General features: G+C 50.8%; 1 protein-coding gene across 9 annotated transcripts; it reads left to right on the top strand.

The window, feature by feature from the left end:
* Positions 1 to 4,672: 4,672 nt before the first annotated feature.
* RNF144A (ring finger protein 144A) lies at positions 4,673 to 114,072 on the top strand. 9 transcript variants are annotated; one of them, XM_010997943.3, is made up of 9 exons: positions 4,673 to 4,768; positions 30,401 to 30,593; positions 76,699 to 76,844; positions 89,586 to 89,690; positions 89,826 to 89,886; positions 94,649 to 94,856; positions 98,769 to 98,919; positions 104,559 to 104,648; positions 109,841 to 114,072. In XM_010997943.3, exons 3-9 carry the CDS (start codon positions 76,710 to 76,712, stop codon positions 109,970 to 109,972), a joined length of 882 nt encoding a protein of 293 aa, XP_010996245.1. In that variant the 5' UTR covers positions 4,673 to 4,768; positions 30,401 to 30,593; positions 76,699 to 76,709; the 3' UTR covers positions 109,973 to 114,072. The 9 variants fall into 9 exon arrangements, with proteins under 9 accessions (XP_010996245.1, XP_031322373.1, XP_064350818.1 ...); XM_031466513.2 differs by lacking the exon at positions 4,673 to 4,768 and adding an exon at positions 5,312 to 5,412; XM_064494748.1 differs by lacking the exon at positions 4,673 to 4,768 and adding an exon at positions 5,313 to 5,412 and having other exon boundaries at positions 30,444 to 30,593.
* Positions 114,073 to 124,854: the final 10,782 nt, after the last annotated feature.

The following is a 124,854-nucleotide window of genomic DNA, read 5'->3' as shown; positions in this document are numbered from 1 at the left end:
TGTGTATATTTTTAATGGGACTCAATTCATACTGTATTTTATTTTCCACATAGTATCTTCTCAAGGCTTTTTAAAGCCAATTAGCATCCTTATACTTTAATGAGAACAGCCAGTTCTTAGAAATTCACACTAAAAGATGAGAGGAGATTCAGTGACATTCTAAAAACCATAGTTAAGTTGAAAAAAATCACTGAATTTGGTTTTTGAATTGTTTAAATATTTGTTTATGGATATGAGTACAATTCGAGTTCTGGGAATTCACTTTATCTGGAAAAAACTATATATCATGATAAAAATAAAGCTTCTCTGCAAGCTCATTCCTGGGGGACCGAGGGAACTGCCCAAAAGTGATGTATTTTTTTCACCCAGGGCCATCTTGACTTGTCCTTGTCAGATTCTGCTCCCAGTTTGATGTGTGAGCTTTTTCCGCACCACCAAGCAATTCTACAACACCAGCTGGATGTTTGTACTACAATTCAACTCAGTTCTGACACTCTTCCTGGCAAGAGCATCAGATTCTACAGATTAAGGGCTGTGTCCCACAAGACCGCCCCCATCACCCCCAACTGGGATGCCAATCACAAGTGCACGTTGTTGCCCAGGCCTCTGACTGATCAGCTGTACTCGAGGATCCAAGGACCCCCTCCCAGGAGAGGGTTACTTTGCTGGACCAGCTCATAGAACTCAGAGAAACATTTCACTTAGCAGACTACTGGTTTATTACCCAAGAATACAGTTTTGGAGCAGCCAATGGGAGAGATGCACAGGACGAGGTCTGGGCAAGGGATACACTGGTACCCAGTACGCCAGTCTCTCCAGATGCATCAGTCTCCATATCCCCATGTGTTCAACACCCTGGAAGCTCTCTGAACTCCTGTCCTTGGGGGGTTCCACGGAGGCTTCATTACATAAGCATGACTGGTTAACTCATTGGCACTTGGTGATTGGACTCAACCTTCAACCCCCTCCCCCATCTGGAAGTCTAGGGGTGGGAACGAGAGTTCTAACCCTACAATCACATGGCTGGGTGCCCTGGCAATCAGCCCCACCATAAGTGACCTAAGGGCTTTCCAGAAGTCCCCTCAATAACATAGCAAAAGATATCTTTTTTGGTGTCATCACCCATTCCAAAGAAATTGCAAGTGTTTTAGGAGCTTTGTGTCAGGAATGATAAGGGCCAAAAATACATTTTTTTGTTATAAATCATAATATCCCGGTGGGAGGTGGGTCTAGCTCAGTGGTACAGCACATGCTCAGCATGTATGAGGTCCTGGGTTCACTCCCCAGTACCTCCACTAAAGAAAAAAAATCACAGTATCTCACCCCGAACCCCCCTTAGCGCCACGCCTGAATAGAGTGACCTCTGTCCCTTCTCTCTTGAGGTTTGTGTTGCAACAAAGTTTCCTAGAACTTCTCCCCACAGGCTGTTACTGAGGAGTCAAGAGACCCCTGTGTGTGCATCTGTGAAGTCGGAGCTGGGTATTTTCAGGAGGGAAATTTCATTGCTCCTTACATCACAACTCAGATGTCACTTTACTCAAGCACTGTTTGTGCTGAACTGACCTGTCTCAGTCAGCTCGGGCAGCCGTCTGTCTTCAAATTTACCCTCTGCAGGAAGACACCAGTCACATGGGGTTAGGGCCCACTGTGCTCCGGCGTGACTCCATCTGAACTCGTTACACCTGCAATGACCCTATTTCCAAAAAGTCATGTGGGGAGGTGGTAGAGATTAGAACTTCAACACACGAACCTGGGGGACACCATCCAACACCCCCAGCAGTGCTGTTGTTGACTGACGGCAAGGACGGATTTCCTCCTTCACTTGCTCTTTCTTTCCTGAACTTTCGTTTTTCTTCCTTAAGCTGTTATGCCTTTTTTTCTTAAACAACTTTACTGTGGTGTAATTTCTGTACAGTAAACTACTCATATTTCAGATGCACAATTTGATGGTTATATGCTTTGCTATTTCGGCTACATATTTTATTGGATAGTGAGGTAGGTTTGCTTTTTTGCATTTTCTTTCCTGGTGTCCTGAGAAAACATCTTGAGCTTTGCAATTTTTCTAGCTCCAGGAGTGTTTGCGGAGCAGAAGGCAGTCTCCCTGCATTTCCATCTTACGTGAAGAGCTTATTTGGGACATCTAGCTGGGAGAGAAAGACAGGCAGCCTTTGAAGGAAGGGAGGCGGGAGGTGGACAGAGGAAGGTTTCCTGAGAAGCCCTGAGAGTGGCAGGGACTTGGCATAGCCCTGGGACATGCGGAAGCTCTCAGCTTCCCGGCCCCCTTTGGAAGCTGCATCCCTGCATCCCTGAAAGAGAAACTGAGCATGGCTGCTTGAAAGGGATGGCGTGCCTGGAGGAGGAGACTGCCGGCGGACCAGGTGACAGGCTAAGAACGACAGGTGACATCCCACTTCCCAGCACTGCAAAGTCCCCCAGATTCTCGCGTGCCTCTGGGGAGAGGCAATCAGAAAAATAACCCACATTTAATCTTTTTTTTTTAATACTCAACTTGCTTCTTCCATTTTTTCTTTTGCTCTAATTCTCTTTATATAGTTTTAGTGTTTGCTCTAAAGGTTGTAGTATGTAGAATTACATTTTTATTTTCAACACATTTGGGAAATTTGAAATCACTGCTTCTTCAAATTTTCATTTATTTTTTAAACAGCGGTACTGGGGGTTGAACTCAGGACCTCGTGCATGCCTCGTGCATGCTAAGCATGCACTCTACCACTGAGCTCTACGCCCCCCTACAAAAGCTGGCATTTAATTTAAGTTAATTTTAAAAGTTAAAGAAATGTGAATTTTCTGTGCATTCAGAATGTGTGGTTACAAATTCATACAAATTCCATTGTCTAAAGAGTTTTAATTTTAAGCCACGAGTGTGAATTGAGAGCTTCCCTCAATTTTGTGTCTAGAGAAGGAACTTCAGAGTGGATTCCCAGTTCTCCAGCCTCGGGACCACTTACTGCGGTGGCACTGATGCCCTGGCCCATAGCCATCTAGCACAGAGTCTCGCCCTTAGTAGGTAATTAAAAGGAGGCTCGTTCAGAAAGTGAACGATGTCACATGTCCATGGGCACAAACACTCAGGAACAATGGGTAGCTTTTAAATGAACCTGACAGGACAAACCACTGGGTGAGATGGTTGAGAGCCATGACCTGCGCAGAGGGCTGGACTGAACACCAACCAGTGATGGGTTGGATGTGACCTTGAGAGACACAGGCAGCTTATTGGAGAAGACCAGGAAGGTTGCCTGGTGGCCCAGCCCAGAGCAGATGATTCCAGTCTTTATTTATTGAGCACTGAGTATGCTCAAGGCCTTACGGGAAATTCCATACAATTACATCACTGCTCTTCTACAGAACCTATGACCTAATAATCAGACAGTAAATATCCAAAATACGAAGTGTAACAGATGCCACCATCAGCATGGAGGCACACTATTATACAACCTCAGAGATCTGGAGATGGGGAAAGCAGCGACGGGTTAGGAGGACTTCACAGAGCACAGAGCTACGTCGTGCAGCCTGCCGCGAACTGGACTATCCGGCGATGAGGTCTCCTTTCCCCATCTCTCCCACAACAATCGTATTAACAAAAACAAACATAGGAGTGAAGTCACATGCGCGTCACTGCATAAGCACTTACAGGTCTCAGTGCCACAGCTGGGCAAGAGGTAAGACGTTGGTTTTGTACCTCAGCCCTCTCCCTGCCGGCCCCCGATCCTCCGCCCCAGCCACTGGCTTCAAACCTGTGCCCCTGCTCACCACAGAAACGCCTGCATCTCAGGGTGGACCACACATCGTCTTCCCTGTGTGCTTCCTATCGCCCATCCCTCATTCATTTAATCCTTCATTCATAGGCAGTACTTCCCTGGCGCCCCGACCAGTGCAGAGGAGGGAGGTGTGAGCATATTTGCTGTAAAGCTCAGGCCTTTATTCGGAACCATTTTCATCTTCCAGTGAGAGGCTGGAGCAACGCACTGCTGTTAGGGTTTTTCCCGTTGTGCCTTTTTCTTGAACGATGACATTTGCACAAAGAATTTGACAGAGACATCAGAATTCATATCTAGGGAGGGGAAATATTTACCAGAATAGCTTCTCAATGTGGATGAGACAGATTTATGTTTTTTTTTTTAATATGTGTATGTAGTGGGGAAAGACAAATTATGCAGATTGCCAGAATAGTTAAGAATCTTCTAGTTTAACTAGGGGAAAATGAAACAAATAAGAGCCCAGACTACGGAGTCCTTACAACTTTGCAGTTATTTTGAGATGGCTTTATGTATATTTGCCTATTTAATCTCTAACAAGCTCTCTCTGACCATCTGCATTTTTCATATAAGAAAACTGAAGCACAGGGAAGTTCAGTAACTTGTTGAAGGTCACTGGGCTGGGGCATTAGAATTCAGAGCAGACAGTGTGGAGGGCTTGGTGTTAAGGAGGAAAAATATGATGTTGGGTTTTCCCACACTTTTGAAGAAAAGAGTCTGTCCATTAAAGGAGGCATTCTTTCATACATACCAGTAGGTTTTGTTCAGCTGTGTCTGCCGGAGACATATAATTTAACACTTGTTTAACTTCCAGCTCCCAGAGGGAGTGGCCAAAATAACTCTCACAGGAAAATTCCACCTTCAAAGATCTTTGACTCAAACAAGCTAGAAACCCTAAGAATAGGAAGTATCTGGGTGTGCCTGGATCTCGGGAATCCACAGAACAGAGGGATCAGACAAGTCGCCTCCTCGCTTCCATCCGTCAAAGCCGTCAGGTAGGCAGTGGGATGGAGAGACAGTTCACGTGACGCTGGCGTAGAAAGGCCTTCAGCCTTCATCACCAGGTCCTCACACGGCAGGGCATCCAGCGGAGGTTCCGGGAAGCCCCCCCCCCCCGCCCCCAACACCTGGTCCGTGGCTGGAGTGAGTCCTGGCCCCGCTGGCCCAGCCCAAGGCGCCCTCCATCCGCGCGCTGGCTAAAAGTGCTCTGGGGTCACCGTTTCGTCCCCAGCTTGCTGAGCTTTTAGCCGCAGAGTGTTGGTATCAGGGACCGTCTTCTGGCCGCCCCGCGACGAGGCACCTCGTGCTCCGCTGGGCGGCGTGGGGTCCGGGTGGCCCCGGGTGAGCGGGCGTCTCGGCGGGCCTGCGCGGCCGAGGGCGGGCGGCAGGGGGCGCTGCGCTCGGGCCGCGCCTCAGCGCCCCGCGTCTTTGTGCCGCTCGGCGCCGCCGCCCACTCTCCCCCCGCGGGCGGTGCGCCCCGGCTGGAGGGCGGCCGGGAATCGAGGGCGGCGCCGGGCGGGGCGGCGCGGGCGGCGGACGCGCGGCGCGGACACCCGGCCTGCACAGCGGACCTCGGCGCCGCGCTCGGAGCCCCGCCCGCGGCGAGCAGCAGCGGCGGCCCCCGGCCGCGCGGGACCAGGTGGGTGACGCGCGTCCCCTTTGTGTCGGCCTCCCCGGAGCCGGGCGCGGCCGAGGCACCCGATGGGGGGTGGGGTCGGGCGGGGGCGATGGCGGGATCCGGCCGAGGTCGCCACGCTGGCCCTGCCCCTCGGTGGCTCCGGTGCCGCGGCCCCTTGGGGATCCGGAGCCCGCTTCCCCGGCCCCAGGGGTCCGCAGCGCCGCGTCCCTGCGCTCCAGCCGGTAGGGTGGCCGGGGGCGGCTCCGGGTTGGGGGCCGTGTGACAGTCGCGGTGGACGTTGTCTGGCAAGGGCGACCCGCGGGGCCACGGGGAGGCGGGGGGAAGGTCAGCCCGGCCCGAGTGGGCCGGTGCCCCACGTCCTCTGCGATGCACATCCCAGCGCCCAGTGACGACTGAGACCGCCCGCCTCCCTCCCTGCACGCCTTCCCCTCCCGAGGGGCGCGCCGAAAGTTCCTTGCGGGTCTCCTCACCCGACCTTCCAGCAGTGGCTCCCCGGCTCCTGGGCACCATCCTGGGCGCCCGGCTGTAATGGTTCAGGCAAGCCTGGAGGCTCGGGGTCTCGGGGAGGAAAGCGTTACTTAACTGCACCCTGAGGATCTCCCTAGACAGAGCTCAAGGTGGTCTCTCCGAAGTTCTTTCTCCCTGCCCTTTGCCCGGTGCATAATAATACTAAAAAGCCCCCTCAACGGATATCCCAAGCTTGCTTTGTGCCAGGCCTATGGCAGGCCGGGTAAGGGAGAGAGTTAGATAAGGCCCCGGGGGTGTTCCGGTGGCTCCTGCCCTGGAAGTGGAGGGGAGCCTGGTCCCTGCGCCGACCGACCCCACACCTAATTCTGAACAGCTGTGGGCAGGAAGCCCTGTCCTAGGAGTGGGGCCTGGGAATCCAACAAGGACACGTTCCAGTGAATCTGGCTGGAGGGGCAGCCCGCAGATAAGCTGTGCTGACAAGTAAAGTGTGAGGCTGAAAACGAGGTGGTCCAGAGCCTTGGAGCTGTGGGAGTTCCCTGGCGGGAGAGGCCAGAGAGGAGAGGCGGGTGTGTGAGGAGGGATGTTTAGTCAAAGCTTGCAGGTGGGGCGGGCTCAGGGTGGCAGGAAGGGCCCCAGGCCAGAGGGAGCAGCGGGGCAGAGGGAGGGGGAGGGAACACAAGGGGCCTGCTCGGAGCTTTCCCACGGGCCTGCAGCCCACGTGCTCCAGTGAGTGTGCGCCTGGCCCTGGTACGGAGAATGGGGACCTGGTCTTCTGCAGTTTCCTGGCAACTTTTCGATTTTTGTTTTGATTATTTTGTAAAGAGTGCAAACGAATTATGACTAGAATGATCAGGTGAGAGTCGATCTTGAAAATTGGAATTCCAGGCCGACTTAGGTCTTGATCCTGTGGCAGTGGGAGCTGTTGATGGTTTTGGAGGAAGAAAATGAGCTGGGCCCTGCTTTAGAGTGATGAAGGCTGCGTTGAGGGGTTCCAGTGTGAGATGTGTGGTCTTCGGCCCCCAGCAGGGGCTCCCACCTGGACCCCTTATCTGAGGCCTGGAGAACCTCAGGAAAAACACGATGCAAATGACCTAATTTTAACGGAAGGGGAGTTTTCCAGATCCAGCAAATTGGAGTTTGGAAGTTTGTTTGAAGAAACTCTGGTTCAAATGTCACTGCTTCAAATGTCACTGCCCGGATGGCACTGATGGGGGAAGGGGAACCGTTGAGGGTGAACTCAGGTGCTGGGGGCGGAGCTTCAGCCAGCGGATGAATCGTGCGGACGCCCTGCGCCATGCAGGTGGGGGTCTGAAGACCACAAGAGAGCTTTCACATCCGCGTTTTACAAAAGTGTTCCAGGGCCCTCGGCTTGATCGTGTGTAGTCGCTGCCCCCACCTCTTTACCTGAGCGCAGGGCTTGTCGCGGGGACTCAGTGTGCTTTGGGACTTGGAAGGGACCTCACACCCTTCAGCTGAAGCCGCTGGCATCCAGCGCTTGAGCGTGCCCAGAGCCACACAGCGGCAGGGCCTGGAGCTAGGAGGCACGTGGCCTGTTTTTTCCACTGTGGTTCATAATTTGGCCCCACTGCCTTTTGTTCAAATTTCCCTTCCCTCTTGGGAGCCTTTCCCTTTGGTACAGAGACAGGAGGAGGTCTGCCCGTCTGTCACGTAGGCTGAGAGCCACAGAGCTGGATGGCATCACGGATCCCCAGCCCAGCCTGCCCTTTGGGACTGTGAGGACACTGGGACATTGTAGACTCGGAGGGGAGGGTCCGGGACCCCAGCCACACAGAAGGCTGTGGCATCAGCTCTCTGGACAGTCTGCTGTTCTCTTGCTCCACACTTGAACTCGGGAGGATGGAGACGGGTCAGCTGCCCTGGGGATCAGTGATGTGCGGAGGCCTCAGACTCTTCCAGGGCATGTGGCCCAGCAAGGACCTCCCTTGGACCCCTGGGCTGTGGAATAGCAGCCGCAGCCGAGGGGCTGTGAAAAGAATGAAGTGCCTCTGAGGGAGATGGACCTTCCTGTGTTCACTTGGGTAGTTTCCTGCCTGGGAGATCCGAGAACTAAGTTGAAGGCTCTTCTCTTTCCTTTAAGACTAGAAAAGTCATTTGAGGTAATCATTTCTGGAGCCAGTCTCCTCTCTCCTTGGTTTCTGCATTATGGACACACATGAATACCTTTTCTTAATTAGATGGAGAAAGTAAATTGAAGCAACTGTCCCCAGACCTGCTGGGGACTTGGGCGGGAGGACAGAGCTTGTGCAGCTCTCTGACCCAGATCTGTGACCTTGGGCAAGTGTCCTGACCTCCTTGCGTGGCCCCAGTTCCTTCGACAGCGAAACTAAGGTGTTGGCCTAAGTGGTTTCCAAGATCCAGAAAGAAAAATGTGCTGCTTTAAAGGTCTTTTCCAGGAAAATCAATACTGCAGGGCTGCTCACCAGTGCAACCATTTTTAAGGCTATTTGCAAGAAGAATTTTTTTTTTTTAATTTTTACAATGGCTTTCCTCAAAGATGATGAGAGATGAGGCTTTGAAAAGGGCGGTTCCTGGGTGATAAAAGCTGCATCTTCCTTCTTTCCTGGAATATAAAGCCTGAGCTGGATTGTGTTTCCTGAATGGCCCACAGACGCAGAGAGCAGGGCTTCCTCTAAGCTGACAAGCTGGCTGCAGTGTCACAAAGAATAAGTTCCTGGATGGCATAGGAGGCATGCCAGCCTGCGTGTTTATTGTAGTCTCCCGGACTTCAGCTCTGGGGAGCCAGGAAACAATGGGTGCCCAGGTAGTGTTTCCCATCACCAGGTGCCGGGAGGAAGTGCTGTGCGCGCTACGGAGGACCCAGTTCTCATGCAGCCCCCAGGACAGGCGTCGGTACTGTCCCCGACCTACAGAGGAGGAGAGGAGGAGCAGTTATGGTGTCAAGGCCTGGCACGTGGCACATGTTGAAGCTGGCGGGGACCCAGAGTCCTGTGGAAAAGGAGATATTCTGTGACCTGGAGGAGGCTACGGTCTTGGGGGAGAAAGTCACAAATTGTTCTAGCACTGGGGCTGGTGTGCGCCATGCAGTGGGGCATGGCGAGGAGCCTGCCCGCGGGATCCAGTGATGCCGGACTGGGACTTGAAGGATGTGTCCCAGTTATCCAGGCAAATTAGACAGTCAGGGTCAAATTCGGGACCTGGGAACTGACAGCCAGCACCGTTGGTCTGGGCCAGGCCTGCCCCTGTTGTGTTGGAGGGTGGCCTGGCTCTCTCTGAACGCCATTCAAACCCAGCCTCCCAGAGATAGCACGTTGCTTCCATTTCTGGAATCTTCTGGATGGTCCCGCCGACGTGGTGACTTTCATTCTTGGGTTTTGGGGGCTCTGTCCTAGAAATCTTCCCTCCTTTCCCCTCTCCGCCCCCAGTTTGCTTGGTGGAAGAGAGAGGGTTCAGGGAAGATGAGGAGGAATCCGGCAACCACCACGGTTTTTATGACCCACGATTGCCGTCCTCTGACTTCAGGGGCACCGAGTAAGTTTGCCGCGATGCCCCAGGTGATCGTAGCTGGGCGGCAGGGGGGAGCCTCCGAGCTGAGCTGGAAGTGAGCCCCAGCACGGATGGCAGGGCTCTGCGGGCCGGAGCCTGGGCAGACCTGGCCGGGCAGAAGAGGGTTCCAAACCCAGATGGCAGACACTGACTCTGTCTCTCATGCTGGTTATTGGTTAAACAGGGCTTTGTGTCTGTCCTCGAACGCTTCCTGCAGCGTGATTTTCCTGAGACATTTGTTGGCTTCCCAAGCGCCAGTTTTCAAACAGTGCTTTGAAACTGGGCACATTTGATGTTGCGGTGGCAGTGTCTTAAGGTTATCTGGAGGGAGGCGGGGCTGTGCCCACCACATCAGAGGAGAAGAGAATGCGTCTGGACTTGCACTGACCCACCAGCCATGCAGGCAGCCTGGGGCAGTCCCTTTATGTCCTGCCTGCCTCCCGGACCTGTTACCTGGCCAGCGGTGGGTGGTGTATGAGTCCCGTCCGCTTGCGCCCTGTGGTTGGCTTGTCCGCAGGCTCTCCCGAGTTCCAGAACAGCACCGCTGGCCACCCCCTGCCGCCCCCTCCCTGGTGAGGCTTGCCCACGCTTCCTGCAGGAAGGACCTGCTGGTCAGAGAGGCTGTTTTCTCTCCCCGCTTGTGGTTGGGAAGTGTGCAGACCTCGTGTTAGGGACCTCTTCCACCCCAAGTTGAACAGTGTCTTAAGGAGAATCATGGAGATCTTGTGTATCTTTCCTGGGACACTTTGCGTTGGTCCCAGTGGTGTCTCTCCCCTGCTCGCCACTGACCTCTTGCCATTTCCTGCTGGGACACCATTGCCTGTTAAGTCACGAGTGTGCCCCCAGCTGAGCTTTCCAGGTTTTTCCTGACTTGGTTCCACCCTGTCTCTCCAGCTCTGATCTCTCTGCAGCCTCCACACATGAGCCCCAGAACGTTCTCCCACCACCTCCATGTGCCAGGTTCCTAATGATCCTTCCAGACTCGGCACACATGTTGACTTTTTCTTAAAGCTCTGGGATCATTAACGTGGGAGGGGTGTGGAGGCCGACTTTTCCAGCACTGGCTTCTGACGGATGAGGCAATGCAGGCGCGGAGCAGAGAGGACAGAGCTGCAGACCGAGGGCCCCAGCCAGGCCCCCTCCTTCCAGCCCTGAGCTCTCACCCACGGGCTGGGGATCCTTTCCTCTACTACGTGCTTCCACTGCAACTTTTTTTTCAGAATCTATAATTGCACTGAAATCTCTCTAATTTTGACATAACTACGTCATTTCTCGTACTAAATTAAAAGCCCTTCTAGGGAGGAACTTTTTCGTTCTTTGCATTCCCTTAGTACCTAGCATGCTCTTTCTAAATGCATTTTTGCCCGAGTGAATCCAAGGTAGAGAAACCTGGTTCAGAAGGGACCCTGGGGCAGGTTATCAATGAGGAGATGGGATCAGGGTTCGCATTCTGTTCTCTAGCAAGATCTGAGCAAATGCAGGGGTGCTCTCTCTCTGGGGGGGTCAGGCTACAGAGCCGGACACCACAGGACTGTGAGCAGAAGTAGAAGGGGGTGTTGGCTTGTGTTGGAAGGAAAGACCCCGCACGTGGGCCTGGCAGCCTGGGATGTAGTGGGGCGGGCTTGACAGTCTTGGGTCCCCTGGCGGTGTAGACAGCAGACAGCCCAGTCCCAGAGTCAGGCGGTGGTGAGTCTTGCTTGGGCTACCTGGGGGGGCCCGGCGGCGTGAGCTCTGATGCAGGGGAGGACGAGGCCTGAGAAGTGGGCCTCACCCGGCAGTGCTCATGGTCCAGCAGGGAGGCTCTGTGAGGGGATAGTGATGCCCCAGGGCCAGCATGTACCCACCAGGTGAGGGAGTGACTGGTGGAGACTGGAGAGAAGCTGGGTAGACACTGGAGATGGGGGACAGTGGGGAAGAGGGTGCTCTGTGCTGGCGGAAGGGGGCGAACATTTGGGCCCAGAGAATCTGTTCTTGAGGGTGCCGGGGAGCTGGGGCTGGTCACCAGACTCCATCTGACTTTCGAGTTTGACTCTTTCTCATGAAAGACAGAGGTGTTCCAGGTAAGGAGGTGGTCGGAGGTCCTGGAAGGAGTGTTTGCCAGGTGCACGCAGAGGGGGCCATCGATCGCCGTGGGAGCACAGCCACCGTTGGAGGTGCTCTGAGCAGCGTGAGGGCTAGTCCCTGGTGGTGAGCGAGCTCTGCCTCCGGGGTGTCTGCCTTGACTGCCTGACCCCCTCCTTTGGCCCACGGCGCCAGCGCGCATTCAGAAGCGTCTTGCGGGGCGTGTGTTCCAGGAGCAGCTTTGCTCTGGGAAGCGCACAGACTTGCAGGGCCCCTGGGAGGCTGGCCGTTGGCTGTGCCATGGAGAAGGAAGAGAAACAAAACAGTCCCATAAACTAACTTTTCCTGACAGCCCGACTGCCGCTCAGCGCTTACAGCGTGAGGACGACGGGATGGGAAGGGCTGGGAAGACCCGCAGAGCGGGCACCTCGGGGCCCGAGCTTGTTGGCAAAAACTGCATTTCTTCCTGATCACGTGGCAGGGGCGGGGCGGTCCCCATCCTGGTGTGGCTGAGGCAGAGCCGGCTCTCCCTGCCGGGGCCACAGTTGGCAGTTTCTTCTTTATGTCTCGGCGAAGCACTGGCCAGGGGCCCTGAGCACTGAGGGTCTGGCTGTAGGAGGCAGAGTGGTGGGTGGGCTGGATGGAGTAGAAAGAAGAAGATATCTTTATTCTTTCGGCTTGTGGGGCCCTAAGGAATTGCCTCTCTTTCAGGGTGTATCTTACCCCCTCGTCCCAGCCTTGCTCGATGACACCCTCCTAACGTCTCTCTTGTCCTCAGGCAGAGGGGCGATGCTATACACCCAGGGTTTGCGTCCCTCTGATGTCACGGGTTGAGCCCTAACCCCGGTGTGATGTTGCTAGGAGGTGGAGGTGACAGGGTGAGATGAGGCCATGAGGGCGGGGCCCTTACAGACGGGACTGGTGCCCTCAAAAAGCAGGCCCCAGAGAGCGCCCTCGCCACACACATTGATCTTTGATCTTAGTCTCCCAGCCTCCAGAGCTGTGAGAAATACATGTTTGTTGTTTATAAGCCCCCCAGTCTACGAGATTTTTGTTAGGGAAGTCTGGATGGGTTAAGATAGGCAAACGGGGCTCGTCACCAGTCATACTGGGTGAACTGCTGTGCGGATCATGACGTGGTCATTGTCAGACTCCCTGATACGGTCACATTCCCAGACACCGGGCGCTGGGAGTTCACACTTCAGCCCATGACCCGTGTCTCCCAGTGCCACGTGGTGCGTGTTTGTGTGCACTAGTATGTTACTGTGTGTCCGGCCAGCAGCAGAACGGCCTCTGTGTCCTCAGTGATGGGGCACAGAAGGCACAGGGTGCTGGCCTTGGTTCAGCTGCTCCGTGCTGTTCTCAGACCCCAGGGCCTCCTCTGTAGCTGCCCCGTCCTGCCGTGAGCGTTGAATTATCTGCTTCTCTTACCTGCTCTTCTTTGAAAGGCAAGACTCCACAGGGTTGACGTGCAGACCAATGGGCTCGGGCTCAAGCACCCTTGGTGTCTCACGGGTGCAGGGCCGGCGCACCTGGCTCTCCCATGAATACCTGTGTTTTGGGTGCAGTGAGGGTGGGAAATCACCATCCTGTCTCATTCGTTTCTGTACCCTGCTGGCACCTGGCCTGGTGCCTGGCACATAGTAGGTGCTCAGGAAATATTTACTGAACTTAACGGGCACCCCTTCCCTTCAAAGTCATTCGAGTCCAGAAACAATCTCATTCATTCATTCTTCCTTTTTGTTCACTTCATTCATTCACTTGGCGAAACCTCTTCGGTGCTGGGGGTTCAAGGGCAGATTAAGGAGTAGACAGGGCAGGGGAGGGCGTGGAGAGAGGGCGGGGAGGGGCCGGTGAGGCTTTTCTAGAACCAGGTAGGTAATACGGTGTTGTGTAATCACCAGGACAGGTGCCGACCACTGAAACTTTTGCAAGTTTACAGTAAAAACTCCTGTGAAAACAACCCGTGGAGACACGCAGGAATTTCCATCCAGCAACACTGCTTACTCTTCGCTCCTCCTGCTTGTGAAATAGCTCCAGCTTAAGGTGCCTGCTTTTTGACATTTCCTGAGCCCCTGCGCTCGGCCAGGTACTGGGCCCTTGAGTGTGCAAGTGTGACTAAGGCTCAGAAGGAAATGTTTTCGGCTTGTCTGTAGAGCGAGGCGCCCTTCCTGCGGCAGCGTGGCCAGGGGAACACTTCTTATCTGTTAATACTTTAATCGCTCCTAGGGTTCTTCCCCGTTGGCCCAGAGCCACACTTCCTGGATAGTGACCTTGTTTTCGCCCGGTCCCCAGCCACGTGCGGCTGGTCCAGCCTTCCTTCCTTGTTTGCTGGCCGAGGGGGCCTCGGGGCAGAGGCCACGGGCCGTGTCCTGAGGCCTCACAGATAAGGCCTCTCTCTCTGGGGCCGAGTACATCTGGGGAGGGCAGGACCTCTTCCCGGTACACCAGTTGCAAGCCAAATGCAGGCAGGTCGAGGGCGGTGGGGATGGAGGGCTGGGCTGTCCGGGCAGTAGCCCCTGACCCCCTGTGGCTGTTGAGCCCTTGAACTGGGGCCAGTCCCAGGCGAGCGATGCCATGAGTGTGGAAAGCATCTGGTGTCCAAGATCTAGTGTGAAAAGTCGAGTGCATTATTAATTAATAATGTTTAAGTTGATTACATGTTGAAGTGATTTCAGTTTGGCTATACTGAGTTAAATAAAATACATTACTAAAATTAACTTCCCTTGCTTCTTTTTCTTTTTCTTTTTTTTAATGTGGACACCTGAAGATGTAAAATTACAGAAGCATCTCCCCTTTTACTTCCTCGGGCTGCTGGTCTGAAGGGGCTTGGAGAGGTGCCTTTGTTTCGTGGTTAACAGGCCTTGTGCCCAGCCCTGCCCCCTTCCGCAGCCCGGCCCCACGGCGGGCCGCCCAGGAGCGGGGCTGGGCCCGACTTGTGCCGAGTTCACGGTTGCTGGGCGGTTCCCACTTGAGTTCAGTCGTGGATGCTGGACGTTCCCGCCCAGCTCGGCCAGCCTCTTCTCTGCAGCTTGTGTCATTCAGATCCGACCATCCTACTGACTCCTTTCTGTATCAACTCAGATGCAAGTCCTTGGACTTCGATGTTTCATATGTAAGATGAGGGGTTCGGCTTGGGTGACTGAACGTTTTTCTTTACAGAACTCCTAGATCATTGGAGTCTGCACTGAGTTTCACCTCTGCCTCCAGTTAATTGCTGCAGGCCCTCCTAAGTCCACCTGTCTCACGGCGTCCACCCCGTCTGCCCTCGAACACTGGCTTCTCGCTGCCCCTCATCAAGGATCAGGTCAAGTGCATCCACCAGGCTTCCACCGCCCGGTGCCTGAGGGAGACGGGTTGCGAGCATCCTCTCCCACCCGTATGCCCTGCTTTGGGAGTCCTGCCACCTGCCCCCGGCCTGAGTCCGCAGGTCTTGACCAGGAATCCTGGAGGGTGTCTCCTCCGGCCGGCCAGCCCCGCCCCAGGGGTCCCTCTCCAGCTGACCTCCTGAACGCTGTGCCCCTCTTTCCTGGCTGAGGCGCCTTCCTTGTTTGCATCCCTGCTGTCAGAGCCGCCCACTCTTTTCTTCTGCATTTTTAGATGTATTTCTTTCGGGCCCTTTCTGTTCTCTGGCCTGCTGTCCCTGGCCGGCTGCACTTCCTGCCATCACAGGGCATCCCAGGGTACCCTGCCCCCGCATCACCTGCTTCTTCCTGCATCCCAGGCGCATTTCTGCATTCCTGACGGGGCACCGTGCCTTCTCCTGGGGTCATCCTGCTGCTCTTCTTCCTGCCGGTTCCTGGGAGCTCTGCGTGGCCCCTTCAGACCCCATCGTGTCCCTGAACTGCCCTGGCATTTTGTGGATGGCGTGGAATTGAGTCAGCATCCTTTTACTCCTGGACGCAGCAGGCACGGTGCCTACCAAGGGACTGTGAGCTTTGCAAAATTGAGTATTTTAAAACCCTGGAAACAAGTGTTAGCTTTAATGTATTAAAAAAAAAAACTGAATTGATAGTAACATATGGATCGTGTCAGTCAACAAAATGTAACTGTCACTTAGTCAGCTTAGAGTCAGGCACAGTTATACAGAAATTAGATTTAACCCAAAATGACGGTGCTTTTGAGTGTTTGGCATGATTCGCTGTGAGTTCTTCGTAAGTAAAACATCCCTGAGTTAAATTAAGCTCTGCCTTTCAAGATTTTTCTTTTCTTTTTTGTTTCTTTTGGAGGGAGGTAATCAGGTTTATTTACTTGTTTGTTTGTTTGTTTATGTTAATAGAGGCACTGGGGATTGAACCCAGGACCTCGTTCTTGCTAAGAATGTGCTCTACCACTGAGCTGTACCCTCCCCCATAATTAAATTATGACATTTCTTTTTGTTTTTCCCCCTTAAGGGACACACTGAGGGTTGAAACCAGGACCTTGTGTACACCAAGCACACGCTCTACGCCTGAGCTATATGCTCCCCCTACTTTTTTTTTTTTTCCTGTCACTCGTCACCCATTTTGAATTCCCTGCACGGCGCCTGGTACAGGCAGCATCAGTGTGTTAAACTTTCAGCTGAACTCAGTACATTAAAAAAAAATTATTAAATAAAGGGCGTGACGCTCCTGCCTGAAGGTTTAGGGTTTTCTTTTCTTTTCCTATCCTATCCTATCCTTTCCTTTCCTCTCCTCTCCTCTCCTCCCCTCCCCTCCCCTGTCCTTTCCTTTCTTTTTTCTTTTTTCTGAAACACTACCATATGGTGGTTTTTAAAACCACTGACATTTATAAACTGACCCCAAATGACAAAAACCCTTAGCTGAGCTGCTAATAAAAACAACCCATCCGGAAACTGCAAATGGAGTTTCTGTGATTTTAGTTGAAATTCCCCAGGGATTTCTCCTGACGTGGACTCTGTGTATCTTACCCCATCACACTGCTTATCTAGAAATCAGTCTAGTTATAGTATATCCACTATTAGATGGTAATAAATACCTTGAGTGGTAAGAGAAAGAATGTCTGGGTTTAAAATTTTTCAAATTAAAAGAAAATTTCTTAGAGAACGTTCGCCCTGATGATGAAGTGGGCCGTTGTTGCAGAACAGGAAGTATTTAAATATAAATCATGTTGCCTCAGCAGGAGGAATGAATTTCTAGGCCTGAGCTGGGGGAAGGGATGGCTTAGAGATAAATGCATGATTTTTATTTGCAACTGCATGATTACTTCAGATGGTTGCACTTCGGAGAATTTTGCTCAAAGACACGATACTAAATGTAGAGGAAAAGAAGTGCTTTGTAGCACAAATGCTCCTCTTCGTTTGTTTGTTTGTTTGTTTTAAATAACAGCCCCAAAGGAAAACATCTCAATGCGGTTAAGTAAATATTCTGCTCTAACTCAGTTAAGATTTTTGGAGATTGTGTTAAAAGCCCTTTGTAAAAATGAAAATCACTCTTGTGTTGGGTGAGGTGAGGCGTTACAGGGAACTTTTTCATTTAAAAAAAAAAAGAAAAAAATGGGAGAAAGTGGGAAAGTGGGAAAATGTCTTAATTATGAGACTGAAATGGATGCACAAAATATGTACAGATGTGGACAATATCCTGGGGAAAGGAATCGTAACTCACAAGGACTGTGACTTTTTTTTTTTCTATTTTTGATTTTTAAAAATTGTGGTGCTATATAATTTTATAGTGAAATAAATTATATCCAGTTAAAAATGTGTTTAACTGTACATTCTGCTCCCTCCAAGAACACATTTGATTGTTTCATCCACGACAAATAGGTATTTAGCAAATAACCCTGCATCTCAAGTGGACGATTTGCTGCAGGGGCTAGAAGAGACATGAGGGTCAATCAGGAGACACCCGTCTGTTAGTTAAACAAGACAAAGAGGTGCAAACGCAGACCTTTTTCCTGCAGGGGTGCTTTTTCAGGCCCGCTTCTAGCTCACGTCCCTGCACCTGCGCAGTGACAGTTGATGTCATAACCATGACACTGTGGCCCCTCGAAGTCCAGGCTCCCCGTGCCCCTGTGGTTGTGGTCACTACCTGCGCCTGATGGAGCAGGACCACGGGGACAGCAGCCACAGTCCTTCCCCGGACTTCATGTCCCATCAGAAACTTCTGCAAAGACCCTTAACCTCGCTGTAAATGTTCCCAGGGCTGCTGCTTTTTCAGGTCTCCTCTGAAGATCACCTGCGTCGCAAAAGAGAACATTTAAAGAAAAACATTTAAATCCTAGCCAGAGGGCAGATCCACATGTAACTCTTTAGGAATTCCACAGGGAGGGGGGCAGACAGGTGTGAGGCATGAGGAAGAGGTGAGGGCTCTGGGAACTGGGACAAATACTGCCTAATGCGCTCAAATTCCATCTCAGAAGCACATCCCACCTGAAGAAAATACTGCCTTCCTGGTCCACAAAAATGGAAAGTATTAGACCCATCAGGGCTGGTATTGTCTCTAGCTTTTCAGCTGTTTCTGTTTAGAACAGCCTAAATGAAACTGTGCCATGTTTCTTCCTTCCCTTATTTCTCTCTCTCTCTCTCTCTCTCTTTTTAATTGGGGTGGGGGGGTGTTTAGGTTTATTTATTTATTTTCTTGATGGCGGTACCAGGGATTGAACCCAGGACCTCACGCATGCTAGGCACACACTTTGCCACTGAGCTATACTCTCCCTCCTATTTTTCTCTTTTGATTGCTATTTTGCCTTTTAATTTCCGGTGAAAATGCCCCAGACTACCCCAGGGCTGGCAGATACAGCACATACGAGGCTATGGGCCGAGGTTAGTCCTACCTGCCTTTCTTACTGAAAGCTCACACCCTTATGTTTTGTCAACTGAAATAAATGCACAACCTAAAAGCTAAGAGTTATGTTTTATTCGGTGAACAATTCTGAGGACTCAGCCTGAGATGACAGCCTCTCAGATGGCTCTGAAGGACTGCTCTGAAGAGGTAGGGGATGGGCTGGGATATAGAGGAGCTTTGCAACAAAGACCAGGGAGTTGGAACACTAAAAGATTACTTGTTAACTAAAGAAAACCAGGCATCTCAAGTTAAAAGAATTTAGTGCTTTTCTATGTGTGGGAGGAAGCAAACATATAGGCTCACTGAATTCATTCCTTTGACAAGCACCTAGCTATATCTAGGGCCAGTGTCCTGTCCTTTCGTATTCAGAGTTCCCTCAGAGGGCACCACTGTGAGTGGCTGCAGAGGACGGGCTGCAGGCGATGGGCTGCAGGCTTGTCTTCACTGGGGGGTGGTGGCAGCCACTGATGACTTGATGGCTTCAGCATTCTTTGTTTACTGACACGGTTTGCAGTCTTTTTTGTTCACAGTTTTATGTGCTCATCTTAACCTTCACAATTTTAGCCTGTTACCCCCTGAAAAGGAGAAGACCGCAGTTCGTGTCATACCTGAAGGATGTTCACAGTTGGGAGATGGTGCGTTGTGTAGCGAAAGATCTTAAAAGACTCTTAGAAAAGGAAAAATACGCCTTCAAGAACGGGAGGCGGGCTGACCCAAGGGGGAGAAGGGGCGTTTTCTGAATCTCCCCTTTCTCTGAGACCCTCGCTTAGAGATGGTCTTTTGATTGACGGCTCTTGCCCCTGGAGTGCTTAGTCGTGTTCGGCCCCTTTGTGCGTGTCCTCCCCCATGGTGAACACACAGAAACCCAAGGGGAATGGGCTAAACCTCACTTAATTAAAATATAATGAACATTGAGTTGCGTTCCGTTCGGTGAAGTCAGTTGTGGCTGTTGGGTTTTAACCGATTTCTTGCTGGGACCCATTTAGAAGAAGTGAAGTTTCTTTTTGCTGGAGGTGGGGCAGAACGTCATTTTCCGGGCCATCCTCCCTCTCCGCCCTCTGTCTGCCGGTGCCCACACTTACCTTCCTACCTAACACAACTGGGTGTTTGTCAGCCTCATTGGTCTTTTAAGAATCAGCTCTTGAGTTTTTGTTTTTCTCTGTTGCTTTTCCGTTTATGAGTTCATTGACTTCTGCCCCAGTGTTTATTGTGTCTTTTCTCCTGCTTGTTTTAGGCCAGGTTGCTCTTCTTACTCTGGTTTTCTAAAGAGAAAGCTTGGATGATTGATTTTAGACCTTTCTTCTGATACAGAATGGTCGTGTCTTGGGACTTGGGTCAGGTCTTGGGTGAGTCCCTGGGATGCGCCCCGCCAGGTGAGGGTCCTTGGCTGTGCGCAGGAAAGAATTCAAGAGTGAGCCATAGTTGAGTGAAGGTGGGTTTGCTTAGAGAGATGCACCCCACAGACAGAGTGCAGGTGTCTCCGAAGGACAGAGAGCGCGACCGAGAGGCCTAGGAGATACACATGCCACAGGCAGAATCCGGGCCATCTCAAGAGGCTAGAGGTGGTGGCCTCAGAGCGTGGGGTCATCTAGGAAAGTAAGATTGGCCACAAGGTGTGGGGTTGCTAGCGTTCATGGGCTCGGTAACTTCATATGCTAACAAATGGGAGGACTATCCCAACTACTGTGGGGAAGGGGCGGGGATTCCCACTTTTTGGGCCTTTGGAATCTAGCCATTACCCACTTTTTGACCTTTTATGGTCAGTCTTGAAACTGTCATGGCACCGGTGGGTGTGCCACTTAGCAGCCGTTGTGTGACAATGAATGCGTAGTGAAGCTCAAGGTCCACTGGGAGTTGGATCTCCTGCCGTCTTGGTGCTCACTGCGGCGTCCTTCCTTTAATGGCTGTGCCCGGCCCCCTTCCCTGCAGCCTCACTTCTTCTGGAATATTTGCTATATTATATATTAATGCTATAAATTTCCCTGTAAGCACTGTATTTGCCACATTCTGCTCATCTTGATAAGTTATATTTTAATTTTCATCTTCAGACTTCTTCTTTGGCCCATGTGTTATTTATAAATGTGCTGTTGAATCTCCAGATAGTTGGGGATTTTCCAGCTGTCTTGCTGTTACTGACTTCCAGTTTAATTCCATTGCGATGGGAGAGCATACTTCGTACGATTCCTTTTGTTTTTGTCAATGTGTTCAAGTGTGTTTTATGGCCTAGGGTGTTCCGTGTGAACTAGAGGAGTGTGTATTCAGCTGTTGTTGGATGGAATATTGTATGTGTCAAGCAAATCAGATTGATTGTTCAGTGCTCTTCAGGTCAACTGTGTACTTGCTGAGTCTGCCTGTTGCTGAAGGGAGTGGTGAAACCTCTAACTGCAATGTAACAGGGGGTTTGTCTATTTCTCCTTACAGGTCTGTCAGGTTTTGCTTCTGTATATTGACACTATGTTGTCAGGTGCACATACGAACCAGTTTCTCGGAGAATTGACCCCTTTATGACTGCATGGTGTTCCTCTTTATCCCTGATAATTTTCCTTGGTCTGAAGTCTGTTTTGTTTGAAATTAACATAGCTACTCTAGCTTTCTTTTTATTAGCATTAACAAGTAATATCTTTCTCCATCCCTTTGTTTTTAACTTGAATCTTTTTATTTGAAGTGGGTTTATTTAGAAAGCATACAGTTGAATCTCGCTTTTTTATCCACTTGGAAAATCTCTAATTTTTGACTGGTGTATTTAGATGAGGTACATTTAAAATGATTATTAATATAGTTGGATTAATATTTACCATATTTGAAATTGTTTTCTATTCATCTGTTCTTTTTTTTCCCTCCTCCTTTTCTGATTTTTCTGGTTTTGAGTATTTTGTATAATTCTATTTTATCTCCTCTATTAGCATATCATGTATAGTTTTTAACATCTTTCAGTGGTTGCTCCAGAATTTGCAATATATATGTATATATTTTACTAAACTAAATCCACTTTCAAATAACGCTATACCAGTTGATATGTAGTAAAAGTGCCTAGCAAAGTATTCCTGATTCTCCCCTCTCTTCCCTTGTGACTCTGCTGTTACTCACTTCCCTTATCCATATTCTGTAGTCACCCAATATATCGTCACTGTTCTGGCTTTAAATATTTTCTTTTAGATCAATTAAAAGAAAAATGAAATACTATATCTTGCCTTCATTGATTCCTTCTCAATCTCTTTTCTTGTGTTTATGTTGATTTGAGATTCTGACTTACATAATTTTTTTTTCTCTCTGAAGAACTTTGCATTGCTTTTGAGGTGGGACAACTGGTAACAGACTCCTTCAATTTTTGCTTATCTGAGAAGGTGTTTATTTTTCCTTCACTTTTGAAGGACAGTTTTCCTGGAAATAGAATTTTAGTTTGGTGGTATTTTAATTTTGACACTTTAAATATTTCACTCCACTCTCTTCTTGCTTGTTTGGTTTCTGAAGAAAGTTAGATCTAATTTCTTATTCTTGCTTCTCTACAGGTACAGTGTTTTTTCTCTTTTCTTTCTGGTTTCTTTTGAGATTTTTATTTGGCCTTTGATTTTTACCTTCGAATATGATATGCCTAGGAGTACATATTTTGGTATTTGTCCTACTTGATGTTCTCTGAGCTTCCTGAATATATGGTTTCGTAAGTGATTTGGGAAAATTCTCGGCCATTCTTGCTTCAAATATTTTTCTGCTCTGTTCTCTCTTTTTTCCTCCCTCTGGTATTCTAATTATGCTTATGTCATACATTTTGAAAGTGTCCTACAGTTCTTGGATGTTCTGTTCTGAGTTTTTTAAAATTTTATTCTGTTTTTTCTGTTTGCACTTTAGTATGAGAACTTTCTGTTGCCCCATCTTCAGGCTCACTGGCTTTTCCCCTGGCTGTGTTTGCTCTGTTGATGAGCCTGACCGACGCAGTCTTCATTCTTCACGATGGTTTTGTTTTCTAGGGTTTCCTTTGATTCTTTGTTAAAAATTCCATCTTTCTGCTTATATAACCCATTGGCTCTTGCAATTTGTCTCCTTCTCCTCAAAGAACCTTTAATGTATTAACCATAGCTAGTTTAGTTCCCTGTGTGATCATCCCAGTGTCTGGTCATGTCTGAGTCTGGTTTTGATGTTTGTTCTGTCTCTTCAGATTGTGAATTCTCTTGCCTTCATAGCTGAGCGTGATGTACTTGTTAGCAGGAACTGAGGTAAAAGGCCTTTCGGGTAAGGTTTTATGTTGCTGTTGGTAGGAGCCGAGCTGTGTTTAATGTGTGCTGAAGCTGTAGGTGCCAGAGGCTTCAAATTCCTCTTGTGACTTTTTGCTTCCCCTGTTGTCTTTGGAGTTTCCTAAGAACTTTCCTAGGAGCTCCCCCTTAGAGAGTGTCTGATTCCTGCTGCCCCCTCAGCTGTAACTCTCCGTGACCGCACTGGGGCCCTCTAACGAGGCTGTGAGTTGAGGGGCAGGGGACCGTTCTGTACTCTCAAGATTAAACCTCAGTCTTTAAGCAGGCTGGTGTACCTGGGCTCTGGCCTTCATGAGAGTTCCGTAGCGATTTTCATCCTCCTTGTGTGAGACGGGGAGGTGAGAGGGACTGGAGTGGGGTCCTTGACCTTTGTCAGGTTGGGTGAGGCCTGCAGGACGGGCCTCTGTTGTGCAGACCGTCCTGGCCCATTTCGATTGGTTCCTCTTCCCTCTTCCGCCACCCTGGCCAGAGCCAGGAATGCATGTTCTTGGCCCTTCACTGTGAGAACCTGGTGGGGTTCCTGGAGGTCAGATCCACCAGAGTGTGCACCCCCCTCAAGACGATGGCCCCTCAGAGTTTCTTTCTCAGTCAGGCCGGTTCATACTGAGCCTCCAGCAGTTGATGATAGTGACCACACAGGTGACCCTGTTGGTTAAGGCCCCAGTGGATTCTCCTTCTGGTGAGCAGATCTCGGCTGCGACTGTCTGACCTCACCTCCCCAGGTTTCAGGGGCTTGGTTTGCCCTGTGCCGTCAGTTTTCTACTGGGGCCAAGAAGTTGCTGAGGGTGGGTTTGTGCAGCCCTTCCCTGTGAGGATGGGAGTGATGGCTCTTTGTGTGTCAGAGCTGAGACCTCAGGTCTCCACACTCAAGTGTGTGCTGTTCTGTCTCACCCTCCTTTGTTTGATGACAAACCCCGTGAAGGCGTCTGCCATGGTCCTGAAGAGGGCACCAATGGAGACAAAGGTGCCTGCAGTGTGAAGCAGGGCGATTCTGTGGGTCTGGGCCTTGACTTTCTAACCTGTAAGTGAACGAAGCCTGTGTTCCCTACCAGCTTTGAGCCTAATAACCTTCTCTTTCGTCTCAATTACTTGTGACACTTTTCAGGATATTCTGCATAAGGTGGATGTTCAAACTTTCCTTCAATAGACTGATAAGGTTTTGCCTTATGAAGCAGAACATCATTAGCTGGATAATCTTTTCTTGGCAAATTTCATCTTTCTGTCATTTATGAGATTTGATATAATTGATTTACAGATATTAGACATTCAAAGAATTTTGAAAAATGTAATGAATGACTTGCATGGAATTTTTCCAGGAAATATTTTATTTAAATTCTATTTTTAAAAGTGAAGTACAAAAGAAAGAACCCAGACACAAAAGGTCACCGATTGTATGATTTCATTTATATGAAATATCTAGAATAGGTGAAACCACAGGGACAAGAAGCAGATTTCTGGCTGCCAGGGACAGAGTGGATGGGAGTAGAGATCAGCTGCTTGGTGGGGGATGGTTTTATTTGGGGGCGATGGGAATGCCTTGCAACTTCATAGATTTCTGCCTGCGCAGCATGGTGAATGCACTCAATGCACTCAATTGTTAACTTTAAAATGGGTAATTTTGTATTATGTGAATTTCACCTCAATAAAAAATACATATAGTACGTTAAAAATTCAAAAGCCTAGCAGTGCAAAAACTTTTACATTACAAAGCACTTCTTCCCTCTGCCCCAGGCTGTTCGTCTCCTGAACCAGAGGCATCTGCTGTCAGTTTCTTACATATACTTTCACACCAGTCCCCTCATCTCCTTTTTTGGAAAATGCTGCATACTGCTCTTTTTTCCTACTTAATTTGGAGCTTTGTCCTTATCAGCACATAAAAATCTACCTTATTCCTTTTCAAAGCTACATAGTCAAAGGAATTAATTTCTAAGTTCTCTCAAGTTGAGGTGTGTTTTATCTCATCTTTCTAAATAAACTATTTTTTTTCCCCTGCGGTAATGCCTCTGCTATAACAAGTGGCTTAATTTGTGCCTAGTTCAGTATCCAGTTGGGCAAATCAATCAGCTCTTTGTGAGCAAGTTTAAGCCTAAGAATTAGCTTCATTTTTATGAGTCATTTCTTAGACTCAAGAAGGATGATGGTATTAGCCAAATGCCTTTTATCACAACAAGAGAATTGAAAAGGAAACTCATTTAATTAATTGATAGTTAATGAGCCAATGAATCTGTTCCATAGCTATAATTTGACAGATATCTCCATTACTAAAGAACGTGTTTTATTTTCCCCCAGAGAAGACAAATGTGAAATCACTAGCTTCAGGACAACTCTAATGGGATGACTGTGGGTCCCTCTGGCCCCCAGTGTGTAGGACTGTTAGTGTACAATGCCCGTAGACAGAGATGGCTTTATAGAAGCCGGACAAGACCTCTATTCATAGCAGAGTCAAACAGCCACACACACGAAAACCTCCACTTACTGTGGCTGCAAATGCTGAAACGCACAGAGAGCCACACGGATTCTTGAATTAGAATTTCTGAATTTGAATTCTTGAACTTGCAAGGTCAGCAGCAACCAAAAGACAGTTCTTGATTTGGAAATCGGAAGCTTGGGAAGAGGTAGAAGGATTGCCCTCGGACCTCTTTTGTGTCCTCGTGTGTATGGAATTGCAGGTAAGTGGGAGGATCTCTCTCTGCGAGCTGGAGTCTGTGCTCATTAGCTGAGTCTCAATCCCCATTCATTATGGAGAGAGAGGAAGAAGCAAGAGCCTCCACTAATTCTAATCCTTGTGCCCAAGTCAGGCTGCTCTAAGGATTTGCTTCAAGGAGCCTGGAACGCAAAGCAATGGGACATTTTGGAGGGACTGTAATTCAGAGTCTGCAGTATGTTCCACTTACGAGATCCTTTTGTGAGGCCAAAGAAAAATGATTACTTTCTCTCAATGTTTAGTATCTTATGGATAATATACGACATCAAAATCTTTAGTTCTAAAAACTTAGAGTTATAAATGCAGAAAGTAAAAAATAAATGTTCAATTAGGACTAAAATGAAGAGTGAGATTTCTTCAAGTACATAAGGAAGATTTACCGGTTTTTTCTTTCCTACATTCTTATAGAAAAATTGTGTGTGTGTGTGTATAACTTAAATGTATGTTCACAAATTGGATATATACAGTGTCTTATTTTATGCCTTTGTATTTGCTGTTATATCTTAGACATCTCTTCATACCAGTAATTATAGGTCCAGGTCCTTTACTTGTATGGAGGACAAGTCTTATTTACTCAATGTGTCCCTCTTGATGGGCATTTAAATCACTTTCCAGTTTTCACTTTTACAAAGAACGCTATGCAGCATTCTGTCATCTACCCGTTCCCAGAACGATACCCAGTTATGCTGACATCCGACATCCAGTACCCACTCTGATCACCATCCTTCCTCATTGCTCCTAATCCTTTTGCTCCTGGTCTTTAGAAATACTTCATCCCCACGGGATCGCCAGCCCTACTTCCTTTTCAGTGCTCCCTGCCACCTTTATGTCCTCAGTCCTTTTCTTTCTGAAATGCAGCCCTTTCTCCCACTCTCCTAATCACCGGACAAAACACGGCTTTGGCTGAGTCCAGTTTCCTGCTGTTGTGCACCTGCACCCGAGCTGCTCTGTGGGGCTGGGGGAGTGCTTGGCCCTGGTTCTGACCACAGTGCTCTCTCAGCAGGCTCCGCAGTCCTGCTGTATGTGTCTAAGTATACATACGTGTGTGTGTGTGTGTGTGTGTGTGTGTACATATCTATAGTATGTGTGTGTGTGTGTTTTACAAAGCCCTAAAGGTTTTGAGTGATTATCCCTAACTCCAGTTTTTTCTCATAAACCTTGTTATTTTAGTGATCCCAGCTGTTCTTTGCTTGGTGAACTAATTTAACAAGGAATAATCTTACATATAACTCACTTATCAGATCCATTTATATATTGAAGTACGTATAATTGGTGAAAGAAGCAAATGAGTAAAATAATTTCTTTAATGCAGATTTTTGCACCAGTTTGGCTCTCAGGGTTTCCAAACAGTTGAGTCCTTTGTTCACAATCTGATGTTGCAGCCCTGTTCATATAAACGGGTGGATTGATTAAATTATATTAGAATGAAATTGGGGTTCCAGAAGAGCTTAAGCTTGGGCAACAAGAAGACTGGTCCTAGGCTGTAGTGCATCATATATTTGCTTCAGGTGGCAAACAGTGGTGGGTTTTTTTTTTTTTTTTTATGTTTAATAACTCAGAGAGTAGTGTGTGGGCATAAAGACTGCTACCCAGTCTGGTCTCCCTGAGAGCAGGATCATGTCAGATCCATTCATTCCTACCCAGCATCTCAGCAGATGGTAAGGATGCAAAAAAAAAAAAAAAAAAGGTAATAATGGATGAATATTGACTATAGGTGTTTCTGCTAAAACCCACTGCGTGCACCCCTTGTTCTCTGCAGCGTCAGGCACTAAAACTAGCAGGGCTCGTGGGGAGGTGGGGTGGGGACTGACCGCTCACACTCTGCAGCTCTGTGAGCAGGGCCTCAGGGAGGGCGGAGCTGAGCACCCGGAGGTCGGAGCCCTGGCTGGAGGTGGCCACCGCTTGTAGTAAACGTGCGAGGGAAGAACTTTAATGCTTTCACTCACGCCTGTTGGTGGTGCCCAGGCAAAGCCAGTGCACGGCGGCCCCCTGGGCAGGGCTCTGGAAGGTGGGCCGGGGGGCTTTGCAAGCTGCCGGCAGCCTGCGAACGCACAGGCTCGCAGCACAGCTCTGCGCAGAGGGGCTTAGCCTGCAGCCTTTCCTTGTAAACCTTTTAATAATGCGGCTAAAAAGGTCTCCTACTGTCAGCGCACCAGCTCATGGAGAGCTTTTCTTTCTCGCTACAGATTATAATTCTATTCACTGGCTCTTCAGACCTGGGGAAAATGGCCAAAACATACATTAAAAGAGACCGTGTGGTATTATCTTTTGTTTAAAGGATTAGAATGTATTGCCAAGCAAAGGCAGAGAAAAGATGTGCAAAACCCAGGATCACATTTTCTGGAGTGGGTACCTTGACGCTTCGGGACGGAGGAGGCGCTTTCCGCAGGGGGAGAGGGCTGCTCCGGGCAGGGGCCGGGCCAGGGGCGAGGTCGCTCGGAGCTCTCAGCCTCCACGTGCAAGGCCGTGGACTTCAGGAGCTGGTCCTGAGCTTTGCAGGAGAAGAACTCACTTGCTCAGGCCGCCTGCAGGCAAAGCTTGTCATTTTAGTAAAGGCGCACGAGGAGAGGCTAGCCACCCAGGGGATGCACGCAGTTTTCCGTTGGGATGTGTCTCACGTCTGCTCGGATGGAAACATCTGCGGCTCTCAGATGCCCCACTTTGAAGTGACTGGAAGGACAGGATTGATTTTGTTCTTCGCTTCCTGACCAGAGATACTTAAAAATAAGCCAGGTTCAGAGGCTGGCATTGCATTTCTGATGAGTAAATGCTGCGCCTGAGCAGAGGGAGCTTGGGAAATTCTGGCGTTACTATGCCTTTACATTTTCTCCCGTGGATGTGTGTATGTTTTGATAATAATATCACTGAGATAGAATTCACACAGTATAACATTCATCATGTTGAAATATACGATCCCGCGGTTTTCAGGATGTCGTCACGTTCGAGCGTCACCACCACCTAGTTCCAGAATGTGTTCAGTTCCTTCCCGAACCCCTGGAGCCCGCGGACCTGTTTCTGCCTGTGTGTGGGGTTGCCTGTTGTGGACATTCCGTACACACACTTTCCTGCAGTGTGTGGCCTTCCGCGTCTGACCTGCTTTGCTTGGCCTGATGTGTCTGTGGTCCATCCTTACCGTCTCATGCCTCAGTGCTTTGTTCCAAACCCACCGTGGGGACCCACCGCGTCTTGTTTTCACAGTCGCCGGTGGATGGGCATTAGGGTTGCTTCTGCTTTTCGGCACTTTGGAATCACACGCCGCGTGCACGGTCACACGCAGGTTTCTGCGTGGACATTTATTTCCCATCCTCTTGGGTGTGTGCCTGGGTGTGGAATCGCTGGGTCGTCTGTGACTCCAGGTTCAACGCTGGGAGGAGCTGCCACGCCGTCTCCCAGAGCCGCTGCACCACTCTGGGTCCCAGCAGTGATGGTGAGGCTCAGCGTCCTCCACACCGCACCTGCACGTCTAATCCTCTGTCTTGGACTCTAGTGTTCCTGGTGTGGGGGGCGTGGTGCCTCATCACGGTTTGATTTGCCTTTCCCTAATTGAATCATCCTGCTGAGCATTTTTGAATGTGATTATTGTACACTGGGATAACTGTTTTAGAGAAATGTCTATTGAAATCATTTTCCCACTTAAAAAATTTGGGTTGTCTTTTTATTGTTGATTTGAAGGTGTTCTGTATATAATCTGGATACAAAGTCCTTATCAAATATGTGATTTGTATATATTTTATACCCTTCTTTGGTTTGGTTTTACTTTGCTGGTGGTGTATGATAACACACAAAATTTTAAAATTTTGATGAAGTCCCAATTTGTCTTTTTTTTTCTTTTGTTGTTTGTGCTTTGGACAAGACGTCCAAGAAACTAGTACCTAATCTAAGGTCACAAGGACTTACTGCTTTGTTTCCTGCCAAGAGGTTTATAATTTTCGCTCTGGTATTTAGGTCTATAACTCATTTTCGAGTTAATTTTTGTGAAAGGTGGAAGGTCTGTGTAGAGACTCATTTTTTGAATGTTGGTACCGTTTGTTGAAAAGGCTGTCATTTACACTCTGGCACTCTTGGGAAAAAGAATCAATTAACCATAAACATCTGGGTTAATTTCTGGGCTGTCAAGTCTAAACCGTTGCTCTATATGTGTCTGTGCTTGTGTCCATATTACACTAATTTGAAGGCATAGCTTTTTAAATGTTTTTTTTGACAGTAGGAAGTATGAATTCTCCAATTTTGCTTTTCTTTGTCAGGGTTCTTTTGGCTGTATGAGTTGTCTTGGCTTTCTATACGAGTTTTAGGATCAGCTTGTCAATTTCTGCAAAAAAGAAAGTGAGGATTTTAATGCAGATTGCATTGAGTCTGCAGGTCAATTAGGGGAGCATTGCTGCCTTTTAACAATACTGTCCTCCAGTCCATGAGCACAGGATATCTTTCTCTTTATTGTTTTTGATTTCTTGTAATGAGGTTTTGGTAGTCTTCAACGTACAACAAGTCTTGCATATCCTTTTAAATTTATTTATAAGCATTTAATTCTTTTTGATGCTTTTCTGAAGTGGTTTTCTTCTAACAACATACATTTTTTTGTCCATTGTACCGATTTCTGCCTTTTGACTGGAGTGTTTAGACCTTTCAGTGTAATTACTGATCAGGTAGAATGTATGTCTGCCAGTTTGCTATTTTTTCCCCCCGTGGGTGTTGTGTCTTTTGTGATCCTTTATTCTTCTGTTTTGTTTTCTTTTACGAGCGTACCATTTTAATTCTGTTGTTATTCATCATTTTATACGTTTTTCAGTTATCTTCTTAGTGCTTGCCCTGGGGATTACAGTTAATGTGATCTCGCCTTATTTTTAAGCTTTTCCTGGACCTAAACCTCTCCCTGTAGGAGTCCCATTGGGGCAAACGTGAACAGCTGTGGTTGGAAGAGGAGGAGGACAGAAAGGGAGACCCAGGGACCCTTTGTCTGTGTTGGTGGGTTTATCTGTGACCTTCTTGGTGGAATTTGGTTATTTATTCCATAAATCTCAGTGAACTGGGATGCTTTCCAAACGCTGATGTGATAAGATTTCTAGCGGTTATATCAGCAGCTTTCCCTCCTGGCTTGGAGACGCGGAGGACGCAGGCTGGGGGTGCTAAGTCCGCATGACAGTCTCAGCCGCCCTCCCCCAAGACCTGCTCTCTGAGCTCCTGTGACCCTCTCTGTTTCCCAGGTGCCCGGCACCCCGCTGAACCTGGTACACTTCCCACCCCCAGGTCTGGAGGGACCCCAGGGCCAGAGACCGCACTTCTCCCGACGGGCAGCCGGCCATGAGCGGGGGAGCCAGCTGAGAGCACGGACGCCCACCAGGACCCCGGGACTTGACCAGAAGACCATTCCTCTCCTCCCGCCAGGACTTCTCGGAGGTAATGTTGAGTTTGGAAAACAAAGGCTCGAAAACCCTCATTTAGGTCTTAGTGGAATCCCAAGCCGTTGCTGGGAAAGACCGTAGACCCTCCTGGACGGGATCCTCTGTATCTCTTAAGCCACACCATGCACGCAGTTACCTAGTTCGCCTCCTCTGAAAGAATTTTAAGGATGGTCCTCAACACATTAGGTTAAGCACTTATAGTAATTATTTTACTATTAATAACTTTACAAAAATTGTGAAATATTTTACAAAGATTTCCACACAGGTCCTCATTTCCTGACCATGGCAACCGTGTGGGGTTGATGCTGCTGGCCTCAGCTTATAAACCAGGAAATGGGCTTGGAAGGTCACAGTGACGTCCATAAGGCCTGGGATTCATGAATTCATCCAGAACACATGGATGGGGCACCTGCACTGTGCCAGGCGCTGTTCTGACTCGGGACGTGGGGTGAGCACGGCAGACGCAGGCTTCTGCTCTCGTGGTGACTCTGGGTTAGCAGGGACGTGAGTGGGTAGGTTAAGGACCGGCACCGAGAGTCAGACTGCATACACGCCACAGGGAAATGGTATGTTTGATTCCCAGGCGTAAGTGTTGCGGAGAAAATACAAAGCAACTGAGTGTAGACGGGTGGAGTTTGAAATCCAGTGCTCCGGGAGATCTCAGTAAAAAGCTGACATCCGGACATGGGTTTAAGGCACTAAGGGGATTAGGCGTTTAGCGTCTGGGACAAGAGAACTGTAGTCAGAAGGGAAAGTGGGTCCGAAGGCCCAGAGTTGGGTCTGTGCTTCCCAGAATCTTGGAAGAACACCATGGGTGCAGGGTAGCGGGGAGGTGTGGTCGGGAGGTAACAGAAACCTGACCATGCACTTGGCTTTGTGGACCTTTGGGTAGAATTCCAGGTTTTATGGTGGGAAATCAGTGCAGGGTTTTAAGCAGAGGAGGGACAAGGTCCATGGTAATAGGCTTATTCTGGCATGGATGTGGATAGAACGCAGCTCGTGGAGGATGGGGGGTGTGGACCGGGAGAGCACTCAGAGTTGTTAGTAATTCAGACAAGCGATCGTGGTGTCTTGCTCCTCTGGTGGCAGCGGAAGTCGTGAAGCGAGCTCCCATTCTGGGCATATTTTGGAGATAGAGCCCTGAAGGTGTCCTGGCAGAATGGCTGTGGGACTTGAGAAGAAGGGAAGGTCCATCCTAGAAGGCAAGGACTTTAGCATGTGTACCTAGAGGGAATTGTGAGCACCTGCGATGGAGAAGTCTGTAGGCAGAGAGGGTTTGGTGCAAAAAGAGGTGAGAAGTTCAGTTTTGCACAGACTGAGTTAGAGATTATAAGACACCCACACGGAGATGCTGAGTGGGCAGGCATACCCAGATCTGTAGTTGAAGATGGTAATCTGAGCTGAAGATATGATGAGATCTTTGGCTCATGATGGGTATTTAAAGGAATAAGGTCAGATGAGAGCCTTAGGGAGAGAATAGTGTTCAGGATCGGGCCCTGGGACGTCCCTCCCGTGTGGGGAGCAAGGGAAGAGGAAAAGCCAGTGACAGAGTTCAAGGCAACCCCTGGGGGAGTAGGGGAGGACCAGGGGTGCACATCTTGGGAGCCACATGAAATCACTTGAGAAGGAGGGAGTGATGGGCTGTGTCCAGTGTGGGGATGCGCAGGTGAGGTGAGGACTGAGAACCGACTCTTGGATCAGCACCATGCAGGTCACTGGTGGCTCTGGTAAAAACAGCAAAATATCAGGTGGGTCCAGCGGCTATGGCAACCAAGCCCAGTGGGAGTGGGTTTGGAGGGATTCCGGTGGGGGGAGTGGATCTGAGACAGATTGTTGACATTTGTTTTGAGAAGCTTTGCTGCAAAGGGGAGCAGAAATATGGGTGGTGTCTGGTGGGTGATTCAGGCCAGGAGAATTAGTTTGTAGTTGGAAGCATTAGCATTATTTATATGCCATGGGAATGATTCAGCAGAGAGTAAAAAATTGATAATATTGGACAGAGGGTGGCTGGAACCGTTTTGTGAGTGGGTGAGAGAGGTGTGCTTGTGTACAAGTGGGGTTGTTTGCTTTGGGAAGAGCAAACGTAGTTACTGATGGGAACAGACTTGCGACAGATGCATGGGCGCCTGGGTGGTGGTGTCAGAATAGTTTTCTTCTGATTGCTTATGTTTCCGTTGTGAAGTAGGAAATAAAGTCACTGTTACCAAGTCCAAGCTTGTCCTTTTTGCCACACGGCAGGCCAGTAAATCGAGAGATGAGTTGTTGGAACAAGGAGTGGTGATTGTATTTGGAAAGCCAGCAGACCGAGGAGGTGGTGGACTAGTGTCCCAAAGAGCCATCTTGCCTGAGCTGGAATTCAGGCTTCTTTTATACCCAAAGGGGAGGGAGTGAAGTCAAACGCTTCCTGCTCCGGTCAGCCTCCCGAGGGCAGGTGTCAAAGGCTTCCTGCCTGCAGCCGCTCACAGCCGGGCCTGGGCAGGCTGTTCCCTGGGAGCTCAGCAAAGGTGTTTTATCTTAGCGCTCATTCCCTGGGAGGCAGGGTTCCCGGAGATGGGCCACATCCCTTTAGTGGTTACCTTATAGCAGAGCACAAAGGTTAAAGGAAAAGAAGCAGACACAGTGTGGAGTCAGATTTGCTCCTCCCTGTTCCATCAGCAGCTGGAGGGCTTGTCAGTTTGGAGACACAAGGAGTGAGGAGTCCCCTAGAGAGGGGGGCGCAGAGGGGCCAGATCACCTGGTAGCAGTAAGAGTCCAGCTGAAGCTCTTGGCCACAGACTGAAAGCCCCCATCGGTGAGACTGTGTGTTTTCCTAGAGAGCTCAGCTGGGGAGCTGAAGGCCCACACACATTAGCTCCAGAATGGAATTCCAGTTTGGCTGAATAGAGGGGAGCCTGAGTGACAGCGTCTGCAGGGGAGGGATGACTCAGGTCACATGAAGATGAGCACCGTGACGTGCGGAGAGGACGCTGGCGGGAGGAGGAGGTCGGGCTGGGCGATGGATGGGTTTGACTGGAGGTGCAGGAGGAGGGCCGGTGCTGTCTGGCTGGGGACACTGGAGGAAGTGGCTGGAGAGATGGAGGCGGTGGGCTGACATGTGCACGGACCTGGAGGTTTGGGCGTTTTTGGAACCTAAATCCAGTGTTCCTGCCCCTGAGTCTCAGGTCCTCATCACCCCCCACCCCCTTGCCTTTTCACTGCCTGCATTTTGAAAGGACCTACTTGAGAAATCTTTTTGAACCCCCAGCCCTATACCAATATTACCAACGTGCGCCTCCGGTGATGCTGGGAATTTGTCGCTGGTATCTTACTGACACCTTTCTTTGCTGAGGCAGAGGGAAGTCTGCGGCCGTCCCATCCGTGCAGGAGGAAAGAGGAAATGTGACAACTGAGATTTGAAACTGCCCCTCCTCTTCTCCAAATGCCTTGGACGCTGTGGTTTTTTTTGTTTGTTTGTTTTTTAAACATTTTAAAGTTTTTGCATCTTTCTCTGCAGTACATTTCCTGGTCCAGAGGTATATCGAGTTTCCTCAGGTCTGAGGGAGACATTAAAGCACCTGGAAAAATGCAGGGCAAGGCCAGGGAATGGTGCATTCCTCCCGGAATCTGCCCACAGCCACCTCTCAGGACGGTCTGTTTGGGAATCTGTCTCCAGCAAATTCCAAGAACTGAAATGGCTTCACAGGCACAAAAGATTCATGTTGAAGAAGCCAAAATACCAGAAAATGACATTCCGGAGCAAGCAAAGATATTTTTAAATGTTTAGGATTTATAAAGCGAAGCAGCCTTCATAGAATGCAAACCAGCCCTGATTCACGTTTCTGTGATTGAAGTAGCTAAATCTGAAAGACAGTTTTCTTTTCTTTCTTTTTTTTTTTTTTTAAGTGGAGAATGTCATCGGTAAGAAAAGAAATCTTCTGTTAAGAAACTGTAACGGAGCCTTGGCCTGCATTCAGCGCAGGGCAGGGCCGGCCCGGGGAGCTGCAGCTGGCTGGCCGGGCTCGGTGCAGCCCTGCTCCGGGGTAGTGAGGCTTTAAGGCAAAGGTCATTTAAAACACTAACTAGAATCGCAGATATCAATACCCTGCTTTAGTTCTTGTGGTTTCGGGGCGGCTGAGGTGGTTACACGAGCAATATTTTTAAAAGCAGAAACACGTAAAGATGCTGCTCTGAGAGGCTATGGCAGAAAGTTCTGCTAAATCATAACAACTTCCCACATTTATCTCAGTTGCAGTTTCTTTGTTTCATTTTATTTTTTGTTCTTGTTTTTGTTTGTTTAGAGAGCTCGCTGTCCTCTGGGCCACGCTGTCCAGCCAGTCTGTTTCCTGGGTCAGCCTCCATAAGTGTTCTTGGTGTTCCCACATCCCGAGTTCTGGCGGCAGTGGGACCGCTGGTCCAGGAAAACAGGGACCTGCTCCTGCGGACAGTGTGGGTTTCTCCAGAAGGGCCAAGCAGCAGGCACTTAATGAGCATCAGTTATGTGGAAGGTCACGTTCTTGGTCCAAGAGGGATGGAAGAGAAGACACAGGGCGGGCTTCTGCTTTGGTGTTTTTCTTTGACTGTTGTTAACAAGCAGAAGAGGTGGAACTCCAGCTCCCAAAATGAGCTTAGGACAGAGCAGAACTGAGGCTGTGAGAAATGGGTGCTGAGTACCAGGACCCCTCACGGCCGAGACCGCTGAGTGGAGAGAAAGCTGGTTAAGAGTGCTCGGGCCGCTCCCACTGGACCCTGCAGATTCGGAGTGAGACTGTGTCCTGTGGCCCGTGGGGAACTGTTAGGATTTGTGAAGGGTAGTGATAGGATGTTAAAAAAGAAAAATGGTCTGGACAGATTCACTGGGCCCTGTGGTGCTTCCAATACAAAGAAAACATTGAAAGCAGAGAAAAGAGTCGAAAAGTTTGATCATGTGACTTCACAAAATTAATGGAATTCCCCCGCCGTTTAAAAAATACGGTGCTTCTGTGGTTATTCCCCAGGGCCTAACAACAGAGCTTCACAAACACAAGCAACACATTGACCAAGAAAGATGCCTCCTGCCATACATAGGATTTTGGCTACATTTACATTGCTTCATTAAATATCAATGAGGAGACCAGTGGTATCGGGTCATTATGGTTTATTTTCAGCTGGATGACAGAACTGACTTGCTTCAATCTCATTTTAATCCTGACTTTCCTTATTTTAGTAACTGACGTTGTGAGTGTGTTTCATAATGTATTTCTCAGTGTTTATCAAGTGACTATGGATCTGTCTACCAATACACTTACTTGAAATTAAAAATAAGATAAGAACTTTTCTGATAAAAGGGAGTTCTGGTTGGCTCACTGGTTTGACAAGAAAGACTGTCTTCATCTCGTAAGTTATTGGAAGAAGCAAAATATGCAAATAATGTGGACAAGCATGTAGTCGAAACATAGTTATGTCAAAATCGTGTGTTAAGGTATTTTCTATTGGCCGGTGCATTGAATGAATATATCCTTTCTCAGATTCTTTCTGAGAGTCGTCTTGGTTGAAAAAGGTGCCTCTAAGGGAAGAAGCAACAAGCCCAACTGAGCGGTTTCAGAGCCCCAGTCCGTCGTGTGATGTGCTTCTCAGAACAGGGCCTTGAGTGTCCGGTCCTGGTGACTCATTCTGCTGCAGATCAGGTGGTTTCCAGAGCTTTTCTTTTGTTGGAAGACCAACTGATTAAATTACCGCCTCATCACTGAAACTAGCTTTTATTTTGTGACAGTGTGACTTCGGCGCATATGTGAAGAGGTGCAAAGAGCTGAGTTTCATTTTCGTAAAACACTGTCTGTTCTCATCTGTCCACTTAAGTCAACAGGCAGTAAAGTTATTACGTCTATAAAAGTGAGAAATTGGAACGTAACTGACCTTGAACTACATCTTGTTATGACTCTAAGTGATGTTGACCTGTGGATACCCGGACTCCAGGGGAAAAAAATCCAAACCAAAATTTTTTTTGCTTTGAGATCTACTAATTAGTTCTGTTAATCCTTCTTTATTCTTTTTTTAATTTTATTGCAGTATAATTGACAAATAAAATTATAATATATTTAAAACATGCATTGCAATAATTTGATACACATTATGGAAGGATTTCTACAGTCTAGTTAATTATCATATAATTACTGTATCCATCACCTCATATATTTACCCTTTTTTGGGTGAGAACACATAAGTTCCACTGTCCTAGCAAATGTATACAGTACAGCGTTATCAATTACAATCAGCATGTTATACTTTAGACCCTGAGATCTTCATTTTATAAATGAAAGTTTGCACTCTTACCGGCTTCTATTTCTCCCACACTCCTGCCCTGGCAAACACTGTTCTACTCTCTGTTTTTATGAGTTTTTTTTTTAAGATTAAAATTAGTTGATCATGTACTTAAGGGTTTATTTCTGGGATTTTTATTATGTTCCATTGATCTGTGTGTCTTTTCATGCCAATATCACACTGCTCTGATTACTGTAGCTTCGTCATATAGTTTGAGATCAGGACGTGTTCAGCTTTGTTCTTCTTTCTCAGGATTGCTTCCACTATTCATGCATGTTTTTAAAAAATGAGTGATATGTTAGACATTGCTTTTTTTCAACTACTGTTGCTTTATTTTAAAAAGGCAGAATTTCCAGTATGTCAGAAGTTACATCTTCTGCAACTATTTAAAATTCTTCCATAATTTTTAATGGCAACTGAGGAGCGTGCTAAAAGGCCTATGTACTTTTAAAAAGTTATTTTTGGCTGTAGCCCAGACATAAAAAACCTGAAAGTTCTCTGCTTTGGACCACAGAGAACAAATTCAAGGCTCTGTGGTGTAGTGGGAAGGGAGAGACACGGGGAGTGAGAAGGCAGGTCTGGCCCAGCCTTACCACTTCCTGCCCTGGGAAAGGCACTGACTTCGCAGGGCCCGGATTCCTTCACTGTAGAACAGGAGCCACAGCGGTGCTTCCAACCTCTCCGGAAGTCCTTCGCGAGGAGCAGATGCGCCTGAAGGATGGGGAAGTTTCTCATGATGTGTAAACAATGCCCAGCCGTGAGTTACTGGCTGAGAACCAGATGCAAATGATTGACCACCTGCAGCTCTCCTGGGACCCGAGGGAAGGCGCAGGGAGGGGGATGTGGGCGTGCGTGTGGCCAAACCTTGGAACCACAGAAGATACAGGAGGGTGACGGGAAGCATGCTGCTCACAGCTGCGAGGCGGGCTCAGCGTTTTGTTCTCTGAGGAGAGACATCCTGATTACCAGGGAGGCTGTGGGAATTTGGAGGATCTGGCTAAGGGATGTTTTCCATGACAGCGTGGAGAGTGAAGCCACAGCCTTGGAGGAGTCTGACTTACTCTCGGGCTCCTGAAGCCACTGTGCAAAGGTCTAGGGGGAGACGAAGTAACTAGCAGGGCTGCCGCCAGCCGCCCTGGGTCTGTCGCCTTGGAGCCCGCACGTGAACCTCCGAGCGCACTGCGGCTGTGCCAGCTGACTCAGCTCTCCCGGCATTACAGCTGCTGTTCGTCCCATCGTCCAGTCGAGAAAACTAAGCCTTGAAAGTGTCTTGTTTATGATGATGCAACTGGTAATTGATGGAGGGCAACAAACCCAGGACGCCCAGCTTCCGGATCTCACTTGACCTTCCTGCTGATAAAGAAGGTTTTAGATGAACTCTTGGCACCAGGAGAACAGGGAGGATTCGGAAGTCTTGGTTCAGGATGAACGTTATTTAGGTTTGCAAGACAACTACAGGATCCCGTGGGCAAGGAGGTGGCGGCAGCGGGATGGGGTGGCCATCTCTGCATGTTGGCGTTTTGGAAGACAATAACCCCCTTTAATAAAGCGAGGTTGACCTGTACTTTATGGGCTTCTGAAGACGCTTCGAGTGCCAGTAGTAACTGCGCAGCTCTGGGAGGGGCTGCGCAAGTTGGAATACGATGCGTTATTTGCAGAGTTCAGAAGCATCACTGTGAAGTCCATTAATGGGCGGGGTTGGTGTTGGGAGAGGAGAGGCCAGGGGGCCAGGGACATCTAGCCCTGGAAGTGTTAGCCACGCAAGATGACCACAAGGTACTTTGTCATTTTATTCTGGATCCCCTTTGCCCAGTTCAGGTTCAAGTGAGTACCAGACGGTGTCATCGTACCAGCAACGCCGCTCAGAAAGAAGATCAAATGCAGTATGGGGTTTTGAAAAATCATAATGGAGAGCTTACTGCGGTTTCTCCACAGTGTGAGTGAGTGAACTAAATGTGAGGATTAACAGGATGTTTTGTTTATAAATTGTTCCAAGCTGGGGAATAAATCGTATTTCATACTCTTTGAAGAGATTTCAGGGGAAAGCATTTCATAGTCCTTTTACTTCCTTTTTTTTTTTTTTTCTTTTATTGTAGAGAATCAGAAAGCTTCCAACAGAGTAGAGGAGAAATCATAAGTACATGGTCTGAGGAAGGTTCTTATTCTTTTATGGAACAGGACACAAAGGTGGTCCTCTTTATTAAAAGGATCATAAAATCCATAGACCTCAAGAGCAGCTATTGGAGTTGAATCTGGACTTCTTGAGCCCATAGCTGCCTCTCTGGCCAGTGAGATGGCAGTGTGGGGAGGGCATGGACATCGTCCAGGACTTCCATTCAGAGATCTGAGCTCCACCTCAGCCAGAACATCCATGTTGTCTTTAAATTCATTAACGGTGAATCAACAGTGGGCTTTCTGGATCCACTGAGGAGCTGTTGCTACTCTTCTCCTCCAAATTGGAGTTCCTAAACTTTACCCATTAACCTGGTTCCTTAATTTTTTTCAAATATGCATGTACATATAGTAAAATTGTTAAACTGTAACTACAGAGAATTTATTTTCTTAAATACAAATTTAAATGCTTTCTCTCTTTGTCCTCTCCAGAGAAAACCACTATTAACTTTTAATTTTTTTTATTAGTTTAGTCATCTAGAAAATTTAGCACACATGAAAAGATACCCATTTTAAATCTGAGCCAGATTTATGCCGTAATACCATACTTAGCAGAGCTCTTGGAGAAATGTATTAGGTAGGAACCTTTTTATGAGACATAATGAATGGATGTCCATGAACCTATCTCTTCAACAGAAACGTCATCAACACTGTGACATTCCTCTGGGAGGACGTGGAGGTTCTCCCTCATCTGACTGCCCTTCCTCCGCATGATCATTTAATCTTCCCTTGCTATTCTTGGTAGCCTGTGTCCCTAAAGTATATATCATATTACTCGTTAAAAATGGCGTCATGCGGGGGGTAGACTTGTGCACTCAGTGTCTTGTGTCTAAGGTTTAAGCAGCTTGTTCTGGGTAGCTAGCATTATTCATCTCACTTACATAGTATCTGATAAGGTTAACCCCCGGCGATTCCTGCTTCCTCCTGCCCGTGGGTGCCTATCTCTGCTGCACATATGCGTTTTTTCCTCTTGGTTGTGTACCTAGGAGGAGCGTTGAGGCCCAACGAAAGGCTGATCCATGACCAGCTTTAGAAGACAGTGTCCATAGTGATTACATCAACCCACATTGTCGTCAGTGGTGCATAACAGCTTCCTTTGAGATTCACACCGGTCTTATCCCAACGCTTGGTGTTATTGGGCTTTTTAATTTTTGTCAAATGAATAATAAAGCGAATTTAGTGTACCAGCGGTCTTGAGCTTCTTTCCACATATTTAATTGCCATCTGTTTCACCTGCTGTGAAAGGGGTGTGTATCTCCTTGGTCCAGTTTTCCAGTGGATTGCATATTTTTTCTCCATTGATCTGAAAACATTCTCTTTTTATTCTGAAGACTCATATTGTTGGTTTCCATGCACTAAAAACATTACCTTCTAGTGTGTGCCATGTATTTTCACAAGGTGACTTTTGATGAATAGAAGGTCTTGATTTCAATGTATTTAGTGTATCAGCCTTGCTTATTTATAGTTAGAGTCTTTCTGTAGATACTTTTCTGTATCCCAAGGTTATAAGTTACTCCCTTACTTTCTTTTTATCAGCTTTTAAATTATTTGGAATTAATTTTTGTGTGTGAGAGGGAATCCAGTATTATTTTTATCCACAAGGCATAATCATTCACTTGGTACCATTTATTGAATAATCCTTTTTTCCCATTGATCTGAGATAACACACTTGTAATGTGCTGTTTCCTGGGTGCATGGGTTTGTGTCTGTGTCTTCTGTATTTGTGCCTTGGTTTATTTGTCCACTTCTGTGTCACACAGCCTGCTCTGAATTTCTGCAGCTCTCTGCGGTCTTCGTATCTGGTCCCTTCACCGTTTCCCTCTTACGGGGTGATGTTTGGCTCTACTTGGGCTTTTGCCCTTCTATAGAAGTTTTAGAGTCAGTTTATAAAACAGCAACAGCAACAGCAATAATCAAAATAACAAGACTTGTGTGGCATTTACTTGGACTGCATTCAATCTGTAGCTCACTTTAAAAGAATTGACTTTTTTTGATATTGAGTTTGCCTATCCATGAACATTGTATCACCAACCATAGATTTATCTTTCCCCAAATGTTTTTGGGGAAAGTTTATACTCTTCTGTAGATAGATGTTACTCATTTTCTGTGTCCTCCTAGGTACAGATAACATAGGTTTGCTCCTAGCCACCTTAGTTTTGGGATGCCTTTGGAGATGGCATCTTTGCTGGAGGATGAAAGCGTCATTGACATTTAAAGATTAATCTTGCATCCAGTCGCTTTAGTGTTTCTAATATTTTGTCTATAGATCCTCCTATATGTAAAAAGTCATTTGTCAGTAATTAAAGTATTGCTTATTCCTTTTCAGTTCTCACATTTTCTTTTTCCTGTGTTTCCTGTTTGAGTTAGGACCTCCAGTACAATAATGAATTGAAACAATAGAGGATAGCTCTTCATTGTTCCTGATCTTTATAAGGAATGTTCTAATTTAGTTAAGAATGATGTTTGCTGTCACTTTTTTCCAGTTACCTTTTATTGCTTAAGGATGTTCCCTTATGTTTCTGTTTTGCAGAATTTTGTTTTCCTTTTTTATTCTAAGTGCATGTTGAGTTTTATCAAAGGCTGCTCTGCATCTGTTAGGACAGCCATATGATTTCTACCATTTTCCTCTTACTATGTTAGAGTACACATATGACTTAGTCTAATGGTAGACTCTGTTCAACTCCTAGGATAAATCTAGCCTGTTCAACTTAATTTTTTTTCCCCTAAATACATGTCTGATGCACATCTGTATTCTATTTGCTCTTATTTTCTTTTAAATTTTTGTTTCTTTACTCATGAGTGAGGTTAGCCTATATTTTTCCTTTAACTGCTTTTGTCTGATTCAGAGGATTTTTCTGCCCTATTTTTCTTCTTTTTCCTATTTCTTGCAAGATTTGTGTATGATTTGAATTATCTGCTCTTGAAATTTTGGTAGTACTCAGCTAAAAACAAGAACTAATTTTTCTAGGTTTATAAAATTATTTGAACTCCGATTTCTTTTTTAACTGATTTTTTTCAGTTTTCTTAAATTATATTTTTCTAGGAGTATAATCATAGTTCCCTCTTTTTCAAGTTAAAATTATCATAAAATTATTTGTCTAGCTTTAAATCCCTCCTATGTTTCGTTACAAAATATAGTTTACTTGGACCATATCTCTTTTTTCTTCCTTGACCAACCTGCCAGATAGTGTATGTTTTATTATTATTTTCAAAGAAAAATACTTTTGACTCTTTATTTTAACTTTATTTTGTGTTATATTTATTTTTGTTTTTATCTGTTAATAGGACTTTCCTTCTGCTTGCTTTGTGTTTATTCTGCTGTTGCTTTTCTAACTTCTTAAGCCAGAGACAGCTCAGTAATTTTTAGACTTCTTTTTAAAACATAAGCATATAAGTTTATGAATTTCTCTCTCAGCACTGCTTTAATGGCATCTCATAGGTTTTGTTACATAATATTCTCAGCATTGTTTAGATATGTTTTTAAAGTTCTATGTTTTCTTCCAAACCCATGAGTTTCTTGATTAGTCTTCTACAGTTTTCCAGCACGGAGAATCTTTCCATTATTGGTGTCTGGCTTAACTGCATTGATCCGTACGATACCAGTTGTCAGAAATGTGCCGATTCACTCTTTCTGTCCTTGTGTAATGTCAGCTTTTGTAAATGCTGTATGTATTTTTGAGAAGGTTGTGGATTTTCAGGTTGCTGATTATGAGAGTCACCTAGGTCCATTAAACTTAGATTGTTGGTAGCACTTCCCATATCTTCTGTATTTTTCCCCATTTTTTTTTGTTTGCTGAATTAAACTATATAGTGAAGTTCCCCACTGTGATGTCATTTTTTTCAGATTTTTCATTTTTTTTCAGAAACCGTATCATTTTTGCATTCTATATTTTGAGGCTATTTGCTATATACAAATTTAGGATTATTATAGCCACATAATGAATCGGATCTTTTATTGTTATGTAGTTGCCTTTTACCCTAGTTACGATTTTTGCTTTTAATCCTCTTTTATCTGACAACTTTCTTCTGGTTGCATTTTCCTGGATCACCTTTCTCCATCCTTTGACTTCTGATCTTTCCAGTTTCTTATGGTTTTGTATGCATCTCTGTTTTTAAAATTCAATTTTATCATTTCTTTCTTTTCACTATGGAGTTTAATCAATTTTTTTCTTATACTATTTAATAGAATTGGATTTTTTCCTCCTAAATTATTTTTATACTATTTTCTTTCTTGCTTCTTTTATACTATTTTCTTCCTTGCCTTTTAAAACTTTTTTTTCAAGTGCATGGTTGTCTGTAGTCTTGTTCCTCTTTCTCCTTTTACAATCGGGAGGCCACACATTCAACTTCTCTTCTCTTAGTGGATACTGCTGAAATTTTACCATGAATACCTAAGGTCTAAAATAAATGTTTTAACTCCTTCATTCTCAAAATACACAAAAGCCTTAGAACACTTGTAATTGACTTAGAAATTTATCAGCTAGGTGTGCTTATTTTTTTAATTTTTAGTTCAATATTTTAACTGGACTTCAGTTATTTTCAGTGTGAGAGCCCTGTATAGACTCTAATGCATCATACTGAAAGAAGTCGATCTCTCCCAGTTTTGTTTTTAAGTAATTACATCTTCGTTGCTAGTGAAGATACGGATAGTTTCCAAGCCCATTTCAGTATTCGGAGCATCGCAGAAAGTGATGACCCTTCTCTGCCCCTAGGGAGGTTCTCATGGCTCCTACATAGATGGTCAGTGAAGTGGGCACAGCAGGTGCTGATGTAAAGAAATATCTGTTGGTCAGTGTGGACTGGATGGCTGGCCCCGGCTTAACCTGTATGTAAGTAGAGGGGCCCCTTCATGCATTCTGCAAACGAATAGAAAGGACACAGCAGTGTTCAAATTAGTTCTTATTAACATGGTGTTCTAGACACTTATATTTCCTATGATTTCATTTACCCTTATTTTCTATAGTGTTTCAACATTTACAAAGAGAGTCACACCAACTTCCCTCAAAAAAAAAAAAAAAAAAAAAGAGGCCAAGAGTGTGTTTCTTAAAAAAGAAATCTCTGTCGCTTGTTTCTCTCGGTGACGTGGAGTTCTGGGACACACATGCCAGGGTTTCATTATCAGATGTGTGTACTTGGTGTCCAAGGCACGATGCCCAACCCTGGGAGGGCGAGGTCAGAGCTCCCTCCTCTCCAGAGCGTGTCCCTGCGAGGCAGCCCCGATGTGTCTGGATGTAGAGTCACAGGACGTTCTGCTTGGAAGGAGCCACGTTGCTCACGTAGCACAGCGGTTTCCAAAATTATTTGAGGTGGCTTAGTAATCCTTTCTTCAGAGATGTCTTGTGGAAGCTTGATGTTTTAAGAATAAATAGGCTCAGATTGGAACAAGCTTGGGGTCCTTGTGGCCCCCACCACCTAAGTACCCCTACCCCCTGCCGCCTTGGCCCTCTAGGGAAAGCCAGGAACTGCAGGGCCCACACAAAAGGCCTTTCCATTTAACCCCCAGTCCAGCAGAGGAGAACCAGGAAGCCCCAGTGGGTCACTAGGCTGGATGGCAGCTGGACCAGAGTTCCGGTCTTTGCAGCCCCTCCTAGGCCCTCCCACCACCAGTTGTTCATTTACAACCAGGCAGAGCTGCTCCTTCGTACAAAGTCACTAGGAAGCGAGTCCCACATGCCCACGTGTATTATTTCCTTTACATTCAGACCACGTCTAGTTGTTTTGCGTGGGTGACCCCAATTTTCCACCTAGACTTGCCACGTCCCATCTCTTCTTAAACCCCAGCCTTGGGCCTGCTGCCTGCTCGGGGGGTCTTCTCAGACTGTGGAAAAGGTGGCCGGTAACAAGGGCAGGGGGACAGAAAGCCTCCTTTTATTCTCTGTCCTGTGTCTGCTTCAGGCCCTTTGCTGGTCCTCCCGCTGCCGGTCACAGAGGGACCGATTCCTTCAAGCAGACAGACCGCGTGCTATTTCTGTGCTGTAAATTTCCAAGTCTTCTCTCCTGGCCACCTCGCCAACCACACGCTGGAATAAGAAGTGTGTTTGCAGCTATAATCAGCACACTTAAATGCTAGTTAAATTCAGAGTGAGCCCAGAATCCACGTGGCTCCGGACTCCGAAAGAAGCTATAAAAATATCACGTGGCTGTGGGTCCTCTGAGACCTTTGACCACTAGGAGATGGCTCTGAACCTTTTTAAGGTTTATGGCTGTCCCCAAATAGCCCAGATTACACGGCAAGCGGGGTCTGATTCACAGAGGACTGAATCTGACAGCAAGGAGTCTTGGCTGCGGACTGGCAAATTCCTTTCTTGTTTTTAGTTTTCTGGGACAGGATGCACAGTAATGGTCATTTATTTTCTTGTAAATTCTTTGAGGACAGCGCCTTCCTTAACTGTCTTGGTATCCTCCGTGTCTGGCACGTGTACACACCTGAGATAGTTGTGAACTGGCGGAACTGGAGAGTCAAGATGCTGAGAGCAGGAGGAGGCGTCAGCCCCCGCGCTGATGCTCCCACGTGTACACCCTGATGACTTGGTGTTTCATGTATGTAAGTGATCTCATCCATCCCCGTGACCGCCCCGGGAAGAGTGGGGCGGCTGTTATTAATCCCAAATGAAGGATGATGGTACAGAGGCTTCCAGGGGCTTGTGGCATCATTCAGGAGCTCATGGATTTAACATGCAGTCGGGTCTTGAGTCCGGGTCTCCTGACTCTTAGGGATTCTTTCCATTCCATTTCTCTGCTGGTATATCCTCAAAGATGCTCCGTTGTCATCTCCTGGGGGCACTGCTCAGCTTCAGCATAAGGCTTCTGGAAGGCTTGATGGTAAACAGTCTGTTCCTCGTAAATTACATGTTTCACTACATATGTGCACCATGGAAAACGGTGAGGGGGGCACTCCTGAACTGCTGATCTGCAGCAAGGTTCTGACTGGTTCCTCTGCCCCTGGTGCTGTGGAGTAGTCGTGCTCAAATGACAAACATGCTCTCTGTTCCAGACTCCAGCAGTGGCTCCCAGAGCCTCCAGGGCCAAGTTCAGAGTCTTTATCTGACCTCACCAGGCAGCTCCCGGCCAACCGCAGCCTTGTCTACACTCAGGCCCTCGGCACACACCTGGCCGGAGTCCGAGGAGTGACGGCTCAGTGGTTCCTCCCTCCCGGGATCACGTGCCTTCAGGAAGCGTGTCCTGAGAGCCAGTTAGCTGGGGGAGCCCCTTCCCTGTGCCCTGGGCTGGCCGCAGCCTGCAGCCTTCCTGCCTGTAGTCACGGACTTGCCCCGCTGTGAGTGGACTAGGAGCTCAGTGCGGGAGCCCTGCATCTCCTCCGGCCCTGAGGTCGCCTGGAGGTGCGTGTGCACTTCATACACGTTTGCTGCGAGAATGAACTGCATTTTTTTTTTAAGATAGAATTTTGTTTTTAAAACTTTCTGCAGGGAAAGGTAATCAGGTTTATTCATTTACTTATTTTTTGGAGGTACTAGGGACTGAACCCAGGACCTCGTGCATGCTAAGCATGTGCTCTAGCACTGAGCTGCCCCCTCCCTGCTGAACTGTGTTTTTAAAAATTCCCTTTCAAATTCTCTGACACGTGTGTGTGTGTGTGTGTGTGTGTGAGTGAAGTGTGGCTATTTGGAAGGATGTGATGGACGGGGGGAGCTTGACAAGGGGATGACGCCGAGGGAACCTGGTCTACCTGATGTCCAATTTGGCCTTGGTCCTGCTCAAAGTGCGTGATGCACAGAGGATGCTGTGGCCTCTGCTGGGGTGGGGGGGTGGGGGGGTGCCCCTACGTGGTTGGTCTCTGTGGTCCCAAGCAGCTCTGCGATGCGCTGTGACACAGAGCTGGCTTCCACGTGTTTATGGGTTTGAATAACACTGTAATTTCTTGAAATACTTAGACTTTTTGAACCCTTTTGGTTTGGGGCCTCTCATAAACCCTAGAGAACACTTAATGAGCACTGACTACAAATGCTTTCATTTTCAGTAAAAGAAATGTCCCTTCCTCCACTCTTCCCAGTCTCTGAACCGTGTCACCCTGTGGGCACCGCGGGGGCCGTGCCCCCAGCTCCCCCAGCTCCCAGTCCCGACTTGTCTGTTTTCAGCCGCCCGATCCTGGGTCCTCAGCTTTTCTCCTGGACCGAGGCCACCTTGTCTCGGCTGTGCCCAGTCAGGCAGGGACAGGCTGGGGGGTGGAGGAGGCAGGGGACGTTCTGGGAAGCATACGGGTCCCTGGGGGCCTCTGTCCTGCAGGGAAGTTGACAGATGGACACCCAGCGGTCTGGGGCGTGGCTGCTGGGCGCGGGCACACTGGTTCCCAGGAGGCTGGAGCTCATCCTTCTCTGCCCTGCCCGGCCACCCCTCCCCAGGCCCTGCCAGCCTGCTGCTCCCGTGGAGGCTGGGAAAGGTCCCGAAGGTAAAAAGGAAAAATTTAAGGACAGACCCCAGCTAACTTGCCAGCTGCCATGACAGAGACAGGACGTACAGACAGACAGAAAGGACCAGCTTCTCTCGTGCTCCTTCCCCACCTTGAGCATCACCTGGTTAGAGAGGGTAAAATGTCCTGTTTCAGGTGGAGCAGCCTCCTTCAAAGGAAGGTCCTGAGCTCCCTGTAGACCTCTCAGCACAGCCCTTGTGAAGGTGGCCCTGGGACCCCTCCCCGAGGCGCCCTGGGGAGCTCCGGGGCCGGGGTGTTGCACAGCCAGGCTGTGACTCGCATCTTTAACTGCTGCCGCGGCGGCCTCACTCCTGAATCAGAGCGGCAAGTTCGTGGGACTTTGATGTGGCTTTTCATGCCAGGCCAGGGCCTCAGGGTCCACTATTCTGGGAACATCCATGTGACCGCAGTTGGCTTCCCACGGGGTCCCGGGCTGGCCGCTCCCTCCCGGGGACCTCGGCAGAAGGTGGGAGTGGTTTGGCAGCACAGGGATACCCGTGTCCCCGACCCTGGGTTCCGGGTGCACGTGCCTGAAAATACGGGATTTGGAGGAATACGGGGCCTTTCGGTCCTTGGTTTTGTCCGTCAGGGAGGCAGTGTTACCAGGCCCAAGGCCTGTCCACAGCTTCAGGGTAAGTTGGAGGATCTCAGGCCCGCAGGGGCCTCGGCAACGGAGAGAGGCCACCTGTCTACAAAACGCTTTTGTTTTGTCAGTGGAACTTTTTTCCCCAGACCAAATATCGTGTGTGATCTGAGCTGGACTGGAGGATGCAGAACCCCTTCCTTCTACCCCGAATCCCAGGCAGCCCCTGGGACCCCTTCCTGGTCCTGACCAGCCCGCTTACCTGCACGGACGCACAGATGGACAGATACACAGATGGATAGACGCACAGACGGACAGACACGCAGACTTGGGGGCGGAGGCCCGAGGGGCCTGGTGGGCTGTCCGGACACCCGTGGGGGTAAGTGCAGCGTGAAGGAGGAAGGCCAGTCTGCTGCCTTCCCGCCCACGGTCCAGATGCCCAGCTTGGCCGTGAGCAGTCACCAGCTCTGTGCCACCTTCACGGCCGGTGGCCCAGGTGTTGGGGTCCTGGTGGCCTCAGGCTGTCAGGGAGCTGAGGCTTCACCTTTCTCCTCCTGGGCCAGAGCTGCTGCCTGTGCTGAAAAGGGCTAACTTTGTCAGCACCTGGGACCGTGAGGGGTGACCAGCCCCGTGGACCACTTCTTAAAAACACGTGCCCTTAGGATGTGGTGTGTTTATGTGACCCTTTGCTTCCTAAGGCCTCCCCAGCCCTGTGACTCTAACAGTTGGTTTTTCTTTAGGAATGTACAGATGGCCTCGTGTTTGAGAGGACGCTCTGTGACACTGGGGACTTTGGAAGATGACATGGGAGCAAGGGAGGTAGAAAAGCACACTGCACTCTGTTTTGGTCTCTTGCTCATTGAAACCCTTTAATTTTCTATCTTCCTCCTTCTCCCCTGGGACGGGTTAGGGAGGATGGACAGCCCTGATGGAGACGTTTGTTCCTTTGCAAGGAGGTCTTCACTGCAGAGCCAAGCCCTCTGAGGTTTCCAGATCAACGCTGGCCCGTGTTCATATGTTTTGAAGCTTAGCCTGACAGGAGTTTGCTCTGAGGCTTGGATGGCACACTGGGAAGGGAGCCTCTGCTTCTGTTTTTCCAGAGCAGTGCAGGGGGGGCGGGTCCAGCAGGGTCTCCCCGCGCGGCTCTCTCTTCTCGGCAGTGAGAGTGGCCGGGCATGCGCTGTGGGGCTGGAGACACTTGACCTGGTCTTGAACATGGAGAGATGCAGTCATGACTCGGGCATGTTGGAGGGCAGGGGAGGGTGTGGGAGCCAGAGGAGCAGTCATCGCTTTTTCTGATACAAGTAGAGTTGACTTTACAAGTTGTGTTAGTTTCAGTGATTCAGTTACACACACACACACACACACACACACACACACATATATATATATTCTTCATTATAGGTTGTGATAAGGTATTTTTTAACTTTTTTTTATTGAGTTATAGTCATTTTACAATGTTATGTCAAATTCCAGTGTAGAGCACAATTTTTCAGTTACACATGAACATACATATATTCATTGTCACTTTTTTTTCGCTTTGAGCCACCACAAGATCTTGTATATATTTCCATGTGCTACACAGTGTAATCTTGTTTATCTTTTCTGCATATGCCTGTCAGTATCTACAGATTTTGAAATCCCAATCTGTCCCTTCCCACCCTTCTCCCCCTTGGCAATCACAAGTTTGTATTCTATGTCTATGAGTCTGTCTCTGTTTTGTATTTATGTTCTTTTTTTGTTGGGGGGGGTTCCACATGTAAGCGATCTCATATGGTATTTTTCTTTCTCTTTCTGGCTTACTTCACTTAGAATGACATTCTCCAGGAACATCCATGTTGCTGCAAATGGTGTTATGTTGTCGGTTTTTATGGCTGAATAGTATTCCATTGTATAAATATACCACCTCTTCTTTATCCAGTCATCTGTTGATGGACATTTAGGCTGTTTCCATGTCTTGGTTATTGTAAGTAGTGCTGCTATAAACATTGGGGTGCAGGTGTCATTTTGAAGTAGGGGTCCTTCTGGGTATATGCCCAGGAGCGGGATTCCTGGGTCACACGGTAAGTCTATTCCTAGTCTTTTGAGGAACCTCCATACTGTTTTCCACAGTGGCTGCACCAAACTGCATTCCCACCAGCAGTGCAGGAGGGTTCCCTTTTCCCCACAGCCTCTCCAGCACTAGTCATTTGTGGACTTTTGAATGACAAGGTATTGATTACAGTCCCCTGTGCTCTGCAGCAGGACCTTTCTGTTTATTTTTTTTATTATATAGTAGTTTGTATTTGCTAAACCCAAACTCCTAATTTATCCCTTCCCTTTCTTTTCCTTTTGGAAACATAAGTGTGTTTTCTATGAGTCTGTTTCTGTTTTGCAAATAAGTTCATGTGTATCAATTTTTTTTGTTTAGATTTCACCCGTAAGTGGTATCACATGGTATCTGTCTTTCTCCACTTGACTTGCGTCACTCAGTATGACCGTCTCTAGGTCCATCCATGTTGCTGCCGATGAGAGGGGCCGTCCCCTTTCCCGCTGCCTGGTGTTTATTTCCTCTCACCGGCCCTCAGCTTCCTCATCTATAAAAGGAGCAGGTGCTGGTGCTCGTGTCTGTCGAAACCCTCGGGGCCCCGGCACACGGCTGAGTGTGCACTTACTCCCGTCCCCTGGGCGGGTGCGTTGTTGCAGGCGGGGGGTCGGGAACTCTGCTGGGTTCACATTCACAAGTGGTTTGTTTTCTTCCTTCAGCGTGAAAGGAAGAACAGAAGAAAGTTCTGTCTGCCTATTATTCTGAACTTGGCAGTGAAGGGATTGTGTGGCGTCACTGGTCAGTGTGACGCCCGTTTTGGGGGTGTGTGTGTGCGTTACTGGAGAAAGCTTTAAAACAACCAGCTTAAGTGTTTGAAATAAACCCAGCCCCCTTTGATGTCTCTCTTGGCTTGTGGATCTATCATTTGTCTTCTTTATGCCCTTTCTTATATTTTCTCCTTTTCAACATCAAGCAGTACTTTTGCAATTGGAAAAGAAATAATGACATGCTTTTCTCTTGTTTAAGCGTGATGTTAAATCAGTCCGTGGGTTTCTCCCTGCCTCTTACTGCATTACAAAAAAGGTCGGCTGCTTCATAGGTATTTTTGATTTGTATTTAGATTACGTTTTATTTATTTAGTTGTACTCAGACGTTAAAGTGATAATGGGCAGCACAGATCTGACCAGGAACAAACAGGTTACTTTCTCAGGGGTGGAGGTATTTTATTTTTGAGGTTGCGTTCCTGTAAAAGTACACTCTGTGTCTCAAAACACGGTCTGTCCAGCTAAGATTTGCATCGAGTGCCGACTACACTCTGTGAGAAGAGCTCCTGGGGATCCGAAGGTTTCTGACGTAGACGTAGCTTTGCAGAGATTTCTATGCGTTTGGAGAGATGAGACGTGCCTGGTAAAGACATCATTGATACTTTATTTCAAGAGACGCGAGACACTAAGAAACGGGGACTCGCGTGAGGGGGATCCGACTGCACGGTGGCTCCGGCAGAGTCGTGCTTCCATTTCCAGCACGTGGTTTGTGACTTTCCATCACTGCCTGGCCCTCCCGGCCTCTCTTTCCTCTCACACAGCAGCGTCCTACCAGCCCTGCAGCCTGGCACACACAGCGCCTCTTCCGTGAGGCTTTACGATGAGTCTACCCTGAAGTGCCGTGTCTCCTCCGGGAGGTCCCCTCGGCGGGCGCTGCTGTGGAGGCAGCATTAGCCCCGGGGTCTGATTGGCGTGTGGGCACCTCCCCGTCGTTTACTAGGCACCGTAAGATTTTATGAGAGCTCTGTAACTTTCTGACGATCGGTTTCCTCATGCGTAAAGTCAGGGTAACAAAGACCGCGCTGGACTGTGCTGATGGCTGAATCAGCGTAAACAGGCAAAGCGCCTGGGAGTTACTGGGCAACCAGCAAGAAGTCCCACTTCCCCTGCTGCTTCGTGTGGTTATTTGGGCACTGGTCTGGCTTTATCACCTGCGTCCTCGTGAACTTCCTGAGACCAGCGCTGTCCCACCCGGTGCCCAGCACTGACCCTCACACACAGGAGGTCCTCAGTTCATGACTGTTCTGCCCTCTGCCCTCTGCCCTCTCTATGCTTTGTGCCGTCCTGAGGTCAGTGTGACCCTTGGGGTCTTTGACTGTGGCAGGGTTGGCCATGGAGGGGAGACCACATGATCGTCATGGTGATTCTAGAAGATGATGGATTAGGGAAGCACCCTCAGCCCAGAGAAGCAGAGGGCTGGGAAGAGCTGTATGTGGCCTGCATGCAGGCTCGCAAGTCGGGGAGTAGCAGATTGGTTCGTGAGAGCCAGCTTCCCGTGTTGGAGGGCTGGGGGGACGTTTTTTTCTGAACTGCATCTCCCACAGGGAGGCCCTGGGGTGTGGGGAGACGGGATCAGGGCAGCATCACCAGTTCCAGGATAACAACACTTGAAATGCCTGACTCTGCAAGCCCGACTTCTGGGCGAGCGTGTTTCCACCCTCACTGGCCGAGCCAGGCGTCTTTGAGTTGAACTCTGCCTGTGCATTTTAGAGAGAAAAGAATTTCCACTCAGTGCTGAGGGCGCCCATAGTTAACAAGCAGCACATTCGGATCAGATAAACTCCCCGCGCTGGCTCCGTCAACTTCCCGGAGGCACTGATGCCACTCAGGCTTGAGTCCTGCGCCCGTCCCGCGCCCCCTCCGCCCTCCTCGACGTGTCACACCACCCCTCGGTGCCTCGTTCCCCTGGGCCTGACCCCGGTCTTGCCTCATTCCCTTTCTCGGAGTGCATCTGCGGAGTTGCACGTGATGTCCACTTGGGTGTCATCTGCCGGAGCCCCACGTCTGAAAAGAAAGTAACAGAATGAGGGAACTTCGCAAGAGACGAGGACCAGATAAACCAGTGGTTTCACTAACCCCCTTCTCTCTCCCTCCCTTCCTCCCTCCCTCCTTCAATCTCTCTCTTTCTCTCCTTCCCTCTCTCTCTTTCTCTCCTTCCTTCCTTCCAACTGATGAGTACATCTTCCAGCAGGTTAATGACATGTGTATGGGTAAGACTCAGAGCTTCTGGCTCAGGTGGCCTTGATGTGCAGTCATTGGATGAGGAACTGGGTCACTGAGATGCAGGTAATTCAGTCCCTGGTCCCGAGCATCCTCCCCTGAGAGGACGGTGGAGGCGCCCGGTCTGCACGCAGGAACACGGCTTTGCGCTGAAGGAGGATCACTCTGGCAGCTGCGCTGGGACGTGGTTCGTCTAGTCGAGGATTTTCCTCGCTCACCGACTGGCCCACCTTCAGTTGGAGGCAGAGCTGCAGAAGAACTGATGAAGGGGCTCGGTTTTCTCTTTTGAGGGGGGAGGTTAAAGAAGGACCGTTGTGGGAGTAGCAGGGATTCAAAAGACAAGCGAAAAGCAGGGGCAGGGGAGCACATTGGCTTCTAGCCTGAATCTTCCTCCTTCGAAACAGAGCTTGTGGTTTGAGATCAAGGTGACAGCAAGGAGATGAGGTAGCAAAGCAGGATTTCTGCATAAAAAGGGGCCTGCAGCCCGCGTGCGTGCTTATGTGGGGCGCTGGTGTGGACCTGGATGCGGACAGGTGCGCCCAGGTGGGAAATGTCTCCCTCGCCTTAGCCGGCGGGGCTGTTGTGAGGACAATGCAAGAGACAGGACAACCGTGCGGAAAAGTGGGCTGTGGACAGGCCGGTGGGAAGAGAGGAAGTGCGCTTGGCTGTGAAGGAGGATCTGCCTGAGGCGGCGGCGTGGCAGGTTTCCTGGTTCTGCTGGGGAGGCTGAGGTCCTCGGAGGGGTCGTGCTGGGCTCCCAGCTGGCCCTCCCCGCCCCTCCCCGCACCTGCCAAGAGTGCTTTGCGCCCTGGGCTGAGTGCTGGCAGCCCCCCCCAGAGGATAGTTTTGTCTCAGTTATAGAAAGGTCTGTACAGTTAGGGCCTTTATAAAGTTCTGGGGACCAGTGTCTTATAGAGAGAGAACCTCCCAAAGGCTAGGACAAGGAGGTAACATGTGAGCTTGGATATCTGCTCCGTGTGCAGGGACTGCACGGACGTGCAGAGTTGACAGGCCAGGGACACCAGTTCTTGAAAAATGTGGTAGGATTCCCTCCTCGGGGTTCATAGATGAAGCCATTTCCCTAACATTTCCAGGCAACTAGTGAAATGAGCACATTTTTTTTTCGTAAGTAATTGTGTAACATAGAAGGAAGTTTCTGTTTAAACCAATGGTATATGTGTTTATTGGGGTTTTCATTGATTACATTTCCAGTTTTTTTTTTTGATTGAAGTATAATCAGTTTACAATGTTGTGTTAGTTTTTGGTGCACAGCATCGTGACTCAGTTCTCCATAAATAAGTATATATGTTCTTTTTCAGATTCTTTTTCATTATAAGCCATTATGAGGTATTGAATAGAGTTCCCTGTACTATACAGTGGGACCTTGCTGTTCATCTGTTTTGTATACAAATTGGGAGTTCAGGGTGTGTAGATACTAATGTTTCCAGTTTTTAAACAGGATTTGCATTTTAGTTTTGAGAGAGTTAAAAGTTTAGTGTTACTTTAAAGAAAAAAATGGTAGGGGGAAAGAAAAGAGAAGGAAAAAGGAGCCTCCCCCAAAACCAAAGCCCGTCTTTGTTCAGCGTCAGGGACGTCCTCACTCCGCAAGCAGTTGTGCCCGGTCTTGTGAGGCATGAGTTTGCCTCGTGTCTTAACCCACGGAGTTAGCACGAAAAGAGGTGATTTAATTGAGTCTTCTCGAGACAAACTGGCCAGGAAAGCTCCGGAATAGTTTTGAATCGGGGCTGTCCTCTCAACGTTGGGCGTCTGCTTCGCTTTCCGGCTGGGGTGCAGCGTCCACACCACCCCACGGCGGCGGGCTTGGAAAGGCTCTTTCCTGTCTCTCAGAGCCTGGAAAGGCTGTGGTTTGTTTTTTTGGGAGAAGGGTAAATTGCCACTGGAGAAATCCCCCATCACCAAAATATCCCAAGAAAGCCTGTTATAAAAAGAATATTTTGGGGTAGAGGCTAATAGTAGCTGCATTTGGGGAGGACAGTAAATATTGATCTGTGAGGGTGAGCGGTCGGGAAGCTATTTTGAGCTGATCTGAAGAACCCCAAGTCTGTCTAGTGGAACAGTCAGGGGAGAGGGTGTTCTGTGAGCAGGACAGGTCGGAAGTCGGCGGTTACGGCCGCTGGGCAGGGTTCTGCGTGTCAAAAGATCCCTGGGCTGTGGGTACCCAGGTCGGTATGTGGTTTGCCCACTTCCCCGTTGCCAGACCTGGGTTCCACCTCCCGGGTGCGTCCGCCTGGGAGCCGTTCTATCCTGGGAGCGTCCGTGCTTCTGCCCTGCATGGACTCTTGTTCCCAAATCCCCTGCTTTCTTGACTTCTGTGTCACTGATTTCTTCAGGAACTGTGAGGGGCATAAGGGGGAAACTTCTCTGTCTCCCCCCGCATCCTTCCCTGCACCCCTGCAGTGTCTTCCCTCCCTGACGTCCCACCCATCCTTTGCTCCTTCATCATTTTCCCATCATCACTCCCCGGATGCAGGTTCCCATCTATTCATCCATGTATTATAATCAGTTCTAACCCATCTCTGTGCATTTAGGTTGTTCTGCCTCCAATTAGAGTCTAATTTATCTGACAAATTACCCCAAATCAAGCTTCGAAAATGTTACTTGAAACGTGTAATTCCTCATGTACAGAAGGATACTGCTCGTGTGTCACCTGCCCCAGGAAATCTTCCCAAAGAACTGCCGTGTGGGCACGGAGACCGGGGCTGCTGCGACTGCAGCGGCCCGTCCCTGCCCCCACCCCCTGCAGTGCCCAGCGCCCAGCCGCGGGCACCTGCACCTCCCTGCCTGAGAACCTCCTCGAGGAGCCCCCGGCCTGACCTGCCTGGAGGCTGCAGGTGTGGTTTGAGCCCCCACCTCCTGGCCGATGGGTGACACAAGGGAGACAGCTGCCCAGTGCCTGCCTCTGGGATGGAGTGACGACCGGGTGTGACGGTGGCTCCCCGCCTCCCCTGGGGATTCAGCTCCTGCTCACCACAGCGGCGACTGCTCGAGGTCGAGTCCTGAACTGGCTGCCTTTCCTAGCCTGCCTCACTGTGCACGTCTACATTCGTCTCCGGGATCACGTCCCAGGTAAACTGCTTCTGCTTCTGGGGAAGCCAAGTTGAGATGCTTCCATAGACTCTGTTTTCCTGTGTGTGGAACGAGGAGAAACCCAAGAGTGTGCTGAGAGCGTCCGATGAATTAAAGGACATGAATGCACTTCTAAACTCAAAAGCACTGACCTGTGTGAATTTGGAATCCGTGTGTTGGCAGAGCTCCTATGAGCATTTCAAGGAAAACACTGATGTTATTCAATAATGGGTCACTGCTGGCCAGGAGTTGCTCACATCTATGGAGTCAGAGGAGTGGTTCCCTCTCGAAGGGACTCCTAGTCCGGGGGTTTGTTGCCAGCTGCTTTCAGCCGTGTGCCCCACCTGTACTGCCCCTGCTGCCCCACCCGCTTTGTGCTCTGACTCAGAGCAAAGTGAGCTTTCTTGTGAAGACAGGCTGGTGTGCACCGGGACGGCTCTGCAGGGGCGGATGCTCTGGCCTGACCGTCGGCAGCCGGCCGGTCCCTGCCAGCCGGTCCCCGCCAGCCCCGACTGTGGCCCTTTTGTCCAGTCCCTTCCACTCTGGGCCACTCCCGCCAAGGCTGGCAGAGGGACATTCTAGCACCTTCTGGCTTTCCTTCTTTGCATCAGAAAACACAGAATGACAGTACCCTCCAGGATGACTCACAAGTGAAAATATGCTGGCAAAGTACATTGTTATTTATTTTGGTCACAGGAGGAGGACGGTGAGCATTTAGGACACAAGGCGGAAGCCAGGTCAGAACTGATGCCGCAGCACGCCCTGGTTGGCAGCCCCGGCTGAGCCCAGTTCTGTTCCCCCCCATAGCCGGCCAGCCAGTGGTTTATTCTGGGAAAGCAGAGTGAGCCCAGCCCAGGGGCTGAAGTGTGTCCTGTGGCAGTGGCGGGAACGAGGGGCCCCAGGTTGACCAGCAGGGCTCCTGGCGGTGGAGACGCGTCTCCCACACCCGGGTCAGCCTGCTTACATTGCAAGAAACAAACACGCTCAACAGAAACCGTCATTTTCTTCAACCATCCAAAATAGCGCCCAGACTTACTTGTAAATTTGTGTTTGAGAAATCAATTTAGCCACAGCATCCAGGAAAGCAAATTAATTCTTTTTCAGGACTACGGAGGCTCTCTGAACTCGGTGGGGCCGTTGGCAACGTCTCCACAAGTCATCTTCTTCCAGCATCAGAAAGGGGGATGTTGGCCTGGCTGTCTCCCCGAGTGCTGCCCTGTCCCCTGCAGAGAAAGTGTCATGCTGGCAGAGCGTGACTCGTCCTGTTGGACGGATGGGGGTGTGTGCCTCGGGCCTCCTGCCTCCTGCCTCTGGTCCAGGGCTTGGATGCGGCCTTGGTGACAGCCCATCGTCAGGGATGGGGCTCCGGGCATGATGATGACAGTGACAGTCATTCCCCGCAGGGCACGGACTGAGTGCAGGCCCCTCAGCAGAGTCACATCTGTTAACGTATTTAGTCCTCACTGCAACACTGAGATACGGACTGTTGGGAGCAGGACCCTGTCCCCCAGATTCACGTGTTCCAGCTCTAACCGCCAGGAAGGACCTCAGAATTGCACGTGTCTGGAGATGGGGTCTTTACAGTGGGAATTAAGTTGAAATGAGGTCATCACGGTGGACCCTAACCCAGTATTATGGCTGTCCTCATCAAAACGGGACATTTGCAGAGACACATGAAAAGGGACGGTGTCTTGGAGAGACAGAGGGAGAGGATGGCCGTCTACGTGCCCAGGAGAGAGGCTGTGGAAGGAACCAATCCTGCCGCCACTCTGACCTTGGACTTCTGGCCTTTGGTGTGAGAGGGCAAATTGCTGTTGTTCAGGCTGCTAGTCTGTGGTCCTTGGTGAAGGCAGCCTTAGCTAATTCATGCAAGTCTTATCCTCGTTGTGTAGGTGGGAAACTGAGGCTCACCCTGCGGGTGAGTGACCCAGGGCCATCTGGTTCCTGCCGTGTGTTCTCTACGCCCAGGCCCGGGGGTCAGGTGTTGGAGCCTTTCTGCATAACCTCAGGGGCTGAGTTTGCTGACCCTGCAATGACTTCTCCAGCGGCCCAGGGCTCCCTGCCTTTCTCTCGAGACCTTATCCCTGTTCAAAGTTTTCAGCTAAATTTATTGCCCCTGAAGCATAGTCTGCACAAAATTTAGTGCAGGAAAACATTTGTTAAACAAACAACACAAGGACAAACAAACGAAAATCTTGAGGATTTGAATTTTGTGCAGTAAGATCGCTCTCAGCTCTGTCTTACTTTCCTAAATGTTTTTCTCTTTCGCCACATTTTTCTTACTTGTTTTTCTTCTTATAAAGAAGAAAACATATATATTTGTCAAATATCCAGCAAATGTAGAAAAACAGAAACACCAATTAGCACTTCATTCGACTTGATTGCTGGTGTCACTGGTTTTCCCGGTGGCCTTTTCACTGTCCTCACTGCAGAAGCTCCAGCTGGTTTGAGATTCACCGTAGCCCGGAAGCCATGTGGGGCCTCTGGGGAGGGCAGTGCCATGTGTGGTGTTTTCTTAATTCCCCGATTTCCAAGAGTCTGTGAAGCATTGTGAACCAGTCTGAATATTCCTCCAGTTGTCTGGTTTTCTCCCATCGGCCTGATTCCTTTGGGGCTGTGAGCCGGGGAGGTGGGGTGGGGACGGCTCAGGGGTGGGGATGGCTGGGGGCAGGTCTGGCTGATTGGCACCTGATACACAAGAGTACGATCTTGTTCGGCGTCAGTGCCAGGAAGATGGTGCATGTTGCAAAATTAACATACGGAGCTAACCCTGTGATGTGATGGTTAAGATGGAAAAACAGTGCGTTCTTAGGCAGGTCTGGCTAAGAACAAAATACAGTGTCAGGGTCACTGAGAATTTCCCTTGACCCTTTTCTTGCCGGCTTCATGCCTTCTGCCCCTCATTTCAGCTGTGTGAACAAGTTACTCTAAACGCAGACGGTGCAGGGGCAGCTCCAGTGGCCTGGGGATTAGGGGTTCCTGTCCTCCAGTTAGGTTCTGCCCCCCACTCTGTGGCTGTGGAAGTCGCCTGTCCCTGAGTGACGTGTGCAGAAGAGAGCTTGGACCCTGTGATTCCCAAGGCTCTCCCCACGCCCTGACCGTATTTACGGCAAGGATTAAACTGTGTGGATTAAACTTCCCGTGTCCTAACTGCAACTCTGCCTTTGAATGAAGCCTTCAGTGCTTCTCTGCTGTAGGTAAAGACACACATTTCTAGATTCCTGGTTTGCTTCTTTTGAATTTTACACAGGTTTCTTTCCGGTCTTTCCTGACCGGTTTGCGCAGAGTGGAGACTGCAGCCTGGTTGCGGGTGGGCGGTGGGCCCTGGAGGAGGAACCTCATTTCTTTGTGCCAGGGCCCCCGGGGAGGAATCGCTCCCGCCCCCAGGGCCCACACCCTTATGCAAGTAACCGCAAATCAGGCTGGAGCCACCCGAACCCACCCACCATTCTGGAAGCCTGGGCAACAGCGCGCAGCTGAGAGGTGCTAATTTTACACAGTCTTCTGCCCCCTCCCCACCTCCTCCTCCTCCTCTTCATCCCAAGCTGGGGTTTGGGACGTGCTTGCTTGTGGGCACGTCAGTGGGTGACAGTCTGAAGTGCTGCCACATTTCTTTGTTCCTTTGTCAAACTTGGGGAGACAGCTCTCCCCCAGCCTCCAGAGGGATGTTATATGACTTCTGGCGTCCACTCCCAGCCCCTCAACCGCCCCATCTTCTTAAACTGAAAGTGTTCATATGTTTGTAGCTGATTTTTTCCTTTTGGAAGAATTTTCCAGTGGGCGGGGCCGAGCGGAAACAGCCCCAGGTGGTTTCTTCTGTGGGTTAATTGCTCTTTCTTGGGGTGGGAACGTGGGATCAGACTCCTTGGCAACCCTTCCCCTTTCTAGGTTTCCCCCCACCCCCACTTCCTGGCCTCTCCAGCTCATGAGCCATCTTACCTGAGACTTTAGCTGCTCGCTGCGATGTTTCTGTGACCTTGGTTGACAAGACAGCCGGCTGTGTCTCCAGGGTGCGTCCCCCCCTCGGTGGGGGCACTGTGCACACTGCTGAGGCTGAGGTCGGGGTGCCACCCCTGGGCTGTGTCCAGCACACACTCCCAGAGGAAAACCTCTTCCCGATGCTTGTGGCTGGCAAAGCAGAAATGGTGAGGCAGGAAAGAGTTGGTGAGGTCGGTTCTCCAACCCACCTTGGCTCGAGAGGTGTGCATCCCCTGCCAGCGGCGACAGAAGATTCATATCGAGTAACCAGTAACAGCAGACACCTCGCCAGTGATGGCCAGAGGGCCACAGGGTTTATGGTTGGAAGGGTGGGATTCCGGAGCCGGATCTCCGCGATTTGGAACTAGGCTCTGACTTTGAATGTTGGAACTTCAGTGCCTCAGTTTTCTGATCTATAAAATGGGGCTCAGAGTGCACGCTTCCCCATTGGTGAAAGTATTCAGTGAAGCACTAAGCATCTGACACAGCGTGAGACGGTGCCATGGTAACTGAGCTGTGGTTAAGTCGAACTGATTTGCCGCAGTCCCTTGACTGGGATTCAAACCCAGCGGCCTCTGGCCCTGGGGACGGTCCACTTCGCAGTAAAGGTCACGGTCTAGAACCCTGGGCCCCTGTGGTGTCTTAGGCTCGTGGGGTAGAGGGACTTCGGGTCTCCTCCCAGAACTGCCGTTAGGCTTTCAGCCACAGACCAGCCAGGTTATTGTGCTGCACCCCGCGGCCTCTCCCGTGCACCTCGGGGCGGCAAGGCCACTGTATCGCCATCAGCCCGCCATGTAGACGCTTACGTCAGAGGCAAAGGTATGAGGCAAGAGGGCGCAGCTTTGTCCTGAGCATCCTATCCACCTGCAGTGGAGGTAAGACGCTGTGTCTGACTCTCAGTTGTGGTTGGGGTACCTGAAACGTGGGGAGATTCACGGGAGGGTCCTGATGCCTTGGCTGCCGTGGTCCCGGGAGATGCCATTGAGCAGTACCATGAGGGGCACGGAGTCACCAGGCAGAGGAGAGGAGCGGGCGTCTGCCCTGGGAACAGAGCTGGCAAAGGCCGTACCACGGGGAGGCCCGGGGCTTCTTCAGGAAGGAAGGGCTCGAGCACATGGCCTGAAGGGGAGGTTCTCTCTCGACACTGACTGGGTCCGCGTCCTGCGTGAGGCCAGGCGGGCGGTGATTGGCTAAGGGTCAGATTGCAAAATGTCTTCACACCAAGCTCAGGCATTGGAGTGGAAACGAGAAAAATGCAACAAAACCTTTGTTACAATATTTAATACTGTTTAGAGAAGTAGGGAGGGCAGAATGGTGGGGGTGCTTTCCACCAGGGCACCTGCGCTGACGGGGTCAGGATGTGGTCCTCGGTTTCGCTGGCACACAGCCTGCCCCAGGGTTTAGGAGCTGCCTCTGGCTGCTCTGCTGCAGGGACTCCCTGAGGCCCACATGCCTGAAACCGGAACTGTCTGACCCTTAATGGGTAACATCTGCTGGCCTCTAGTCTACAGCTTTACTGGGCTTGAAGATAGCACATTATTCACTTGTGGGAAAAAGGATGTAGAAATTACAATTGCGTAAGAATTCTGGACTCCATGGCATTCTAGACCATGGTCAGTGCTCATTTATTTTTTCTTTATTTTTTTCTTTATTGAAGTGTGGTTGATTTACAATGTTACGTTAGTTACTGGTGTACAGCATAGTGGTTCAATTATACATATATATATATATTTTATATATATATATATATATATATATATACTCCTTTTCAATTTCTTTTATATTATATGTTATTACAAGCTATTGAATATAGTTCCCTGTGCTCTACAGTAGGTCCTTGTTGTTTATCTATTTTATATACAGTAGTTAGTATCTGCTAATCCCAAACTCCCAATCTATCCCTCTCCCCACTTTCTCTGTCAGTAACCAGAAGTTTGTTTTCTATGTCTGTGAGTCTCTTTCTGTTTTGTAAGTTCATTTGAATCATTGTTTTAGATTCCACATATAAGTGATAGCATATGGTATTTGTCTTTCTCTGTCTGACTTAACTTAGTATGATAATCTCTAGATCCATCCATGTTGCTGTAAATGGCATTATTTCATTCTTTTTTATGGCTGAGTAGTATTCCATTGTATAAATATACCACATCTTCTTTATCCAGTCATCTGTTGATGGACATTTAGATCACTTCCATGTCTTGGCTATTGTAAACAGTGCTGCTATGAACGTTGGGGTGCGTGTATCTTTTTGAATTAGCGTTTTCTCCGGGTATGTGCCTAGGAGTAGGGTTGCTGGATCATGTTAACTGTATTTTTAGTTTTTTAGGAATCTCCATATCATTTTCTATAGTGGCTGTGCCAAATAATATTCCCACCAACAGTGTAGAAGGGCTCCCTTTTCTCCACAGCCTCTCCAGCATTTGTCATTTGTGGACTTTTGAATGATGGCCATTCTGACCGGTGTGAGGTGATAACCTCACTGTAATTTTGACTTGCATTTCTCTGATAATTAGTGATATTAAGCATCTTTTCATGTGCCTATCGGCCATCTGTATGTCTTCATTGGAGAAATGTCTGTTAAGATCTTCTCACTTATTTTTCAATTGAGTTATTGAGCTGTATGAGCTGTTTTTATGTTCTGGAATTTAAGCCCTTGTTAGTCACATCATTTGCAAATATTTTCTCCCAGTCATAGGTTGTCTTTTTGTTTTTGATGGTTTCCTTTGCTGTGCAAAAGCTTTTAAGTTTAACTAGGTCCCATTTGTTTATTTTTGCTTTTAGTGCTCATTTATTTATTGTAGATTGTGGCTTGCTCATTCACCCTCTCTGTCTCGTTCATAATCTGTAAAATGGGTGTGAAAACTCACTCACATCAGTTCCGCGGGAGTCTCGTAATTGAGCAGCAGCGGGTTCTTAAGACACGAGGAGGGTGACAGAAGCCTAGTCCTTCGTTGCTGAGATGATAGCTGCCTCGTGACAGCCAGTGCTCCCTGAAGCCTAATTTCTTTTCAGAAAATAGCACACAGCCTTGTGGGTAGGAGAACAGGACGGGTCCTGGCCAGCGGAGACCCACACTGTCTCCACCCCTCCTCCTCCCGGTGCCCAGGCTCCTTCTGCGGACGAGGGGTGATGGCGGGTCCTGCTTCTTGGAGCTGCCGGCTGATGAGGTGGCTCCTGAATTCGTACACCTAGCAAGTTCTCAGTAAATGTTAGTTGTGATTATTATTTCTTAGTCCTTATTTGAATTAACGTTGCTTTTTTTCCTCCTTGTAGGAAAAATAAAACCCTCCCCTAAAGGCTGACACTGTGAAAGTCTTATTACTCCGTGAGCTGACAGGCACTTGTCCAAAACCTGAGCTCTGACAGGCAGCTGCTCGGAGGATGTTGAACCTTTGACAATGAAATTAATGCCAGATTTTAAATTTGGAAGACACGTGTAGGAGAATAGATATACGCTGACATTTTTGGAACTCTGAGCTAGCTCAGGGAAGAAAAATATGTTTAAAATATCATTTGGAAGTTTCCTCTTAGTTTATACATTATTGAAAAGCATCCTTTAACTTTAGGTAGGCACTATGCCTTGATTGAATTAAGGCCAGAAGAGAGACCCTCTATTTATTCTGAATTACTATTATTATGATATTTAAGTTTATTTATTAAACTCTCTGTCATCTTTAAATGGGAATATCCATATAGTTCACAGTCAATTTGTCTGAAGGTCATACTGGAGAAGTCCTGTTTGCCTCTGGGCCTGGCCAGTTTCCCCAGTCTCCAGCCCAGCCCACCTCGTTAGGTAATCATTGTAATTAGGGTTGGGGTATTCATCCAGTGGTTCTTTGCGCAAATACAAACAAGCATAAATGTACACAAAGTTTACCCAACATTCACTGTATAATATGCACGTTCTCTTCTGGGCTTTTTTAATTAACTACATTGTGCAGATCTTCCATTTTAACACATGGACTATTCCTCCTCCTTTCTTCAGCAGCCTCGTATTCCACTCCGTGGTTAATTTCCTCATGTATTTAACCCGTCCCCTACTTGGATCGTTTTTAATCTTTTGATATTTCAAACAAGACCGCAGTGACAAGCTTCACACACTGATCACATGCCCCAGAAGTGGGGTTTCTGGATCATCAGGTAAATGTAGGTAAAATATTGGTAGATTTTGATAAAAAACCCTTTTCATGTGTTGTGTCATCTTGAACTCCAGCCTTTCGGGCAGGAGAGCGATTATTGACCGAGAGCCACATGGACAGAGTGTTTGGCCCAGAGTTTGAGTGTCTGCCCGGGGAGAGGTGAGGAGCGGCATCTTGTGTGGGGAATTCGCTTGTCTCTTCTGAGTGTGTCCCACCTGGGGAGAGCTGGTCTTTCTTTGTGAACTGTCTCTTGTTCTTTGATCATTTTTTTTTTATTAAACTGTTGCTCCTTTATTTCTTAATTTCTAGAACTCTGTTTGAAGGAGATTAACTGTTTGGGATACATTCTGTGAGCTTTTTTTTTTTAATTTTGTTATTTATTTTGACTTGCTTTGCGGAAGTTTTTGCACCTTACACATATGAAGGAACATTGCAGGAAGAAACGTAATGGCTCCTCATTCTAACCAAACAACGATTTTACTTGTGTGAGTGTGTGTCCTGCCTTTGTTTGTAGAGACTCACACAGTGAACATGTGGTTTTTATGCTCACTTTCCACCCAAGAAATTATACCATAAAGTCATTGGTTACAACTGCAGAATGCATCCTTCTGTGGCCCCCACTATTCCATGTTGCTTTTACTGGTTTGATATTTCTTTTTTTTAAAAAAAATTACATTTATGCATTGAAAACCTTTTTAATATTGTGGGAAATGCTGTGAAGAGCATTTTCACGCCCTCAGGTTTTTGTTCTTATGGATGAATACCCAGAAATGGGGTGACTTGATCAAAGGATTTGAACATTTTGAGGGTCCTTGCTAAATACTGCCGGCTGCCTCTCTATAGTGTTCTGTCATTGTTTATTACCATTAGCCAGGCTTGGTTATTCCTGGCTCCAGGACTCTAACCAAATTATTATAATTCAGAAAAAGTGCAGTTGATTTTATGGATGGAGAATGAGCCCTGTCATTTGGGTGCAGTGAGCCTTGGAGATGTAACAGAATCAGAGTGCGGTGTCCTGCAGCCAGTGTCCTGGTTCCTGGGAGGAGAATGCTGGCACGTTTGTCCATGAGTTCACACCAAAGCACAGGTGACTGGACATGGTTCTTTGGGTAATTTTCACATACATTTAATTTGGCCAAAATAAGCGATTTTCTTTCACTGCAGAGAAAAGCACGTCTAGTTGCTAATTTGATAGTGATGGAGACGTCCGCTTGGTAAACACTTACCTTCCACCCACAGCACGTGCCGTGCGCCCAGGTTGCCGATGTCCCTGGCAACGTGGACGTGAGACCCTCCCTGCTCCTGGGAAGCTTCTAGCTTAGCAGAGCAGGGTCACCCTGGCTTTTCCCCAGGCGTGAGTTCGGAGGGTCAGATCGTGCTGACCCATTTTTATGGGGCGCCTCCTCCATGCCAGGGCCTTTGGACCCAAGAGTGAGCAAAGCCAATGAAAATCAGTTTCCTTGGGGGAGAGTGTGTTTTGAAAAGGGCAGCAGAGAGTAAACAAGGTAAGTTCAGCTGTAGACGGTGAGGAGTGCTGGCGAGGAGAGAGGCCGAAGGGTGTGTGCACGTGGGGCTGGAGGGGTCTGCATTTAACCTGCTCCACTGGGGAGTGGTGGGAAGTTTGTAAGTGGGAGAGATCTGATGAAGTAGAGTTTTGCAGACACGAGGTTGGCTGGGGAACCGGAGAAGAATCTCCCCAGACCCCCCCAACCATCATCTGTGCACGGGGGTCAGCAGACCCGGAGAGGAGACCTGGGCGCCGGGGGACGAGGGTGCTGGTGGTCGCCCACAGCCCCGGAGCGCGTGGGCCTGCTCTCTGGAATGTCAGGACACTGGTGGATGGCCCTGGAGGAGAACCTGTGGAAAGGGAGAGCAGAGGCTGGACGTGGCTCTGTTCTGTTTGGCGCTGTGATTCTGTGCTAATGATTCTCGTGTGACCAGAGTTTTACATCCTTGAGAGAACGGAGTCCCATCAGACTCATTATCACGTCAACAACTTGGTCCTTCCCCAGAGCAGACCTCCGAGACCGCTCCCTGTCTGTTCTCCGTGAAGGAAGGCCCCCGCCCAGGGGCGCCGGGCGCTGGTCCTAGGCGTCCTGCCAACCTGCCACCCTGGGCTGGAAGCGAATACGCTTCCTAGACTTGCATTATCATGGGTGTTCCCAGCGGGAACGCGCCCCGCCTTGGTTGTTGGTGTTTCCTCGGGAATAATTTTTGAGTTCGGTCCTCTGTTTCCCTGCAGGAAAGGTTGCGTCAGTGTCTCTGATTCCACCCAGTTCCCCACCGGGTGGGCCTCGAACAAAGCCTCCCGCGCAGTAGCCAGAGGGTTGGGCTCCATGGTCAGAGCCCCGGGGCTTTCCTTCTCTCTCTGAATCTGTTCTAAACTAAAGCTGTTTCTGCACCTGGGGGGATCGTCGCTGCCATGTCAGAGCTAATTTTGAGTAAGTTGCGTGGGTTTTATATCTAAGAGAACCTCCGGTGTTGTCTAGTTAAAGACTCTCCAGGGTGGCGATGGGCGAGGTACTGGGATGAGGGGGGGGCAAGAGGGAGTCTGCGGCATCACCACGATCCTCTTCTCTGTCATGGTTTGGATTTCTCTCTCTCCGTCCAGTAGGCTCGCCTGCACTGGGGGTCTCCTTAGCCAGGGTCAGAAAAGAGAGACTCGAGTGGCGTGGTGGTCTCTGCGTCCCCACTGGGGCGGGAGTTCTAGACGAGTGGGCAGGGCTGAGGCTGGGGCTTGGACGTGTGGGCTCAGGACTGCGTGCGATCGGTGGTGGACCCTTCCTGACCTCCACGTCTTGGTCACACTCCTGCTCCCATGGTCCTCAGCCCTGTCCCAGGACATCCTGATGACCCAGCCTTCCCCAGGGAGAGGTTAGAAGGCACAGCAGGACGATGGGTTTTCTTTCTGATTTTCAGAAAGCACAACCTCTGGCATCGGGCCTTGGGGAGACCAGAGCTTTTTTGGTGATATTACGATTCATTTTCTCACTGGGGAGGCTAGTGCTGGATTTCAGCCTCTTAGCCAACTGAATGGACTGTCTTTAACATCATTAGGTCAAGTGCCTTATTTCATAAATGGGGACTGTCAGTGATGAAAAGATATTTTTAGGTGCAAAACATGGACCCTTCAACATTCTTAACTTAAAACATCAGTTTTTTTTTTTTTTCTCATTGGGTGCCTTCTTTTGTAGTCTAGAGGTGTAACAGCCAGATGGGGAGTTGTGCTTTTGTGTGCAGTGGACGGAGTATGGGGCTGTGAGTGGGGTTCTTGTGAGGGAAGGGGCCTCTCTGAGCCCCAGGGAGGCCTCCGCCCACCCCACCAGCCATCTGAGCAGTAGGCGTGGTGAGAGGGTCCGGTTGCTGGACCTGAGGATCGTGGGAACGTTGATGCAGGAAGAGAACGTGGCTGGGAAGTCGGCAGACTGGGTGCAAATCTGTGATTTGCCATTTGTTACCTTGAGACTTTGGGCAACTGGTTTACCTTCTTCAGCCTCCATTCTTAGTCTGTGCAGTGAAGACAACTGAGCTGACTTCCCATCTCTGCAGTGTTGATCGATCCTCTGCACAGCAGAAGGGGCTTTGGGGAGACATCTGCATGGGGAGACATCGCAGCTGATCGCAAGGGTCTCCCGAGATGCCCGCCAGCGTTATTTCATCAGAAAACAGGTGTACCCTCTTCGTCCTGGTGAGACAGGCAGTGCCTCGTGGAGGCGAGTGTTTTTCTACCTCGTTAACTGGGTAATAAAGGAAAGAACAAAAGATGGCCATATTTAATTTGAGTCTTTTTTAAACTGTTGGATTGTAACACTGACTCTTACGGAACTTACTTTCTTGAGAGAGAGAAAACAGTAAGTAAATAAAGACGTGCTTGTAGCGTATGTCGGGGAGCCTGCGGGGAGCATAAAGAGGGCAGGGGGCTGGGCGTGGAGGGGTGGGTGCAGGCAGTTGTATACAGGTGATCTGATGACTGAAAGAAGGTGGGAGATGGGTGAACCATGGGCAATCGTGCTTCGGGGACATTAAGACTAGTGACCTTCTTGTCACAACCGTCATCCCGATGGAGTGACACGGGGTTCTTTAGGCTCCTTACAAGCTTTTGTTTTCTAAACACGGGGGTGGGGATCCTTTAATAATTCTTAGACCATTATCACGTTGAGAATATAGTTGAGCCCCGGTGGAGTAGAATGACGAGGCTTCTGCCTAACTTGTGGCGTGGGGGTTCTCATCTGTGGGTGATTAAAAGTGAGCTCTGATTATAGCCTGGGGCAGAAATGCGCGTGTGGAGCTAGCATAGGGAAGATGTTTATCGCAGAAGTGTTACCGTGTCCACGGCAGGGCACGGACCACTCCTGTTTTTCGGATGGGACTTGCGCGTCCCATGCCTGTGCAGGCAGACGTCAGAGGTTACTGCTTCCAGGTCTAAAGACGTGGAGGCTGAGTGTGGCTCAGACCACGAGCCGATTGCCCTTCCCACACGTCTGGTCCCCGTGTGAACTGCTGACATCGCAGGCTCCAGGTGGAAGGGGGTTTAACGGCTCTGATTCACTTTCCCACAAGAAGTGTCTGGGATGCTGAAGATGTGCCCTGGACCTTCTGACTGGCCCCATGCTGTGGTCTTTCTAGAACAAATTCTCAAGAGCCTGAGGGTCTCAATGAGCTGGACGCCAAGGACGGGGCCCTCAGAGCTGTTGTGTCCAGGCAGCATCCAGCCTCCGGCCCTCACACGTCACTGTCACGTGTGGTGGAAGAGATGGCTCAAACCTCTAGTTCTTTCTCTTTCTGTCTTCAAATCTCAGGAGATTTGGCAGGGCTGCTTGTGGTGAGGCATACTTTAAGTGACGTTTCCAGGATGCGGGGTGTCAGGCCCTGGCCTTGGTCCTGACCTCGAACCGGCTCTCCCGGAGGACTTCTTGCAGGAATTTTCTGACTGTTTCTGAGCTTCATCCAGGAATCCTAGCTGGCTCCACGCATAGAATCAAGGGTGCTGACCTGAAATCAGGGGCTAGCAGACTTCCCTGCGCAGGGCGATGTGGGTGGCACCTCTGACTGTCAGCTCTTGTGATCCGGTGTCTGGAACAGCTGTTAGATCACTACAGAAACCTGACGCCGGCCGGCCAGCTACCAGTCCTGAGTAGGCGGAGGATCAGGTGTGTAAATGCAGGAGAGGAATGGGAGGGACTCTCGGGGTGGCGCTGGGGCGAGTGCTTGGAAAGGAAGGGCGTTGAGTGTTCAGGTGATTTAATGGACAGAGCAGGGCTCGTGGCCACAGGCGTGCCTGGGCTTGAAATGGATCTGTGGCGGAGGGTTCCGTGCTGGAAAGCACGGTTTATCCTCTAGCTTGTTGTCTCTGAACTGCATCTCCCACCTCCCCAAAACCCCTCTCAGCTGCTGCAGCAACAAGAGCCAGGCCTCTCGTTAAGACCTGGGTGACGCCCTTCCAGGTGGGTGGGAGGAGGGAGGGCTCAGAGGCCTGGGGGAATCCTGGGAGCCAGCTGAGGCCGCTGGTCCGGGGAGGTCCAGGACAGGCCATGAGGGTCTCACAGTGGGTGGGCAGCAGTGCGGACAGGGGAGCCCTGGTTTCTGGACTCTTCACAGAGGCCTGTGTCGGCCCCACTGCGTGCTCCCCACTCCACTGCGTCATGTTCTGTTAATCCCAGAGCCTGACGAGCCCCACGCCCAGGAATTTCCCAGGCTCCTTGTCTTGGCAGCGTGGCCTCCGTTTGTCTCCCAGGAGGAAAGAGCCACGTGTCTCTCCTGCCCCCGTCTGAGCCGGCCAGGGCGCGCTCCCAGCAACCAGGACTGACGAGAGAGCTGGAGGATGCAGGTGACACGTGTGCCCGCAGACGGCTCCTGGCTTGGCAGAGTGTGATCCGGGTCCTTCAGCACAGGGAGCGGGGGGCCCCACGGCTGTTCACGCTCTATCGTAGACGGCATATCCTGTTGCTCTTGTGTTGTGTCCTTACCTGAAAAAGAAAGAAAAAAAAGTGGACGCAGTGACTAGCTGTGTCATGACAAAGTCTGGCAATAGTACATTTAGGTGGTTCATGATCAAGCAGAAGGCAGTGGTGGTGAGGTTTGGTGGGGTGGCTGTGGGGCCTCTTAGCAAACCCCTAAACAGCTGGGAGCAAGGAAATCATCTCTAAAAGGACGAACAACCTGAAGACCCCCCTCAGCCTTAAGACATAACGGCGTTTTAGTCAATTTACGACATTGTGTCAATTTCTGATGTACAACTTCATGTTTCAGCCACACAGATACATGCATGTATTCGTTTTCATGTTCTTTTTCATTATAGGTCACTACAAGGTATTGAACAGAGCTTCCTGTGCTGTACAGAAGAAACTTGTTGTTTATCTAGTTTATGTATAGTAGTTAGTATCTGCAAATCTCAAACTCTCAATTTATCCCTTCCTATTCCCCGCCTCCAACCCCAGTATCTGTGAGTCTGTTTCTGTTCTGTAACTAAGTTCATTTGTGTCATTTGTTTTTATTTTATTTTTTTTAGATTCCACGTGTAAGTGATACCATATGATGTTTTTCTTTCTCTTTCTGACTTACTTCACTTAGTATGACAATCTCCAGGTCCACCCATGTTGCTGCAAATGGCATTCTTTCTTTCTTTTTTGTGCCTGAGTAGTATTCTGTTGTATAAATACACCACATCTCCTTTATCCAATCTTCTGTTGGTAGACATTTAGGTTGCTTCCACATCTTGGCTATTGTAAATAGTGCTGCTGTGAACATTGGAGTGCATGTGTCTTTTTGAATTAGAGTTCCCTCCGAATATATGCCCAAGAGTGGGATGGCTGGTTCATACAATAAGTCTTTTTTTAGCAAAACATAATGAATTTATGTTTGATTTTTCCAGTGGTCGCTCCCTGGCAGCTGGGTTGTGATGTTCGGGTTGGAGTAACAGTCCCTCTGTGTCCTGCTCTGCATTTCATCCCTGGACGTTGGTCAGAGAGCCAGGCTTGTCTGGGCTGCCTGGGGGAGGCAGCCTGTTATGTGGAAGCTGCGGGGACATTTTAGGCTTGCCTGCACAGTATTTTATCAGTCTTCGAAAGGAAGGAGTGAGCTTGCTCTCTGCCATGAACGCCCCTTGTTTGCTAAGCCAAGCTGCCTGTGAGGGAAGCAGCTCCCAGCATTAAGTCCACAAGCCACAAGCCCTCCCAGGCCGGGGAGGAAGTGTCTCAAGGCTGTAGCACCAGCTGACCTTGGACGTTCCTCCAAGGTCATTTTCAGCAGAATCTCTGTATTGTGCGGGGGGTCACATCCCGGACAGCGGTAGGGGTGCCAGGTCCTGTTGCAGGAAGTCTCATTCTGTTGGCCTTGCAGCAGCCCAGACTGTTTTCTGGCCAGAGAAGTGCAGACTCAGAGCACTGGGAGGGACAGAGGGAGTGGGGTGGGTTTGCTCTGTGGAGGGAACCAATACCGTCCACCCTTCTTGGAGTGTGGCTGTGTTCATTAGCATATGAAAACCCATGTGGAGTTTGATGGTTAAAAAAAATAAACACACAAACCTGCTCAACTATGTTTAATCCAGTACTCCTCAGATTTTAGTATCCCATTTAATAATAGTACTATTTAGGGAAAGCCTGGGCTTAAAACAGATGAAAATCTTAAAATCTTAGACTCTTGAAAGATTCCAGTTGACTCTGCATTTCAATAGGCTTATTTGGGTTTACATGAAAACAGTACATTTTTTCAAATAAATTTTTTATTTTAGAGCAGTTTATTTTACTTTTTGGGGGGTGGTTAGTAATTAGGTTTACTTATCTATTTATTTTTAACAGAGGTGCTAGGGTTTGAACCCAGGACCTCGTGTATGCTAGGCACACACTCTACCACTGAGCTGTACCCTCCCCTCTAAGGGCAGTTTACATTTAGATTTACAGATTTGGTTTTCAGTTTAGATATAGGATAGCAGATTTGGATGGAGATTTAGAAAACTCAGAATGATGCAGAAGGATGCAAAATGTCTAGGGAGTTACGATGCAGACGAGTTTCAGGTTCAGGGCAAAGCTGAGGGGGAGGTGCAGAGCTCCCCCCATAGCCCCCATCCCCACACAGGCAGTCCCCACCCCCACTGACCCCCGCCCCCCGCCAGGGAGCATCTGTCACCTTGATGACCCTGCCTTGACACATCGCCCTCACTTGGAGCCATAGTTCGCTGCATTGCCGGGTGGCCATAACAACATGCCACAGGCTGGGCACTGAAGCACAGAAGTTTATTTTCCCACAATTCTAGAGGCCAGAAGCCTGAGATCAGGGTGCCTGCAGGGTTGGGCTCTCCTCAGGCTCCGGTAAGGACTGTCCTTGTGGCTGATAGGTGACTGTCCTCCACCCTAATCCTCCCGTGTAGCAGAGAGACACTGAGATCTTCCTCTTTTCTAAGGCCACAGCCCTGCTGGATGAGAGCCCCACCCCTAGGACCTCATCTGACCTTAATCGCCTCGTCAGGACATGCGGTTACCTCGAAGGTGGGCTGTAACATGTGGACTTCGGAGGGGCACACAGTGCGGTCCGCACCGTCTGCCCTGGGGTTCACTCTTGGTGCTGTACATTCTGTGGGTTTTGGCAAATGTCTGATGTCACGCCTCCACCGTGACAACCTCACGTTGATGGGTTTCTCTGACCTGAAGTCTCCCCTGTGCTTGGTCTGTTTATCCTTTTCTCCCTGTCCAGCGACTACTGATCTTCTTACTGTCTCCCTAAGTTTGCCTTTTCCAGAATGTCACAGAGGTTTAATCACACAGTCTGGCGGCTTGCAGATTGGCTTCTTGCATTGGTAACACGTGCTGAAGATTCCTCTGTGTCTCTTCGTGGCTTGATAGCTCATTTCTTTGTAGCCCTGAAAGGTACTCTGTGGTCTGGATGTAACACGGATTATTTTTCCATTCCCTTGTTGAAGGACGTCTCGGCTGCTGCCGTGTTCTGGCGATCATGAATAACGCTGCCGTGCGCACCCACATGCAGGGGTCACATTGGTGGGTGAACACCTGGGAGTCTAGCTGCTGAAAGCAGTTGTTTTTACCACTGAGCTGCAGGCATCGCCTCCTCTGGGGGAGGCAGCAGAGACTCCAAGAAAGGGGTGAGAGTTGAGTTTTGGAGAAACTGGGACGATGCTGGGAGTGGCGGGTCGGGAGGGTTTGGAGAAGAGGGGAGCAAGGGGAGGGGGCTGGGCTGGGGAGGGCCCACAGGCATGCCCTGGCCCTTCTGGGACAGCAGGGGCTTGTTGCAGGAAGTCCTGAGAGTGGAAGGGGGCGGTGACTGGCTGACACCTGGCTGGGTTTCCCTTCCCTGCTTTGCTCTGAAGGGGTGAAGATGGGCGAATAGGGACCTGCAGGAGGCACAGCCCTAGGGCCCAGGGTGGGATGGTTCTGGCCAGACAACCGATCTCACCCTTAAGAATATCTCCCTCAATGGACTCCTTTCCCTTCCAGCTCTTTGTCATCCTTATAAAACTCTTTCATCACAGTTCCCCCTCTTTGCATAACCCGGTTGTGCTTAATAAGTAACTTGCCCTGTAAACACTTTGAGTTGCCTAGATTGAATAATACTTATCATTGACCAGATGTTCTTAAAATAGTTTGCTGTTTCATTCGACTTGACATTCACTTTAGGAAAACAAAGACAGTTTTTTTTTCCCCCTTATTGTGCATTGTGATTCTCGTAGCAAATTCCTATTTCAAGTTTGCAGCTGCTCAGTGTTTGCAAAATCATAACCGGCCCATCCTGTGAGTAGGGAAGGTTGTGGTGGGCTTAGACAATGTGCACTGTGTAAAGTATGTCCTATTGTTTTTGCCGCTGAATCCTGACTGTGAGCTCACCTCCGAGAATGTCTGCTCTGCAGAGGAAGAGTACTGACAAATGCCAGGAAGTCGTGTCTGACCTGCTTCGAGGCTCACTCACGGGGCTGGGAGGTGAGGGGCCGCGGCTGACCTGCACCCGGGCCAGCGGGAAGCAGCGCTGTCTCGAAGTCAAGTGGAAATCATGGTCCAGGAAGAAAGGAAGCAAGGGGTCAGGCCCTGCAGGCTGAGCCGAGGGTCATGCCTTTGGAGAGGCTGTAAACAGGAAAGGGAGCCGAGCTTAGAAGCTGGAGGAGGGAGGATTGCCTGGGGTCCAGGTGAAAGGCAGGAAGTGGCTGAGGGGGCAGAAGAGTGAGGGGTGATGTCCCCTGCCCTGAGGGCAGGGCTCAGGCTTCAAGGACTGTGTTGAAGGGGCGAGCCCAGACTTCTGCCATTCTGCAGCACGTCTGGGGTATGCCCAGCCTCTGAGCGCACTGCCCAGCGGATGATGAAGCGGGAGGCCTCTGAGGTTTTGGTGTTTGCTTCTTCCAAAGATGACGGCCGTCGGCGCGCATTTCCTAGGAGACTGAATCCATCACATCGTCTCTGGGCTCAACAACTTTTCACCTCTCTTTTCCCCCTCTCTTTCTTCCCTCTCTATGTGGGTTAATGTCCAGGTTCTTAAACCCGACGTATTATGACGACCTCTACTTACCAAGCAGCTAATATGGCCCGGTAATTTTAAATATGTTATTTCTCACTCATGTTTCACAAGGGCCCATGGGAGGCCATGGTGCCTAAGTTTTACAGCGGAAAATACTCAAGTTCATAGAGGCTGAGTAATTTCTCCAGCATCACACGGCCAAGAGGGAGAACAGGAATTTGAACTCAGCTCTGCTGGTGACAGAACGCGGCCTCTGCCGCTCGGTGCCCCACGGAATCTGGAGCACAGGTTTTCCGGACAGTGTTCACGGCCGCCTGTCCCAGCTCTCCGGGTCAGAGAGGTCAGTTGAGCAGCCTCTGCCCACCTGGGGCCGTTTCCAATCTTCAGCGATTTCTCAATGCTTCCAGTAAAGGTTTGTGATCCCTGTCAGGGCCTAGCTACCATTCTTAATCAAAACACAGTCGGCACCCTGTACTGTGAGCTTGAAGAGCTACTAAGGATTAAAACAGAAAAAGGTACAGAGAAATATAAAGGAAAAAAGTCTTGGCCCGTAAGCCCAGGATCCAGAAAACCCTGCAGAGATTTAAAATTGTTACGGAAATGACACGCCAGCCAAGAAACAAGCACCACTCGGAGGGTTGGAGTACTCAGATTTATTACGCCGGTGGGCTCAGAGGGGCTTCTGCTCCGAAGCTCTGAGCACCTCCAAGACGTGCACATGAGGTTTTATAGGGTTAATTACAAGTATGGGCTATTAGCCAATAAGGTTCAAACAACAAAAAGCAAGGAATCAGTGCACTGGAGCTTATCAATTTGGAACAGATCACGTTACTGACACTTGTTGAGCTTGGATTTACGAGTTAGCTTGTTAGCCCAGTAAACTGACACTAAACTTCAGATTTACAAGTTAGCCCGGCAGAACTCAGATCAGTAATCCGACACTTGTTACACTTAGATTTGTGACTTAGCTTGTTAGCCCAGCTGGGCTTTTCCTTCATAAAATAATAATAATAAAGGTGAATTCATGGTGCAGGGAGATGTTCCAAATGAAAATGGACTCAGGGAGGTGAGAAGTGTCGATTCCACTGCACCCCAGATCGCTGAGTGACCCCCCAAATCACTGAAGTGTTCTGGTCCCTTTGGCTCCAGGTCAGTTTATGGTGCTTGTTTAAATTGTCTGGAAGGCTCCGACCGATCCAAAAATTGCTTGAATTTGTGTCAGTTGTTTTCTAACAGCGGAAAGTACACTTGCTTTAGGCTAAGTTGCTCAGTCATTAACTGGCCGGGGAGGGGGCTGGATTCACCCCCCAGCCCCGGCCCCGAACGCAGATTTCCCTTCCTTCACCCCAGTGTCGATTCCAGCTGAAATTCACTAACTCCCCCCCTGGCGTGAGCTCCGATAGGTCCGGTTCTCCCCCTCACACCACTCACATGCCCAGGTCACATGTCATCCTGTCTTCCCTCCTCTGTGTGTTCTCAGAATCACCGCACAGCCTCTTCCTGAGTGGCAGGTACCCTCCCCGCCCCCAGTTTGATCTGATCAGTAACTGTTTTAACAAAAGCTTCTCTTGCTGGGTTGCTGAGGTTCCCGAGCTGGGTGCGCGGTGGGTGGGAGGCGTCTTCCACATCCCCATCACAGGGGTGGAGGGAAGGATGGAGACGGTGGATTACTGGCCATTCTGAGTATGGACATGAATATTACCATCCGTGTGGGAAAGGTATCACCCACAGACCCAGGTCGGAGACCTCTGGCCAGAACTTCTCAGGGGATCCAGACGAGGACTGTAAAACCCCGGCCCCTCTGGGGTCACTTGGCTTCCCCCAGGGCCCCAGTTTCAGCCGGAGGTGATCCCCGCTGGGGTGGTGGTGGAGGCCACGAGGGGGCTGACGGCCTGTGCTGCTCTCGTTTCAGACTGCTCTACCATGACCACAGCGCGGTACCGGCCCACGTGGGACCTGGCCCTCGACCCGCTGGTGTCCTGCAAGCTGTGTCTCGGGGAGTACCCGGTGGAGCAGATGACCACCATAGCCCAGTGCCAGTGCGTCTTCTGTACCCTGGTGGGTCTCGGAGAAAAGCATCGGTTTAAACTGATTTCGGGATGAGCCCTTTGCGGTTGGTCACGTTTGGCAACACCACGCAACCCTCCGCCCGTCCTCTTGCCTGGAGAGGGCGCCCCTTTGTGATGCGTGTACGCAGTAATGGGAGGGATTCTCTTTGCCAGTCGGGCTCCCCAGGCAGGTTCTGTTGCAGGTGTCTTTGGTGCATAAGTGATCAGTTAAACAATTTTGGAAGCTAGTAATGTAGTTTAGAACTCACGTTTTAGGGGAAGATGATTTTTATTTTACTTATTTAAAAAATTCTTTTTATTGAAGTATAGTTGATTTACAATGTTTGTTGCAGGTGTGCAGCAAAGCAATTCAGTTATACATTTACATGCATTTTTTTAATATTCTTTTCCATTGTCTGTTATTACAAGAAATTGAATATAGTTTCCTGTTGTGGTGTATTTTTAATTTTTATTATTTATTTATTTATTTTTAACTGTTTTGTGCAACAATTTTGTTTTTAATTTTTATTTATTATTTATCTTTTTTGGGGGGAGGTAATTAGATTATTCATTTTTGTTTTAGTGGAGGTATGAGGGATTGAATGCAGGACCTCAGATATGCTGGGCACTCTACCACTGAGCTACACCCTCACCCTCCTTATTTATTTTTTTAATTTTATTTTTTATTGAAGTATAGTTGATTAACAATGTTAGTTTCAGATGTACAGCAAAGTGATTCAGTTATACGTATATATGCCTGTGTGTGTGTATATATATGTATATATTATATATACACAATTTTCAGATTCTTTTCCATTATATATTATTATAAGAAATTGAATATAGTTCTCTGTGCGACACAGTAGGTCCTTATTGTCTACCTGTTTTGTATATGGTAATGACCATTGTAGAAGCAACTCACTTTAAGTTCAATTGAGCGATTACGGCCCGTGTTAACCGCATACTGTCCTGTAGTCCATGTTAGCTTTCACTGGTTTGGTGCTAAACTGGAAAATATGCATCTTGAAATCACGTTTGAATTTCCTGAAGATGCAGTGAACATTGTCTGGGGGCCAAATGACCTGCTCTCCATGCGTACAGGGAGGGACTTCCGTTTGCATCAGGCCTAACTCAGACCCAACATTTTACCCATCAGAAAAAAAAAATGAGAGTATAGGATTTATTGTAAGGTTGTCTCATTTAGTTTTACTTGATTTTTCTTCCCATTCAAAGAATACAGAGAAAGTCCAGGAAAAAATATTTTCCACAAACTATAAAAAAATTAAAAGAGTAGTTCCTGAATAGAAGTGTTGTTATAAATGGACCATCTGGACGACCTGTCTGTGTGTTGTTCAGAGTCTGATTAGATTCTGTGCCCCGACAGTCTCCTCCTGATTTTCAGAGACTTCTTCCTTCCTGCCCAAACTTTGCAACCTTTTTCTACTTGTCTCCTGGTCTCCTTGGGACATGGGCACGTCCCATACCCTCATCTGCATTTATCAGGTAAGGAGACAGAGCTTTGCAGGCATTTAAGTCTGCATCTCCCTTTATGCTAGACTCCGGCTTTCCGAAGGCAGAATTCTGTCCCCCAAACACCTGGTTCACTGCAGGACCCACGACAGATACTCAGTCAAGGCTGCTGGGTCAGCCTCAGCAGCGGGCTTGGCAGCCAGGAAATGTGCCTCATTAAAGCCCCAGGAGAGCAGCTTGATCTGGAGCACAGGATGTGGCTTTGGGCATTTTCTGAGGTGGGGAAGGATGGGAGGGACAGAGCCCCGGGGGCGGTGGGCGGGTGAGCCTGCAGCTGTGCACACGGTTGGACTTCTCAGTTCTAGAGGACGAGCCGGGATGGTCTAGCAAGTGGGGCGGGATTAAACAATTCCCATCGTGGAAAAGTGCCTCCTTCATGCCTGAAGGGAAGTTTCCCCCGCAGTCAACCAGGCGGATGGATTCCCTTCCGCAGGTGTGCCTGTTACGGAAATGACAGGCCAGCAAGAAGCAAGCACCACTCGGAGGGCTGGAGTACTCAGATTTATCACACCGGCAGGCTCAGAGGGGCTTCTGCTCCGAAGCTCTGAGCACCTCCAAGACGTGCGCATGAGGTTTTATAGGGTAAAGTACAAGCATGGGGTATTCGGCCAACAGGCATGGAACAGCTTTAGCAGCAGCAGCATCACAAAAGTAGAGGCAGGGAGGCAGCAAACCAACATTTCAAGGCCAGATACGTCTCTTTGAGAATCCAGCTGGCTTGCAAAAAAAAAACATGAGCAGAGAATCAGAAAACCGACACTTATTAACTTAGATTTACGAGTTAGCCCAGCAGAACGCAGATCAGTCATCCGACACTTGCTGCACTTAGATTTACTAGGAGGCCCGCCCAGCTTTTCCCTCACATGCCTGTGGGCGAGCTGACTCCCCGCTGTCCCCTCTGAGCTGTCGCGGGAGAGGGGTGGCCTCTCGAGGCCAGGGCTTGTCCTTTCCCCGCCTGGTTTCACGCAGCCTTTCATTTACTGTTGTCCTTGTTTTGGTTTCTATTTCTAGAGGATCGGAGTAAAAGTAAATAAGCATGGCCAATTCGGATCAAACGCTTGATTTAAGTCAGGGACTGTGAAGAGGAAAATAACCCTGTTTTCTCAAAGAGGGGTGGCTGGGTGCTCCAAATGCAGGTGTGATTTTTTTTTCACAACCATTTATTAAAAAATAAGATGTTGAGACCGGGCTGCTTGCATCTGTAACCCGCAGCAGTGGGAAGCACAGGAAACACCTGTGGGGTTCAGGCGGGGGAGGCGCCCCTGCACTTCTGCCACCTGCCCTCCCCTCTGTGTCGGCCTCAGGGCCCCCAGCCTGGGCAGAGGCACGGCCCAGGGTCAGCAGATCGCCACTGTCCTTTTCCTGGGGTCAGACCTGGGAAGGAGACACCGTTGCCGACCCGGCCGCCCTCCCGGGCCTCATGTGGATCGTGGAGCCAAATGTGATTCACCCCGAGGTTCACGTGGAGCAGCGTGTGACAAGGACATGCCACGTGGCCAGCATTCTGCAGGCCCAGACCCTCCTCCTCTTGCTTCTAACTTTGGGCTCAGAGCCGCAGGAACCAAAAAGAGCTTCGGGGAGACTTCCCCAGGTGTGTGTCCAGAGGAACATTTCTTCTCGAGGATGCACTCAAACGATCCTTGTGGTTCAGTGGCTTTGCTGAACCCCGCATGCCATGGGCCTCTCTGTACCCCCACCAGGACCCTCCAGGTGCCCAAGAGCAGGAAGAAAACCCCAAGAAATCACGCTGGGGACAGCGTTGATTTCACCTGCATCTCCCCAGATTACTCGAGCATGAGAAATGTCAGCCTATCATTACTGATGTGGCAAAATGCTGACACGTGTTCCGAGGCGTTTCCCTTGCTTATTGGGTGCCTGGTGGCTTTAGGGTGAGTTCAGAGGTCATGGAGGTTGTGCACTGGGGTCAGTGGGGAGGAAGAGTGGTGCCCCAGTCTGAGGGTCTCCGTGACTGCAGGGACCCTCCGAGCCATGAGCGCGTTCCAGGTGTGACGCTACGTTTCAGGGGCCTGGGCGTGTGACAGCTACCTGGTAGCGCCAACAGTCAAGTTTTGGCTGAGAGTGAAAACAAAACTTTAAAGGGCCGAATTTAAACATGCAGATTTGTGTGCAAAAATACAGTGTTAAATTCAACCAACACCTTCTTTGCAGAAGTACTGGGAGGAGAGAAAGGGTTGCTGGCACTTATGTCAAAGTGAGCTGAGCGCCTCCAGGGAGAGCCAGTCCCATTTCCAGTGTGTCAGTCTGTGACACGACCCGTGTGTCTGGTGGCCTGGGAGGTCCCCCGTGCTCCAGAGTCTGAAATGTGCAAGATGTTTTATGCTTAATTGAAACATATCCAGGCCATCGTGGTCTCCCTGTACTTGAAGCATTCTGCAGCGTTAAAATGTTTATGTGGTTTTATTGCTGACAAAGTAGTGTCCAGCCTGAAGCTCCCATCATTGGAAGGGATCTCCTGATTCCAAAGTTTGAGGAGCCTTGGGGCTCAAAGACATGAGGCACTGTGGCTCCCCCGTCAAGAAATGGGTCCCCAGGGATCAGGAGGGTGAAACGTCTGTTTTTCAAGACCCAGAACTTCACCTTAGTTACGTTTTCTCACCCAGAAACTCTGCTGGTGAGGAGATGGGCCTCCACTTCCTTGTCTTTCCAGCCCCGTCAGCTTTGCATTTTGTAAAACAGCCCAGCGGGGATGTTAGTCACTTCCGTTCTCTGGCCCTTATCAGATGCCCGTCTGTGCCGAGTGCCCTGGGCACCTCAGGGGGGTGAAGGATCCCCAGGCAGGGGAGAGGTGGGTCTAGGTGGCTGTATTTGGGGTGGAAAGAGCGGTATTTGCAGTATAAACAGAGGGATGACTGCCGGGAGGCAGGAGCCGTGAGTTCCACCCGCAGGCTTTAGGGAAACATTTGAAGAAAGCGTGATGGATGGAGCCATCAGAGTGGGGCAGGCGAAGGAGAGGGTGCCGTGTGATGGGGCCGGAATGGGAGGGTTTTGCTGAGGTTCCCACAGTGACATAATTGGCAGGAACCAGAAGGGCACCAGGCCAGAAAGGTGGGGCTGCGGAGCGGTGCTTGAGTGGTGATGTGCCGAGGGAAGGGCCTGGGGCCGTGCACCTCCTGTGTGAGGCTGGAGCCACCCGAGGAGCAGAAAGCTTTGGGTCTAGAAGGTGCCTGTCCTGGATTTGGCTTCTTAGATGAGGAAAGGCAGGCTTGCAGGGGGGCTGGCTTGAGGTCCGGGGCTGAGAACGCATCACCGGGCTGGGCTCCAGCTGCCACAGTGACAGCAGCATAGGGACCGAGCTGTCAGGCCCTTACTGTGTCCCCGAGGGCAGAGCTGCTCCCCCTCAGGTCCTCCACCAGCACAGCCCACAGGCACCACCCACACGCTGTTCATTTTTATCCCTGGGTTTAGGGTCGGTGAAAGAGTGGCGTCTGCTGATTGACGGTGACGCGCTGATGCCCGTCCACGCTGCCTCGCTTCCCGTAAATCCTGGGAAGTGGGCGGGCGGCTCCGTCTCATAAACGGGCCACTGCAGCCCAGAAAGGGGAGGAGCGCTCTGGAGCATCCGCTGGGTGTGCCTCGACTCCCGTGCACTTGGTTTTTGCAACGAAACCTGATGCTTCTCTTTTAACCATGTGTAAGGATACACTGAGTCCTGGGATCGGCTCTGCTGAGAAACAGCAAAGGGCTGAAGGGCGGCTGGGAGGCATTTGCAAGTTAGGCCCTCGGTCACAGGCACCAGGCTTCCTTCTCACGCCCCTGGATCCCAGCACCTTCCTACCTAGGAAGGACACTAGGGACCTTCTTTCTCTCTCTTTGTTTTGTGTACTTTATTTTTTCTTTGTTTTTTTAGTGGAGGTACTGGGGATTGAACCCAGGACCTCGTGCATGTTCAGCACATGCTCTGACACTGAGCTAGACCCTCCCCAATGCACTTGACTCTGAATCCGACCTCCCTGTTCTCTCCCAGGAGGCCCTTCTAGGTCCTGTTGCAGTTGGGGTCCTGGAACCCTGCCCCAGTTTTGCCAGGATACCCAGATAGGTAGTCTTCTCAGCTTCCCCAGCCCCTTCTCAAACATGAGATAAAAAACAAACACAGCTCTTGGATTCTCCCTTTGACGGGACGATCTGCAGGGGTTGGGATGGAGACAGCCCAGCCTGAGGAGGCTGGATGGACAGTGTCTGGCTGTTAGAATGAACCCGCAGTGTCCCCAATTATGAGCAGTCGCACACATCTCACTTCGTCACCCCCAAACCCTACACACATCGAATACTTGCAGCCCCTTCTCTCACGTGCCTTCTTAAATTCACACACACCCCGGCACACACATGGGTGCCGCACGCCCGCACACAGAAACACATTCCACGTCCAGGAAGAGTCCTCCGCAGGATGCGTGGTCCTCTACTTCTGGTCCCCTAGACTGTCAGGGCGGAGTGAGTGCGTGTTTGTCGAGTGGATGCAGCAGAAGTCCCTCGTGTTCCTGACACCTGGCACTCAGGCTCCACGCATGAACCCCTCCTGCCACAACCGCCTCTGTCCTGCCTTCCTTCGGGAGGTGTTGATAGTGAGGCGTGGTTTGGTTGAATGCTCACGCTTGGTCCTCCATGACTTTGGAGCAGAGAGGCCGTCCTCCTCACGGCAGTTCTCTGGCAGCTTGTTTGGAAGCACGAGGGTGAGGAGCGCATCCTCCCTGCAGAGGAGAGGATGGCGCCTTATCCCCGAATCTCCCCTTCTAGGCAGCTCGGCTTGGGAGGAGGGGGCGGGTGGTCCCTGGTCTCTGTGCAGGAGCAGAAAGCATAGTGTCACCTTCAGTCCCTTCCTGTGGGGCTGCAGACGGGCAGACCCATGGGCAGGCCCAGCCCAGTACTCAGAGGGCTCCCCAGGTCACCAGAGCTGGGCCCTGAGTCACCTTCAGGGCTCCCTAACGGTTGTCTTCTGTTCCCCTCCGGGCCTCCCACTGCGCCCAGCTCCCCGGTACAGTCATCGTCAAATCCTGCTGGTGGTCACCTTGGCCGCCGCCCGGTTCTCAGAACAGGGCATTTCATTCAAGAACAGAGAGCAGTCCTGTGTTTTATCAGTGGGAGTGACCACACAGGCAGGGCTTTCCAGGAAAGGTCCATTTCAAGGCTGATTTTTTTTTAAGATCTTGGCGAAGCTGCCGGCCACGTGGAGGCCGTGCCCAGTTCCCCACCCAAAGCCGGGAAGACCCAGAGCCCTGACTGGGAACCGTTGTCTTGAACCATTTAACTGGTCTCCTGCTCCGTCAGGTCCACCTTCACACGCAGAGACCAGTTCTTAAAAAGCAGCCCTTTTGATGATGTAAACCCACTCCAGGCACGCTGTGAACCCAAGGCCTCTGCGAAGGACAGCCCGCTGCCCAGCTGGGCCCCGGGTGCTTTCCGGTCTCTTTGGTGTCTGCAGCCTGCCAGCACCACGTTCTCTTCTTCTCCACACATTACATGTTATCAAGCCCGCACCCCATCTCCTGGTGTTTCTCTGCCTTGGGTGGACCCAGCACCGGGATGGGTAACTTCCTCTCTGTGGGAAGAGACTAAGAAAGCAGCGTCTGGAGCCAGCTCTGGCTCATCTGTCTCTTTGCATTGATTGTGGTGAAGGGAGGTCCCCCCAGGTCCTCCCGCCTCGCACCCTCTCACAAAATCAGTGCCTACCAGCTGAGTCGACCTGAAAATCCCAAGCAGGTGGCAAACTCACAGCTGAGGACTTCCCCCTTGCTGCCCTTGAAGGACAGCTTTGAACACCAGACCACTCAGCCCGCATCTTTGCGCGTCTGCAGTCACAAGCCCCTGGGTGAGGGCTGTTGCGGGCGACAGAGGCTATGAGGGGCATCGCCTCCACCCTGTCTGCATGTGGGGTCAGGGCTGCATTGGCTCTCTCCGGGGCGTCAGACACGAGGCTGCAGGTCAGGGGTTCCACGGAAGGGGTGAGGCTCCTGCCCGAGCAAGTGCCTGTGGCCGCCTCAGTTTGAACTCAAGGCTGGAAGGGGTCTTGGTGGCAGGACTTCCACATGGGCAGAATTGGGCTGATGGGCACAATAAGGTGGAAGCAGCCGGAACTAGTACCATTGAGAACCTACTTTGTTTTTTATTTTTGTTTATTTTTTTTATACTGTTTTATTTTTATTTTTTAAAGGAGGTACTGGGGATGGAACCCGGGGCCTCGTGCATGCTAAGCACGTGCTCCCCCACTGAGCTGCACCCTCCCCCCAGACCCTGCTTTGTACGGGTCCAATTTAATCCTTCCAGCAAGGACACTGCCTGCAAGGAAGGTCATTGTGATTGTGCTGTGCTTGGCTCGGTTCCAGTCTTAGAACCTTGAGGGAAAGGCCCAAGGATTCTCGGGGAGCAGAGCGCCGAGGTTCCCTGGGGCAAGGCTGACCGAGGGGCCTCCTGTCTCCCTGCTGCTCCTGGTCTTAGCAAAGCCCCGGGCTCCGAGAGCGCAGGGGAGGTGAGTCCAGGAGACGGGATCCGATCCGGCGGTTTAGCAAGGGCAGAGCACCGAGTACATGTAGATGAGAGCTTTTTTCTTTTTTTTTTTTTTTTGGTAGAAAGAAAGTTTGAAATTTTTTTTCTTTGGAAAATTTTACAAAAGAGGCCTTCACGATTTGGACTCCCAGCGCTGGGTAAAGTCACGTCCCCGCAGCCCGGGCAGGAGCGCCCCTGCCAGCGCGCAGCACGGGGCTTGCTGGGTGGCCTGCTCAGCCTCCCGGGCTTGGCGTGAAGCATCCTCGCCAGGCGGCGCCCACGCCCACGGCTCCAGCATCCCAGCGGCCGGCTCAGCGAGGAAGGGCTCGGCCTCCCCCGCTGCCGAGGGGCCCGGGATGCGGCCTCCGCTCCTCTGCCGGGAGGCAGGGTGTCCGTGTCCGTGCGGGGTCGGCTTGTGCTGCCTGCCGCCCCCGCAGCTCCCCAGCCAGCGGCGTCTGTCTCTCCCTGCGGTGCTGTTAATCCCTTGCTGGTTACCAGCACTCAGTCAGGCACAGGGACTGGAAAGATAAATAAACAGTTCTTACTTTCAAAGAGTCTGCCGTCTCACCGAGGGGAAATGTAAGCAGACCTGGGTTACTGAAGCTGTGGGAACGCCAGGCACAGCACATGGTGTGGGTGTGACAATGGGCTGGAGCGCTGTGGCCTCCGGGCACCGAGCTGTCGCGGCGGCATCATCTGCCAGGCTTGTCTCATCCCGCGCCGTGGGGGACGGGGGTCAGAGGGGTGCAGGCAGCACTCTGGTTCAGGAAGTTCACGCCACACACCTGGCAGGCAGGTAAGCTGACATTCAGACCTAGGGCCCCGCTTCCAGCTCCTTGATCTTTGAATGCTGTTCCCGGGGTCCCTCCGCAGTTGTTTGGACCTGCCTGCACGTAACAGTGGTAAACAGAGGACCCCTGATAAGCAGGAGCTACTCGGGCATCTCTGAGCACAGTTTCTGGAAGTTTCTCCAGCTGTTACCATCATCAGTAGCCGGCAGGCCTCCGGGGGAGAAAACAGACGAAATTCAGACTTGCTGCTGTTTTCCGGCAGGCAGACGTGTTTCGTGGCCCCCTTCTCCTTGGCAGGAAGCTTCCGACACAACGGAGCTACCTTGGCAGACCAACCGTGCTGCCCCTGCATCTTTGGGCCCGGGTTTCAAAGAGTTGGACGGCAAAATGGAAAATGGAAGGCCAGGAACATTCTGCGGCTCTGGACACCTCCCTGCCTTCTCCTGCCCCTGGTGCAGCTGATGCCGCTTTCCTGGGGTGCCTTGTCCCTCTGGGCAGCTTTCCAGCTCCGTGGCGCCTTCCTGGCCTGCCCCGCCCTCCTCCAGGGGGACCCCCCGGAGCGTCAGCACAGCGTGTCATCAGGATCTGCACCCGCCTCTTTTCCCACAGTGGGGGTCTTGATGTCGTGGACTGTCTTGGCATCCAGGAATCTGGGAAAGACACGCTCTGGGTTGCCTCAGACTTCGCTAGTTTAAAGTGCAAACAATTCTTTTTTTTTTTTTACCTTGAGTTACTTGGTCAGATATAACTGTGTGATGATTGACTTTGTTGTTCAGTCAGCTCTTTAAGAGGCATCCTAATTTTTTTTTTTATTGAAGCACAGTCCGTGACAGTGTGTGAATTTCTGGTGCACAGCACAGTGTCCCCGTCATGCACATACCTACAGATACTCATCTTCAGTTCTTTGTGCTAATGAAGGACGCTTGAGGCAACAGAAAAGCAGCACTGAGTGATCGCTGATGAAGGAGATCTTGATGGGGGAGAAAGAGACGGAAGTTTAAAGAAACGGAAATCCCCGTCTCCCTGGAGTCAGACACACGCGGGTTTGAGCCCCGGCTCCTCTGCTTACAGACGCCGATACTGGGCCGGTTCCTCACGCCCCCGGGCCTGTGTTCTCTCCCCCGTACGATGGGAGTGACTGACACCTCTTAAGGTTCTTGGGGTGGTCTAGCTGGCTGACTCAGCTAGTGATCAACCCAGGGTCCTGAGACATCTGATCAGGGATTAGCTGGCATTAACAGGATGGTGAGGAATGTGTCAGCGTCTGCCTTTGTACCCTGTGTTTATTTTTTCAGCGGTTTCTCTGGCATTTTTGTGTGCTGATTTCAAGACATCTTTTTGCTATTAGATTGAGAAACACGGCCTGTGAGTCATGGCCCACTTTAATCTGAAAGAAGACGGGGCCTGTTTTCAGTGGGTGCTCGGTCAGACACTGGGGTTCTCATGTCTTTTAACACAGTAAACAAACGGATGCTCCCAGAACACAGTCTCCTGCAAAATGCGCGCAGAGGCCTGCTTACAGCATAGGACGTCCACTCCTGGGTGGCCCTCACCAGACGTGCGGGGTCCTGGTTGATAGATGCAAGCGGTGTTATGTTTAGAGTCGTGGACGTCCCCTGGGGGTGTGTCACAGCAGCTCTGATTGTGTTTTGTAAACCCTCTCTCATCAAGTGCTTCTCTGCACAGTAGTGTGTGTTTTCGGCATTTTATCAGTTTATGGCTTTCCAGTGTCCTCCGGAGACTCGGTCTAGACAAACTTCTTTATAAAAAGTAAACTAATGATTGTGTTGCTCAGGTTTTGATTCTTTTCTTTCTACACCTATGACTGGCTGTAAGACACGTATCACCCAGACAGGCAAACGGCGGGAACAACAGTGACTCTTACTGAGCTGGTGCTGTGTGCTGGAAATCATGCGAGGTGCTTCTGTGTAGCTTCTGTCGCAAAAGCCCAGCAAGATGGGCACTTCCGTTCTGCAGTCGCGGGAGCTGTGGCCCAGTCTCACCGTGGAACGGGCCGGCGCCTCTGCCCGGAGGGCAGGGTCCAGGAGCCTGTGTGGCTCCTCCTCGTGCTGCGCCCAGCCCCAAACAGGACTTCCATTTCCAGTTACCTCCCAGCTGAGGACAGTCACGGTAAGGGGTGCAGCACCCCACTAATCCACAGCGCTGACTCCCCAGATGCATGCGCGGGTGCAGGCCTGATGGAGGCTCCGTGCGACCCCCGCTCTTCCTCTGCCCCTCCCTCGTTCTGGGGAGCAGGCGTGTTGGTTTTGACGTTTGCCTCTGAAACCTCTGTCATTTTAGGCCTTAAAGGGGCTCCAAGCCTGGGCGCATCCTTGCTCGGTTCTCTGGAGCTCACTCCATCATCATGGCATTGACGACACACAGATGATCTGAGAAAGATCTAAGTTCAGGGCCTCTGTGGTTACCGGGAGCCTGGGCAGGACAGAGGGGTACAGGCAGGGCCCTGGATCGGAGGCCCCGACGCTGCAGGGGCCACGTGAAGTCCGAGCGTCTGTTCAGTGCTCCTGACAAAGTGATGGGAAATGGGTCTGTTTGAGGGTGATCTTGGTTTCTGGTTTTTAAAGGAATTTTGTCTAGAGCCTTTAGTGAATGAAATATCCTGGTTTGCTAGAGTGGTGAGAATTACACGTTTAGATCACGTCGTGATGTACAGGTGGAGCGTACGCTATTTTCCACGTTGTCTTCTAGACTCTTCCTCTTGTGTAACATTCGTAGGACCCCACGATTTGTAGAACCTCCCTGAATTGCAGGTCGGGAGAGCGAGGCTGGCAGAGAGAGGGGCAGACTTGTGCTTGGCGCCGGCTCACTCACTCCTGACCGCTGTGCGTTCTTATAATGAGACGGGCTGTGCATCTTGGGGGCCGAAGAGCCTTGGCAAACAGCTCACGCGCTTTCCGTGGTGCGTTGTTCTGACGCTCAGGCTACAGCAGGGTGATTCTGCTGGTGCTATGACCCCGGTGTGTGCGGGGGCTGCGGTTGAAACTGGGCTTAGAGATGCTGGTGGGATGTTTTACTTCGCTGGCCTTTCATGGGAAGGGCTGGTTGCTGTGCTCCTCGAGTTCTGACGTGAGCACTTCAGAGTCTGTCTCAGGCTGGTTTGGGAGCGAGCTTACCTGGGAAAGGCCATCACTCTTCTTTCCTTTGTTTACTGTGTGCGTTTCAAGGAAGTACAGGGTTTCCAAGACTGGTGGGCAGTGAAGTTGGCCACGTGAACTCCGCTTTGTGTCTCCCGCGGATCTGTCTGAGTTACTTCAGGTGTTCAGCTGTGTCCCCAGGTGGGGAAGGGTGGGAGTACGCGTTTGCCTGGTGAGTGAGGGGTCGCTGAAGGAGGATGGGTGTGTGCACCTGGGTCCTGCGTGCGGCGTGCAGGGGCATCTCTGAGTCAGGCGAGGCTGCACTGGGATCTGGGCTCCACCCTTACTGTCTGGGTCAGCTGGCAAGTTCCTTCTTGGTGGTGACCCAGTTCTCACATGTGGACGATCGTCCTTTCCTGCAAGAATGTCTTAAGGAGCACATGAAGTGGAGGAATGGAGACGACCGGGTACAGAGCCCGCCATCTGCTTTGCGTTCGAGGGGCACGGCTTCCCGGCCTCCCCTGCGGGCTCTGTGCGTCCCTTTGGGCTCACTGGCCTGGCATTGGCTGAGGTCGTGCTCAGGGACGCAACCCACATCTTTAGTCCTGGTGCAGAAGAGGTACCCCGCAAATACTTGCTGAGTGAATCAAACCCCTAATTTGGGGGCTGCTATGGCTACACAGCAAAGATACAAAAACCAGACTGGAACAATGTGCTTGATTTGACTTAAAAAAATTTTTTTTATGCATCACTGCTCCTTCAGCCTTAATTAAGGAAGTAAAGATGTTTAAAGATACTTCTCTTTTTTTCTCTCTCTCTCTCTTTTTTTCCCCCCAGTGCCTGAAACAGTATGTGGAGCTCTTGATCAAAGAAGGATTAGAAACTGCAATCAGCTGCCCAGACGCTGCCTGCCCTAAGCAGGGCCACCTGCAGGAGAACGAGGCACGTGCCGCTGGAGAAGTGGGGTTTGAGTGCTCACGTGTGGTATCGGGGGTCGTGGGGTCTGCCCAGGGTGACTGGGCATGGCGTTCTTGCCCTCAGAGAGTCATACTCCTTTCTTCTATTTTTTCCCCTTAGATTGAGTGCATGGTTGCAGCCGAAATTATGCAAAGATACAAAAAGCTACAATTTGAAAGAGGTAGGTGACCCGGTGTAGGAGTCAGTTCGTTCCAGTTCCTGTGACAGAATCCGGGTCCCCTGGGCGGTGCTTTTGGTGGCTATGATTGCACATCATTTGGCTACAGCAGAAGTGAAAACAACGATGTAAACTAGGCTTCTGAAGTCGGGCTGTCATGCGAGTTCTCTGCGGAGCCCACGTTTGGAAGGCCTCTCTGCTGGGGACCCGGGGTAGCAGGAAGGATGCATGAAACAAGTTGAGTTTGGGATTTGGGCTTAGGGGTTGGTTTAAAGAGACCCTCTTGGGGATTATTCATCAGCCAGGTTGAGGCTTAAGAGTTTGAGGACTAGCTCTTAGGACTTCACAGAATTTGAAAGACTCAAAGGCATGGTGGAGGTTCCCAGGCCAAGCTTGGTGGACAATGCCCACCATCCTGACTGCATGTCCGCTACCCTCTCTGTCCACCCGAGCAGGCCTAGACCAGGCGGTGCTGAGCCCATATCTCACTAAGTCTCATGACAGCCCGACAGTCTATTACCCTGACACCCGCAGAGGCTAACTGATGCGCCCTGATCTCCATCTCTAGTGGGTGGTGGGGTGAGGTGTGGACCGGGCCCCCCCGCACCTGGTTTTCCAGGTGCACAGAGCACTGCAGACGTCACGGTCGAGACGGCCTCACAGAGCACTGGCACACGAGGACTGTCCTGGACAGGTCTCTCTCTCTGCTCTCACAAGTGTGCTAGGAGCAGGGTGTCGGAAGAGTCTGTGGATTCTGACTGGCCTTGTTTTCATATACATTCTGGACCGTGGGCTCATCTGAAAGGAAGCAAAATAACAGACACACATACATGACGCTCCTTGTGGGAAGTTTTGTGAAGATACCCCATCTGGATTCTAAAATTTTCAGCTTGCTTTGTGATCACTGAAGTCTACCCTCCCCTATTCCCGGACTGGTTCTCAGTCCTCCCCTGGGTCTGGCATTTATCAGACATGCAACCCTGTGCAACCCTGGGCTGCGTGTTTACAGGAAAACCCCCTCAGGGTAGGGATGGAATGTGAAATAGACCAGAGGAAAGGGTCCAGAGACTCTGGGTTTAGCTGAATGTTCAGTTTTCTTTTTCTTTTTTTCTTTTTTTTAAAAGAAATGCTAAAGATAGCTGCATTTCCTCTTGAGGCTCACTTCTCAGGAAAAAAAAAAGCAATGCATTGCCGACTTAAAAAGAAAAATCAAACAGGATTTTTTATGGCATTGGAATTTGTTTTCAAGAGCTTATTTATTTAAATGCCCTAAATCTTTTGGTTTGGGGCAGTTTGTAGCTGAAATATAATACCGTGTGATAGGAGAGTCAGTGTGTGGAGCTATAAAATTGATTAATTTGGATTTCTGAGACTTTGAGCCTCTTCTGAAAACATTTTCCAGAGAGAATCTTGACAGAATCTGGCTGTTATTTGGGTTACAAGAAAATGAACTTTCTATGACATTGAATTTAAAAATGCAGCTGGGTAAATGTTCTTACCTAATGATTTTAACTTGTTATTTCTTCAGTACTTTGGCTTTAGTCAAAGAAGGTTTTTTTTTTTTTTCTTTCGCATAATAATGAAGCCAACTTGACTTAGGTTAAAAAAATACCTCTCAAACCCGTCACTTTAAAACATTTTGCTAACATTATGCTAAAAGCAACAAAAAACACAAAATAGACTCAGACTTTAATGAGACCAAAGAAATGTTAAAATGTTAGAGCTGAAGCACAGCCATTGATTTCAGTTAGTCACGGAGCAAATTGTGAGACAGGATCAGTGAAGCATATTTTGACTTGCTCCTCAAAGGACAACCGTGCTTAAGAAAGAAAAGACCTTTTTTAAAGAGTCCTGGGCTGTTTGACACATAGGGCTGTTAGGGCCCTGCTTCATTCATCTACTGTGAATAGATCTTTGGGAGGTGGAGCCAAGATTAGTGTCCCAGAAACACTGCCTTGTTTGAAAATATATTCAAATATGTGCATATACGAATGCTAGATACAATACTTATAATACATCACAGTGTGTAAGATACAGTGTACCTAATGTGTAGCATAAGATACATACGTGACAGACAGACAGACAGGCAGGCAGAGATAGATGTGCAAACGTACATCCTGGAAAGGAAAACTCCAGTGTTGCCCGGTGTGGATTTTCTTTTTGACGGAGTCCTGCCTTGCACACCAGCTGGCAGGATTCAGCAGCGGGGTGATGCTGTGGAGTCTTAAAGACGTCCTCGAGCACCGCCCGGGCTCTGTTCATGGTGGGGGGGGGGAGGATGTGTGCGGGCAGCTGGGGGAGGGTGTCCTGGGCTGGCAGAAGGGTGGGGCGGAGGCTTTGCCCTCTGCCTCTCCCATGGGGGATCTCTCCCGTGGGGACGGGCGGTGCCACGTCGCAGCTCCACAAGGACGTAGGTCATACAGTTTAGGTCGTTACCGTGGAGACCTGAACGAGGTCTCCTCTGCCCTGCGCTGCATAATTGGGCCTCCCACGGTTGGCAGCCCACCAGCTACACGTGCTGTTCTAGGAGGAGCGGACGGGTGACGGAGCCGGGCCTGGGAAAGGCAGGAAGGGGCCTTGGGAAAGCTGGTCCTTTCCTGATGTCACAGGTTCCTCAGCGCAGAAGGAAGTGGGGGGGGGGAGTGGGAAGGGAAGGGTCTCAGCTGGGCAGGGCTGTCCCTTTAGGCGTGCAGATGGACCAGTGCTAAACTCCCTGTCCAGCTGGCGAGGAAGCGGACCCGCTGCGGGTGTCCGCACGGCTCGCGCCTGTTTGCACGCCAAGTGCCCACATCCTGCAGAGCTGTCCCGGGGTGCCGAGCACACTGGGGCCCTGCTGAAGCTGGGGTGCAGCCAGGCTCACCCTTCGCACACCCGCCCGGAGGCAGGGCCAGTAGAGAAACCCCTGAGGAGCAGAAGCAGATGGCGGAGGGGGAGGACTGCCAGGGAAAAGGCACAGGACAGCCGGGGGACTGGCCTCTGGCGTTTCCTCCCAACGCTGGGCTCTTCCCAGTGCCCTGGAAGGACCCCGTGCGCCGGCCGCCCCTGCAGCCCCCCTCCGCCTTTCTCCTGCCCACTCAGCTCGGGGAGCCACAGGGAGCTGTCCCCACACGTGTACCTCTGAGGCCACAGCTGCATTTTCCCACAAAACCACCTCCTCGGGTGTGACAGCCAGGAACATTCTCAGAAAACCAAACACTGTGACTCTCGGCTCAGGACAAGAACTCCTTTTACTCATTCACTCTCCGTTAGGCTCATGGGAAAGATTCTAGATTACTACCATGAAAATCAATTTAAAAGTATCAGATTTTTCTGAATGCCAGACTTACTCTGTATTCTCAAGTCTTCTAAACCTTCTGCCAGACCCACCACTCTGATACTTTTGTGCTATTGATTAATTTGCCTTAAAAAGAGATTAGATCAGAAGTTGGCCAACCATGGCCAGTGGGCCAGGCAGCCCGGCCCCCGGCCTGGCATTGTAAATAAAGTTTTATGAGAACAGTCATTTACAGGTCAACACGCTGCCTTTGTGCCGTGACAGCAGGGCTGAGCAGTTGGGCAGAGTCCTCATGGCCCTCAAAGGCTGAGATGCCACCGTCAGCCCCTGGACTAGATGAGGAGATGGCTTTTGGTCAGGTTGTACCTGACTCGAGCTGGTTGGTAGAGGGCTGAGTCTGACTCCGCCTTTGATGGGGCCTGTTGAGGTGTGGCCTGGCCCGCCGGCAGCCCGTGACAGCCCCAGCCTGTTGGAGGTCCCAGTGCCTATAAAGCCCATCTCCACGTGGGTGAGCCAACCCAGCCTGGCTGTCACAGGGCCTAGAAGCCTGCCGGCATCTTTTATGGCTTCCAAGTTCCCGGTGCGGTGCAGATGATTCCTTCTCGAGAGCAACCCTGCTGAACAGCGTAGATTCAGTGGCCAGCTTGGACGCCCTTGGAACACCCCGTGATCCTCTGGCCTCCACTGCAGTCTGGCGCCACGTCAGCACCCGTGGGGTTTCCTGTCCATCTCTCCCGCCCATGGCCCAGCATTGAGAATCCTGTCATGGAAGAGGGTCCACGGAGCCAGTAACCAGGCTCACGAGAAGGGCAGCTCGGGACCGTTGTTCAAAGAAACGCGAGACGTGAAGGCAGATGTGAAGGCGTGGGAGTGTCAGGGCATCCTGTTAGTCAGAATGAACTTCCTAATTTCATTAAATCCGGCTTCTTAGTAATGGAGGCCCCGCTTCAGAGGGAAAGCCTGCTGCTGAGGAATGAGTTTCCCACAGTCCTCTGTTCAGGGCTTAGATTTAAATTTGGGAGGGAGACAGTCGTAGGCGGGAGAGACCTTTGATGAGAACAGCCGGCACCCTGTCCTTCTCTTTCCACCCTTAAAGCACATTTAGAAGCGCCCGCCGCTGCCCCACCCCGGGCCCGGTGGGGGTGCTCCGGGCCTGCAGACGGGCCCGACTGAGCGGAGCTGCATCCCAGGGCAGGCAGGCGAGGAGGCAGGAGGCAGTGCCTGGACCGCCAGGCCTCCAGGATGCGGGCGCGCGAGCTGCAAGGACTCGGGGGCTGTTGGGGACCTGGGTGGGGTGGGCAGTGGGGACTGGCTGGAGCAGAGGAAAGAGCCCAGCGGCCCCAGGTCCCCACAAGTGTCCTTTGTCTGGTCTGGATGGTCTGTTCTCCCTTAAGTATGTGAAGCCGTGCGCCCGCATGACCGTCAGTCCGAAGCCCGCCAGACCCTCTGTCCTGCAGAGTCTGACCTGCCCGTTTTTTCTCCTTGTGCCAGAGGTGCTCCTGGACCCGTGCCGGACTTGGTGCCCAGCATCCACCTGCCAGGCCGTGTGCCAGCTGCAGGAGATGGGGCTGCAGACCCCGCAGCTGGTGCAGTGCAAAGCCTGCGACACGGAATTCTGCTCCGCCTGCAAAGCCAGCTGGCACCCCGGCCAAGGCTGCCCTGAGACCATGCCAGTCACCTTCCTTCCCGGGGAGACCAGGTACGCTCGGCGCCCAGGCTGCCGCGGAGGCGGGGCTGAGGGCTGGAGAGGAAGCAGGCTTCCCCCAAAGGTGCCTCCGTCCGCCTCAGCAGACGCTCTCCTCTTGAGCTTCATTCAGACCTGGGTTGGTTTGTTTGTTATTTATTTTTGAGAACTGATTATGTGCCTGGCACTGTACAAGGCTCTGGAAACATAAAGATACGTAAGAAGCCGGGTGCGCTCTGCCTATCGAGAAAGACCCACGTACGAACGGTCAGTTACTATGCACAGGTGTAAGTCCTGTGATGCGTGGAGTTTTCCAAGGCTGTTGAAGGTGATCTGGAATCGGGGTGCAGGAGCAGGAACCCGGGGAGGCGGGCAGTGGTTAGAACACAAGAAGGATCGCCAGACGCAGGTCCCGGGGGCCTGAGGCCAGGTGGGGACCTGTCAGGAAGGCTGTGGGAAGTCACTGAAGCAACTGTGCCCCCCGTCTCCCTGCCAGACCCTCAGACCGGATGCCCAGGTGAACGCTGCGCATCCTTCTGGGTGCCTTGAAATTTGGTAGGTTGAGCTGTAAGAAATTGGTAATACTCAGTTTTTTTGTCCTACGATATCTGCAGGGCGTCTGGCTCAATTAGACGGAGGTGTCCCAGCGCCTGTTGAGGTCACATTCCTGGAAAAGGACCTCCCACCACCCACCCAAAGGGCCGCCCGCAGCAGCCTGTCTCCTCTGCCCGCATCCTGCTGCCCCCGCCCAACTCCCCGCAGCTCAGCCTGTGCACAGGGACCTTCTTGGCGACCTCGGGACACATCCCTGTTCCCTCTCGTTCCCGCTTTGTGCCTGTGCCTGGAATGTCCCTTCTCTGCCCTCCTGCTTTCCCTGGAGACTCCTTGCCCTTGAAGACATGGCTCACGTCCCCCCGCTTTGTCGAGCTTCCCAGTTCCCAGGGCAGGGCTGGTGACCCACCCTCTGTGTCCCGCTGGAGATCACCTGTGTTGATGACAACACCAGCCTGGTGGGGTGTTAGTTCATGCGTTTATGTGTCCGGTTCCTCCACTAGGCTGAGCTCCTGTGTTTGAACACTGACACCCCAGATCTGGGCATACAGCAGGCGCTCAAATGCTAGAATGATCACTTAACTTATACTCAGGGTCTTGATCCTTCATAATTTGCGAGAAGAACCACACTCCGTGTGTCGGGTCACACATAACTGGGAGGGCTGGGTTTCCAGGCGGGGGCAGGAGCACTGAGGGGGCAGGCGGGGGCCATGCACTTGTGAAGCAGTCAGGGTACTGCTAAGGGGAGCCCCCGTGAAGCAAGGGAGGGGCTGAGAAACAGGGAAACTAGGAGTCAGAAAGAGCCAGTGTCCCATTCCTGGGTGGGACAGTGGAGGGACCCATAAAACCTTAAGTGCTGGGTGCCTAGGGAGTTAGTATTTCTTCATCCGAGGTGTCCTGGTCTCATGTAGGTCCTTGCTCAAGGGCGGCAGTTATGTCATAACGTACGCGTGGTTAAATCATCCGTGATGCACCTCAGAAAGAACAAGAACAAACAAAATGAAAAAAAAATCAGGTTGTGTGCTAAGAAACAGAAGGGCAATTTCTATACAAGTTCACAAATCTCATTTTGTGAAAATTTAAAAACAAAAGATTTGGCATAAGATCCTGAATTTCTAGCTTATCCAGCTGCACGGAGCTGCGTTCCCACCTGCAGACAGTCGGCTGGAGCTGGCAGCAGCCCCCTCTTTAGAAGGGCCTTTTGCACCTTTACTTTGCCACAGTCCTCACCACTCCCTCTTGTCTCCCTGGTCCCGAGGCTGACTGTCCAGTGTCACTTATAACTAACTGAGCGCACCCTCAGCTAGTATCATATAGTAAGTGTTTTCCCTCTAAGTTAAATCTTCCCTTAAACTCCGTTTCCACCCTTCAGCTGACCAGCTTCATGCATTTCTGTTGTGTGTTTGCTCCTTAAAGCGTTAGAACCTGTAGGTTGTGATGAAATGGTCAAAGGACTCCTACCTGCCTTCACAAATTTGAGCTGACAGAGTTGTTACTAATCATCATTTGAAATTTAATCCAGGTACCAGAAAGTGTTTAAAAACCATCGTCTCTACCATATACATTTCATGCTGCAGTGCACCAGAACTTCCATATTTTAACTGTCTCTGCTTGAAAAGTCTCCCTGACAGACGCTTTTCACTGTCCACTGCCGCTGCATCTGCTCATGGCCTTTCCTTCAAAATTAGCTTGTGAGTCATGTGGGAAAATTGGTTTCCTTATTTTAAGGTCCCACCTGGCTTTCGAACCACAACGATGTTATCTAACCCGATAGTTGGCCTCAGTCACGGGCCTGGTGCCTCCCGACTTCGGCTCTTGTTAGAGGTCAGACTCCTTTCAGGGGGACGTGGCTTGTGTCTGTAGGGGAGTGGACTTGTGCCCTTCCCCGTGGAGACACCTTGTATGGGTTGTGACAACCCCGACTTGTAAATCACATTCTGTGCAGCCAGTCTGACCTGTCATTTGCTGCTAAATTAGAGGTGGTTTTGAGCAAGAGACAGTTTTACAATCTTTCAGTAACAGCATCAACCAGGACCAGCACTTAGGGAGTGATTCCTGTGCACGCGCTGGTGTCTGCTGTTTTCATACCCCTCTGAGCTGGGCGCGGTTTGCCTTGTGTCTGGGGACACGGAGGCTGACAGTATGCACACAGCACGGCCTGGACCCGCATGTCTGCCTCCAGACGCCCCAACTCCGAGGCCGCACTGCTTCCCTGCAGCGCATCTTAACCGGTCACCTTGTGCCAGGGAGCGAAACAGAGCCCCGCTGAGCTGGGGCACACGCCTCGCGGGCTGGAGCCTGGCACTCCGGGAACCCCGGGGGTGTGGTCGGCGGGAAGCCCTCTAGTGCTCAGACGACGCGTGTAAAGGGTGCTGGGTCTAACCCTTCCGTTCACTGTGGCGCTTGTGGAAGGTCCTTCAGCCCGAATGCACTCGAAACGCCAGAGTTGGGGCAACCGCAGTGAATTTGTACTCGTGAACGCATTAGGTTCTGAAAAGCCTGCTCACCCCAATGGGAAGTCATTTTTCTCCTGGGGACACTGAGTGGATGCAGTGAGTTCAAACAACATAGCAAATGTGCCCCATAATTAGCAATAACTGCCCTTCACTGCTGCTTCTTTCAGACGATTCCATGCACATTTTTAGCTGTCTCTTTAGAATTAACAGCATGAGATGGACGTCCTTCTGCAGGCATACCTAAAACGGTGCCTTGGTCACCATTTCATGAGCCACAGAGAATCACTGCTACCGTTTATTTGGCACTCGGCTCATGCCTGGTACTGCCCTGCGCTCTTCATCCGAACCGTCCTTCAGGCTCCCACTGACGGGGAGGCTGAGGCCCAGAGAGGCTGCTCCACGCCGGTGCGCACCGGTGCTTGACCCCAGGCTTAAATCCCATCATGCTCACCACAGTGGGGCCTGCCCAGACGTCTCGGGAAAATGATTTCGTAAAGACAAGCCAAGTAGGTCTTACTGAGCGATTGGTACGTGTTTATGTGTGTGTGTGTGTGTGTTAACATTTCTTTTCTGATAATAGCAAAGAACATATAATTTACTATCAACTCTTTGGAAAGCATACAAATATATGAATGAGGACATAAGATTTGGCCATAATCCCACTACTCAGAGATCTCCACTGTAAGCCTTTTGCCCTATTTCCTTTGCATATCTAAATGTAGATTTTAGATTCCCCCCCCCCAAGTCAGACTGGCTGATTCACAGGTTTTTGGTGATTGAGATTCTTTGCTTTCGACTTTTCATTGAGTAACACGCGACCTCAGCCGCGCTAGTGCGGCTAATGCGCCCAGCGTAGCCGGTGCAGGCAGGCCCCTCCCAGGCCCCTCGAAGCGAAGCCCTGACGGAGTCTCTCCCACAGCAGCTCTGCCTTCAAGCTGGAGGGGGACGACGCGCCCATCAAGCGCTGCCCCAGGTGCAAGGTGCACATCGAGCGGGACGAAGGCTGCGCCCAGATGATGTGTAAGAACTGCAAACACGCCTTCTGCTGGTACTGCCTGGAGTCCCTGGACGTGAGTACACGCCGCGGCTGTGGGCCGGGCTGGCTGGGAGGCGGGCGCCTCCACTTCCCGGTGGCCGAGGGGGTGTTCCCGTGCTACAGGAGGAACGTGTTTATTCTGTACTTGTGGAATTACTCGCTCACAGGCTGCGGCGGTATCTGAGGATGGGACTTCGGGCCGGGGTTCTGGGAGTGAAGGGTCCGCCTGGGCGTCAAGGGGTGGATGGGATCTCAGGATCTTAGGTTTGGTCAGTGGGGACGTCTTAGCTCAGGCTGCTGTGACAGAATAACAGTGCAGACCCGGGAGCTGGAACTGCAGACCTGGATCGCACAGTCCCGGACACCGGACAGCTGAGGTCTGCGCTGTGTGGCGGGTTCCCACGAGCCCCTCCTCTGGCGCACAGACGGCCGCCTTCTCGCTGTGGCCTCACCTGCCGGGGCGAGGACGCTCTGGACTGTCTTCCTCTTCACGTGAGGACCTTGATCTCATCACGCGGGCCGCAACCCCAAGACCTCATCTGAATCCAGTCACCTCCTGAAGGTCCCACCTCCGAAGACCATCATGTTGCAGGTTGCAACACAGGAATCTGGGGGGAACACAGATGGTCCAGAGAAGGGACCGTTCGTGGAACAGCAAGGATGACAGAGGCAGGAGACCGCGCTGCGGATGCCGGGCACGGGGCAGCTGCTGCGGTGAAGCTCACGTCACCTGCAGGGCACAAGGACACATGAGCCCTCTACTGTCTGGCAGAATGGAAGTTGCTGGCCTCACACGGCCGCCTTCTCCCCGGGGTACCCCACGCTGTCTCTGCACACGCAGAGTCCCTGCTGGTGGTGCCTGGCCCTCCCCTCTCCGATCACCTGCCTTTTTCTGGAGCTTCTAGGCCCAATGCAAACGAACTCCTTTTAGCTTCCTGTTCCATTTTCTCGCCCGTCTCGGGAGTGGGCATCTTGCCAAAATGATGACATTATGAGTTGCCTTTAGAAGAGTTTATTTGTACATCAGTTTCTGAAGCTATAGTCAAGTAGCAGAACTAACCATCTGTGAAAGTCATGGTGGTCAGTGACAGGCAGAGCCAGGCGAGTCACGGGTCATCACAAAGGGATGGATTTACACGAGTCTGTCTGGACAGCAGGCATGGTGTGCCCAGCTCTTCTCGTAGGAGTGTGAAGCCATTGAGACCTAATTAAAGGGGAGTCAGAACAGACCCACATTTACCCTGATAGGGGCTCACCTGTCTGAGGACTGCTGTAAAGTCAAAGCACCGCTTCTGAGGGAGTCTCCCTACCAAGGGGCTGTCGCAGAGCGAGTCACCTTAGCGCGGCGCAGCTGAGGAGGGCCTGCTTGGGCCGCGCAGGTGAAGGAGAAAGAATCCCTAATGGTTTGCAAAGTGCAAGCACTTTACAGAGGACAGGCCTAGAGATTAAGAAGGAAACAAATGTCTCTATTAGATGGAGTCTTAAATAAGCTGACAGGTCTGGAAGTAAAGGCCACCTTTACAAATACCAGATAGATTGCATCTTTTGGGGTTTTCCTTTTGAAAATCCTTTGTCCCTTCAGAAACTTTTAATTACTAATTACCTTCATCTTCCTTCCCCTAGGCAAGTTTAAGAGATCAGTTTGGCAAGATTAATTTTCTTTCGCTTAAAACCAAACAAGTTTTCATTCCCTGACTTTTTGTGGTGAGAAAGGGATGTTGAGAATGTCTCATACATTAAAGTCTTCAGGTCCTTCAGAGTCTCTATAAATCATATATATAATTACCTGCGTGTAGGCTGTACACATAGCCTCTTCACATGGCAGGCGTGTAGTCTATATATATGTGCATATATATAAAATATGTAATTTCACATGTACTGTATTTTTTTTTTATTTTGAAAGCTGATCATTAGATTACATTACACTGTCTAATGTCTGGCCTGCAACTTCTTACTCCTTATCAACTTTTCCTAAAGGGGGAAGGAAGTGAAATGCCAGCCTTAGCAGCGTTACCAAGTCTCCTTGTAGATTCTTTCTGGGGAGAATCAGAAATGGACTGACCAGAAGTTTGGCTTCTGGCGGGAGCACTGCTTCTGCTGTGACCTCCCCTGTTCCCTTGAGTGACGGGGGTGGGAGGCCAGCCCCGTGGTCTGTACCCTTTGAGTGCAAAGCTGTTCTCTCTCTGGTCCCTGTCCATCCATCTGTCTATCCATCTGTCCGTCTGACTCTGTTCTAAAGCCTGGTTCCCGCGGGCCAGAGACCCCTTTGTGTTCCGGCTCCGCCCGGACTAAGGACAGAGGCACCGCAGGGCAGTTTCCTCCTGAAGGTCGGCGTCCTCGTGGCCAAGAGTGTCTGCTTTTCTCTGCGGGTGACGAGCTGCTGTAAAGTGACCCGGTGGCCGCAGAAAGCCGACCCTGCAGGGCAGGGCGTCTGCTCTGGGCGGTTGACCAGGGACAGCAGCCGTGACTTCAGACAAGTGCGTGAACGCACGTCAGAAGCAGCAGAGCTTCTGAGCTGGAGGTGGGCCTCGCCCGTCCCTCTTCGTGCCTCTCGGGAAGTTTCCTCCTCAAGTGTGACCTCTGCCTCGCGTGCAGCTCAAGGAGTTACCATCATCTTAGGGTGTCCCCGTCCCTCCTTGTTCTTTCTCCCGCCCTCCACACCTGGCCCCGTCCCCAGTCCTCACTGGTGAGGCCCAGGGCTCTCTTTTTTGGGGGGTGGGTTGTTTGTTTGTTTTCAGGGAGAAGGGAATCAGGCTTGCTTGTTTGTTTACGTTAGAGGAGGTGCTGGGGAGTGAACCCAGGGCGTCCTGCATGCTGGGCATGTGCTCTGCCACGGAGCCGTGTCCCCCGCCCAGGACTCTCTCCCGCTTCTCTGCTGCACCTGCTGCAAGGGCCCCACACACGTTCTTTTATTTTTGGGGGAAAGTAATTCCCGTTTATGAAGTCATGGTGATGCTCCAGCCTCTGTGCTTTGCCCCGCGCACCTCTGTTATTTAATATGCGCCCTCTTCCCGTGAGAGTTGGAGTGCTCATGTCCTTTTTTAAAGAGTAAGTCCAGCGGGGAGGGGATGGCTCAGTGGTAGAGCATGTGCTTAGCCTGCACGAGGTCCTGGGTTCAGTCCCCAGGACCTCCATTAAAATAAATAAATAAATACCTAATTACCTCCTCCTCCCAAAAATAAAATTAAAAAAAAAAAAAAAAAAGTCCAGGAAGGTTAACAATCTTTCCCCAAAGCACCGAAGGGTGAGGAACGGACCCAGCTTCCACTCTCTGGTCTTTCAGACTCTAAAACCCAGCAGCTTGGGCTGGACCAGGCCAAGAGTCGGACAGGAAGCCCTGACGGATCCCTAGTGGAGCCGCTCTGAGGAATCCGTTCTTACCTCCGCGCATCTGGCCCAGCACGCCCTCCAGAGCCAGCTCCATTGCTCCTGCTCCCCTCCCGGGAGCTTGATGAGGCTTCTGGGAACTACGTGCAGGAAACGCTCGCTGTCTCAGCCGCGCACCTGCGTTCCCGGCAGGCCCTGCCGTCCGTAGTTCTTTCCACCCAAGGGCTTCACCATGAACTTCAGGTCACGATGAAATCATTTCTATATTGTCAAAGTGTCTCAGGGTGCTTTTGTCAGGAAGAGAGCCTTTGTTCTGTTCAGGAAGTGTGCCGTGAGTGTCGGCAGCTCCGCTCTGCCTGGAGGCCGGGCTGCCGGGATGAGGCCCGCAAAGCCCGTGACCTTGAGGAGCTGGTGACCTCCCGGCTGAGAAGCTTTATTGCTACTAGGTGATAGGTCCTTGTGAGCAGTGCCTCAGGACGATGGATGTGGAGTCCCTGACAGCCTCTCCGGAGTGGGTCCCGGGGTCCCGGAAGGCTGGGGCTCGGGCCCAGCTGGTGCAGAGGTAGGTGACCAGGCAGAGAGCAGAGTGTGCGGGGTGGGCTGCTTCCAGGGCACAGGACATGGCGAGAAAGGGCATGGCCATCCATGGCCCCGGCCTGGCTGAGGTGGGGGCCCTGACACGGGCCTCTGTGCTCACGCCTGCCCAGCGCAGGTCCAGCAGCGAGTTGATCAGGACCACGTGGGGCGTCTGGAACCTGCGCCCCTTCCTGGACCCCGAGTCAGGATCTGCGTTTCACACAGCCATGCAGCCGGCAGTGCCCAGCTTTGCTGGTGGAGGTTGCTGAAGGCTTTTCAACTGGGCAGCCGACATGATTCAGCCTGTGTTTCGGGAAACAAATCCAAAGACTCTCCGAGAGCTCCAGAGGCAGACTGTGCGAGAGGCAGCCGGGAAGAGTGGGACTGCGAACAAAAAGTTCATCTCAGCCGATGTGGGTGAAAGAAAATACAACCAGGATCTCAAGGAGGAGAGAGGTCTCAGTGGACGGAAGTCAGCAGGACAGCTTCAGAGAAGATGAGGTCCGGCCAGGAGAGACCTGCGTCCATCCAGGCCCGTGCTCCCTGGGCCAGATGAGGGTCTGGGACCGGGGGAGAGGCAGGCTGGGCCTTCCCACCTCCCTTGAAGACTTTGTGCTTTTTGTCCCCCCAAAAGCTGGCGTTTCACGATGCCCCCGTGTGCATTCAGGCTCCAGGAGGCCGACCCCGGAAACCATTTGAGAGGAAGGCGGGCCGGCCGCATCCGCCCAGCGGCGCTGCCCTACAGGCCGGGCGACGCCACGTGCCGGCTCTGCCTGGCTCTGGGAGGGCTGACTCCCCGCCCTCGGACCCCCGGGCCCTGTGCGTGTTACCCTTTTCTCTGGAAGACTCTGCCTGCACCTGCGGTTAAATGAGTAAAGAGCCTCGGCCTCTCCTTTGTGCTGTTTATGGACTATTGGAGAGAAAAGGGCACCTCCAGTTCACGGAGGAGCAGAGGGTTTTGTACAGAAAAGCCATTCCCGCCCCTCAGTCCGGGTTTGGGTGCCAGGCCCTGAGCCAGGGCCCTGGTGACAGAGGCTGACGTCGGCTGGGGGCCCCGAGAGCCTGAAAGCCCCGTGAGGCCATCGTGGGAAGGTGGGTGGAGACCCTGGGTTGGGGTGCGGGGGACACGGGCTGGGGGCAGGTCGTTGCTGTGAGAGTCAGGACAGCTGGAGGGGTGGAGGTGGGGGCTGGTCTCCGGCCAGCGCCTGAGCACTGAGAGCATTTTCATGGTCTGAGCTGAGAGGAAGCGCTTCCCGGGCGAGAAGTCTGGCACTAGCGGAGGAGGGCGGACCAGACGTGAAGGAAGTCATCTCATTCCCCAGCAGCCCCGCCAGGGCGGCAGGGAGGTGCGGGCCGGGGCCTCCGGGGAGGGAAGCGTAGCACGGCCAGGGCGGCTGTGGAGAAACAGGAGCCTCTGACCTACTTGTTAGAGGCCCTGAGTGGGCAGATTCGCTCTTTGCTGCAAAATCTGGAGCCGCCCTGAGCCCAGGGGAGCTGAGCTTGGGCAGAGCCTGAGGCCGGGAGCGGGCTCCCTCTAGTGGCCTGGAGCCGTCCGCCTGGGGTGCTCCATGGAGGATGGAGGCCCTGGGGGTCCGCGGGGGCCTAGGGGACAGCAGCCCCCTGGCGAGTGGACACTCCCCCTGTGTTGTCCTCCTGTGTTTCTCACATCCCTATTTGGAGCATTAGAAAAAAAAACCTGGGACCAGGCAGGTCTGTTCACTAAACGGAGAGGAATCTCCCGTCCACCTCTGTTCTCGTCTTCTTTCCCAGGATGACTTCCTCCTGATCCATTACGACAAAGGCCCCTGCAGGAACAAGCTGGGCCACTCCAGGGCGTCTGTCATCTGGCATCGGACGCAGGTAGGACTTGCTCACCTGGAACTTTGGTCTTGGGGAGAGAGGAGCCAGCACATCTGTGCGTGGTTTCTGGAATGCTTGCCGGTTGATCAAGGATCTGTTACACAGAAAACAGAGCTAGTGAGTGGAGTTCCTACCGGGTTTTCTCCGGACTGAGGTGGTGCTCACGGTGGGCCTGGCCCAACCTTGGAGTGAGTGTGGACCGCGTTTAGCATGCGATGGGTCCTCGGCGTCAGACTTCCGGCTGCTTGCACCCACCTGTGATCTTGGCAGTGAGCCGCTTGTAGTCGCCCCTCATGCAGCCTTTGAGGAAGGGCTTTCCATGGGGCACGGGGTGAGCGAGTTAGTCCCAGGGAAGCATGACAGGCAGAGAAGGGAAACCCCTGGGCAGCAATGTCCGTGTAGCCGGTGGGGTTATTCCCACTTTCAAAACGCTTTAACCTCCCACTGTGTGCCTGGCGCTGTTGTAGGAGCTAGAAATATTCTGGTGAATAAGACAGGTGCGTCCTTCTCTCATGGAACCCACCTGCCACCCCGGGACCGATGATAAAGCAGCAGCCTGAGCATGGCGAGACTTCAGCTCCAGAGGAGATGTGATTGAGGAGGGACCTTCCAGATTGTGTGACCTGGAGGTGGTGTCTGTGGCCAAGCACTGAGTGATGGAGGGCCGGCCGTGGGCGTCGGTGGGATAGGGCAGAGGGGACCGTCCAGCAGAGGCGGGGAATCCAGGCAGGGGGATGGGGATGGGCTGACCGGCAGAACTGTGGTGTGAATGTCTGTGTGGACAGAACAGGGGAGGCGGAAGTGGTCAGAGGTGATCAGCGTGGACCCCGTAGGCACGACGTCCGGGGTGTGCTCTGGGTGCGTTGGGATGCCACGGAGGGGGCAGCTGGTTGGCCTCGGGTGTGTGCGAGCTCCTGGGTGCTGTGGGGAGCCTTGACCACATTCTCAGCACGTCTCACCAGGCCCTGAGGGGGACAGTCGCCCTGTCTGGGAGGCACAGGAACTGAGTCCCAGGTAGTCTGTAGGAACAGAAAGAGCTCACCTGCGACTGTGCTTCCTGGAGGAGCCTCACTGCCGACCGACCGCGTGGCCAGGCGGCTGAGGTCCTCGCCCATGGGTGGGGCGCCGCAGGCCGTGCGCTCCCCGCTGCCTGGCAGGGAAGCCGCCGCCGCGGACACTGTGTCTACCAAGGCCCGTGGCTGCACTCCAGGAACACCCATCAAAGTCAGGTGGTAGCATACAGCTCTAAGCGCACTGAAAACCATCAGACTGTGCACCGTAAACGGGCGAGTTGTCAGGCACATGGGTTATAGGCCCATAAAGTTGTCAGAAGAAAACCAAACAAAACTCATTGTGGACCTGACTTGGCCCAGGGGCCAGTTTGCAAACCTTGGGGTGGAGAGTCGATTTGAGCTGCGTTTTATTTTGTCCTCCTGGCCAGCACGGCCCGCTCCAGGGCTCAGCCCCCCATCTCTGCCCTGTACCCCAGACAACAGGAGCAGACTCCCTCACAGTTGTGGCGGCCAGGAGTCTGAAGTCAAGGTGTGGGCAGGACTGCGCTCCCCTGGAAACCTGCCTCTTCCAGCTCCTGGCGGGTCCCAGCTGTCCTTGCCCTCAGCTCACAGACGCATCTCTCCAGCCCTCACCTTCCTCTGTGCACCTGCTCTGTGTCCAGACTTCCCTTTCGATAAAGACACTAGTCAGAATGGATCAGGGCCCATCCTAGTAATGTCATTTTAACTTAATGATCGCTACAAAGGCCCCATGTCCAGACAAGGAGCTGTCTGGGTCTCCAACATGTGTCTCTCTGCGTGGCCTGAGCCTCCTACCAGCATGGTGGCTGGGGCCACGGGCAAGCTCCCCAGGAGGGCGTGAGAGCCAGGCGAGAACTGTCACCCTGGCTGATAATGTGGGCCAGGTGTCACACCTCGTCCCCGTGCCTGTTTGTTTCCTGGGGGTGAGTCACGTGTTCCTGGGGGTCCTGGGTAGCACTGAGCTCCCGGTAACAGTCCTTTAGAGAACTGGCCCTTGGGAAATGCAGAAACCGGGACGGGGGTCCGGGGCCTCCACTGTTGTTGAGGAGGGCGCCGGGAGCACCTCCCACCACTCCTTGCGGCATCCTCGGTGGGTCCGCACCTGCAGGACACCTGCTCCGTGCCCGCTCTGAGCCATGCCTGGGGGCCACGTGGACGAAGGAAGCAGCCCTGATCTCAGGCCCCTCTCGGTTCTGGTGGAATGGAACAGAGGTGCACAGGTGTGGGGTCGCTTTCCTGCGATGCGAGGAGCCCCCGAGACACGCAGGGTTGTAGACAAAGTGGCCGGGGACGTCCATGCGTTAGTGTTGGATTTGGGATGAATGGTGAAAGCGGAGTGAGCAGCGTCAGAAGGACAGTGAAGGAGTCACACTCACTAGCAGCGTGTGTGGCGGAGAAGCTGACAAGCAGAGGCCAGAGGCCAGGGACTCCCTGGGGGACCAGCCGCACCCAGAGCAGACCTCGTGTGCAAACAATTAAAACTCCGACTTGCCCTTAAACCTTTGGTTTTGACAGTTAGAACCGCCCCCGACACAAGATGCAGAATGCCCGTTACCGGAAGGAACTTGCATCCTCGTCGTCTGTTTCTAGCGGTAAAGCGTCAACGCGGAAGCTTAGAAAGTCTGCATTTCCCACGTGTCTCCTGGTTTTCCGTCAGCTCGGTGCCCTCTGTTCCCTCAGCCCCGGGACGGGCTTCTTGCTGGGGTGTTCATCATCGGCCTGTGAGCGGAGCTTCACTTTGTGGTTATGGCAGCCTCTGAGCTTCCATCCATTCACCCAGGAAAGCTGTGTTGCGTGTGCACAGAGCGCCCAGGAGTCGCGGTGGGCTCTGACGTCCAGGTTCCCCGGGGCGGCGGGCAGGACCCTGGCTCGGTGGCCTGACTGTGGATCTCTGCAGCCCCCTACCCGTCTCTCCTCCTCACTCGCTGGCCTCCAGCACGGAAGCTCCCAGCTGTGCTGCGTTGCTCTCCCCGGCCCCTGGGCTGTGGCCCTGCCGTTGTCCTGGTCCTCATCTCCCGCTCCTTCCTCCACTGATCGGGTCCATGCCCAGCCTGGCACGTCCAAATTCTGCACCACTGACAGCCAAGCTCAGGGGTCACATCCTCCACAAAGTCTCTCCCGATCAGAGGGGGGCGCTCCCTCCCACGCCCCCCGACTTTGAACACGTCTTCTGACTCTCATCACGTTACTGTGATTCCCGCTTTCCCTTCTTGAACACTTGTGTCTCATCTCGGATGACAGAAAATCTGTCCTTGGCAGCTGGGACTTACTTCGCCCTGGGCCCGCGCCTGAGGCAGAAGGATGCTTTTGAGCTTGCACTTGGATGCAAGAGTGTCGGTCAGTTGTTTTTTCCCATGACTGGCTTGCAGCTCCCTCTGCAAAGTGGATGGTCCTGGAGGAACAGCATCCTTGCTCCTTCAGCTGCTTCCTACACACGGGAACTTTCTCCGGGTGGGTCAGGAGGAAGGGGCTGAGCCCTGTTTTCTTGTCCTGGCTCCTGTGGCAGCTGCTGCCTCCTGGCTTCCTCCTCCCAGCAAATATTAATCGTCACTAAACTATGATCAAGCCTGTTTCACTGCCAGTTTCAGGGGAGCTCATAGGCTTGCGAGGCAGAGTGAGATAGTAGAAGCACAGATAGTTCCCCTGTCGACGTTACGTTCAGAAAGATGGACTTAGCCAGCCCGGCAGAAAACATGGATTCTTAGCGTCAGCACCATCTAATTTATCAACAAGGTAGTTGTGCGTGTGTGATGGTTTTCAGGAAAATCTGTCAGGGTGTACTTTAATGCACACGGATGTGATGCTGTCACACTGCGTCGTATTCCGGAACTGATAACAGCCCTCCGAGGTCTTTTACTTCATTTGTTTATTTTATAAATGAAAAAACTGAAGCCCAGTGAGAGGGGAACACACACCGAGTCAGAATTAGAACCAGGAGCCCCGCAGGTTCGTGTGTTTATGGCTCTGAACACCAGGTGGCGGGCTAACTCCACCTTCAGATTCCGGGTCTGGGCTCCAGTGGAGGGTGGAGGGGACCAGCTACAGAGCGACCCGCTGCTTCTTTGACCGTGCACGCTGCCTGACTTGGATGATAGCATGTCCTCATCTGAGGCTCATCTCTTTTGGCATTTAGTCGTATCTAGGGGTAAGCCTATGTCTTTAAACAAAATCAAAATGTGTGACAGTAATTGTAGGGTTTTAAACTCCAGGAATAATGCAGGTCTGGTCACTCCCTGATGCACCGTGTTTGTGCCTTTCTGTTCTCCCACCTGAAATGGTTTATCCCAGTCCTTCTTGTTTGCCACCCACCTCCTCATCCTTATAATCTCAGCCATCTCTCATCGCAAACCCACCTGCAAATGTAGGTGTCTGGCTCTGGGGCTCTCTTTATACCCTGGAACCTGATGGCAATTTTTGTAAAATGCATTATTATCATTTTGATCTTGGTCTCTTTCCACCAGACTGGGTGATTGTTGAGGGCCGAGATCTCATGTGCCTCTGTGTTTGCAACACCTAGTATGGCGTTTGGCTCAGAGGCAGCTTGTTGGTTAACTGGATGTATAATTGGATGGATATTTGGGTACATAGATGGAAGGAGGGAAGGGAGAAGGGAAAGGAAGAAAACAAAGGGAAAAAAGGGAAGGGGGTAAAAATGGAAGGCAGTGAAAGGAAGGAAATATGAGTAGATGGATGGGTGGGTGGATGATGGTTGGATGATGGATGGAAGGATGGCAAGTGGATGATGCATGGATGATGGATGGATGGATGGATATGTGGAAGATGGATGGATGGATGATGGATGGATGATGAGTGGATGGATAAACAGACAGATGGTGATATGGGTGGTAGATTAAGGAATGGATGGGTGGATGGGTGGACAGATGGAGAGATGAATGGATGATATGGGTGGTAGATGATGGATGGATGGATGGATGGATGGATGGATGGAAGGGTGGGTGGCTGGAGAGATGATAGATATATGGAAAGATGCATGGATGTTACATGTATAATGGATGGAGGGACGGACGGACGGGTCTAGGTAGATGTCAGTGGGTGGATGATGGACAGATAGATGGGTGAGTGGGTGGGTGTGTGGCTGTACTTCAGCTGTGGAGCCCACAGGCAGCCACCTCACGCTCCTCTGCTTCCTTCCTGCAGGTCGTGGGCATTTTTGCTGGATTTGGGCTCCTGCTCTTGGTGGCCTCGCCCTTCCTGCTCCTGGCCACCCCGTTTGTCCTTTGCTGCAAGTGCAAGTGCAGCAAAGGCGACGACGACCCGCTGCCCACCTAGAGGAGGCACGACGCTGGGACGAGACCCTGCTCCGGGAAGCGCGGTCCTCCCCGCCCCCACCCGCCGTCCCCGCTCACCAAACATCTTTCTTGCCTTATGTGCCCCATCGAGCTTCAGTGTCACGCCGGATGCCGTGATTTCAGGGACCAATGTCAGACCGTTTGCCCAGGCCCGGGACGCCATCACCCAGGCATGGGGAGGGCGAGGCTGGCGTGGGTGGGGCATGTCCCGTCCCCACAGAATCGGTCTCTCCAGACGTGAGCGGGGAGGTGCTGTGCGGAGCACCGCGGGCAGTCTTCTCCCAGTGGTGGCAGACCAGGGGCGGCCGGCGGCTGCTTCGGCGCCTTCTCGTGCACAACGTAGCCCGTCTCCTCCTTGGCATCCCGCTGGCGCCACGTTGCCCAGAGAAGAAGTCTTTTAAGGATTGCGTCTCACTGCAGACCAAGTCCGAGTGTTCTGACTTGAGAAAAGCACTCTGGTTATGACAGCTCTTTTTATTACTAATGGCATTTAGTAAAATCCTTTTTCGAAGGCATCTTTTTTTTTTTCCAACTGAGAAGTGAAAAATCAACAAGGTGCGTCTAAACCATCCTATGCCTTTCTTGAAACGTGCGTTTGGGGGAAGCTGTTGTTAAATGGCCTTTCTGGCTCGGCCGCCTTCCAGGAGATTTAGAAAGCCTTATGTGCTCTTTGCGTTTTTCTTGAAACTTGTAGACTTTTTGGATGCTGCCCGTGGTGGGACTGCTACAAACGCGGTTCCTGGAGCGTTGCGTCTCCTTGAGAATACTGGGTGTTTAAAGAAACATCTCCATCCTTAGATCTGCCTTTTGTTTTTCTCTCTCTGGTGATTCAGCTCAGCTCCCAGGGCTCCCTGTCTTCTCATCCAGGTATCCGCAAATATTTTTTTTTAATGTCTTCAGAAGCTAAATGTTTTACTTGGACACAGCTCTGTTGAGACTCACTTTGGTTTGTTGGCCTGTAGCGTCAGTCTCCGCCCGCAGATGCTACCAGCGAGCAGTGATGTTGACGCCAGGGGGGCGGGGCCTCCCCGGGGCTGAGGGAGAAGCTTCTGGGTTTCGCAGTTTTTGTAATGACTGAGTAACTGTGGAGAAATCGTCTGTCCTACACACTCCCCAGTCTAGTTGCTCACCATGTCACCTCTGCTGGGGGGGGAAGAAAAACAACTTCCATTTCATTTGTGTTGATTGGGGTCTTAACCTCTCGGCCTTGGACAGGCTGTGTGTGGCTGTTACCGTGCCAACGGGATGCCCGGTTCAGTTAGGCACATGGTTCTCCATCAGTCGACTTTGAAAAGCGGGGAAAGTGCGTTCTTTACAGAAAGTTGACTTTAATACGGTTTTTAAAGGGCAAAATGATTGCATCCAACTTGCGACTTCTAAAACTAGTACAAAGGGGAGTGGGGTAGACGTACTGCTGCAGTGGGACTTTTGAAGAGCTTATTAAGCATCCACAGAGGAGTGAAGTGAAAACAGCGCCTGGCTTCTGCCTCAGTTCTGCGTTACAGGCACGTTTGTGCCGCGTGGCGCTGTTCTGTGTCTCCCACGTCTGCATTTGGGGATCCATCTCAGGTCCTGGTGTACCTGCCCGTATAGAAATGTCTCTATTTCTTCACACTTAATAGGTTAGGAGAATCAGGGTCACCCCACTCTTCCCCTTGAAACTGAAGCCATTTAGGAAGCCAGTCTGTGTCCAAATTTTGTGCAAAAAGTCTTCCTTATAGTTGCAGTTTAAAAACTCGGCCACTGAGGGAAACCATGCCTGAGGCCAGCTTTCTGGACGGCCCCCGGGCCCTGAGTCCCTGTTGCTGCAGAGGATGTGATGGAGGGAGGATGGCTTTTCTAGAGAGAGTCACAGCCCTGTGAGGTCAGAAGGTGAGGTCGATGGCCCAGGCTGGAGACCTCATTTGTGATTTGTGAGTACATGTATCTCCCAGCGTCTTTTAAAATTCCTAAGGAAGACGGCAGGCTGGTGGCCCATGTCCAGTGGTCCACAGGGCAGGCCTTCACCTGTCCCAGGCCATCCCGCCTGGATTCGCTGCTGCCCACTGCCTGGGTCCGTACAGTGGTACCCCTTCCTGCAGGGCGGGAACCAGAGCCTTTGGAACGCTTGCATCCGTTGGGCCAGAGTTCAGACCTCTTTATCCCTAGTGGCGGGGCTGTCCAGCTCCTGGAGGAGTCCGTGGGCAATCATGCACATCACAGCGCCGACCGTCTCTGTGCCTTCACCCCGACACCTTCACAGCACGTGGTTTGACCCAGGTAGGGACCACTGAGATTCTGGGGCCAGGCGAGGCTGAAGGAGCGCCTGCTTGCCCCGAGTTTTTGCATCACACATGGCCCGGCGTGCTCAGTTGGATTCTGTGATGACAAAGTAAGACTGTCCGTTCCCTGGAAGGACACCAGTGGGACCACACTGAGATCTGCACATAAACCTGCGTGCCCCCCATCTGACTTCTTTTCTTTCCGTGAGGACTACCATCCCCTTAGTTCATGGGGACGCATGTGGACCAGGCTTGATGTAAGATGTAAATGGGACGTGGGAAGATGGCCTGTGTTTTGGGTTTTGACCTGCCTGTCAGTCCCGGGAAGACCTGGGGGCTTGATGCTGAGGAGATGGACCTGTTCCTGCTGTTCAGCGTGGTTTGTCTTCGTTGAAGATGACACGTTTAAAGATGGTTTTCACGCTGACCCTCTGGAAGCATGTGTCTGTCTATTCAGTTCGAGGCCTCTAAATCCCAGGGGGGAGGGGAGAAGGAACCCGGAGAGGGACCATGGCCGACTCTGCCGCTGTCCGGGTGGGGTGCTGACAGCGGGCACGCTGACCGGTAGGTGGCCTAGTCCCTCGGTAATTGACCACATGGGCGGTCTCACCGGCTGTGCCTGCCCTCGAGGCCGGGCTCTGGCGTGCATCCTTTAGCCAAGCTCTGCCATCATCACGGGCATCACTGTACACGTCCACGTGGCAGAGACTGACCTAGGACTTGAGCACAGACAGAACCTTCGATAGACGAATCGCTGTCCAAACCAGTGCTTCCTCCAGTAGCCGCAGACTGAGGAACCAAGACCTGCCACCTCTGGCACCTTTTTAAAGGGGAGCTAATTCTCTTCACAGCGTATTATTCCATCAGACTGTTTTAGGACAGGCCAGCTCCTGACTAGAGCATGGCCCACGGGGAGGGGGTTATCAGATACGCAAAAATTACTCCGGGACGATTTTATCTTTCTCACCTACATCACAAAGGTTAAAAATTATTTAGCAGGTAAGAAGAGGGCACTTTCCCTCGGTCATCTCTAAGAATCAGAGGCTTGGAAAGAACCAGGGTGGCTTTTTGTGTATTTCTCAGACTCTCGCTTATTAATAAACACCCCGTATGTGTGTATAAATCGCAGTGAAGTCATCGAGGGAAACCTTTTGCATGTATAAAGCTTCCTGAAGGTCTCTTTTAAAAAAATACCAAAGTTTGTGTATTCCTTCTCATTAACTCTCAAACCTTCATGAAAAATAAACAAAACAAAGAGTTATGACTGGTCTTGTCAAAAATGCTGGAGGGAAAGAAGGAGGTGCATTGAAGGAGAATGCGTGCCTCCTCACCAGGAGAGCCTGCCTTTGGGTGTGTGAAGCCCGTGGTCTCCCCCATCCGTGGTTTGCATAATCCTGTCTTCTGCGATTCCGGCAGCCGTCAGGAAGGGGTGGGGACCCGACCTTTCCTTCATTCCGCGCTCATTTTACCGTGGGTGTATTTTAATCTTGTATAAAAATATGCATGAATGAGTCATGCACATGTATACATTACGTATTTGACAAGTGGTGGTAAAAACAACAAAAAAAAAACAACAAAAGTTTGATTTGTGTTTTTGAAATGTCAGTACATTTTTGTGCCACTAACACTGTGATGTATAATAGAGCTGTTTGAATGCCTTTTAATGTTGTGTTTTGTACTTTGGAATCATATGGAAAATTTTGATTTGTAATTTCAATACATATTTTAAAGTGTACTGCGTCTTATGTAGTTTGTCCCCCCTTTAGAAGGGATTTCTTTTTAAAGCTATTTTGGCTGGAATACAGGTTACTTTTGTAAATCCTGTCTGGCTCTGTCTTTTGTACATTCTTAGGTGGCTGCTGGCTTGCAGATTAAAAACGTTGTGAGGGTTGGATGTGGACAGGAGGGGGAGCTTACACCGCTGGGAAAACAGCTTTTTAAAATTAAGTTATAATTAATATATACTATTATATTGTTTCGGGTGTACAGCATAGTGAGTCAAAATTTTTATGCATCATGTGATGGTCACATTAAGACCAGCTACCGTGCAAAGCTCCCATCCAAAGCGGCTGCAGTCGTATGAACTGTATTCCCTGTTACATTACATCCCCAGACTTACTTACCTTCTCGGGGGAAGTTTGTATCTCTTAATCTCCTTCACGTATTTTGTGCAGCCCCTGCCCCCTCCCCTCTGGCAACCCCTGGTTGGTTCTCTGTAACTGTGAGTCTGTTTCTGTTATGTTTTGTTGGCTTGTTTGTTTTATTTTGTTGATTCCACATAGAATTGAAACCGTATGATCCTTGTTTTTCACCGTCTGGCTTAGTTCACTTAGCACGTCGCCCTCGGGGTCTGTCCCCGTGTTCTGAGGCTTCCTGTCTTGCCAATGCTCTCAACTCCCTTGAAGCCCAAACGATCCTGGGTGTGGAGTGAGGGAGCCCACTCCCGCCCTCCCTGCCCCCACCTCAAGGAGCCAGCCCAGGACAGCGGCTTCGGAGAGCACCTCCCCCTCCATCCACAGAGACAAGTACTTACAAAGCTGCCAAAGGTTATGGGAGCATCAGAGAAAGTCAGTGAGCATCCTTTCACTGTGGGGAAAAAGGGTAAGTGGATACTGTGTGCTTAATAGGAGAAAAAATAGTAGCTGAGTGTTTCCCCTTAATTTTCTCATCTAAACTTCATGGAAGAGTGTGTGTGTATACCTCGTCCTGTAACATGAAAAGAAAAGTCAGGAATAGGTTCACATGTTGAAAACCATCCTTAGAATCTCAAAGTGCAGATGGGGGCAGGTGCATTTTGTGGGCTGGTGGCCAGACACAGTGTCCCTGCTCACTAGGGGCCCCTCGTCAGGAAGGAGGCAGATCCACCGACCAGCGCGAGGTGTGACCAGGGTGGTGGTGGCTGCACACCGCACTTCAGCCAGGGTGGGGGCCGGAGGAGGCTGTTGGGAGAGTGAGGCATGTGAACAGGGTCTTGCAGGCGAGTGAGCATCCGCCAAACAAAGAGGAGCGCTGGTGTGTTCAAGAGGGTGGCCCAGCCCAGCAAGCGCAGGGGGTTCGGCTGAGGGGCCCTTGGGGCTGGGCGGTCAGTGCTCAGCCTCAGGGGCAGGTGTCAAAGCTCCGGGCCTCGACCTTGTTTCTAAAGCAGTGGGGTGCGTGTCCGTTTTCTAGGGCTGCGTAGCAAAGCACCACGCACTGAGGGGCTTGAACAACAGGAAGTTACTCTCGCAGAGTTCTGGAGGGCAGGGGTCCAAGATCAGCATGTCGCAGGGTTGGCTCCTTCGGAGGCCCCTAAGGGAGACCCGGTTCCAGCCTCTGTCCCAGCTGCTGGGGGCTGGCCGGCATCCCGGGCGTTCCTTGGCTTGTCCGCGCGTCAGTCCAGTCTCTCTTCATCTTCACGTGGTCCTCTCCTACTGTGCCCATCTGTCTCAGTGCCCTAATTTCTTCTTTTTATGAGGACTTCAGTCATTGGATTAACCCCCACCCAGTCCAGTGTGCCTCATCTTAGCTCGATGTCTTCCAAGACCCTATTTCCAAATCAGGTCACATTCACAGGTGTTGGGGTGAGGGTTCCAACAGCTTTTGGGGGGACACAGCTCAGCCAGTAAGAGACAGCCTGGTCCGTGATGGGTGGACCCAGTGAAGCCAATCAGAGGAAGCGGATAAGAACCAAGTGTCGGGGGGTCGCTGAGCCTCCCCGGCCCCTGAAACAGCTCTCCCCTACTCTGGCTGGACCTCAGTTCTTCGAGCTAACCTGGAATGAGGCAATAGCCCCAGAGAATGCTCTGCTGAGAAACAGCTGCTTTTAAGCCAAATAAATCTGCCCGTGTGTTTGCATGGGCACGTGTATTTACTCTCCCCACAAAAATACTCCTCTCTGTGTCGGCGCTGACTGACACCAAAGACTCTTGCGGAACCCAAATCGCGGGGTGCAGGCGGGTGTCAGGGCTGCCTGGCGGCATGTGTGTGGGCGGAAGGATGCTCTAAAGGTTGACCTCACGTGTGCAGGCGTTACTCGGGGAGAGGGTGGCTGTCGATGCGACCAGACCCTGAGACAGCATCAGATGCCCGGGCTAGCCGGGCTCTGTCTAAGCCGGTGAGTGACCAGCCATCTAAAAACAGCCACCCCTGCTCCTGACTGGGTTTTCACAACCCCCTCTTCCCTTCTAGCATCACGCGAGGAGTGCCTTTTAGGGATGGGCCGACGCTGAGTGGGGGCCAGCGTGGCATGGCCAGGAGTGTGGCCCCTGCGGTCAGGGCGCCCTGGACACAAGTCCCAGGGGGGTGATTTCTTAGGCATGTGACTTACCCGGAGTGCCCCTTTCCTCATTGGAAAATGAGGGTTAAAATGCCTCACAGGGCCTTTATTAACTTGCTTTTCTCAATATTTATTTATTTTAATTTTTATACAGGTTTTAAAGGTTACTTTCCACTTACAATTATTACAAAACTTTGGCCTCTTCCCCGGGTTGTCCAGCACATCCTGAGCCCGTCTTACACCCAGTGGCTTGTATCCGCCACTCCCCTAACCCCGGGATGGCCCTACCCGCCCCCCACCAGTAACCGCTGGCTGGTTCTGTTTCCCTCCCAGGACTTTTCTAAGGACAAGTGAGGAAGTGCAAGGAGATTGTAAGGTGCCTGACAACATGTCAAGTCGTTACTGAATCCCGGTGTTGACGTGGATGATGGTCCCACCGAGAATGTCACTCCCCTCCTCCAACTCCACACGGAAACGCCCCTCCCCCACAGCCCCGCCTCTGTCCTCATTCCGGGACCCGCGGGACACGCAGGGTCTGACGCCCTCCCGCCAGCATCACAGCTCACGCCGCCAGGGCGCTGGCGGTGACCCTGCCAGACGCTGGCTCACGGGGAGAGAAATGGAGTGAAACTTCTACACGTGGGAAAACCAAGGCACTCACTCGTTCCCCTAGGGAGTTATCTTTTGAAACACATAGTTCCATTCACTCTGTGTCCTGTTCTCATTGACTTAGAAAATCCACTCAGAATGTCCACGCGTTTAACGTGGTTTTCCCCACACGAGAACGAGCCAGGAGAGCACAGTCTGTTCTCGCTTCTCAGACTGTTTATCACAACTTTTACGAAGGGCCCCAAATGTAAAAAGGAATAAATTTCAAAAACTTCACAACAGTGGACTCGATTGTCAGTTTTCTCCAGGGATTTTGGAAACTATAATACATTGTAAATATGGGTTTTGCGTGTTTGCATCACCGGCTCCTCCTGCTGTCTGCCACGCGGTAGACACGTACCAGATGCTTGTCGGATGAGGGTCTTAAAGTGTTGCCCTGTGTGTGTGTGTGTGTGTTTAGAAGAAAGTAATGAATTTCTTGGGTCATTTGGTTAAACAATATCAGCCACTCACTTTGAACTGGAGGTGTACAGTCTAGAAGCAAGTCTCACTCCAGGTGGAAAAAGTTGCCATCAGGAGCAGGGCCCCTGACGTCGGCCAGTCTGCTCACTACCGTACGCGGGTTGATCTGAATGCTCTCGCGTCTGCAAGGACTGTCATCTCCACAACACAGCGAGGAGACGGGGCTCTGGGAGGCACGGCGTGGACGCCCAGGCGAGGCTGAGATGAGGCTGACCTGACTCGGCGTCCCCAGTTCCTTACTGGTCCCGGGATCCGCAGAAGCCCGTGAGGACAAGAACACTCGGAAGCCGAGCCTCCTCAGCACTGTGCTCTGGGCTGCGGGCCCGGAGGGATTTACAGGGTGGACAAAGCACAGTCCCCGGGAGAGGACACGCGCGTCCCGCTGGGGTCACCGAGGGGCAGAGTGAGCGCTGGATGCGGAGGGAAGGCGGGGCCTGGGCGCTTCAGGGACCCAGCCGGCCCTCCAGCCTGGGTGCTGGACGGTTAGCAGAGCTTTGTGCGGGCTGTGGGGGAGGCCTGGCTCTCAGGCAGAGGAGGCCGGGATGAGAACCAGTGCGCGGGTGAGGGGTTTTCGGGCAGACCGCGCGGTGGTTAAGCATAGCTGGTGCTCAGTTAATGTTTGTTGCCAGAAGGAGCGAGTAAGTCACTGATGTGGCTGAAATCCAGGGGATATCCATCCTTGGCGGGGACGTTGGCGGGATATAAACCCTCAGTCGATGACAAGAGTGATAGAGGAGAAATAACCGATCAGGCTACGTCATGTCCCTCTTAGGAGAACGAAGCCCTGGGGGTTTAGTTTGCTGGCTCTGCCAGGGACCCAGCATCCTGTAACCGGTTCCCTGTGATCCACACACAGCTACTTAAGAGGTTTTTGGGGACAAGAGAAGAAGACCGCAGTCCGAGTGGAATCTCCTTCTCTATTCTGCACAAGTCCTAACTTAGTCGTTGGTGCACAATGAGCGTTAGATAATAATTAAACGTTTTTATTAATGACAAAGCTCAATCAGCATGTTAATGAAAGCTGCAGATGATGCTAAGCTGGGAGTTACTGTGAACGCCAATTAGGAGAGCAGACAATGGGGACAGACACAAAAGAGGGAAAGTTACAACAAAGCCAACCTCTGTTTTATGAAATGTGAGCAAATGCACCTGCAGAAAACACACCTGCAGGGATGCAGCTGTGGGGCGGCCCCGGGGCGGGGCGAGGCAGACACAAGCCTAGGGGGCGAGCCTCCAGGGCAAGGGGTTCTGGAAATGCTGGCTGGGAGTGCTGAGCAAAATGGTCCTGGGGCAACATACAGCCATCTCCGCTTTTCCATTTAGGTTGCCCTTTGGAATCTACACGTTGCTTTGAAGACTGTCTGTCCTGGGGGTGATGTCACAGGTCAGTCCCTCCCTCCCCTCCGGCTGGGCCGGCCCCCTTCAGTCTCTGGCTCTTTTCTGCTCCCACTCCAGTCATGACACTGTCCTTGGAATGTCATCTTTTCCCTCTTGTGATGCTTCTGCTAAAAACCATTGAAGACCCTCCAGGACCTGTGTGAATTAAAGCTCAAACCCTCGCTGTCGCCCGTAAACTCTCTCCCCACTGGACCCTTCCTCCTTTTCTAGGTTTCCTCCTCACGCCCGGAGAGGCACACACGTAGATCCACATTCCCAGGCAGGAGTGAGGGGGGACCTGTGGATGAAGGACCCGCGGCCATGGTGGGTCACGTGGGGCAGGACAGAGGGCGGAGGCGGGGAGGGAGGCGGGCGAGGCAGCTGATGGTGTCCCCAGCCCTCCCTGCACCTCCGTGCTCTTGTCCCCAGCATTCCACAGAAAATAATTCTCTCCTTTCTTTCCCCCCGTTTACCATAAACCATGCGGAATAGCTTTTACTTACATTTCAGAAGAGCCCGCAGATTAAGAAATTACCCACTGACTTTCTGCTATGGGGGTTGAGAGTTCTCTCTCGTGTAGCCCCTCACTCACACACGCACACACTCACATTCACTCCATCCACACACACACACTCACACACACACAGATTTTCCTTCCACCGTCTCCTCTTGTTCCTCTCATCAGAGTTCAGTGTCTGCGTTATTCCTCCTTTGCCCGCACTGCCCACAGCTGAGTGATGGATCGTAACCACGTCTCCTTTCTCGTGCAGCCTCTCGTTCTCCCTGCACTCAGTCGCCTCAGGTTTCGGGCTTGGTTTGTTTTCTGTGTGCCCATTACTTATTTATTCCCAAGCCCTGCGATGGAAACATGAATCTCTTTTTGGCACAATTAAAAGCATCAGGCTGTCTTCAATTTATTTTTACTCTACAAACCCCTCTGCATAGTTTATTGCAATATATTTCGTAAAAGGGTTGCAAATGGAGACAGAGCCCAACAGATCCACGAGGACAGTTACTTCCTAGAAAAGTGAGGGGGGCAGGGTGAGGGGGGCAGGGTGAGGGGAGGGAGGGGACACCGGCGCTGGGAGTGGCCATCAGAGATGTCTCAGCCTTACCTGTAATGTGTATTTCACACACCAAACATACAACTGAGCTATATAGGATTCCGCTGCTTTTTTTTGGGGGGGGGGGTTAGCTTAAAAGTGCATGGGTGTTTGTTAACTTATCCTTTTTAACTTTTTTGGATTTTTAATTTCTCAAGAATTAAGTTTTGACCCCCACACTGCTTCTTAGTTATGCTGTTAAATATCTAAGACCTGTCCCAGCAACGGGAATGCTCTGGTGTGGTGGAGATTTCAGGGAACGCAGAAGATCTTTCCTTTGAAGGCCTGACAGAGTCTTGGCCGTCTCCTTGGACCGCATTGGAGGGAGGAAGCCTTGAGACCCCGAATACCGACATTTCAGAGACGTGTTGATCCCTAAGAAAGCTCCCCAGGGAGGAGTTACCAGAATCCCAGGGCTGGAAGGACCCCTCAGAGATCGCCTGTTCTCCTGATCTCCTGAGCCCAGGGAGGCAGACTGGCCCACGGTCCCTTCTCAGCCGGTCTCCCCCTCCATCCTCAGCTGTTGAATGTTGCACACAGACCAAGACACGTGCAGCGGGCATCATGGCCCCCGTGGGTGCAGAGATGTGCGGGTTACACCTGCCCAAAACCCATCCAGGGGCAGAGAGGGGAGCACCCTTCACAGAAAGGCAGAGCAGGCTTCTGGAGGAGATGGGATACGGGGGTGGGCATAGAAAACAGGGGTTCTCAGAGCGCAGACGGGGAGGGAGGGGTGCCTCTTCCCACCCCCAGTGTGAGCAGAGCCCCAGAAGCAGACCTGAGGGACAGAGCCTAGCTGGGCGGGGCTGGGGGGCAGGTGGGTGAACGGGGAGGAGCAGGGGAAGAGGTGGACGGGGACCACTAGGCTTGGCCAGACTGGGAGACTCAGGGGTGAGGCTGGTGGTGACATGAGGAGACGCGGGCTTTGCCTACCCCAGGGCAGCTACCAGTCGGGAGCCTGGAGTGGAAGGGAAGAAGGGAAGACCCTCCTCTTCCCCATCATGCCTGGCTTGTGTGAAAAACAGGGTAACTCTGCACAGGGACCCCCCACACACCATTTGCACGTGCAACATTTAGTCAGAGTTAGCAGTTCGCTGCAATTTCTCTTTCATCATTCATCATTTTCATCATTAGTCTTTCCATTTCTCCTGCAGAGCTGTAAGTATTCTTGAACATAACTTCGGTGGAATACTTCCACGTGCATTTAAGCTTGCTCAGCATACTTTTTCAGCTTTTGGTGAAATCGTAAAAGTCAGTTTAGATATTTTCAAATGGTGATAACTTCTTTTCTTTGATCCCTGCGTGATTTCTGTCTCCAGCTGGTATCTTCCTAGACTTGGAAGGAATCTCAACAGGCATCTACCTCCTTGAAACTGAAAATGTGGCTTTAGACCAGAAGCATTAACAGTGACTGGGAATCAGTTAGAAATGCAGACTCTCAGGCCCCACCTCAGGTCTATTGAGTTAGAATTTGGATTTTAGGAAGATCCCTAGGTGACTGGTGAGTACATTGCATTAATTTTCTATAGCTGGTAGCAAATTAGCAAAAACTTAATAGCTTAAAACATCTTGATTATCTCACAGTTTTTATGTGTGTGTATTGTGGGAAGCTTGACTGGGTTCACTGCTCAGAGCCTCACAAGGCCAGAAAGGTGTCATCTGGGCTGTGTTCTCATCTGAAGCCTTGACTGGGGAAGAGCTGCTCCTGTTCTCATTTACAGTCTCAGCAGGGTTCATTCTCTTCTGGGTGCCTGTTGTTGTCAGCCGACTCTCCTCAGGTCCTAGAGGTTGCCTGCAATTCCTAACCAAATGGGTTTCCTCAACATGACTGCCTACTTCAAATCAGCTAAGAAAATCTCTCCAGTGTACGCTAGCAAGACGGACATACATGTATGCGTATATATGCCTTTGTATGTGTAAGTGCATGTATCTACATACATGTACGTGTGTGTGTGGATTAATCACGGGAGTGACATCTTTGCCTTGATTAGAAACAAGTTGCAAGTCTTCCCCTACTCAAGCTGAGGGAGTTACACAGGGTGCGAGCACAGGGGCTACGCTAGGGTCTTCCTGCCATGCAGAGAGGAATTTGCGAAACAATGATCAGATCTCATCTGTTGCCACATCCTCCAGGTGACAGGGCCTAAGGTTTTGCATTTGAACCACTTTTCCTAAGTGACACAGTGGATGTCCACCTCCTCTCCTTACCAGCTTCAGCACCTACTGCTCCACCTGAACAGCCCGTGCTGCCATCTCCAGTGACCTCTCTGCCACCCACTCCACACACGCCAGTCCTTGTGCTTCCTGCGTGGCCTCTCGTCAGCTCTGCCAAGGCTCACGCTCCCTCCTGACACCTTCTTTCTCCCTTTGTGTTCCTGCGTCTCTCACTCTCCCAGGTTCCTTCGCACATTTTCTCAGCTTCCTTTTCCCAGCTTTTTACAAGACCTGCGTCTCTCACTCTCCCAGGTTCCTTCGCACATTTTCTCAGCTTCCTTTTCCCAGCTTTTTGCAAGATACACAATGGAGCTACTCACAGCCGAGCCCTGTGGCTCTTCTCATTCAGCTTTCTCTCCTGACGATGCCCCCTGTCCCTTCTCAGCCCAGACCTCTTCTCTGCCCTGCAGTGTCATGCACTAAATGACTCATGGTTAGCATCTCCCCTTGACTTGATCTTAAAGGTTCTTCAAGTTACGCCATTCTCAAATCACGTTTTGACGTCATTTTCTCAGCTTTAGCCTACTCTTTCCCCATGGTTCCACAACTCAAAAAGGCACCACCATCCACTACATCGTTCCTTCCAAAAGCCACCCTTGATGCTACCCTCTCCATCATCCTCACATCTAGACTACCCCCTAAGTATCTCCCAAGCATGCTTCTGTCATACCATCCACAGGGCTATGACTCAACAAAGCCAACACCCATTCCTGTTTGAATCTCTACACAGGTGATTCTCATCCCCTAGTGGGCACCATGTATTTAGTCTTTACTTTCCAGCCTAAAAATTCCCAATTCTGATTCCCAATAATCCCGAGATCAATGTCACTAACCAGTGGAGTGGTTAGTGGAGTCCCATGGTGGCTGTTCCGATCTCACTGCACCCCCGGCACCGTGCTCACTGCTGGTGCTTCTTGGAGGGCATCTCCATGCCAGGCTGGGCCTCCTTCATGTCACCCCCTCCCGCACACTTTGTGATTGTGTCCTTTGTCCCCTCCTCCTTCCTCCTTGCATCCACCATCAGCTTCTCAAACAATTCTGCACTTTCCTCAGTGTCTCAGGAAATCTCCTCCTTTCCCAGATCCTGACTATTATGGACTGAATTGTGTTCCCTAAAAGTCCTATTTTGAAACCCTAACCTCCAATACCTCAGAATGCGACTGTGTTTGGAGGCAGGGCCTGTGGAGAAATGACTGGGTGAGAATGAGCCTGCTGGGAGGGGCCCTACTCTAACCTGGCCGATGGCCCAGGAATAAGAAGAAGAGGAGAGCAGGACAGAGGCGGACACAGAGGGGTGGATGGTGGCCGTCTACAAGCCAAGGGCAGAGGCCTTCGGAGAAACCAACCCTGCTGACACCTCAGTCTTGGACTTCCAGCCTCCAGGGCTGTGAGACATGAATTTCCCCTGCACCAGGGGTGCTTTTGTTATGGCAGCTCTAGCTGACCAATACAACAACCACGCACAGATTCACCCCTCATTCTGTGGTTTCACCACCCTCCCGCTGTCCCTCTCAACCCACCCCACTATTCTTCACCTAAGGGTATCTTGGCTCTAAGTCTCTTCTATATCATTTGAGTTCTGAATCCAATTCCGCTTTTATCTTCAATATCCTCTCAGTGCATTTCCCAGGGCACCTCCTGAGCTCCACCCCGTTAGGGAATTGCTGTCACATATCTTGTTTCCCGTCCACCAGTTTTTCCCACCTGGCTGTGGGCCCCTCGTCTCGATACCTACTTCGGTGGAACCTCTCAGGCCCCCCCTTGTCTGCTGATCTCAGTTCTGCACCCGTTGCCATCGGGCAGTTTGCACTCAGGGCCACAATGAACCTGTGTAGGGCAGGCTCTCCGTCAGCCTGCTTCCCCGACATGGCGCTCGGGCAACTTTACCTCGGGGTCTTGGTTCTGGGGAGCCTCCGCCTGCTAAGATTCCCTCACATTCCCCGCCTGGCACTGCGGCATCTGACCCTCAGAGCCCCCACCAGTCTGGTGTATACGACTGTATTTTTCCGTCTTGCCATATTTCTGTTGAAGAAATAGTATGTGTTTCCTACAGAGCGCTCCATGCTCTACCTTCACCGACTGCATCCCCGTGGTGCCGTAAGCATGCTCCTCGTCCTCTGCCTTCCTTTTGCCGGGTGGGTAGCCTTAGAGGTGCATGTAAAGAACTTAAAATGAGAGTTGTAAAGTGGGTGAAGAGATGAGATGAGGGGCATGTGAGGAGGCTGTTCTGAATGTACCAGGATAATACTGTAAATTATTAACCGGAGGGTCTAGTGGTCAGCGTTTCTCGCTGCCCCATCCTTCCCGCACCGCCCAACAGCCCAACACCCCCTAAGTCAGGCGGCCAGGGAGAGGCGGTGTCAATGCTCAGATTTCCAGGTACAGTTATTACACCAAACATGCAAAGGGAAAAAAGAGCCAAGTGTCAGTTTTCAAGTTTCAGAGGAGACTTTTGATGAAGATACAGAGTGGCCAGTGCAGACAGGAGACTGGGGACCAGAGGGGGGCAGATATGTCCACC

Source organism: Camelus dromedarius, chromosome 15, assembly GCF_036321535.1.
Source record: "Camelus dromedarius isolate mCamDro1 chromosome 15, mCamDro1.pat, whole genome shotgun sequence".
In the NCBI taxonomy this organism is placed as follows: domain Eukaryota; kingdom Metazoa; phylum Chordata; class Mammalia; order Artiodactyla; family Camelidae; genus Camelus; species Camelus dromedarius.
Note: the sequence above shows the minus strand (reverse complement) of the source record. Positions and strands in the feature narration are given on the sequence as shown.

Bases quoted from the DNA above. Each gene is read 5' to 3' on its own strand.
- RNF144A (XM_010997941.3), top strand. The intron at 94,857-98,768 runs GTACGCTCGGCG...TCTCTCCCACAG, and splicing joins TTCCTTCCCGGGGAGACCAG to CAGCTCTGCCTTCAAGCTGG. The intron at 104,649-109,840 runs GTAGGACTTGCT...TCCTTCCTGCAG, and splicing joins TCATCTGGCATCGGACGCAG to GTCGTGGGCATTTTTGCTGG.